Below are 144,179 nucleotides of genomic sequence, written 5' to 3'. Positions count from 1 at the left end.
ACACCACAGTTGTAGCGAATTGTAAAGTACCAGTGAGAGACTTATTTCTTTTAAAGCTACCTTCTTGCGTGTTTTAAAAGATGTGAATAATTCTCTACACCCAACTAATTTATCCTGGTCCAAAAGTTTTATCAGGGGCTAATGGGATACCAATGTATGAACATATATCTTGAAAAGAGTTAAGCAAGGCTTTGCATTCTGATTCTGTTTGGGCAATAAAAAGAAAATCATCTAAAACATGAACAACTCTAGGTGCCTTGAGTTTAGAAAAAAAAACATTATAAGGCTTCACTTAGCTCTTCAAAACTTTTGTAATTCTCAGATAAACTCATTGGTAAACATTAATATTTTGTCAAAATAAAACTTCCTTCCCATTGCAGTTCTAACATCTTGTGGTCAGCTGGATGAATGGGTACTATTCTAAATACTGATTCGATATCAGTCTTAGCTAAATGAAAACTACCTTGGCCTAGCTGTTTTACTTTGACAATAGCATCCGCTATTGAGACATATTGCACAGTTGATGACTCTGGACTGATTCCATCATTTGATTGAAAGGCCTTTCAGGTGACTAAGGTGGTGAATCATACGGAATTTACCCGGTTCTTTTATTGGAACCACACCTATAGGACTAGTGTGAAATTTTTTGTATGGTGGTGTGATAAATTGACCTGCAATATGCCCAGTCTGTCATTCTTTCCGAATTTTTTCTTTGAAAATGTTAGGAAGGTCTCTAGCTGATCTTAGGTTTTTACATGTTAGCTTAAATTCAACTCCATTATAATGAATGCGAAAACCCTATTTGAAACCTTAAGGTAGACCGACCCTTCTGTGACGTCACAGACATGAGTCCGGCGATCCGGCAATCCGGCGTCCGGCTATCCGGGTGCATGATTATATTCACGAATAGTTACACCTGGTTTAATTTTCAAGTCAGCTGGGAGATAAATGTTTAGGCCTACAGCACGATGCAGTCAAGAGGTGAAGGGATCAGGTTTGTAAAACTAAAAGACTAGATAAGGCTTATGCTTTCAATGAAGTGAGAACATAAATTAAAGATGGTCCATTGAAAACAAGGACAGCGCCGATGTATCACATAATGTGCCAATGTGTGACGACCATATAACGTTAGTTACAGTCTCGGCGGAGACAATTTATATCAAGTCAGGAAGAGGTTAGCACATCTCCAATTTATGGCAATGTAGAACAAGATGACACTTCATGGCGCACGGGCCGACGCATATTGGAGTTGGGGACTTTGGCCGATGCTCTAAAAGCATGCGCACTTTGCGGCAACCAACAATTACTTCATTATGTACTCCATCTGTCAGATTGTATATTGTTAGGGGAACGTAAGTTCGGCCTTGCGCACTTTACATGTGATATATTGTTATTCAGAATGCGAGGTAGTCAACCATATTCCAACCGCGGGTAGACACAGATCAGAAAAAGGTGGAAACGCATGGGACGTAAACACAAAACTTGCAACATGCATTGATGGTATAAAAGATCTATATAAACTCTCACGAAATTTACGTTGACACTCGACAATTTTTCAAAAACCTAAAACCCGTGAAATTGATGTAGATGTTAAGAGCCTTTTTACTCATATTCTGGATATATTATAAATATTGTATTTAATCAACTGTGGGCCTATAAAACACGTTTCTTGTGATCGGTCTAGGCTGGAGATTTCACTCCATGGGGAGCTCTCTACCAGGTTCGAGCAGTTTTATAAATACAGATCATAACAAAAACGGATGACGGATTGACAAGCACAAATTCGGACCCTTTAAAGAGGCATGTCCGTGAATGAATTGTAACGAGTTGCATAAATGCAAAAAATACATAAACAAAAACCATTAAAAGGCCAACTCTAGTAATTTCTACATCACTACCATGTCAGCAAATTGCGGCGCCCGGGTGTTAAACTCAAGAGCGTCTTGTTGCCACAGGTGTAAAATACGGATCCAATAAGACTTGACAATGTCAAAATATATAATTCCGATAAACTGTGAAATTTACAGTCATTTCAATCGCGGATTTTGCTGTATATGTTGCATAATTCGTGGATTGCGGCATAATTTGGTCATACCCGCCTACAATGTGGGCGAATTAGAAAATTTTTTTCTGTCAGTTATCCTTGCAAGTTATAGCTAATTTATCATTTTGTTCCGTGGTCGGGTTATTTTCCTTGAAGGACATCATTATCACATCAAAAAAGAGAAAAAAATATCCCAACCGTTCTTCCGATCTCGTCTTCGGCGTTCATTTTCTATAGAAATTATCGTTGCCCGGATGTAAAATTCATCGATGCCCAGGTGTAAGCACCGGCGTCCGGTCAGTACGATTGAACCGGCCGGTGAGTAAAGCCTTGGGTCGCGGTTCGATGACGGTGGAGGCACACTACTTGCTTTTCTGTTACATCGGTTGACCATTCCAAGTGCAAGCTATATGAAAATGAGAGGATTCGTTGGGGATAAAACCTGGGTTAATGTGTGTCCGGAGCGAACTCGTTTGAAAAGTGAGGAAAAGTGAAGCAGGTTTTAATTGTAAATAGGGTACATAGTGATTTCAGGTGGGGGAATTTCCATTAAGTCAGTCGGTAGAGCGACGGAGCAGTAAGCAGAGGGTCGCGGGTTTAACCCCTTGTGGAGGCACTAAATTCGCTTTCCTGTTATATATATCATAAAAATATTGTTGTATCGTCTGCCCTTTTACGTTGTTAGTAGCAAAGAAATATGGCAGTAGAATACTGATGCCTGCATTATTAAGTGCACGATCATTTGGAATCCAACAATGCAAAGTAAAGACAATGAAATTCACATCAGGACAACGATGGCCTGAGGCTATAGAAAACCTGGTCGGTCTATGTAAAATTTCTTAGTGTTGGCCCCAATGGCTATGAAAAGTTTGAGTCCTGACATACAATACAATTCATGTAAACAACATTCCAATATTTTCTGACAAATGATGATATGAAATCAGAGCTTAAAATAGAGGTTTTTTTAACCCACAATAGCGTGTTATTACTGGATGATGCAAGCGTTTGCGTGACAGTAATGCTACTTTTCAACAATATGTTTACAAAATGGGTCTATGGAAAAATGACTTGGGCTATGGGATTTCAATTTTCTGTAGACATACTGTCTTAGGAATTTTCATATATACTTTCATGTATAGATGTTTAGATGTAATACATAGTTTTATGTAACAATGTGTTTACATGTTTAGATTTAGATTTTTTAAAAAGGGGGTATAATCACCTATTATATGTCGGCCCATTTTTTGTGTGTCATTCTTTTAAATTAACCCCCCCCCCCCCCCCCCCCCCCCCCCAAAAAAAGTATAAAATCTGAAAATGTGGTTTTGGTAGTATATACATGTTACGGTGAGTGATTACTGTCATAGCTGCGCTCTTCTAAGGCTTTGTCTTCATTCAAATTATATCATCGCATAGGTTGGAACGCTCGACACTCGACACTCGAGCAACATTGTTTAGCGCTGCAAATGAAGCATGTTCTGGCATTCTGTATCGCCGATACGCTTCGTTTGACATGGCGTATTAGAAGCAAGCGTCTGAAGGACCATTAGTGTAATGTTCTAATTTTCATCCGGAAAAGAGGAAAATATCCGGAAAATGTTAATTGCGTTTTGGAAATCAAACAAATAAAATTCTTTTAAGAAAAAAAGAAAGTACCAGTAACATAGATTACAATATAATTTATGGAAGAAAATGGTAAAGATTTAACATAAAAAATCATCAATCTCAGATTCCAAAATAACTGCTCTAATTTGGTAATTTGAGCCATACTTGAAGCACAAGTTTTGGGGTACCAGCAAAGTAAACGGCCATGATGTGAAAAGTAATATGGTGAGGTGTTATTTTTTTTTTTTTTCTTAAAGCATACATATGAAATTTTTAATTAAGCAAAAAAAGGGGGGTCATTTTTCTGTTCCTATTTTCAGGAAAAAAATAAACGTGTATTTTTTTAAACAATTTTTCACTAAAAATAACCGGTTTTTCGTATAAAAATAGCCATATTTTGTTAACCACCCAAAGAATCTGCTCTTTTTTTTGATAATTATGAATGATATTGCTCATACTGATGATATAAATAGGATATAAACTTCTTTTTATGCTTCAGGTGAATATTATCGGGGAAAGATAAAATCTACCAAAACCCTTAAAAATATGGGTTCAGTTATTAATTAATACGTATCATTATGTGGCCCTGGTAGTAAAACGAACGTGGTGACATATGTTTTTTATGTGCTTTTTGTGATAAGAGCATAATAAACATTGAAATACAAATAAAATTAAGGAGATCTATCAGAGGAAACCCGAAGGGTCGGTCTACCTTAAACAAGATATTGTGTTTTTTTCCGGATTATAACCTTTAATTACGTCTGCTAGCCTATCGGCGAAAATGTTAACAAACGCCTTCTGGACTTGGACAGATTTTCCCTCCAGGAGCTTGAAACAGAAATTCTTGGGGTGTGGAATAGGTAAGTGTTGGATTGATTGGGAATTTCGACCCACTTTGCGGATAAGGACCTCATGCTAAAGTTCCCATTCAAGACGGTCCCAGCCCTGCTCCCCATTTATTGCCTGTAAACGTCTAAAAGACGTATCATAATAATGCCAGTCAACTCCCTTACTGGCCAATTTACAAATAACCGACATATATTTCAAACGTGCTGAAAATTTGTCTGGTTTTATGTCACAATATATGCTGGCATAAATATGGAAGTTATTTGTTCCAAGGACAGTGTCTTTGTTTATGTTTTGGCACCTACTGTACCACAGGAGCCCCAGCATGATACTTTATGACTTGTTTAAGGCTCTCCTCTTCAGCCTCTGCAGCCCATATGTTTTCCTTCATGGGATGGGGTACCATAGCTTGGAGAGGAATAGCTGTAGATATGAATGGGTCGAAATCGGTGTCATCAGCTGGGGAAACATGTGACACAGTTGCTGCCACATCTACATCTACGGCATTCCATAGCACAGTGTCCTCGCTGACGGCTTCTTCATTATGGGATAACACTGGAGAGATATTTGGTCGAGATAAAGCTTGATCAGCCGATCCAGCAGCCGTAGTTGAGTAGAATAGACTGGTGGAGTAGCAGTTGTCATGTTAATGTGGGCGAAAATTGTCTGCAAGGTGTTTCCACACACTGCCCTCTGTATAATAGTCTGCCTTGAGAAGTGTCCACAGAAGCTGGCTCCGGATGATTGTGAGGGGCTGACGTGGTAGTTTTGTTGACTGCCATCTCTTCAGTATTGACAGGCACATTAGGCCGAGGTGGGATTGTAGCGTGGTTTCTGCCAGCTTTTCTCTTTGGTGGCATACTTTCTTTTATCTATGAAGCGACAGTACCAGGTACAAGTGTAAAGAAGACAAATATTATAGCATTAGAGTTTTTATGTAGTAGCAAACAGACTGATTGACACATTTAACTTCTTATACATTTGTAGTGTCAGAAAAAAGATATTATGTACACTTTGTGTTCATTTAAGGCAGAAAACATGATACAATCATGACACAACTGCATAAAAACAATGCTATGACACAAGTACATGTCAAATAATTAAACAATCAGCATAACAGACAGGAAGAACACATAATTTAAACCGACTACCTACAAGTAGGAAGCATTGGCATTAGTGAATACATTAAACACAGATGTGAGCCACGCTGCTGTACAATGTATGATAATGTTTACAAACACAACATAACGCAGCTAGGGCCCGTAAAGAATTGAGGCATCAGAGATAATGAGACCAATAGATATCTGAACAGCAACCAAAAATTATTGATAGATATCTTTATGTATATAATTGTAACCAACCATTGATAACACAAACCACAAACGAGGGACAATGTTATGTTTGATTGATTGAAAAAAACTTATTTGACACATCAATGGAATATAAGAATATAAATAAAATCAGTAAATATATTTAAGCAATTACAATATATTGCTGCATGTAATCAGAGACCTATATACTAGGGATTCGCAACAACCGCAGAGTCACGACCTCACCTATTGTTCTCATAACCGGAGGTATATTTAGCACGAGATCTAGCGTGACCAAGCGCTGCGGCTGCGCAATAGGTGGATATCGGAGTTGTTTATATTAGTGACATGTGCCGTGCCAAGAGATGGCGACGACTGTCTGTGCACATGTGTCACCGCGTTTGGCCGAGATAACTTCACACTGGCGATAGTTATACCTATGCACTGTAATGTATATCGGCAGATGTGAACAACGATATTTAAGTAGTGTCTAACCGAAAAAAGCACCATTTTTCCGTTAAAGATTCATATAGAAACATATGGAAAATGTCGTCCGATTTTCTGCCATATTAGACGATGATCTAAATTTAGATGTATAGAGAAATATACTGACGACGATTCTTATATTTTCGATAGTGATACTGACTTCAGTCAGTGCTTCCCTAATTATACCGGACTCTTACAAGGGGAAATATAATCACCTGTGTTATTTTCTTTGTATCTAAATACACTTTATTAATGACAACTGTCCAAGTATTGAATTACAGATGCTTGATCTTTTCTTGCTAATGTATACCGACGACATGGCTTTATTTGTTAACTGCCCAGAAGATTTACAAATTATGTTGGATTCTTTATATGCATATTCCATAAAATGGAATCTGGAGGTCAATGTTGATATAACTAAAATCATGGTGTTTAGAAATTGTGGACAAATAAGAAATAATGAGCCATGGAAATATAATAATGAATAATAATGACAATATAGAAATTGTTGACAGTTTTAAATACTTGGGTATGCTGTTCAACTACAATGGGAAATTTTACAAAACACAAAAACATTTTGCAGAACAAGGCAGAAAAGCTTTATTTTCTCTGACAACTTCTCTTAGAAATCATTGCTTGAATGTAGAAACTTATTGTTCTATTTTTGATTCGTATGTAAATAGTATTTTACGTTGTGCATCGGAAATATGGGGATTTCATAAAGCACCGGATGTCGAAAGCGTACATTAGAAATTCTGTAAAACAATACTTAACTTAATAAGGTGCCTTAATCAACTTGCAATAACTTCGTTTACTGTGAATTGGGTGGATTACCATTAACTATTATGAGAAAATTAAGAGTGTTCAAATATTGGTGAAACAGTCGGATAATCTGGTAAATGAGAATGACATGTGGATATGTGACATTAAGAATGAATTAGCCGCTTTAGGTATTGAGTACATGTTTTATTCTAATTCACCAGTAGACTATGCTTTTAAAAGCATTGAGCAGAGATTGACCGATGTTACAAAACAAAACATGTTAACAGATATCTAGTTCGTCGAAAGGTAGATTATATATCGATATATGATATATAGCCACTGTGTACAGTTTTAAACCTATAGAAACTAAATATAAATGTATGTGGAACATCCTCACACAAATTAAATATAGAAATTGGTAGACATAATAATATTACCCGAAGAAATAGAACCTGTAACAATTGTGATTTGTGTGACATCGAGGATGAGTTTCATTTTATTTTGATATGTCCATTATATACAGGTCTGAGGGTAAAATGTATAAAACAATATTACTACAAAAGACATTGTTTTTAAATTAATCCAACTATTATCTGTTAATAATGTTAGAGAGTTGTCAAATTTAGGTTAATATCTATACTTGGCTTGCAAAAGACAAAATTTATTAGTGTAGATAATTTTATATTGAACAGTTTTCATGTAACACTCTCCTGTACACATCTGTAGTTGTTTAATGTTATATATCTTATATACCTATAGGCCTTAGAGCTCATCTGCACCCACCACTAGACCAGTGATTCGTTGATTTATTTCACCAGCAGTTTTACAGTATAAAAACCACCATCAAAACTATGCCTTTTATCTTTTTTTGGAGATATTTCTTGTTTATTAGACAAATGCTATAGCAAAAGTCTTAAGTAAAATGAAAAAAAAAAACCACTGTCATGTTTGATGATTGATAATATTTTATTATTTAGTATTGAAAACTTTGATAGTGCTTAGGTCATGTACCAATGGTAGATCTTTTCTTCTTTGGCTTTCTGAAAAAAAAATCAAGTTTAATAAGTATTGATACATTATGGTATAGAATAGGCAGAGAAGCTTCTATAAGATTTAAATTTGAAACATTCAAATTTCAAATACCCTGCAGTAAATTCATATACCCCAAATGTTGATTAAACAGATTCGTAAATTCAAAATTAACCTAAAAACATATATATCTAAACATGAATGGACCCATTTAAGTTTAATTAGGGAATGAGGACACACCTGAGGGATTTTTGTCTTCCAGAGTACAGGTAAATATTTAGATTGTATACTGCACAGCATGCCTTTAGTGAACTCTAGTATTTTGGGGAGATGGACATGGCCAGCTTCAGGACAGGTGTTGACAATGAGACACACCTGTTGATTCATGTATATCTCAAAGGTAATAAAGGTGTGGTCAATGTCCCTATGGTTTGGATGGAGCGGGGGAGCCCAGGTGATCACCATGACAATATTTTTTTCTGTAGACCCAGAAGTACAGGTACATACAGGTATATACTCTACATATATTCTGAATGGACCCCCTTTGAGTTTATTAGGAGATGTCCCATGACTAGGTGTAAATGTTTTTATCAAAGGTGAGGTGTGATCAATGCCCCAAAGGTTGGGGGGGGGGTATATATCGGGTCATAATGGGGAAAAAAATAACCTTTTGATTTTATTAATTTCCCACACAATACAATAAAATATATACCGCAGTATTTAATGTTTTGCTATGTGCAAAAGATATCATAGCTATTATATTCCAAAACACTCATTCCTCGATCAATCCCTGCAATTCTGTATCAAATATCTGTTTTGAAACACTAAATAATTTACAAAAAGTATAATATTTAATTTAAATTTACATTAGACTGATTTATGTTTTTTTCAATTAGTTTCAATTAATGCATTTCTTTCAATAATGGCTTTATTATTCATGAGATCAATGTTAACAGAAGTCGTGATTATACTATATAAAATTCTACAGATTATAGCTATCAAATCACTAATCTAATTATAAATATGATATTAAAGACAATGAATTACACAACAAATTTGACTAAACGCGATACAGTAACTATCGAGCAACAATTATTTGAAAACCATTTTGAAATTGGTCTATAAATAAAAAAGGAGTTAATTATATAAACTGAAACCATGTAGCACTGTCATTAACACCAGCCATTCACAGTATAACCATAATTTGTTTTGTTTACTTATTTTCACTGGGCAATAACTAAATATTCACAATGAATTACACAACAAATTTGACTAAACGCGATACAGTAACTATCAAGCAACAATTATTTGAAAACCATTTTGAAATTGGTCAATAAATAAAAAAGGAGTTAATTATATAAACCGAAACCATGTAGCACTGTCCTTAACACCAGCCATTCACAGTATAACCATAATTTGTTTTGTTTACTTATTTTCACTGGGCAATAACTAAATATTCACAATGAATTACGCAACAAATTTGACTAAACGCGATACAGTAACTACCGAGCAACAATTATTTGAAAACCATTTTGAAATTGGTCAATAAATAAAAAAAGGAGTTAATTATATAAACTGAAACCATGTAGCACTGTCCTTAACACCAGCCATTCACAGTTTAACCATAATTTGTTTTGTTTACTTATTTTCACTGGGCAATAACTAAATATTCACAATGAATTACACAACAAATTTGACTAAACGCGATACAATAACTATCGAGCAACAATTATTTGAAAATCATTTTGAAATTGGTCAATAAATAAAAAAGGAGTTTAACAAGTAAACTAAAACCATGTAGCATCGTCTTTAACACCAGACATAAGCTAACCAGCGTGGTAATCGCCGTGAAAAGAACGGTCACATGTGCAGTCTTCCGAACATAAAGTACGACGGAATACGTTTGAAACACCAGTTTACATAAAAATAATTGCACTTACGTTTGATTCCCGTGATTTGTTATCGGACAATAGTCTTCTATGAGCTGTCATAAAGCTAACCGTGTTTCAGGCGTACCTTCAATATGGCGTCTAAACAGTAGGAGCAGCAATGCACTATGGGATAAATTACCCGAACTTCCGCTCGGCGGTGACGTTTGGTAAGCCAAAGAGCTTGTTGCGAATCCCTAGTATATAGGTCTCTGATGTAATTGAGATATGATAAAGTGTTCAAACACAACATAACTCACGGACTATCACGCGCACTCAGTCATTGTTGTAGGGGAGGTAACTCCAAGAAAGAAAAAAAAAACGACTACTTGTACGATTTAAAATTGGGGAGCGCTGTCGCTGCCTTTGATGCCGAATACAATACCACCCCGTACAGATTTAAAGTATGGGTGCTGAAGTCGAAAATGAACACCATCTCTGTCGTACAACCAACTTCAATCCCTCATGCGATCATGTCGCCAACATTTGCAAAATATGCTCCCGGACAGGGAAGGAGGGAGTCCGTTACACGATGTTATAAACAGTCATGTCAACATTAACTTTGTGGGTACGAGTCTTCTGGCCAGGAAAAGGCCAAACACAATAACATAACGCACAAAGGGGACCGCAAACAACTGCTCCAATAACAGAGTCATGTTGTACATAACTATACGTTTGGGGTCTGCTCCAGACGACCCATGTCATTCCAAGCTATCTTTACACAAATTACATCTGGCCGATGAAATTGAATGTCATCCAAATGTCGCCGTAGCATGCCAATATTACTGCCTTGGTAACAAACTAAATGAATATTGTGGGAGTCTGGACGAAATCCTAAATTATTGCGGTCTGGTTGTTCGCCGCAATATTGTCCTAACCGACAAACGAGGATATGTCCCCACACTAAAACTGTCTTATGTGACATGGTAAGAAAAAACTTTACATGCATGCACAACTGAATAAATGGATTAAACAATTACTCTCCTTGTATGGGAAATGTCCTTAGACCATCTTCGCCAACATCGCAGATTGGTAGGCCGCCATGTCAGTTATTACTTTTCTGCTTCGCTTGATCCACGCATAGGCAGCTTCAAATCCACAAAACCACACAAAAAAAAACGTTCTATAATTGTTTAAAGATGGGCACGGAATTGTTCCAAATCAAAATATACCGAAAAACAAACCGATCGGTAAACACTAGATGTATCAGATTCAGAGATAATATTATGATCTTGGAAATCAAATGGCGACCTTCTGAAAAATGTTTCTCGATGCTGGGATGCCCAGTTAATATTGACCAATGAGCGAAGACCTTTACTCTATGACCCCGGATGTGACGCTTACCATATATAGGTCGTAGGGAGTGGCTTAATCCTATTGATATAGGAATTAGGAAAATTAGACAGTTTGTGCAAAAATGTGTTTGTTTGTTATAAATTGTAATATTGCATCACTGCGCATGGGAGCTGCTGTTAGCTTAATATCAGCATATCCATATTGATATTCTGTGTATGAAAGCCGTGCAAACAGTTCATGTTGTCAGAATATTTTTATTCGGTACAAATATAGAGTTACCGAGGGTCTTAGTTTGAATGATTCGTTAGTGAAGACAAGGAAGAAAATAAAGGTCTACAACTGGAAACCCACACAATCAGACAGAACTTCCATTTAGACGTTAGTTATAGATATCCTAGTTCAGGTTGCTAGCCAAATTCCTAGGGTGACATAAATGTGAACATTACTTTTTATATTTCTAATAGACGCCGTACAAGGAAACGGGTTCCATTCTGACATATGAGACAGGGAAAACTTATTATAAAAAAAACTTGTTATTATGCAAATGAGTTTTAAATGCCTCAATATTAAATACGTAGAAAATATATTACATGGTAAAATATATATCACATGCCTAATCAGTCCGGGGACCAAATAACAGACCGAGTGTTTTAGCTCTTCTTGTGGAGAGCAGCAAATTGCCTTCTTCTGCGTCTGTCTTAGCAACGGGCACTTTCAACACAGGCAGAAAAAAAAAGAAAAAAAAAAAAACAAAGCAAAACAAAAACCAAACAAACAAAAAAAACAAGAAACTTGTAAACTTTGTCAACATATTGAGTCTAAAGATACGTTTAAATATGAAAGAAACAGCGAAAATTTTTCACATTTTACAAACATTAACGTGCATTATTTACCAATGTTGAATATCTTTCATGCAAATAGAGGTAAGATACATATACTACAGAATATACAAATTGTACACGTCAATAGCGCAATAACGTGTATTTTTTTATCTATCAATTTATTTATAATTGTTTGAAGATATTGTATTTACAATTTATATTAATGATTTTGCAAACACTGGTTATATTCTTAGAAAACGATCATATTTAATTGGTTGTTTGGTTGATGAAACATAGATAAAATTATATTTATCTTAATTGTGTAAAGATTTTGATCCGCGACCAACTCCCCGGGACTGGGATATGAGACAAAAAGTTGTCAATAAGCTAGAGTTTCAACAATCTATCTGCATATACGGATATGTCAAAATAAAATTCTCTGCAGATAATTATAGAAGGGTCTTTATGTACGTTCTCGAACTAACATATATAATTTTATAATGTTACGGTGCTCCTTTGTGCTACATCCTCCAATGTGATGGTGCTACAAGTTTTGAAAAACATACTTGTTGTACCATTAAATGTCCGACCGCCAGCTGTCCGATCCTCGACTGTCCGACCGCCAGCTGTCCGATCCTTGACTGTCCGACCGCCGGCTGTCCGATCCTCGACTGTCCGACCGCCGGCTGTCCGATCCTCGACTGTCCGACCGTCGGCTGTCCAATCCTCGACTGTCCGACCGTCGGCTGTCCGATACTCGACTGTCCGACCGTCGGCTGTCCGATACTCGACTGTCCGACCGTCGGCTGTCCAATCCTCGACTGTCCGACCGTCGGCTGTCCGATCCTCGACTATCCGACCGTTGTTTATTGTAAGGTTGATCATGAGCAGATCTTCTTTTCGGAAAATAGCAAAAAATATTGCTTCAGTGTTGTAACCACAAAACTTGGTTTGCCATTAAAATTTTGCTTTGTTTTAATGTTTTCCAATTGAATTCCTTAAACTTCGATACATTTCGTTAAATTCGCGAGACTACGTTTTAACAGACAGGTATAATTCTTCGGCAGCTTCCGGTCATTAACTGAAACGTGGTGTAACGTCATTAACTTACGTGTATATCATATATTGGTTTTGGGATACGATTTCACTGGTCTCAATTCTTATATCTGTCAGAAGCTATTTTTGTATCAATATCAATTCCAAAATTTCCAACACACGTGAAGCGAAGTTATCTGTGATATCGGCTGATTGGTTGTCGTAAGGATCATTGAAAGATATTTTGTTTTATTTTGGTTTGCAGTTCAACAAGTACTACCTACTACAAAAACCAGAGGGAGGCAATTCATTATATTATCAGGTTGGTCTTTTTTCTTATACCCTGTTCTCTTACCCTGTTAATACGTCATCAGATGGATGAAGTCTAAACTGACCAAAGTGTTTCTATTGATTGGTGAATTTCACCACCTGTTATTATACTTGTGTGTCTTTTCCGCATTGTCCACGCCGTACGTGGTTAAGGTTAGCTGATAGACCCGATTTCATATCTCCTTCCAACCATCTAAATCATGAAATTCACTAGAACATGTCCTTTTTTTGTCTTCTAATAGACCTCATTCCATTAAAATTGCTGCATGAGAAGGACAATATCATAGTTCTTATTCGTGCGCAAGGGCTGGTGTATACACTCTAAGGCTCTCTAAGGTTTGAGCAACTATACTTTACAGATTGAAATGTCTTTAATTTTCTTTTGTCATTATATTGCTGTAATCAGTAGCGGATGTTTTTCTTTTCTTTTCGCTGGATGTTGATAAACTCGATAAGTGATCGCAAAGGTGTGAACATCTACAGCAACATGGACGAAACGCCAACACGTCCGTGGACTCAATTACAGCATGAAAAGAGGCTTGATACATACTCATTGGTTCAACGATGGTTATTGAGGTTGTTTTTCTTCCTTTTTTGCAGAATGAAACTTGGCATAATGAAATGGACCCTATTCATTCTTGGGATTTGTGTTTTTATCACGATGCTGATTACAGGATATCGATATACATCTATAGACGAATTCCAAGGTATATAAGGATTGTTTGATATAAACTTTACAATCCAAATTTACAATCCAAATCAATAGGTTAATCAATTATTGATTGGAAGAGCTTTCCATGCCAGAAAGTCAAAAGTCAAAGTTTAAAAAAAAGAAGATCGGGTTATACATAATATACCAAGTTCTGTAGGCTCAATTGTACTCGGACTCCAGTGCTTCATCAATGAAAGTGTTTCCTTTGAGTAACTTTTCAGGATCGAGGGTTAAAGGTCAAGGTCAGAGTTATTATGAATAAAAAGTCAGATTATGTAGAATGTGATATCGTTCTGTATCGCCAATTTTAATGACACTCAGGTTAACATAGGTTTAGAGACACACATTGTAGTGATAGTTCTAACATCTCTTGTTAAAGTTAATGAGAGTAAGAACAGAGTCCCGTTTAAAATGTACTATCGATTCAGCAGTGTATTTTTTCTATTTAAATTATATAAAGTTCTTTCATGCCTTATCAGTCAACAGTCAAAACTCTTTCTCAAGGTGTTCGGCCAACCCGATGAACTGTTTCCCGAGGCTGCAGGCATACAAATATTTTACCTGATATCTGCTTGAAAAAATTGAAAATGTGTGAATAATGAAAATAATTGTGTAAAGAATGAAAAAAAATTGCAAAGAAAAAACAGTAATAATGTGTAAAACGTGAAAAAAAATGTGCGTTGAAAATTTGTAAAAAATAATTGCAAAATTTTTGATAATGAAGGAAAAACCAGTGAGAATATTAGGTGAAATATGCAGAAATATCTTCAGAAAAAATGTATCAAAATTGGTTAAAAATGTAAAACTACTACTTCTGCTACTACTACTACTACTACTACTACTACTACTACTACAATGACTACTACTACTACTACTACCACTACCACTATGACTACTACTACTTCTACTACTACTACAACAATGACTACTACTACTACTACAACTAATACTACTACTACTACTACTACTACAATCACTACTACTACTACAACTATTACTACTACTACGACTACTACTACTACAATGACTACTACTACTACTACTACCACTACTACTACTACTACTACTACTACAATGACTACTACTACTACTACTACTACAACTAATACTACTACAACTAATACTACTACTACTACTACTACTACTACTACAACAATGACTACTACTACTACAACTACTACTACTACTACTACTACTACTACTACTACAACTACTACTAATACTACTACTACTACTACTACAACTACTACTACTACTACTACTACTACTACTACTACCACCACCACCACCACCACCACCACCACTACTACTACTACTACTACTACTACTACTACTACCTACTACTACAACCCGATACTCCAAATAACACTACTACACTACTACTACTCTACTACTACCTCACATACTTACTACTTACTACTACACTACTACTCTCTATCACACTACCCTACTACTACACCACTACTACTACAGGACAGAAAACACGACTACTATACTACTATACTAACTACTCCATTACTACTACTACTAATTCCTGACTACACCTACCTACTCTTACTCCTGACACGCCTACTACTACTGCCTACGACTACTGACTAATACAATGATACTCCGCGACTCAAAACTTCCCCCCCCCGACCCCCCAAGGACTACCCCGACCCTACGGACTACCTACCTACAAAACGCCCACGACGACAGACTGACAGCTGCCCCGGAAGACCGGACCACTACGAGGACAAACTCCCACAACGACACCACTAACCACGACTAGAACCCACGCACAAACCCCACTACTAACTACACCAACTACACCACGATACGAAATACGACACGACTACTACAAACTACTACTACTACTACCACTATCACTACTACTACTACTCACTACACCACTATCTACGACTGACTACCTACCTACTACTACTACTCACCTAACTATACGTACTAATACTACTACTACTACTACTACCACTACTACTACTACTACTACTACCACTATCACTACTACTACTACTACTACTACTACTACCACTACTACTACTACTACTACAACAACTACTACTACTACTACCACTACTACTACAACAACAACTACTACTACTACTACTACTACTACTACAACAATGACTACTACTACTACTACTACTACTACTACTACTACAATGACTACTTCTACTACTACTACTACACAGATTTGACAAGAATATGTCACATCTAAAACATTTTTTGCCAATTTTTACTGAATATAATTTCCTCACATTTTCAACATATTAGGGTATATATTTACTCAATGAAAACTAACCCGCATTTTACCATTGTCACAATGCTAAGAGTCAATTACAAATATACGCCTATAACACCTAGTGCCTCTGGCTATAACAACCAATGGTTGTAGGATACAGACAGATTAAAATGTAAACAAACAATATGCCGCCAATAATGAGGTATCGCTTAATGGAAATGTACACAAACACTATTTAGTATCTGATTAAAATTATCAGGAAAATGTGTTTATTGATTCTTAGCTGAAATTTATTATTCTGCACGTGTATTGTCATGCCGTATCAATAAGTAATTCGTCAACATTTACCAAAAATGTCCTTCTGTCGTGCTTGTCCATTTCCACAGCAAAACATATGACGTCACGCGACTTCGCAGTTCTCAGGGAACTATTTTTTACTACAGTTTATCAATTTCAAAATGTAATTTGTATATGTTTAACGATAAATATACGAAATCAAACGTTGAAAGAAACAAAAAGTGTTTTCTGACGGCATTTTGATTATAAAATTCTTCCCATATTTTGTTCCTTATTAATCAGTTTTTATAGCGAGGGGATTCGTATTGTGTTGGGATGTTTTGTTTAAGATATCTTAAATTGTCTTGTTCTTAATAAATATATTTCACTAATAAAGTGGTATTGTATTTGCTTTGTTTTAAGGAAAACGTGTGTCTGTTCAGACTAAAAACCTTTCACAACTGACGATGAAAAAAAAGGTGAGTTAATATTATTACGATAGCTCATCAGACAAGAATACATGTACATGTACATACGAAATGCCTGTTACATGTGTAAATATAACATCTTTACCTCATAACGAAATAAACTACATATGATTTACTATGACCTGTTAATATCATGCATGTATCGACATATATAATACATGATTCTTCAAAAATAGGTGGGTGTTATTCAACTTCTAAGGTATGAAATAATCAGTACAGCTGTTGAATAACATTCAGTTTATATTTCCTGTGGAATAAACTCTAAATGCGTTTTGATCGGTTAACACTGTGACTTTTGACCGGTACTATATTTTTATCGCGCGCTTCAATGTGTTTTCATTTCCCTACGCTTGAATGGCGCTTCACGAGGTCCCGGAAATGATAACGCTCAAGAGGTAGTTCGCAGTTGTTTTTGTCATATTTCTGAATATATAGGTATATATTTTCTATCGATTTATTGCTTTGATAATAATGAACTTGCTGATTATTTGTTATGGCTGGTAATAAGTTGTGATGTTTCCACATATTTCCGAAATTGTCAGTTTTCCCTATTGAGTCATATCCTTACACCCAAACTGATACCGTGAAAAGAAATTCATCCTCAAAACAACTTTTCTATTGTGGTAGAAACAGGTCGAACAAACTCGTGGTTGTTGTATATGGTATTTCTTTCACTTTCGCTAGTTTGTTTTTCAAAAGTTTCTAAAATCACTCGCTAAAGCCAGTGTTTTTTGTTACTTTTGAAAAATAACTAACTCGAGTGAACAAAATATCATATACATATACACAATGTAGTTTGTGTAACCTCCATATATATTATAAAGAAGAATAATATACTTCATAATGTTGTTTACTTTTTTATGTCTAAACAGGGATCTCTGGAAAAATTCAAAGAAAGACAAACACATCTACTTGAAAACTGCCATCCTAGCACCAGTTTGGAGAAGAGCCTAAAATTTGAATATGTTAAAAAAAGATTTCTTCTATATGATTCAAAAACAAACTTTGTCTTCTGTATGGTACAAAAGATAGGCTGTACTTTCTGGCGAAGACTATTTCATTCATTAAAATACAAGGACATTTCAGATGTGTATACCATCAATCCTGAAAAAGTTCACACGGAAAATCTTCCTACCTTAGGGCACCTAAATATCACCGAGGCTTCGCGAGTTTTAAGATCAGCGAATACAGCAATGTTTGTTCGAGATCCCTACGAACGTATCTTTTCTGCATACTTAGATAAGTTGTACAATATAAATCTTTATTATATGGAACACCTCGGGCGACATATAGTAAAATCAAGAAAAAAAAACACAACTTTAAGCTTAAGATGTGGTCATGATGTGTCCTTCTCAGAACTGATACGATATTTAGTGGAACAGAAGAGAAAGAGTCATGAAGTCGATGAGCACTTCTCACCTATACACACCCATTGTTTACCATGTCAGATAAAATATAACTTCACAGGAAAAATGGAGTCTTTCGATGAAGATGTATCGGAAATAATGACAAAAACCGGCATTTTTCAAAACGTATCGGGTCTAATGTCGAGAAAGTCGTCTATATCCAAAGAAATAAATTCCAGCATATACAACAGCATATTAGATGCATACAACACTCGAAAGAGTATGTTACAATGCATGACTATGAACGAGATGTACGGTCGTGTGTGGACGACACTTCAACTTCGTGGCTTTTTGAACCCAGATGTACCAATGCCTGACTCCCCACATCTTACCGTGGATATGGTTTACCGCGAGGCGATCAAGAACAGTGACCCATCACGCGTGTCCGAGTACAAACACAGAGGATTAGTTAAGATGTACAAAACTGTGGACCGACAACTATTGCTACAGTTTAGGGAGTACGTCCTACTGGATTGTAAACTGTTCGGATATAATGACAGACCTCCATATATATTTTCCCACGACTGATGGTTATATATATATATATAGTAATAATAATAAAAAACACAAACCAGAAATTCACACTAGCGCTTTCAACATGCTTTGAGAGCAAGCTCTTCAGGTTACTACACCTGAAGAGCTTGCTCGCAAAGCATGTTGAAAGCGCTAGTGTGAATTTCTGGTTTGTGTTTTTTATTATTATTACTATGTATACCCATCACAAGGACATTATATATTTCTAATTATATATTTACTTGTGACACGGACAAACCAGAAGAAAGGATATGGGACTACACCTGAAGAGCTTGCTCTCAAAGCATGTTGAAAGCGCTAGTGTGAATTTCTGGTTTGTGTTTTTTATTATTATTACTATGTATACCCATCACAAGGACATTATATATTTTTAATTACCTATTTACTTGTGACACGGACAAACCAGAAGAAAGGATATGGGACTACACCTGAAGAGCTTGCTCTCAAAGCATGTTGAAAGCGCTAGTGTGAATTTCTGGTTTGTGTTTTTTATTATTATTACTATGTATACCCATCACAAGGACATTATATATTTTTAATTACTTATTTACTTGTGACACGGACAAACCAGAAGAAAGGATATGGGACTACACCTGAAGAGCTTGCTCTCAAAGCATGTTGAAAGCGCTAATGTGAATTTCTGGTTTGTGTTTTTTATTATTATTACTATGTATACCCATCACAAGGACATTATATATTTTTAATTATATATTTACTTGTGACACGGACAAACCAGAAGAAAGGATATGGGACTACACCTGAAGAGCTTGCTCTCAAAGCATGTTGAAAGCGCTAGTGTGAATTTCTGGTTTGTGTTTTTTATTATTATTACTATGTATACCCATCACAAGGACATTATATATTTTTAATTATATATTTACTTGTGACACGGACAAACCAGAAGAAAGGATATGGGACTACACCTGAAGAGCTTGCTCTCAAAGCATGTTGAAAGCGCTAGTGTGAATTTCTGGTTTGTGTTTTTTATTATTATTACTATGTATACCCATCACAAGGACATTATATATTTTTAATTATATATATATATATATATATACTGGTTATATATATATATATTTACATTTGTATGGCATTGTCACTATAAAGCCTTTTTGAGAGTTGTGTCGTTGATGTTTGTTTAAGTGCCGTGCATCACGCGACAGTATCAGCGTAGTAATACAACACAGACCTGCGCAATATTTTGTTCCGGGCCAATATACTGAAAGCATTGTTATAGATAAATTTGGGCAAAAATACATATTTTTTTCAAATAATTTATTATGAGAAAACATGCCATATACTTTGTTTGTAATAAATGTTGAATATAATAAATTGTTGGGGTTTTTTTCAAGCACTATTTTGTTGCCGATTTTGTTTGCCAATCTGCACGAGACATGAAGGCTGTTCCAGTTAACGACTAAAATTTGTGTTGCCTGTCGGTAACGCGGGAATTATGATTTTTTTAAATATGATCTGTCAAAGGAAAAAAATCAAATCGTTGGAAAATGTAAATATAAGCGTTGAACTGTTTTTGTATGGTATTTATGATCTATTTGAGCGCGCATTATGTTGTTTGCTTGCAAAGCTCTGTCGTTCAAATAGATCATAAGTACCATACAAAAACAGTTCAATGCTTAAATATATATATATAAGTAAAATAAAAAAAACCTCTCCGTTAGCGCTTTCGTCGCGTCATGGCGACTCTTCAGAATGATTTTATTTTCAAAATAGATGATTATGACGTCATAGACGTAGACATAGAGACAGTAATACACAACACAGAATGTTTTTTTAATATTAAATTCTAGAGATGTTGTATAAAAACGGAAACAACAAGAAAAATGTGTACATATTGTTCACAATACCGAGACATTTCAAACGTGTCCCGTCTCCGGGAGTATATACGGAAACAATAGAAAACACATGTAAAATATTTGGATTACAGAAAACATTGTACATAGTTCATCGTACCGAAATATTATGGCCATAATCATCTATTTTGAAAATAAAATCATTCTGAAGAGTCGCCATGACGCGACGAAAGCGCTAACGGAGAGTTTTTTTGTTTTTTTTTACTTTTATAATTCGTCCGTAAGGATAAAAAAACAATTTATTATCTATCTATATATATATACAGTACGAGGAGGGTGATTTGGTACTCAAACGCTCACAGCGCGTTTGCGCCCGTCGAGCGATGGGGATTAAAACCCCGCTGCAATCCCGCCGTAATCCCGCGCAAGCGATGTCGCTGCGATCCCGCTCACGCAGCGATTCCGCTCTGACAAGGCAGCAACCCCGCTCAGCCAGCGATTCAGATTCGGAAGGCCTACAAACCCGCTCAGCCAGCGATCCCGCTCCGGCTGGCCAGCAAACCCGCTCAGCCAGCGATCCCGCTCCGGCGGGCCAGCAAACCCGCTCAGCCAGCGATCCCGCTCCGGCGGGCCAGCAAACCCGCTCAGCCAGCGATCCCGCTCCCGTAACATGGACACAAGAAATCCTGCAATCTTTTTTTTTAAATATAACGATGAATAAGAAGGAACTCATATTTATTTCATCAGAAACGTTCGCAGAATGTAATGTAACGGTTACAAAATATGTTTCGTATTCACTTGCTTGAGTTGTTCTCTGCTTGTGTATCAAATCAAGAGTAATTTGGTAGCGTAAGTAATGAAGTTTAGTTTAACAAAAATACATTTTATGGATCTTAAAGTATAATCATAGAAAAAGGTTAAACACAAAGTTATTTTTTATACAACATCTTGAAAATGTTCATACGGAGAGTAGCGTAGTGCAAAATGCAAATGTACATATGATTTTAATTAGATTAAGTATTCTGATATATTTCTAAGTTGTTTTGTCTTTTTGGTGTACATACAGTACATGTACATGTTAGCTGGATCGTATGAAAGAGGAACATGACGCAATTTGGCCTGTTTCGACCTAAAGGTGACCATTTTCAAATAAAAAGTAGTTCTCAGATTTGATATTCGCTGGTGTCAATAACATGGGGGAAGACGTAGTTGATGAAATATTTAAGTTTGGATGTCAATTATACTAACTACATGAATAATAGAAAACAAAACCATCAGTTTATGCAGCATACGGAAGATTAAGAGATCAAACCACCAACATTTATCTATTCTGCATACATATGTACATATCTACAAGTTGCGAAGCTCACAGCGATGACAACTGAGCAAAATATGAGTGCAATATATATGTTTATATCTATTTTGGTATACGGTGATGTAGATTCGCAATAAGTCACGTGATATTTCACATGTACTCTAGTTAAGCTCTCGCTAGCGCTGTGCGCGAACAATCATTTATCTTATATAAATTTTTGCGTGGTATATCCACTTAAAGTATCGTAGTTATGTATGATATATCAAAATAAAGAAGGCAATTCGTTCTGTCAGTGAAACATTTTCTTTGATATAGGCAGGATTTGAAATGTGGTCGAATTGTACGATCGCCAGCCGTTATGTAGCCATGCCCGTCTGAGTTACCTACAAATGTATTCAATGCTCGGTAAACGTCGTAGTATGCACAATGCACGCGCAATGTACAGGGTACCGAGACAGTTTTTCGACGGCTGGCGATGGGCAGTATACACTGATACATGTAGGCTTAGTTTGTTGTTCAATCCTTTCATATATATATAATATTTATGTAATTCTCTGAATGAAATATTTGAAATGAACTGTGGTCATCCTTATCATTTACATAAGCTGAGACGGTAAAATGTACTGTATTGTAAACTTATTAATCTGTATATCACCCGTTTGATAGGTAACCAGTCTTGACATTTTTCATAAAATGAAAACACATTTGTTTTGAACAACCGGACCCATAACGTATGTCTCATATATACATTATACATGTACATGTACATTTGTATGTGCTTGTTGAAACAAATACATGTACATGATTTATTACGGATAATGTTGTTATTATGATTAGTATTATGTGTATATATATGTAAATTGTATATGCATGTTTGGGTAAAATATCCAAGTTCGTCCTTATTAAAGTAATATGAAGATCAATAAATAAGTGTATCACGATATCGATCTATATAGGCTATGTTTGATGTCCAATCCTATTGACTTAACATCTCGTCAATAAGATGTGTTGAAATTAAAAATATGGATACTGAGTGTTCTATTTTCTTACGAAACCTGACATAAATAGTTACCCTGATTTTTTATTTAAACATATTTTTATTGTAACTTATATGTATATAAGAGATTGGGCAAAAACCACCTTTCCCGACACAAGTATACATGAAAAAAATACAGCAAGATGGCATAATATAATATTTTAATATAATATTATTTTTTAACATGTTTACAAATTGGTTTAGCGGGAGAGAGAGAGAGGACGGGGGGGGGGGAGTGTAGGACAAAAGCCCCCCCCCCCCCCCCCGGACATTAGCCCCCCCGGACATTAGCCCCTAGGACAAAAGCCCCTCCGGACGAAAGCCCCCCCGGACATTAGCCCCCCCCCCCCCCCCCCCCCCCCCCCCGGACAAAAGCCCCTTCTTTATAAATTTAGCTGGTATACTTTATATTCAATTCAATTCAATTCATTTATTGACTTTAGGTCTATGACCCATCAGTACATAAATTAATATACATGTATTTATATATGTATATATATATATATGAATACAACATGTATTATAATAAAATTACAAAACGTAATTGACCTATTATAATTAAATACGGAAACCGATTAACCGACATATGTACTATATTATGAGGAATATTAATCAACCATATTGTCTACTGGCAACATCAGCAAAAAAAATACATTGTAACCACTTAATCTTACAAGGGCTGCGCCCAATCACAGAATTGATACTAATTATAATACACTGTTACAGAATAAGGATTCTAGGAGAACTTTTATAACAGTCAGTCAGAGAGACATGGAAAACAAAGTATCAGATAATACCATTTGGTAGACACGACAGACGGACACCGGGAGGTTCAACAATGTATAAGCACACTATTATGCAATAACGTGTTACATCAAAACTCAACACCTACACAAACCGAGTATATTTACACAATTCTGCAACTAAAAGCTTCTTTGATAAATCTTCCTAGCAAATTCAATTCTTTAAGACTATTTGTGTTCAGTTTATATAAATGTGTACTTTTGAAAAACAGAAACTATATATATATATATTGTTGTTTTTATCTCTGAAATTTGGAGAGTAATTGTGTGGAAAATGAAGGTCCTTGGTTCAATGTCAGTGTAGCATTATATGTCTGTGGTTAAACATCATAATTTATTTTTTCAAACTTTATATTATTAAGTAAGCTAAAAATTTCAGGAGAGTTCTCCATGATGAACAAATTGTAACTGATTACACATAATTTTTGACTTCCTAATATACTGCAAATATTGATAATCAAAGAAATGTCTACAAAAGCAATAAACATTTGATCCCTATTTGCAGTGTCTCAAATTATAATATAATAAGTACATAATGTACCTAACCAAACATGTTGCTCTGTGTTGTAATACGTTTAATTTTAGGAATACAATGTAATTAAAATCAAAGAAACAATGAAGCCATTAATGGTATATTTCTTTCCAGGAAAATACAATATCAATGAAAAACCTACCAAACACCGGTGTAACAGCTTATTGTTTATGTAACAGTTCAAGTAGTTGTTTTTCGAACTGGTTGTTTACATTGCAGAAGCAACTGGTGACTGAAGTCACTTACATATATATGTAGCACTTAATATAACCACTGCTAAAACATATATTGTAATTTAAAAAAAAAATGAATAAATAAAAACATAAAAAAAAAAAATATATACATGTATATATAATTTTTTTTTTATGAAGGGGCTTTTGTCCACTTTTTGATTAGTGTGAAGGGGCTAATGTCCGGGGGGGCTTTTGTCCTAGGGGCTAATGTCCGGGGGGGCTTTTGTCCGTACCTCGGGGGGGGGGGGGGGGGGTATATATAAAGATATAGTGAAAGTAATTGCTCTTATTTCAATGCACGTGTATATCTTGATATGTTGCAACCATTAAACCAATACGTACAATGTACATATCATAAATGTATAACTTTCAACAATACAAATTACGTACCTAATTTAAATCTAAAATATATAAATGATTTAAGAATGATTAATACAATTATCATCGCATACGGATTTAACGGGTTTTACTTCCGCTATTACGGCCTCAAAAGGAAAGACCTAAATGTAAGAGGTGAGATACAGGTAGACTAGTAAACATGGAGCATAGGCTAAATCCTTATGTAACAACATTCCGCCCGCAGGTAAAAAAAAAGCTGTAGGGGTCCGATGGGGTCACTGCGATACAGGTATACTCGCTATTGTAATCAAAATCTGTGATTGGCAGATGTTAACAGCAGGTGAAAACATTTCCATAACGGTAACTACACTGTACACGACCGGTATTTGTCCTGTGTATAGAGGATTTATCTATATCACATTGATTAACTCCAATCATGATTTGTAAATGACGCGATTTTAACCACGTGGTCTCCATACACACAGTTTTATTTGGATACTATAACACATGGAAATGTGTTACATGAGGAACATTAACATTGTATCACACGTACATATATATGAATAAACAATCCAGTTACAAAAACATAATATTCATAGGATTATATTACATACACGTAATCAAAGAAGAATTTTTTTTAGAAAAAAAAGACAAACCATTTAGAACTTCCGTTTATAATTATGACCTTAAACAGACCTTTGGTTTAGTTTTATTTGGATTTGAGCGGTAATAATTTAGAATATGTAATTTCTTGCCAATTTTCAATGATTGCGTTTTTACAGGAAAACAGATAATAGTACTCATCTCCTACATTCTCTGAAGACAAGGTTCATATCTTCTCCTGAAACTCTTTGTTACCTACCAGTTTCAATGGAAAATTTCAATTACATGTACGTACACTGTGTATCTAATACAATTAGAGTTAATCTAATCTCATGCTTCATCGGACATAAAATGGACTGGTCAATAGCTCGGTGAAGGACGAAATACTTCACATTGTTTGGGTGTTAGGTCTTGATAATAATGGTGACTTTCGCATAGTCAGTACGTATTTTTTTTTTTTTATACTTCCGAAATAAAAAGGACAGGAAATATTTCCATGTTGTCGTTATAATTGATTAAAATTTGTTTAAAATGTGTTTTTGTTGACGTTTTTATCACGAATATTGGACTACACACACAATCATTCTGTGTTCTATATAGTTTAAACTGTATTTTATTTGACAATTTCCATTTAATAGCATATATACAACATAAGATATACATACATACGTATATACTATTATGCTCGGTCTTGTAATCAAAGACCGTACTACATGTATGTCTTTGCTGGCAAAAAGAGATCGGGAAGGCAATCGATTATCCTTTACAAAAGTGTTCGATATCTCACAAAATAATTTTGTACCAGGCTGCTAAAATGGTAACAATTTTTTTCAATTCTTTATTAGTCTTGCGAGTATACATCTCATCAACATCATACGATTACAAAAAATATAATTCAAGTCAGCTCGAGTAGAGCAATGCACTTGTGACGATTTTTTTTTTCTGATAAGAAAGTAATTAAATGATTAGCTACTATAGTTGGGAAACTATTAGCACTGATTTCGATATCTACCGGTAATATACATGTAAGTGTATGTCCGTGATATTAGCCATGCAAGAGATGACCCCGATGGACACATAAATAATGATAGTAATAAAAACACAATATCTTTAGGCCGTGGATTTAAAACTACGAAATGTTCAAATAATTGTGAAGTTTATGAAACTTCCTACAGAAATTCAAAGATAATTTTCTCAAACGGACATGTTGCTAGCTAAATACTTCAAATGTCTACGTAAAAATAAGTCGAGATCAAAATAACGAGCCCCTTATGTGGCCTCTCCGAGGTCATGCACAAAACGACATCTATACAAAGGTCAGCTAAATCAGAATTGTAATAATGCTGCCGTGGACACGTGGCTCATTGTCCACTATTAAAATGGTTACCGGATTGAGCACATTTCCGTGTTCCCCATATCCCACTCGAGGTGCACAAAAATTCTGACCAAGATCCGACCGTCCTAAGTACTCTAGAAATGATGACAAAACCGCCTTTTGACCCGTCCCCATTCCGTAAGAATGAAATAATGCTACTGCGGACACTTGGTTCATTGTCCACCATTAACCGGAATAATTACCTTTTGTTTTCCCAAAGAAGACGGTCACCAGTTAGCAGTCACAGGATACATTTACAATGTATTGACTCAGCTCCTAACACTAAATGACGACTATATCCAATATTACTGGATTTGTGACTCGTGAGTGATCTTGCACATGCATGAAAATAGTCTATTTGAACTTTAATAACTACAATATTTCCCTACAAATAGTTTTTATCAAAATGGTCGACATCAAGTACACTGTCATATTGTACAACATTGCAGATATTATTCAACTTATAACATAGATTTCATGAGCAATACATTACACGTATGAATTTGTATCTCATAGTTGAGGTACATCATCCAATAAATACTTACGATGGACGATACAACTGAAAACATATACATGGTCATTAAAGTATAATTAATCGACACCAGGCTGTTGAAAGTCTACCGTCATTACTGATTGAGCGGGTCCTATTCAATTCCGCTCGAGCGGGTCCGCTACAAGTCCGCTCGAGCGGGCCCGCTACAAGCCCGCCCGACGAGCGGGTCCGATACAAGTCCGCTCGAGCGGGCCCGCTACAAGCCCGCCCGGCGAGCGGGTCCGATACAAGTCCGCTCAAGCCCGCTACAAAACCGCTCAAGCCCGCTGCGAACCCGCTCAAGCCCGCTCGAAGCCCGCTCAAATCCCGCGGCAATCCCGCTACAAACCCGCGCAAATTCTGAGCGGAGGGCTGCGCGGGTCAACGCTCTGTGAGCGTTTGAGTACCAAATCACCCTCCTCGTACTGTACGTCCAGACGTCTTCTGGATATACTCTCCATCTGACCATTATATCTGACTATTCATGTAGTTAATTATTCAATTTGTTAAATTTTTCATACTTGCTGTACTTTTTGGGGCATCTATTCATTGTTGCTCTTTGAGACTCTTAGTCGCCTCCCGCCATCATGCAACAGCATTTTGGTCCGAGTTGGTCCGAATCGTCTGTTTCCCGTAGCGTCCTGTAGGGACACTTCGGCATTCGTAATTCTTATATTTTCAGCCTTGATAAATATTTGTAGCAGTTTTTTCACACCACTCTCTATAATTCTTATGATCTAACACATATTTTTCTAAAGTTTTTCAGACTTTGTACACGATATTTAATCAATCACTGTAGAGACGATAATGCAACATTTTTTATATAAATGCAATGTCGTCCACTAGCAGTGTTTAGGGACGAATCGTCTTTGAACTCTTCGGAATACTTTCACGTGCGGGGGAATTCAAAATATCTCTGCCGTTGGTCGCATAGCGTTCTAGTGTTTGAACATGATGCAGTCACGCTAGTATCCGCCTTCAGCCCACGTTTGCCGAAGGGTTCATTGTGGTTTCTCCAGTTACTAAAACATTATTCTTATTGTATTTAATTGTATTTCCAGTACTTCTTATATATATTATGTGATTGTATTTGTGATTTTTTGTGTTTTGATAAAGGGGCGGATTGCCTCGAAAATTTAACAAACCTTATTGTTTACACTGTTTGAATTAGTTCTTTGCCCCATATATATATATATCACCTCCATACATTTATGTGAGGATCCAGTGTTATCTGGATTATACTGTTTATATTACTTCTATAGTTTTTATTTCTCTCGGTACAGCTACGACAGGAAATTCAAATCTATATCTTCGGATCACCAACACATAGTGTATATGATACATTGCGCTAATAAATAGATATATAACTTAGCAACACAAATGACGAAGGAAGACAACTTTTTGACTCGTGCCCTGACCGGGCCTCGATCTCACGATCTACGGCACCCAATCGCCTAGCCAGAAACACCGATGTGGCGCAGCGGTATAGGCTGCGGGTATTTCTAGCTAGGCGAGTCGGTGCCGTAGATCGTGAGTTCGAGGCCCGGTCAGGGCACGAGTTAAAAAGTTGTCTTCCTTCGTCATTTGTGTTGCTAAGTTATATATATATATATAGTTTTTATTCATACTTAAGACATATCGATGAAGAAAGTCATTTCAAAAAGACAGATCATATGATGCAGCTCAGCAATATTCCCGACAAACATACAATAATTGATATATATATATATATATATTTAAGCATTGAACTGCTTTCAGTTGGAAGTTATGGGCTGATGAATGCCAACTGGACAAAGGCAAATTTAATGAAGCGCGCTAGCGCTTCATGTTGAATTTGCCTTTGTCCAGTTGGCATTCATCAGCCCATAACTTCCAACTAAAAGCAGTTCAATGCTTATATTTACATTTGACAACGATTTTTAAAGAATATATCCATGGAATTTTGCTCCGACAATGAATGAACAAATTATTATCGTCAAAGACGGAACAGCGTTTTCAATAGCCATCTTTCGTTATCGCCGACGTGACAATTATGACGTCACTATATTAATGACGTCATAATAAAGATTTGGAAGTTATGGACTCATAGCTTCCAAGTGAGCTTGGTAAAGTTATATAGTGGGGCTGCAGTGTAAATGTAAATATATATTGATATAATTGATATATCAGAAAATGGCGAAAGGTATCACCTATGACCTGTAGCTGAGAGCAAACGTCAAATAGTATACATTCCCAGCTAACGTAGGAAGTGAGGTCTGATTCTTCTCAAAGGGAATGCTGTTTGTATTGAAGGGAGAATGATTTAATTTATTTGACCATTTTGATATTCTAATTATTGTTAATATATCATTTCCAAGTCTATACATTGTTTACTTCGTTTTTAAATTTTATTTCATTTCTTTGACTTCTGAAAATACCTCTTTGGAAAATGTGATGTTGTTGAAAGATACCATTTATTACTTCATTTTATGTGGTACTATACAATCAAATGCTGTTTTATCAACGTTCGCCTTGCAGAAGTAGGTATTTTCACTGCTATGACTTAATAAATTTCCTTTTTTGGTCACTCAAGTGGAATATTTTATATAATGTGAAATCGATCATTCATACATCATGTTGACTTCATCATACATCTTTTGTCCAATTTTGTAACATTTTACTGAATCTTGAAGCTTCTTAAAATCCATTTGAATCCAAGTTGCAGAAAATTCCAATAAGCATATTCCACAATATTTCGAAATATTTACATTTTATGAAATAATTATTTTCTATAACAAAGCAAATTTTGCACAAATTGCGTTCTTCCATTCTCCATTTGTTGAGCTGATATTTACTAGGAACAATACCATGGAGCAATTGACACTAAAAATGTATGCTCATTTCCCTTAAAATTAATATCAATTTGAGAAAATCTTCAAAAAATTGCGATTCTTTTTGGTATAGATTTCCCATTTAAATTCACACACCCTTTCATATTAGTTCCAAAGAACATTACTACGGACTTTGTTTCTCTTTTGAATTCAGTTCCTTCCCTTGTTACATCCTAACTACATACCTTCAGTGGTATTATTATTCAATTTCAGTCCAGAAAGTCCTCCAAATTTTCCAACTATTTCCATTGCCTGTTTAATGTATTTTCGTTTCAGAAACATTGTCGTATCATCTGCTAAATGTGTTATCTTTGTACTTTTCGTAATCATCTTAAAACATCGGCCTGATTATCATTTCTCAATCTTGTTGCTAATATTTTCAAAAATCAAACACAAAAAATGACAACCCTGCCTAATTCCACGAGTGATTAAATATCCCCCCTTATCAAATTATTGTATGTTTTTACAAAACCTTTGATATCCATATAAAACGTTTTGACCCAAGTAATGAAAGAAATTCCTAATCCAAACATTTACACTTGCATACATCAATTTCCTTTCAACTGAATTTCTTTACTCTTTCTGTTTTAATGTGGAATCTGATTTCTGTTTAGATTATAAAATTTTATGCAAAAGCAAGTATTTATAAACCTGCATTTTGTACACATGATGACTGTTAGATATACAGCACAACGAACCCCAGAACAGCTGACTAGGACATTGAAAACATTCATGAATAACCATAGAAATAAACAGCTGTTATGTTCTTTACTATCCAATTTTAATCAATTTAATATTGACCTTGCAACATTTTGTTGTGTTTGAAAATTTAATATTTGAATCGGGAGCATTGACAATCATTCTGAGAAACAATACTTATACATTGAAGCTAATATTGCACATAACATCCAAATTAAAGGAACAACATTGGACGTTAAAGTAGAACCAACGTATGCTACACTTAACGTTACAGCTGACTATTTGGAGACCTCTCTTTCATGGTTTCGTTTCTGTAGTTTTCCCAATAATCCAATAACCATATTGGTTAATATCTCCATTGATATTATGACTTTTTCTCTTCTTTATCACATGATAACTATGTCTTGAGACGTTATTTACAGTAATGCGAAATTGTCATGGAAATCAGCACCAAACATTCATTTGGAAAATGTGCAAATAGAAAGTTTAAATTTCCAAAACAAGAATTTCAGAATAGGTATGTCCACACAACTTGGGAGATACATAGGCAGCTGTTTCCCCACCACTGCCAGGACTAATCAACAGATCACTCCGAGATGTATTTGCGATAGAATGGTGATCTGGAATGCTGACAGTCGGCTGCGCTACCATTATGCCACTCACCTATAGATCACGTGGACGGATGGGAAAATATCCTTATGTTATCGCTGGTACGAGAAAACATATAGATGCATGAAATTTACATATCATTTCGACACTCGCGGTTTTGTTTCATCAATACTACCACTTTCTTATGATAACTTCCTTAGTAGAAATGTATAGGCCTGTAAAATATCACTATTTTAACTGGAGTTGCTTTTAAGATGCCCCTAGCTTCTTGACTCCTCTGTGTGTACAGGTGTTCTTTATTGACCCATATTGATTCTACCTGATCATGGCATATATTTTCCTAGTGAAATCACAGAAATACAAGTGTAGAGATAATCTCGATTGAGATATCTTGCCAGAAGATGTTAAAAAAAGCGCTCCGGGTAGTCAAGAATTTCCTATGAAATTTCCGAAACATCATGCTGAATTTGAAATATGAATTTATTATTTTTTCGGTGTTTTAAATCAGCAGGTATTCCAGGAAGATGATTATAAGACACCTGCGCTCACAATTATACAGATGAATTACACTCGGTTTCCCAGTATACTAAGTGTATTGTGTTAAACAGCTGCCTGCCTTAATGAGTTGAATATAACTACGATGTATATAATATGTGACGAAAAGAAAAGTTCCATTACATTATATATTTTACAGATTTAACAAAGACTTCTGCCATTGTGTATGTAGCCGTATTCAGTGGTATACAAAAGTATCACCATGATGCGATTTTTTGTTCCATCTTTTATTGAATGGAAACAACAGGACAACACCCTGTAATAGCATAAATACAACAGGAGAAAACCCTGCAATAACATAAATAAAACAAGAGAAAACCGTGTAATAACATAAATACAACAAGAGAAGACTCTGTAATAACATAAATATAACAGGAGACTCTGTAATAACATAAATACAACAGGAGAAGACCGTGTAATAACATAAATACAACAGGAGAAGACCGTGTAATAACATAAATATAACAGGAGAAGACCGTGTAATAACATAAATACACCAGGAGAAGACCGTGCAATAACATAAATACAACAGGAGAAGACCGTGCAATAACATAAATACAACAGGAGAAGACCGTGTAATAACATAAATACACCAGGAGAAGACCGTGCAATAACATAAATACAACAGGAGAAGACCGTGCAATAACATAAATACAACAGGAGAAGACCGTGTAATAACATATATACAACAGGAGAAAACCGTGTAATAACATAAAACAACAGGAGAAGACCGTGCAATAACATAAATACAACAGGAGAAGACCGTGCAATAACATAAATACAACAGGAGAAGACCGTGTAATAACATAAATACAACAGAAGAAGACCGTGTTATAACATAAATACAACAGGAGAAGACCGTGTACTAACATAAATACAACAGGAGAAAACCGAGTTATAACATTAATAAAAAATATGGGACTGGCTGTTGTCATGTAATTTGATATATAATTTCATACGAAAAATGCATGTTTCATGGGAACATAATTAGCTCATTTGTATCGCATATATTGCACAAACTAGCCATGTTGTTTTGCTCATAGGTGTCTTAAGCACAAAATAGGAACATTGTTTGACCAGATTTGACTTCATTATATGTAAAAACACTGTTTTTATTTTGACCGTGAAATGCAAATGGCGATCGTGAATGATATCACACAAAAATGGCATATAAGGAGGTATTTTAAACATCAAAAATGCTCTTATTAGACACTATAAACAACTCTGAAAATGGTATGCTTTTAGAAAAAGTTTTTCAACCGTTGAGTTTGGAGTAAAATATGCCTATATCTGAAAACTCACCAATTTGACTTAAACAGATCCTTGTTACTATGATTAAAAGTCTTAAAAGTATGATAAAGGAGCATTTTTATTGATACAAAAAACCTCCCTTTATGACATATTTGTGTAATGTTATTCACAGCCACCATTTTGCATTTCAAGTTCAAAACAAAATAAGCGCTTATACGTACATAAAGTAAGATCCGGGTCAAATGAAAGTTCCTACCCTGTGTTATAGACAATAGTGAGCATAACAACTTGGCTATTTTCCAGGTTTGGTCATTTGCGCGACTTAGAATTATTCCATACTACATCTTACCAAAAAGTAACTCTATAGAAGAAATTGATAGCATCCACAGCAAATTATTGGTGTTTGTAAGAAACTGCATATCCAAACAAACAATTCGGTATATTTGTGCAAATATTTAGATATTTATTCGAATTTGAAATTCAATGTTATTCTGCTTTATAGATGACCCTTAATGGACATTATAATTGATATCTTTACAAACGTATGAACATTGTGTAGTCTTAAATTGCCACTATTGTAATTCTAATGACAAATTTGACTTCCGGCGTACGGACCGTCGACACGGTGTCCAGGGCTCCGAATGAAAATGTTCTGAAAATCATACTTTCAAGAAACAGATGTATATTTGTATGTAAGTATACGTCTACTATATACATGTAGCGTCTGTAACACTGACATTGAATTGTACGATATCTAGTATAACAAAACATGAGAAATTATGAACATTTTGAAATGTATATCATACCATTTATTTGTCATATAATACAGGGAATTCACCGCAGGGGTTAGTCAGGCTTGTCACTATATCGGAGTTCCAAGGTCACACCATTAATGTTTATAAATTATCTCTTTGATCTTGTAAACAATGGAGATGGCTGACAAAGCGTCGTCACAGGAAAGTGAAATAGAAGAACGTGTTAACGATATAGCCTCAGACACACCGAACAAACGTTAGATGATATCGATCACATTGCAATAATCATGGGCATCATTTTTGAGACAAAATCAGGAAAGTGCCAAAATTAACCGAACATAGAAGGAAGAATATAAAAAAAAGTTACTCAAGAAAATAATAGAAAAGGATCAAGAATGTGAAGTGGGATTTTATTATCATAAATTGAACCCATAGGTTCGAAACCTATCAACTCCAAAACATAGAAGGTAAATCCCAATTTGGAAGGAGGGTATTTAATTTTTTGTTTTCTTTTAATGTTTTCTACCTTATATTCCTTTAACTTCAGTATGTCTTGTAAAATTTGCAAGGCGACGTTTTTAACAGATAGGTTTAATTCTTCGGTACCCGATACCTTCCGGGTCATTAACTGGAACGTGACATGACGTCATTACCTTACTTGTATATCGTATATTGGAATTCGAATGCGACTTTACTGCTTGTGCATAATTTTTGCTATTGCTGTCTTTGCTTTTACGTTTACATTCACTGCATCGATTTAGACTCAATTCTGATGTCAATCAGTCCGTAACTTTTTTCGTGTCAATTTTTCATTTCAAAATTTCCAACACACGTGAATCGTAGTTATCTTTGATATCGGCTTCATGGTTTTCTAGGGGATCATCAAAGACATTATTTTCATGTTTGTTTACTGTTCATGAGGTACTATCTCCGTACATAAACCAGCGCTCTCTAACCCCGTTAATACGTCATCAGATTGATAAAGTCTAACATTAACGGATTGTGAGTTCCACTATTGATTGTTGAACTTTGGCACCTGTTATTATATTTTTGGGTGCTATTGTCTTTTCGCATTGTCCACGCTGTACGTAGTTTAGGTCAGCTGATAGACCCAAGTTCATGTCTCCGCCTCATCGTCGAAATCGTCAGTTCCCTGTTTATAGAACATTTCTTTTTTAGTCTTCTAAATTGTTATACGTGTTCTGATGCCATCAGAATTATCTGTTATGTTTACACTGAAAGATGTTTGATGAGGACAAAATAATAGTTGTTACGTAAATGCTGGCAGATTGTGATGCTAGCTAAGGTTTAAGACACAATACTTGATTGAAATGTCTTTATTTTTTAGGTCATTACATTGCTGTAACCAGCAGCGAATGATTTTCTTTCTCCGCTTGGTATTGGTATCCGCTAAACTCGATAAGTGCTCGCAAAATATTAACGTTCACAACAACATCAACCGAATACATTCGAAAGACTTAAATACTATTCAATTAACACCACAATTAATTGTTTTAACACCAAAGTGCCTTTTGTTAAGCATACAGTTGGCAGCATACAGTTGGCAGCATACAGTACAAATGATGGTTGTTGAAGGTTTTGCTCCTTTTTCAGAATGACGCTTAAGGGAACTAAAATGATCCTACTCATGTTGGGAGTAGCCTGTGTCGCGGTGCTGATTTTAAGTTATAAATATATATCTACCGAAGACTTACAAGGTACGTAAGCAGCTTTTAATGTTACCTCATCAAACCAACGAGGTGCTCAAAATTCATCTGTAAATAGTGTAGATTATTAATTGGAACAGCTATCAAAGCCAATAATTCAAAGATCAAACCGACAGTTGAACATATAGAAAATCAGTATATGCACAGTAGTTTTAGGTCTATTACATTGACTAAAGTCAGATTCTATCGAGTGCTTTTCCGAAGAAAGACTTACCTATGATAGCTTTTCGGGCTTGGTGGCAAAGGTAAAATGCTTTTATACTACAGAAAATCAGTCTATGCACCGCATCCTGAGTCATATTGGGCAAAATGTACTCGGACGTTATCCAGTGTTTCATCAACGAAAGTTCTTACTTGGAATAACTTTTCAGGATCGAGAGTTTAAGGTCAAGGTCACTGTTACTATGATGTCAGTTTATTCAGAATGTAATATCGTTCTGTGGTGTCAATTATAATGCCACTCAGATAAAAATAGGTTTCGAGAAACACACATTGTAGTGTTAGTTCTAACATATCAGTACTCAACTTACATTAGAGTACGAACATTTCCCATTTGTATTGAACCTAATACTAGTGATCCAGCAGGGCTCATTGCTATTTGAATAATATTAATGATGAAATACTGTGAGTTATCTTGTTACATAGTAACCATGTTTCATTTCAACAAATTTTATTGTTTTAAAGAAAAACAATTGGATTGAACATCAGGCTTAAGCCTATTTTAAGTTCTCTCCGTATCATAATAATATTAACAAAATAAAAACATCCGGTATTAATAGCATACAATGTAGAGTAATATATAGTATTACACACACACACACACACACACACACACTCGCACATGTTATACATGTATATGTACAGGGGAAAGAAATTCAAATACTCTACGTATATAAACAGTGGGTTTTCCATTACTATTATGATTAGAATTTATAGATTTGTTTGATATTGCAATGTTATCTGCCTGGATGGGAGGCAGGTGCCTAGTCAAACCAAGAGTTTCCGACAAAAATGTCCATGAGGTGCTTACACCCAGTAGTCATCCACTCATGGCTGAATACACACCTGCCCCCCAACCCAGGCAGACACTATGTACATATATGTGTTTTTAACTTTTTCTTTCCAGCTTAGAATAATTACGGTAATTATAAACTCAGAGTATTAAATGGTTTAGTATTACTCATCCAAAACAGGGTCACCTACACAGATTCTTGCGCAAAACTGCACAGACATGGACAAAATTTTTAAGATGTTCATAATATCTCATCAACTATATACAAGGATAAATGACAAATAAATTTTTACTAAGATCTTAATTTGATAAAAAATATACATGTTCTAATGAACCACTAATTCCTAAGTTACACTGGTTTAGGCTGACCTTTACCCTTAGGACCAACTAATAGACATATAATAGACTTCCAGTACTAAAGACTTGAATCAGACCCCGACTTTTGACTTAATGACTAATGTAATAGTCTATTTGTGTTTTTAATATATCTAATTACATTATCAAAGATATGAGTGTTTATATCATCACTGTAACTGTCAGAGCCATTTAGGAGTATGTCAATATGAAAATATTCCTGCTTATGTAGAGAATTTATTAGAATATCTCTATGCACAATATAGTTAGGGCATAAAAAGAAAAAATGATATGAAGTTTCAAGTCCAAATTCACAACTACAAACAGGCGATTCTATCAAGTGGTCTTTATAAAGATCATAATTTAATTGGCTTGCTACATTTCTCAATTGACACAAAAGTATGTTTTCATTTCTATTTCCTTTATATTTAAAGATTGAGGAAGTAGTATTTCTTATATCATTACCCGTCGATATCAAGTTTCGAAATTTTGTAATGGTTGGTGCATTTAATGTATCAAAATCAAGGTAATTAAACTCTCGTACCATGGAGGGAAAAAACCTATGAAAATAATTTTCAGAGTGACATAGTGGTGGGTTGAAAGCCCTGATGGTTCTTAAAGGGTAGTTCTGTTCATCAATATTATTTTTAAAAACGTTTACAATCTCAGTAAGATAGGAAGGTGTATCATTGTGTATTATTTTGTACATCAGCAGATATTTATGTTTCTTCCGTCTGGACTCCAATGTTTCCCATCCTAGCTCATTATACAATTTTTCATGTGAGGTTCCCCTACGTAGGCCAGTTATAATACGAGCAGCTTCAATTTGAATAGATTCTAATAAATTTTTACATTGCTGAGAGCAATTATCCCAGATCACATCGGCATAATCAAGTATAGGCCTAATAAAAGCAGTAAAAATAGTAGTAAGTGAACTTCTATCAATTTTATATTTAAGATATTTCAAAATATTAAGACGTTTACAGGCTTTTTGGTAGATATTGTGAATATGATTATTCCATGTACCATCAGCTGAAAATAAAACACCAAGGTGACTATGTGAGTCATTATTTTCTATTGCTGTGTCAGCAAACAATAGTGGTAAGTGTACAGTATTTATTTTTCTGGTAAATAAAACTGATTTAGTTTTTGAGGGGTTAAATATAACATCCCATGGTTTTGCCCAAATATTGATAGTTTGTAGATCTTCATTTAGTAAGTCAGTAGCAATAATTTTATTATGATTATCAATAATGGCAAATAATGATGTATCATCTGCAAACAGTTTTATAGAATTATTAACATCATTAGTTATGTCATTTATATAAATAAGAAATAACAGAGGACCCAGTACTGAACCCTGAGGAACCCCTGCATTGACAGTACGGAAAGAAGAGTAATGTCCTTCAGTAATGACTCTTTGTTTTCTATCCTTTAAATAATTCCGAAACCATTCCAATAATTTCCCTGTAATTCCACATTTTTTTAGTTTATACAATAGCCCCTCATGCCAAACTCTATCAAATGCTTTGCTTATATCACAAAATATAAATTGTAACTCATTTCCTATATCTAAATTACTAGTGATAGTATGATAAATAGACAACAGTTGATTTACAGTAGAATCTTTTGGTGTAAAGCCAGATTGATGATTTGAAATGATATTATGTTGTTTGACAAAATTGTACAAATATTTAAATATTATCTTTTCACATAGTTTACTAAAGCAATTGGTAATTGATATTGGTCTATAATTAGTTGGTTCATTTCGGGTGCCATTACCCTTATTAATTGCATTAACATAGTAACCATGTTGTGTTTTATCAACACTTTTCAATGCTATATACAATTAACACCAAAATGCCTTTTGGTAACACTGTTAGAAGTGAAGGTGCAATAGTCCTATTATTCAAAAGATTTCATTATTTACAATGTTGGATTTGTAAAGAAGGTCAACTGCATATGTATATGTGGGAATGTGTCACTGTATAACTTAATTATAATGTGATATACAGGTAACGGTTATTGCAAAATACCCAGAAGATATTGTCACTTTTCAGTACAAATTGAAAGTAAGATGGAGTAGAGCCAAAAGGAATTAAACCGCATCATACGGCTGTTTCCTAGGACTCCTCAGTGATGATCAGCGCCTAAGCTTTAGATTCATAACCACATATGCTGAAATTTCATATACATGCTCAAAACCATCACTTTTTGTACTAGTTTTGTATTACCGGCCACATTGGATCAACAATGTGGTTACTGTTCGACCTCATCGCTCTACCGAATTTATTAACAATCTAATTTTCTTGACAATACATACACTTACTCCCAAACACCATTTCCTGTACGAGTCTGCATTTCAACCACCAGGTGTGAAAATGGAAGTCACGGTTATTATAAATAGATTTTCGGTATTCTTCTCTCTACCGACTTCATTAATTTTCTCATCGTCCAGAAACTCTATTCACTTACAAACGTTATCTTTTGGACAAATTATCGTCGCTGTTAATATCAACAGATTTTTTACTCTAGCGATATATTACAAATACGACAGGGAATTCAAATCTTTATCTTCGGATCACCAACACATAGTGCATATGAGACATTGTCTTTGATACGTAACATAGTTACACAACTGACGAAGGCGCAGTGATGGTCGGCCCGATATCCTGACATGATCATATTGGAAGTAACTGCCATTGAACCGTTCTTTTTAAGAACGCCGATGTGGCTCAGCGGTATAAGCTGCGGGTATTTCTAGCTAGGCAATTGGGTGTCGTAGATCGTGAGTTCGAGGCCTAGTCAGGGCACGAATCATAAAGTTGTCTTCCTTCGTCAGATGGGTTAATATGTTATATATATTATATACATGTATATTTCAAATTAGATCTGATTGTCTTGAAACTAATACATTTACTCACAAATTTGATCTTTTCAATTAGTTTGCATTTTAATCTCTTAGGACATAAATTGTAGTCACATTTATTATAGATGTTCGTCGTCCTAGCTCGCTCTACCGCTTTGATAATCAAAAGACATTTTTGTTAGTTCAAACTCTTATTGTGAATAAATGTGATTCAGTAATCGAGAAATGGCATTGTATTCATTTTTTCCAGGAAACAGTCTTTCTGTTCAAACTAAAAATCTTCCCCAACTGATGATGGATAGACAGGTGAGTTAACATGATTGCGATAGTTCATCAGACAAGAATATGTGATTGAAATGTACATACGAAATACCTGTTATTGTAATGTACATACGAAATACCTGTTATTATAATGTACATGCGAAATGCCTGTTATTGTAATGTACATACAAAATGCCTGTTATTGCAATGTATATACGAAATGCCGGCTATTGTAATGTACATGCTTAATACCTGTTATCACAATGTATTTAGGAAATGCCTGTTATTGTAATGTACATACGAAATGCCTGTTATTGTAATGTTCATACGAAATACCTGTTATTGTAATTTACATACGAAATGCCTGTTATTGTAATGTACCTACGAAATGCCTGTTATTGTAATGTACATACGAAATGTCTGTTATTATAATGTACATACGAAATGTCTGTTATTATAATGTACATACGAAATGCCTGTTATTATAATGTACATACAAAACGGTTTTGCGTATCACTTAGCGGCGTTTTACTATATATCCGTACACTCCAACTAATATTATGAAAAGAAATGTTAATTAACTGGCATGAAATAGGTTAATTTATCCTCGAAAAAGCTTTTCTAGTGAGGTAGAAACAGGTCGAACAAACTCGTGGTTGTTGTATATGGTATTTCTTTCACTTTCGCTAGTTGTTTTTCAAAAGTTTCTAAAATCACTCGCTAAAGCCAGTGTTTTTTGTAACTTTTGAAAAATAACTAACTCGAGTGAACGAACTATCATTTAAATGTACAACAACCACGAGTTTGTGTAACCTCCATATATATTATAAAAAAAGAATAATATACTTCATGATGTTGTTTACTGTTTTGTGTCTAAACAGGGATCTCTGGAAAAGTTCAAAGAAAGACAAACACATCTACTTGAAAACTGCCATCCTAGCACCAATTTGGAGAAGAATCCAAAATTTGAATATGTTAAAAAAAGATTTCTTCTATATGATTCTAAATCAAACTTTGTCTTCTGTATGGTACAAAAGATAGGCTGCACTTTCTGGCGAAGACTATTTCATTCATTAAAATACAAGGCCATTTCAGATGTGTATACCATCAATCCTAAAAAAGTTCACACGGAAAATCTTCCTACCTTAGGGCACCTAAATATCACCGAGGCTTCGCGAGTTTTAAGATCAGCGAATACAGCAATGTTTGTCCGAGATCCCTACGAACGTATCTTTTCTGCATACTTAGATAAGTTGTACGTTATAAATCTTTATTATATGGAACACCTCGGGCGACATATAGTAAAATCAAGAAAAAAACCCACAGCTGTAAGCTTAAGGTGTGGTCATGATGTGTCCTTCTCAGAACTGATACGATATTTAGTGGAACAGAAAAGAAAGAGACAATATGTCGACGAACACTTCTCACCTATACACACCCATTGTTTACCATGTCAGATAAAATATAACTTCACAGGGAAAATGGAGTCTTTCGATGAAGATGTATCGGAAATCATGACAAAAACCGGCATTTTTCAAAATGTATCAGGTCTAATGTCGAGAAAGTCGTCTATTGCCAAAGAAATAAACTCCAGCATATACACCAACATATTAGATGCATTCAACAATCGAAATAATATGTTACCATGTATGACTATGAACGAGATGTACGGTCGTGTGTGGACGACACTTCAACTTCGTGGCTTTTTGAACCCAGATTTACCAATGCCTGACTCCCCACATCTTACCGTGGATATGGTTTACCGCGAGGCGATCAAGAACAGTGACCCATCACGCGTGTCCGAGTACAAACACAGAGGATTAGTCAAGATGTATAAAACTGTGGATCGACAACTATTGCTACAGTTTAGGGAGTACGTCCTACTAGATTGTCAGCTGTTCGGATATAATGACAGACCTCCATATGTATTTTCCGACGACTAATGGTTATATATATATATATATTTATATATATATATAGTTTTTATTTCTCTCGGTACAGCTACGACAGGAAATTCAAATCTATATCTTCGGATCACCAAAACATATTGTATATGATACATTGTGCAAATTAATAGATATATACATGTAACTTAGCAACACAAATGACGAAGGAAGACAACTTTTTGACTCGTGCCCTGACCGGGCCTCGAACTCACGATCTACGGCACCCAATCGCCTAGCCAGAAACGCCGATGTGACGCAGCGGTATAGGCTGCGGGTATTTCTAGCTAGACGAGTCGGTGCCGTAGATCGTGAGTTCGAGGCCCGGTCAGGGCACGAGTCAAAAAGTTGTAAACCTTCGTCATTTGTGTTGCTAAGTTATATATATATATAGTTTTTTATTGATACTTAAGACATATCGATGAAGAAAGTCATTTCAAAAAGACAGATCATATGATGCAGCGCAGCAATATTCCCGAAAAACATGCAATAATTGATATATCAGAAAATGGCGAAAGGTATCACCTATGACCTGTAGCTGAGACCAAACGTCAAATAGTATACATTCCCAGCTAACGTAGGAAGTGAGGTTTGTTTCTTCTCAAAGGGCATGTTGTTTGTATTGAAGGGAGAATGATTTAATCTATTTGAACATTTTGACATTCTAATGTTAATATATCATTTCCTAGTCTATACCTTGTTTACTTTACATTTCTTTGACTTCTTTAAATACCTCTTTGGAAAATGTATACATGTGATGTTGTTGAAAGATACCATTTATTGCTTCATTTTATGTGGTACTATACAATCAAATGCTGTTTTATCAACGTTCGCCTTGCAGAAGTAGGTATTTCCACTGCTATGACTTAATAAATTTCCTTTTTTGATCACTCAAGTGGAATATTTTATATAATGTGAAATCGATCATTCATACATCATGTTGACTTCATCATACATCTTTTGTCCAATTTTGTAACATTTTACTGAATCTTGAAGCTGCTTAAAACCCATTTGAATCCAAGTTGCAGAAAATTCCAATAAGCATATTCCACAATATTTCAAAATATTTACATTTTATGAAATAATTATTGTAATTTTCTATAACAAAGCAAATTTTGCGCAAATTGCGTTCTTCCATTCTCCATTTATTAAGCTGATATTTAATAGGAACAATACAATGGAGCAAGCGACACTAAAAATGTATGCTCATTTCCCTTAAAATCAATATCAATTTGAGAAAATCTTCAAAAAATTGCGATTCTTTTTGGTATAGATTTCCAATTTAAATTCACACACCCTTTCATATGAGTTCAAAAGAACATTACTAAGGACTTTACTTCTCTTTTGAATTCAGTTCCTTCCCTTGTTACATCCTAACTACATACCTTCAGTGTTATTATTATTCAATTTCAGCCCAGAAAGTCCTCCACATTTTCTAACTATTTCCATTGCCTGTTTAATGTATTTTCGTTTCAGAAACAGTGTCGTATCATCTGTTAATTGTGCTATCTTTGTACTTTTCGTAATCATCTTAAAACATCAGCCTGATTATCATTTCTCAATCTTGTTGCTAATATTTTCAAAAATCAAACACAATAAATGACAACACTGTCTAGTTCCACGAGTGATTAGATATCCCCCCTTATCAAATTATTGTATGTTTTTACAAAACATTTGATATCCATATAAAAAGTTTTGACCCAAGTAATGAAAGAAATTCCTAATCCAAACATTTACACTTGCATACATCAATTTCCTTTCAACTGAATTTCTTTACTCTTTCTGTTTTAATGTGGAATCTTATTTCTGTTTAGATTATAAAATTTTATGCAAAAGCAATTAATTATAAACCTGCATTTTGTACACATGATGACTGTTAGATATACAGCACAACGAACCCCAGAACAGCTGACTAGGACATTGAAAACATTCATGAATAACCATAGAAATAAACAGCTGTTATGTTCTTTACTATCCAATTTTAATCAATTTAATATTGACCTTGCAACATTTTGTTGTGTTTGAAAATTTAATATTTGAATCGGGAGCATTGACAATCATTCTGAGAAACAATACTTATACATTGAAGCTAATATTGCACATAACATCCAAATTAAAGGAACAACATTGGACGTTAAAGTAGAACCAACGTATGCTACACTTAACGTTACAGCTGACTATTTGGAGACCTCTCTTTCATGGTTTCGTTTCTGTAGTTTTCCCAATAATCCAATAACCATATTGGTTAATATCTCCATTGATATTATGACTTTTTCTCTTCTTTATCACATGATAACTATGTCTTGAGACGTTATTTACAGTAATGCGAAATTGTCATGGAAATCAGCACCAAACATTCATTTGGAAAATGTGCAAATAGAAAGTTTAAATTTCCAAAACAAGAATTTCAGAATAGGTATGTCCACACAACTTGGGAGATACATAGGCAGCTGTTTCCCCACCACTGCCAGGACTAATCAACAGATCACTCCGAGATGTATTTGCGATAGAATGGTGATCTGGAATGCTGACAGTCGGCTGCGCTACCATTATGCCACTCACCTATAGATCACGTGGACGGATAGGAAAATATCCTTATGTTATCGCTGGTACGAGAAAACATATAGACGCATGAAATTTACATGTCATTTCGACACTCGCGGTTTTGTTTCATCAATACTACCACTTTCTTATGATAACTTCCTTAGTAGAAATGTATAGGCCTGTAAAATATCACTATTTTAACTGGAGTTGCTTTTAAGATGCCCCTAGCTTCTTGACTCCTCTGTGTGTACAGGTGTTCTTTATTGACCCATATTGATTCTACCTGATCATGGCATATATTTTCCTAGTGAAATCACAGAAATACAAGTGTAGAGATAATCTCGATTGTGATATCTTGCCAGAAGATGTAAAAAAAAAAGCGCTCCGGGTAGTCAAGAGTTTCCTATGAAATTTCCGAAACATCATGCTGAATTTGAAATATGAATTTATTATTTTTTCGGTGTTTTAAATCAGCAGGTATTCCAGGAAGATGATTATAAGACACCTGCGCTCACAATTATACAGATGAATTACACTCGGTTCCCCAGTATACTAAGTGTATTGTGTTAAACAGCTGCCTGCCTTAATGAGTTGAATATAACTACGATGTATATAATATGTGACGAAAAGAAAAGTTCCATTACATTATATATTTTACAGATTTAACAAAGACTTCTGCCATTGTGTATGTAGCCGTATTCAGTGGTATACAAAAGTATCACCATGATGCGATTTTTTTGTTCCATCTTTTATTGAATGGAAACAACAGGACAACACCCTGTAATAGCATAAATACAACAGGAGAAAACCCTGCAATAACATAAATAAAACAAGAGAAAACCGTGTAATAACATAAATACAACAAGAGAAGACTCTGTAATAACATAAATATAACAGGAGACTCTGTAATAACATAAATACAACAGGAGAAGACCGTGTAATAACATAAATACAACAGGAGAAGACCGTGTAATAACATATATACAACAGGAGAAAACCGTGTAATAACATAAAACAACAGGAGAAGACCGTGTTATAACATAAATACAACAGGAGAAGACCGTGTAATAACATAAATACAACAGGAGAAGACCGTGTAATAACATAAATACACCAGGAGAAGACCGTGTAATAACATAAATACAACAGGAGAAGACCGTGTAATAACATAAATACAACAGGAGAAGACCGTGTAATAACAAAAATACAACAGGAGACTCTGTAATAACATAAAACAGCAAGAGAAGACCGTGTAATAACATAAATATAACAGGAGAAGACCGTGTAATAACATAAATACAACAGGAGAAGACCCTGAAATAATATAAATACAACAGGAGAAAACCGTGTTATAACATAAATACAACAGGAGAAGACCGTGTACTAACATAAATACAACAGGAGAAAACCGAGTTATAACATTAATAAAAAATATGGGACTGGCTGTTGTCATGTAATTTGATATATAATTTCATACGAAAAATGCATGTTTCATGGGAACATAATTAGCTCATTTGTATCGCATATATTGCACAAACTAGCCATGTTGTTTTGCTCATAGGTGTCTTAAGCACAAACTAGGAACATTGTTTGACCAGATTTGACTCCATTATATGTAAAAACACTGTTTTTATTTTGACCGTGAAATGCAAATGGCGATCGTGAATGATATCACACAAAAATGGCATATAAGGCGGTATTTTAAACATCAAAAATGCTCTTATTAGACACTATAAACAACTCTGAAAATGGTATGCTTTTAGAAAAAGATTTTCAACCGTTGAGTTTGGAGTAAAATATGCCTATATCTGAAAACTCACCAATTTGACTTAAACAGATCCTTGTTACTATGATTAAAAGTCTTAAAAGTATGATAAAGGAGCATTTTTATTGATACAAAAAACCTCCCTTTATGACATATTTGTGTAATGTTATTCACAGCCACCATTTTGCATTTCAAGTTCAAAACAAAATAAGCGCTTATACGTACATAAAGTAAGATCCGGGTCAAATGAAAGTTCCTACCCTGTGTTATAGACAATAGTGAGCATAACAACTTGGCTATTTTCCAGGTTTGGTCATTTGCGCGACTTAGAATTATTCCATACTACATCTTACCAAAAAGTAACTCTATAGAAGAAATTGATAGCATCCACAGCAAATTATTGGTGTTTGTAAGAAACTGCATATCCAAACAAACATTTCGGTATATTTGTGCAAATATTTAGATATTTATTCGAATTTGAAATTCAATGTTATTCTGCTTTATAGATGACCCTTAATGGATATTATAATTGATATCTTTACAAACGTATGAACATTGTGTATACTTAAATTGCCACTATTGTAATTCTAATGACAAATTTGACTTCCGGCGTACGGACCGTCGACACGGTGTCCAGGGCTCCGAATGAAAATGTTCTGAAAATCATACTTTCAAGAAACAGATGTATATTTGTATGTAAGTATACGTTTACTATATACATGTAGCGTCTGTAACACTGACATTGAATTGTACGATATCTAGTATAACAAAACATGAGAAATTATGAACATTTTGAAATGTATATCATACCATTTATTTGTCATATAATACAGGGAATTCACCGCAGGGGTTAGTCAGGCTTGTCACTATATCGGAGTTCCAAGGTCACACCATTAATGTTTATAAATTATCTCTTTGATCTTGTAAACAATGGAGATGGCTGACAAAGCGTCGTCACAGGAAAGTGAAATAGAAGAACGTGTTAACGATATAGCCTCAGACACACATCATGGGCATCATTTTTGAGACAAAATCAGGAAAGTGCCAAAATTAACCGAACATAGAAGGAAGAATATAAAAAAAAGTTACTCAAGAAAATAATAGAAAAGGATCAAGAATGTGAAGTGGGATTTTATTATCATAAATTGAACCCATAGGTTCGAAACCTATCAACTCCAAAACATAGAAGGTAAATCCCAATTTGGAAGGAGGGTATTTAATTTTTTGTTTTCTTTTAATGTTTTCTACCTTATATTCCTTTAACTTCAGTATGTCTTGTAAAATTTGCAAGGCGACGTTTTTAACAGATAGGTTTAATTCTTCGGTACCCGATACCTTCCGGGTCATTAACTGGAACGTGACATGACGTCATTACCTTACTTGTATATCGTATATTGGAATTCGAATGCGACTTTACTGCTTGTGCATAATTTTTGCTATTGCTGTCTTTGCTTTTACGTTTACATTCACTGCATCGATTTAGACTCAATTCTGATGTCAATCAGTCCGTAACTTTTTTCGTGTCAATTTTTCATTTCAAAATTTCCAACACACGTGAATCGTAGTTATCTTTGATATCGGCTTCATGGTTTTCTAGGGGATCATCAAAGACATTATTTTCATGTTTGTTTACTGTTCATGAGGTACTATCTCCGTACATAAACCAGCGCTCTCTAACCCCGTTAATACGTCATCAGATTGATAAAGTCTAAAATGAACGGAGTGTGAGTTCCACTATTGATTGTTGAACTTTGGCACCTGTTATTATATTTTTGTGTGCTATTGTCTTTTTGCATTGTCCACGCTGTACGTAGTTTAGGTCAGCTGATAGACCCAAGTTCATGTCTCCGCCTCATCGTCGAAATCGTCAGTTCCCTGTTTATAGAACATTTCTTTTTTAGTCTTCTAAATTGTTATACGTGTTCTGATGCCATCAGAATTATCTGTTATGTTTACACTGAAAGATGTTTGATGAGGACAAAATAATAGTTGTTACGTAAATGCTGGCAGATTGTGATGCTAGCTAAGGTTTAAGACACAATACTTGATTGAAATGTCTTTATTTTTTAGGTCATTACATTGCTGTAACCAGCAGCGAATAATTTTCTTTCTCCGCTTGGTATTGGTATCCGCTAAACTCGATAAGTGCTCGCAAAATATTAACGTTCACAACAACATCGACCGAATACATTCGAAAGACTTAAATACTATTCAATTAACACCACAATTAATTGTTTTAACACCAAAGTGCCTTTTGTTAAGCATACAGTTGGCAGCATACAGTTGGCAGCATACAGTACAAATGATGGTTGTTGAAGGTTTTGCTCCTTTTTCAGAATGACGCTTAAGGGAATTAAAAGGATCCTATTCATGTTTGGAGTAGCCTGTGTCGCTGTGCTGATTTTAAGTTATAAATATATATCTACCGAAGACTTACAAGGTACGTAAGCAGCTTTTATGTTACCTTATCAAACCAACGAGGTGCTCAAAATTATTCTGTAAATATATTATTAATTGGAACAGCTATCCAGGTCAGTAAGTCAAAGGTCAACCCGACATTTGAAAATATACAAAATCAGTATATGCACAGTAATTTTAGGTCTGTTACATTGACTACAGTAAGATTTTATCGAGTGCTTTTCCGAAGAAAGAGTTACTTATGATAGCTTTTCGGGCTTGGTGGCAAAGGTAAAATGCTTTTATACTACAGAAAATCAGTCTATGCACCGCATCCTTAGTCATATTGGGCAAAATGTACTCGGACGTTATCCAGTGTTTCATGAAAGAAAGTGATAAATCAACGAAAGTTCTTACATGGAATAACTTTTCAGGATCGAGAGTTTAAGGTCAAGGTCACTGTTACTATGAGGTCAGTTTATGCTGAATGTAATATCGTTCTGTGGTGTCAATGGTAATGCGACTTAGATAAACATAAGTTTAGAGTAAGTTTAGAGAAACACACGATGTAGTGTTAGTTCTAACATGTCAGTACTCAACTTACATCAGAGTACGAACATTTCCCATTTGTATTGAACCCAATACTAGTGATACATCAGTATACTTTGCTATTTGAATAATATTAATCGCATTCTTTCAAATCGATTCGATAACAGTTTGGATATAAGGAAATACTGTGAGTTATCTTGTTACATAGAAACCATGATGTGATGATAAGCGCTTAAGCTTTAGATACATATCCAGATATGCTGAAACTTCATATACATGCTCAAAACCATCCATTGTACTAGTTTTATATTACCGGCCACATTGGATCAACATTGTGGTTACTGTTCGACCTCATCGCTCTACCGACTTTATCAACAATCTAATTTTCTTGACAATACATAAACTTACTCACAAACACCATTTCCTGTACGAGTCTGCATTTCAACCACCAGTTGTGAAAATGGAAGTCACGGTTATTATAAATAGATTTTCGGTATTCTTCTCTCTACCGACTTCATTAATTTTCTCATCGTCCTGAAACTCGATTCACTTACAAACTTTATGTTTTTGACACATTATCGTCGCTGTTACTATCGATAGCTTTTTTTGCCATCCTTATTTTAGCGATATATTACAAATACGACAGGAAATTCAAATCTTTATCTTCGGATCACCAACACATAGTGCATATGAGATAGTATGCAAATTATTTGATACGTAACATAGTTATACAACTGACGAAGGCGCAGTGATGTTCGGCCCGATATCCTGACATGATTATATTGGAAAACACTGCCATTGAAACGTTAAGAACACCGATGCGGTGCAGCGGTATCAGCTGCGGGTATTTCTGGCCGCCGTAGATCGTGAGTTTGAGGCCCGGTCAGGGCACGAATCATAAAGTTGTCTTCCTTCGTCAGTTGTGTTGCTATGTTATATATATTATATATATAGTTATATTTCAAATTATATCTGATTGTCCTGAAACTAAATACACTTACTCACAAATATGATCTTTTCATTTAGTTTGCATTTTAATCTCTTAGGACATAAATTGTAGTCACTTTTATTATAGATGTTCGTCGTCCTAGTTCGCTCTACCACTTTGATAACCATAAGATATTTATGTTAGTTCAAACTCTTTTACTTATAACTATCATCTCCTGCTTTGATAGTTAACAGTTTTTCCTGATCATTTTGATTAGACAATTCTTACTATTTTTTGTTCCGTATTGGCAATTTTTTGTTATCGAGGGGATTCGTATTGCTTAACATGCTTTGTTTATTATGTTTACTCTAGTTGTTTATAAATGTGATTCAGTAATCGAGAAATGGTATTGTATTAATTTTTTTCCAGGAACCAGTCTTTTTGTTCAGACTAAAAATCTTCCCCAACTGATGATGGACGGACAGGTGAGCTAACGTAATTACGGTAGTTCATCAGACAATACAAATACATACGAAATACCTGTTATTGTAATGTGCATACAAAATGCCTGTTATTGTAATGTTTCCACACATTTCCGCTCAGTTTTTGCGTTTTACTTGAGGTCATATCCGTACACTCCAACTAATATTATAAAAAGAAAACATGTTAATTAACTGGCATGAAATAGGTTAATTTATCCTCGAAAAAGCTTTTCTAGTGAGGTAGAAAAGGTCGAACAAACTTGTGGTTGTTGTATATGGTATTTCTTTCACTTTCGCTAGTTGTTTTTTCAAAAGTTTCTAAAATCTAAAGCCAGTGTTTTTTGTAACTTTTGAAAAATAACTAACTCGAGTGAACGAAATACCATTTGAATGTACAACAACCACGAGTTTGTGTAACCTCCATATATATTATAAATAAAAAAGAATAATATGCTTCATGATGTTGTTTACTTTTTTATGTCTAAACAGGGATCTCTGGAAAAGTTCAAAGAAAGACAAGCACATCTACTTGAAAACTGCCATCCTAACACCAATTTTGAGAAGAATCCAAAATTTGAATATGTTAAAAAAAGATTTCTTCTATATGATTCTAAATCAAACTTTGTCTTCTGTATGGTACAAAAGATAGGCTGCACTTTCTGGCGAAGACTATTTCATTCATTAAAATACAAGGACATTTCAGATGTGTATACCATCAATCCTGAAAAAGTTCACACGGAAAATCTTCCTACCTTAGGGCACCTAAATATCACCGAGGCTTCGCGAGTTTTAAGATCAGCGAATACAGCAATGTTTGTCCGAGATCCCTACGAACGTATCTTTTCTGCATACTTAGATAAGTTGTACAATATAAATCGTCATTATATGGAACACCTCGGGCGAGATATAGTAAAATCAAGAAAAAAACCCACAACTTTAAGCTTAAGATGTGGTCATGATGTGTCCTTCTCAGAACTGATACGATATTTAGTGGAACAGAAGAGAAAGAGTCAAGAAGTCGATGAGCACTTCTCACCTATACACACCCATTGTTTACCATGTCAGATAAAATATAACTTCACAGGAAAAATGGAGTCTTTCGATGAAGATGTATCGGAAATAATGACGAAAACCGGCATTTTTCAAAACGTATCAGGTCTAATGTCGAGAAAGTCGTCTATATCCAAAGAAATAAACTCCAGTATATACAACAGCATATTAGATGCATACAACACTCGAAAGAGTATGTCACAATGCATGACTATGAACGAGATGTACGGTCGTGTGTGGACGATACTTCAACTTCGTGGCTTTTTGAACCCAGATTTACCAATGCCTGACTCCCCACATCTTACCGTGGATATGGTTTACCGCGAGGCGATCAAGAACAGTGACCCATCACGCGTGTCCGAGTACAAACACAGAGGATTAGTCAAGATGTATAAAACTGTGGACCGACAATTATTGCTACAGTTTAGGGAGTACGTCCTACTAGATTGTCAGCTGTTTGGATATAATGACAGACCTCCATATATATTTTCTGACGGCTGATGGCTACATTTTGCATTGATTCCTTCCTGAAATTACATTGATGAAAAAGTCATAGCAAATTATATCATGCGTACTATCCGCAATAAACATGCAATAATTGAGTTTATATCAGAAAATTACGAAAAGTATCAGCTATAATGTTGAAGTAAATTTTAAGTAAAAACTGTAACGATATACATTTAATAATATATTCACGTTATTTTACTACTATCAATCGTTTACAATGTGGACATAACATTATTGACTTACGTATTAATGAATCTAGCATAACCAGAGTATCAATAGAACATTAAATAAAAAATAAGACGGGCAAAAACCGAAACATTCGTGCTGCATAAGAAACATGGATCCGATGGATTCTATGTGGTCCTAGGAACATTTTTTTTTTATATCACTCTTTCCCTGGATACTCTGGATACTAGGTGTTCCTAAGAACGCTTTATTGATATCATTGTCTCACAGAAACATCCAAAAATATCTCTGAAATGAGGGCAAATATAAATGTGTCAAATATTCCTGTATGAATATTCAATGCTTAGTGGTATTAAAAGTTTAATCATAGGCCTTGATTGAACGTATATTGTCAGGTATTGATCTTTTAATTCGGGCAATTGTCTCCGTATGTGTGCTGTATTGTGTCAATAAACATTGTATCAGTATGAATATTGTCTGTTATATAATTAGAATCTGAAAAGACCCGCATAATTCCCTCGGGGGACGATACTTTTCAGTTGCCATACGTGATTGACTTTAGTAATGTTTACACTTTCTATCATCTTGTTTCATACTTAACAAACATGTTGCAAGTGTTCTTCCGTTATTCCAAAATACTGTTATGATATATATAGGTGGTCGTTTTGGGTTTTTTTTTCTAACCAACTACTGTCTTCTTTTTAAAAATTCAAGTGTATAAAAGTCGATTGTTTATCCTTAGACAATTTCATCTTAGTACACGGGTTTTTTCTTCTTTTGTTTGTTTGTCTTTTCAAAAAATCACGCATGAAACAAATCCATGTCGTATAATGTATTTGAAAATACGTTGAAATGGCACTTTACATTTAACTTTTTGGTAATGTTTATTTAATAAGATTTGTTGAATATGTTAATGGTATTAAGGTTGATTTTCTGGTTAAAAAGGGCTTGATCAGCGAAATAGTATCTTTAACATAAAGGTTAATATTTGGGACTAGTAGTTTTCATAGAGTTTAACCCTGACATAGATCTACTGTCGGGAATATGTGGCCGTGAACAAACAATAAAATTGGGAGATTTCAATACAAGAACAGAACCGTTATCAAGATTTGGGTAATTTTGACACAAGATCAGGACAAACTAAAAACTGGGAAACATATTTTGATGGGTAAGGTTAGGACCATACTAAAATAGCAACTATATTTGTCAAGCAAGTTCATTGAAAGTGTTAACAGGTTATATAGTTAATAACGTTAAATAATGCATGCATGTAGATGGGCTTTTTTCAATATTATCAGATATTAAGAAAATTTTGGATTAAATTGGTAATATAGTATAAATTTCCAGCTATATTGTATATACATATTGTTTTTACTATTACTACATTAAAGAAGATATATTTAACAATGTCTGTGATGAGTATTTAACTTTTCCAACTTAATAGCCAGTATTTAAATGTCAGGATACAACGATATTGGTATTGTCTTTTTGTTGCGTTTGTGAAAGCCTTTTACTGCCGGATTATCGTTCGATATACACTATTGGGCGATTATGTCAAATGATGGCGATGCTTAATGACAAAACACATCTTGACGGCTGGACGTTTATCTCCAGTCATTGTTTCCAATTCTGATCGCAGGCCTTGGATCTCCCATTTTCTTTGCCAGAACTAAAAGTCTGCTTTTGAAATCGTCTCCACTGAGATATCCTCCCTGAAATAATAAATTTATTGTGTTTTGTAATGTAACGTATTTGTTGTCTTTACAAATATTTTATTCTTCGTACATGTAGGAAACTGATGAAATATTAAGATAGAAGTTCAATTCTACTATTTGTCCATTGTTAAATTATTTGTGTACATTACAATTCATAGCATTTTATCAAATTACTCACCTTTATTGTATTACTTGGCAATTTCCCCAAAAGCTACCCCCTTAAATCATAATAGAATACATTTTTTCCCCAAAAAGGCTCCTCCCCTATGACTATTATAGATACAGTGTATGCATAAAAAATAATTTGCGAGATGACAATACTATCGTTCAAGGAGATGACCACAGAGCTCCCCAACCCTGGTAACGCCTATCAATTACAGATGTGTGTATACCATTTTTGCTTTCCCGTAATTGTACGCACAGATTTATATTTTTTACCTGCCGAGGGGAATGAAAAATGAACCGTGAAAATAAAAGCCGATTTAGATAAATCACTTTTGTATTTGATGCAAATGTTAGAAAATGTTAGATAAGTGTCTGGTGTTTCCATTGGTAACTCATAATGTCATTTATAATTAGTCAAATAAGAATGAGTTAAAACGTAATAGTGTAAACTAAGGAGATGATTAAATCTATTGGTGTGCTATGAAAAAAACCCATATGTGTGTGTGAACTTTTGATTTACTTTAGACACTGCAAGTAATTTAAAGTTTTGACACCATTCTTACTATTCAGAGTTATGAATGCCACCATTATGAACTATATTCATTGATGGCAACGAGCGACTTCAACTATGACATCATTCCATGCCGTGGTTATTAGGTGGCAGCACTTGGTAAGTTGATTTAGACACACTCATACTATCTTAATGTGTTTTATATTTCAAAGACGCGTGTTAAGGTACCGTGTACCTCTGCCATTACGATATAAGCGATATTGATATTTTATGACAGATTCAAGAGGTAGGCGTAAACATCACCTGATAAAGAGCATGCGTATGTAACTCGCTAAGATAAAAAAAAAATACCTCCAATAGTGACAGATAAAAACAGGAGGATATTGACGTGTAACCTGTAAAAAGAATCTCAAATTCTATAAAACTAATTCAGACAATTCTAGAATAAGATCATGTGTTTCTATAGGTTGAGTGTGATTATGAACCACGAAGCAGATAAATGAGTGCCGGTGGCCTCAAACTCTATATCACACTAGAAAAATATATAATATCATGTTCTGATAAACTTTTCCAGAGGTTATCATGACAATAACACTGGTTAAGCAATAGTGATAATATTGATATGATAATATACTAGAATCATCGTTAGGATATAAACATTAACTTACCTGGAAGTGACGTTTCCCCGAACCACCTTCCTCGTATGCGGACCGTGCGTGCAACATTCTTCTATTGTTGAACGCTATGACCTCCCCTGGCTTCAGCTTGGTCTCAATCTGATAGAATGTATTGGTCAAATTAGATATATATTCATTCCAGTACAACTACGATAGGAAATTCAAATCTTTACCATTGGATAAACAACACGTACAAGCACATACGATACATTGTGCTAAAAATTAGATAAAAATTGTAACAAAAATGACGAGGGAAGAAACTTCATGACACATGCCCCGGCCGGGCTTTGAACTCAACGATCTGTGGCACCCAATCGCCTTGCCAGAAATACCAGCCGCTTATACCGCTGCGCCACATCATCGTTCTTCAAAAGAACGTTTCATTGGCGCAGTACTGATCGGACCAATACCCTGATATGATCAAAGTGGCAAATCGTCTTTAAGATGATATTAATATCTGGATCCCAAAGTTTATACATATGTATATTTATGTTTGGGATGCTATATTATAACAGAAAATTTACAATATCAATGTACAGGTATTTTGAGACATTGTATAGTCTATCAACTTACTACATCCTCAGAAAACTCGACTGCTCGTCCGAGAAGTTGGTAAGCATTATAAAACTCTTCGACGTCCTCCTGTAACACAGTATGCGATATATTTTTTGAATCCCAAAACATTTAAATAAGAGAATAACTAAATACTAGCGTACCAGTTTTTATAATTGGTATACAAAAGGTTAGTGATAAGCGCTATATAGCGGTCTTGATAAAGTTAGTGATTGTTGCTATATAGCGGTATCTATATGTTAGTGATTGGTGTTATATAGCGGTATCTATATGTTAGTGATTGATGCTATATAGCGATCTCTATATGTTAGTGATTGATGCTATATAGCGGTCTCTATATGTTAGTGATTGATGCTATATAGCGGTCTCTATATGTTAGTAATTGATGCTATATAGCGGTCTCTATATGTTAGTGATTGATGCTATATAGCAGTCTCTATATGTTAGTGATTGTTGCTATATAGCGGTATCTATATGTTAGTGATTGATGCGATATAACTGTCTCTAAATGTTAGTGATTGATGTTTTAATGTGATCTTCATAAGGTGAGTGATTGGTGCTACACAGAGGTCTACATAAGGTATGAGTTTGTTGTTACATAGTGGTTTCGATACGGTCATTGATTGGTGATATATAATAGTTTCCATAAGGTCAGTGATTGGTGACATATAGCGGTTTCCATTAAGTCAGTGATTGATGCTGTATAGTCGTAGTCATAAAGTTACAGATTAGTGCTATATAATGGTCGTCATAAAGTTACAGATTGGTGCTATATAATGGTCGTCATAAAGTTACAGATTGGTGCTATATAATGGCCGTCATAAGGTTACAGATTGGTGCTAAATAGTAGTTGACAAGGTTACAGATTGGTGCTATATAGTAGTTGACAAGGTTACAGATCGGTGCTATATAATGGTCGTCATAAGGTTACAGATTGGCGCTATATAGTAGTTGACAAGGTTACAGATTGGTGCTATATAGTAGTTGACAAGGTTACAGATTGGTGCTATATAGTAGTTGACATAAGGTTACAGATTGGTGCTATATAGTAGTTGACATAAGGTTACAGATTGGTGCTATATAGTAGTTGACACAAGGTTACAGATTGGTGCTATATAATGGTCGTCATAAGGTTACAGATTGGTGCTATATAATGGTCGTCATAAGGTTACAGATTGGTGCTATATAGAAGTTGACATAAGGTTACAGATTGGTGCTATATAATGGTCGTCATAAGGTTACAGATTGGTGCTATATAATGGTCGTCATAAGGTTACAGATTGGTGCTATATAGTAGTTGACATAAGGTTACAGATTGGTGCTATATAGTAGTTGACATAAGGTTACAGATTGGTGCTACATAGTAGTCTCCACAAGGTAAGTAACTGGTGTTATTTTATATTGGTCGACATAACATCAGTGATTGGTGTTAAACAGTGGTCTAAGATTGGTGACTGGTGTTATATAGTGGTCATCGTAAGGTCAGTTATTGGTGTTATAAAGTCGTTCGCTTACGATTAGTGACTGGTGTTATATTGTGGTCACCGTAAGATTTGGTTTGTTTTGGTTTGTTTTTGTTTAACGTCCTATTAACAGCCAGGGTCATTTAAGGACGTGCAAGGTTTTGGAGGTGGAGGAAAGCCGGAGTACCCAGAGAAAAACCACCGGCCTACGGTCAGTACCAGGCAACTGCCCCACGTAGGTTTCGAACTCGCAACCCAGAGGTGGAGGGCTAGTGTTAACGTGTCGGGACACATTAACAACTCGGCCACCGCGGCCCCCTCACCGTAAGATCAGTGATTGGTGTTACATTTATGTATATAGTGGTCACCTAATAATGTTAGTATTTAGTGTGTGGTATATTGATTTCCTTTTAGTCATATAAACCATTAAGATTAAAGTACAATGTATCATATGCACATGAAGCGATGCACAGACTTTTAAAAAGTAAATAACAATGTGGACAAGCAATAATCCTTACCTCCGGAACTTCCAATGGCGCGTGCATGTACGTATGCCATACGACCGATATCACCTACACAACAAACACATACTGTAACGGCAGCAGTTTTATCATTACCATTGTGAGAGTCAATTTAACGGTTAAAACACACAAAGCAAAACAGACAACAATTCTCTTTAAGTAAGATATATGACTTTGAAAGTTGTGCCTTACTTAACAACATTAATTATTCACTACATATTCAGTTCAAACAACAACAAATACGAGTATTATTTCTTTGAACATGCCAATATCATCATAATTTTGTATAGCAGACACACATTGATATTGAATCCCTTCACTAACCTTTCACCCCGACTGGTAATGTACTGTTACGACTTCCACTGTGGCGTCCTACTTGAATTGATTTTATCTTTGTATAAGGAATAATATATAAGAGACTAAATGTCACTAACCTCTCCATGGTCATCAAGGTATATTATAGGTCGTCTTTTGGACATCAGAACAGGGTAGTCACTGTAAATATTGGATTGGTATGAGTTCATATCCAAACTAGATAACTACATTTCACGAAACGCCTATCTTGTCTATATAAGCTACTCAGGTAGTGCTGGAGGAAACGTACCTGTTGTCGTATTCCATTTGTATGGAGATAGGAACTCTGCACAGTGTCTTAAACTCATTTGGATACTGAACTCGGAACTTTGCGAGTACCTGATACATATCAAGGAACCTTGTCACTCCGCCTTTCACAGTCTCGTCAAATCTAAAGTAAGATATTTCTATCAATTATATTGGACAAAAAAGTGTCGGTGTGTGCATATATATATATATATATACTAACAAATGAACCACCTACATAAATAGTAGTGAACATGATGTGGAATCATCGAATTGTGATTTGCTTTGAAGTTGTGATTTTATAATCAGACACATATCATTCATCTCGTGATACAGAAATAAGCACACTATTCCCATATAGAGATAATGGATACATTATCTAAAAAGAACTCGGAGAATACAGTATGACATTAGGCTGTATATAACCTGAGGCAGTGTAGGAACTGGATACCCGGCTGTCCTTCATATACCGGCAGGTCTTGATGGAAATGCAGCGCCACGCTGGTGAAGGATGCGTTGACTGGGTCATCAACAGTGGCTACCTCAAAAAGCTGTTGGGGAAAAATGATGGCTAGTGTCGAAATGACATGTAAATGTAATAGGGTCATTTTCATTGTCATTTTATACCGCATTGTTATACCGCGTTGCGCGGAATTGGCCGTCGCGTCGGTTACAGTGAGCCACTCATTATCGCCCGTATACGTATATACATGTATGTATTGTCCACTAATACCTATGTGACGTCATCATTATATGTGTCCATGTGTTGTCCTTTGTGGTCACTTTTGTTTGTACTTGGCGGGAATTAAAAAGGTAGCCATTGTCTACGGACGGATCAAATATGTAGTTGCCGTCAAGACAGATTTGAGGTATGTTACAATGATAAACTATGTACAGTTAAGATTAAGAATAATTGTAACCCTGGTAAATACTAGCCGCAATATACCTCTCGGCTAGAGAGATCTTCTCTTTAGCTCGATCGGTTGAGCGTAAGATTAGTAAGCCAGGGGTCCCGGGTTCGATCCCTAGCGGAGGCAGTGATTTAAATTTAATTAATCATGCGCTCTGTTACATTGGCGCCCATGTAGGGACCCGGGAAAAATACTCAGGAATGCTCCACAAGCATCGCTGTTACTCCTGGAAACTCGAGGACGAGTTCTTTCCTAGAGGGGGAGTATGTAACCCTGGTAAATACTAGCCGCAATATACCTCTCGGCTAGAGAGATCTTCTCTTTAGCTCGATCGGTTGAGCGTAAGATTAGTAAGCCAGGGGTCCCGGGTTCGATCCCTAGCGGAGGCAGTGATTTAAATTTAATTAATCATGCGCTCTGTTTCATAAACATGTGTCTATATGTCTTCTCTAAACAGCTATATCATTAGTAGCCAATATTCCTATCAGTCCACGTGATCTGTTTGCGGGTGGCGCAGTGGTAGGCGCGGCCGACTTTCACCAATGCGACAAGGGTTGGATTGTTTGTCCGATGGAACGTCAACAGATATAGGGATTGCGACGTGTATTTTCTTTAGTTTCGTTTGCAGTACGACCTCTCGCGCGCTTCTATACGAGCCAACACGGATGTTTTATACCATTGTTACATTTTGTCTGTTTATATAACCTGGGAATTATTGTTAAATCAATTTTAAAGTTTGATTACCTTTCACACGAGTTAGAATCACTCCATTTCTCTGTTTCATTACAGGTACATGGTAAATACTTACATAGCCGTATGGGGTATGGATGATTGGGCCTATTTTTCTGATCACCTGTTAACACACCAATGATATTAAGTTATCGTACCTTGGTAATGTAAACCTTTACAGTTTGTATTTCAGTAATAAAATGATAGATAATGACAACTTTCCTGTAATTATAAATGTTCATCTCGAACCTTGATGTCATCTCTCCAAGCGTCTTTTCCTCATTAACGGCCTTTTTTCTATCCGTTTCAAATCTATTTCTCTAATGCTGTCTTTACAAAGTTCACATTACTGTTTTGAAAAACAATATAAAGTGACACTTACTTTCTCTAGGTAGTCCCGTTCCTTGGGAACTCCTGATACTTTTGCTAGTCCATCTTCATTCAGCTTCCGCAACCATCTGTAATAAATTGAATACCAAATAAATGTGACCGCAAGGTTAGATAATATCACTATTTAATCACATACGTTACTCTATGTTAATGTTTATACTCGTATTCACCAATTAGCGGAGGCTTACATTTTCGGAAATTAAATACGCTGTCTCGTCCTAACTTGGTCAACTGTATTGAAAAGACTAATACCAAAAAAGTAGAATAAATAAAAATAAAACTTTCTTTTTGAAAACAATTCTTTGATATTTCGTCATTATATGCCTTAATGGGGCCTTTTATCCCGTTGGGGGCCCCAGAGCATACAACACTTGCTGGTCGGTGATTGGTTGGTTACTTTTCTTCACTTGAATTTTTTTCCATCATCGCCATTTTGTTTTTACGCATATAGCACTAAATCTAAAATTAAACTATTTCGTCATCTTGTATAAGATGGCCTTTTCAATTCAATCATTGGTTTTAGTTTTATGTGGAGCATACATAAAGTGATATACGAATTCTGCCTTCCGATAGACAAACGATCAAATGTCCTTACACCTATGACTTTTCGTCCATCCCCCTTTTCTAAAATGTTGTCCTCATTATACAGAATATAAGAGTGACCATTTATTCAAATAATGTAATGCTTTTTGGAAAATTACATGATCTACCTGTAAAGATTACAAAATTACATGATCTACCTGTAAAGATTACAAAATTACATGATCTACCTGTAAAGATTACAAAATTACATGATCTACCTATAAAGATTACAAAATTACATGATCTACCTGTAAAGATTACAAAATTACATGATCTATCTGTAAAGATTACTGTATATACATAGATATGTGTTCTACGTGTAAAACTGTATACACCAATACGTGTCCTTCCTGCAAAAACTGTATACAAAAGTATCTGTTCTGCCTCTAAAGATTATATGTCCTATCTGCAAAGACTGTATAAAATTATACCTTTCCTATATGTAAAGGCTGTATATTATTATACCTGTCCCTACCTGTAAAGACTGTATACAATTATACCTGTCCTACCTGTATAAACTGTAAAAATTATACCTGTCCCTACCTGTAAAGACTGTATGAAATTATACCTTTCCTACCTTTAAAGGCTGTATACTATTATACCTGTCCTACTTGTTAAGACTGTATAAAATTATACCTTTCCTACCTGTAAAGGCTGTATACAATTATACCTGTCCTACCTGTAAAGACTGTATACAATTATACCTTTCCTACCTGTAAAGACTGTATGAAATTATACCTTTCCTACCTTTAAAGGCTGTATACTATTATACCTGTCCTACTTGTTAAGACTGTATAAAATTATACCTTTCCTACCTGTAAAGGCTGTATACAATTATACCTGTCCTACCTGTAAAGACTATATACGATTATGTCTGTCCTACCTGTAAAGACTGTATACATTTATACCTGTCCTACCTGTAAAAACTGTAAAAATTATACCTTTCCTACCTGTAACGACTGTATACAATTATACCTGTCCTACCTGTAAAGACTGACACAATTATACCTGTCCTACCTGTAACGAATGTATACAATTATACCTGTCCTACCTGTAAAGACTGTATACGATTATGTCTGTCCTACCTGTAAAGACTGTATACATTTATACCTGTCCTCCCTGTAAAAACGTATACAGATATGCATTTCCTACTTGTAACGATTGCATACAATTATACCTGTCCTACCTGTAAAGACTGACACAATTATACCTGTCCTACCTGTAAAGACTGTATACAATTATACCTGTCCTACCTGTAAAGACTGTATACGATTATGTCTGTCCTACCTGTAAATACTGTATACATTTATACCTGTCATACCTGTAAAAACTTATACAATTATACCTTTCCTACCTGTAACGACTGTATACAATAATACCTGTCCTACCTGTAAAGACTTATACAATTATACCTGTCCTACACATCAAGTTTCTTTACAATTATACCTGTCCTACACATAAAGTTTCTATACAATTATACCTGTCCTACACATAAAGTTTCTTTACAATTATACCTGTCCTACACGTAAAGTTTCTATACAATTATACCTGTCCTACCTGTAAAGACTTATACAATTATACATGTCCTACACATAAAGTTTCTATACAATTATACCTGTCCTACACATCAAGTTTCTAAACAATTATACCTATCCTACACATAAAGTTTCTATACAATTATACCTATCCTACACGTAAGGTTTCTATACATTTATACCTATCCTACACATAAAGTTTCTATACAATTATACCTATCCTACACGTAAAGTTTCTATACATTTATACCTATCCTACACGTAAAGTTTCTATACAATTATACTTGTCCTACCTGTAAAGACTTATACAATTAAACATGTCCTACACATAAAGTTTCTATACAATTATACCTGTCCTACCTGTAAAGACGTATACAATTATACCTATCCTACACGTAAAGTTTCTATACATTTATACCTGTCCTACCTGTAAAGGCCCTTTTCTGAGTTGTTTACATCTTCCCATGGCATTATGTCGATATTTTTCTGAAATTAACAAAACTTTTTTTTTTAAACTATCATGTCGGCTAAGCTCTCTATACACAGGTGAGGTACGAATAAATGTAACCGAGTTCACTCGTTTCGGTGTTATAATTTCGTATCAATTAGATAGATTCTCTCTATCTTGGTGATTTTGTTTCTTTATCATTTCTCTTTATCGAATCTGTTTTGGGAATGTGTTAATTGTATGATATTGTTGTTTTGACATCATTTGACATAAAGCTCCTGAATATACAATGTAGTTTCAAAGTTTCGATCCTTATTGTGAACATTTTATTTTTCTAGCTATGCTTAAACGAATGCGTTTCATCTAAGACCAGCCTCGTCATAGCATCCCCTGCTTCACAAAATTACACAACCTCTTTAGATTATTGTCCTTGATGGTAGTGTGTACGTTTACAGTGCTGGAGCCTAATATCTACCGTGGCTGTATGTCAAGAAATGATACATTCGAGCTTACCAATATGGAAATAGAATAGAGGCAAATGGTTTGGAAAATCGCGATTAAGTATAGAGTTAGTACATATGAGACCTACGGACTACCCTGATCTCCATATCATGTGATCTTACCATTGTTTTAAAAACACTCTTTATGATCTACACTCATAGCCGAAGAAACTTCGGACAATAGATTTGAATTTTTTTTAACATACTCATGACTAAATACAGATAATGATAAAATTTGACATAATGTTATTGCCTTCCATAAACAATAGAAGCAAATATTACAATTATCAACAACAATATCATCCAGTCTAAGTGGGGTTGCCAAAAATCGCCAAAAATCAAAAACAAAAAAGATAACAATGAAAAACCATACACAAAATAGCTAAAATAAGCTATTATGGGTAGGTAATCGTTTTCAAAACATTATTTATGAAGCTATTGGCAGGTAGTACATATATTGACAGTTATCCAAACATGCTTCCAAAGCGATATATAGCACCCGATATTACCACTGATTAGCTGTCTAACCTAACGTATATCATGTATTTTAACGCCAATCCACTTTCTTAGCAAAGTTTTAGTGTAAATGTTATCTTTTAAAATTTTAACTGCTGATGCTATCATTAAATCAAACGTACTAAAGAACCAATCTGGAACTAATAAATTGTACAAAAAAACCGAACTGAATATTGTACACCATCTCACTTGACAACCAATACTGCTGAGAGAAGGAAGATGCATGCTTAGTTTTCTAGTACTTGTATACTATCATTGCCTCCCATTTGTCTATTGACTTTCGACAACATTACAAACCAACCTTGGTATTTTTGATTGAACTAAAGCTAAATGATAGTCCCCTTAAACAGGAAATACAAAACGTGTGACCAGCCATCTCACCGTTGTGTTAAACACCGGTCTGGACACCTGCTTCTTCGCCTGCAAATGATCCTTGGAATATATGTGTTGATGAAGGAAGTCCTGCGAGAAATATCCATGGTGCTGTTCCTCTTTCCATTGGACCTGTACGTCTCCCGTTTCTTATAACAAGAACATGTTTTTTGTGAGATAAATAATTAAAACACACGTTTTTATTTTGGTTGTTATCATATCGAAGTATATATCTCTTCACTGATACATGGTGGGGTAGATACATGGTGGGGTAGATACATGGTGGGGTAGATACATGTTGGGGTAGATACATGGTGGGGTAGATACATGGTGGGGTAGATACATGTTGGGGTAGATACATGTTGGGGTAGATACATGGTGGGGTAGATACATGGTGGGGTAGATACATGTTGGGGTAGATACATGGTGGGGTAGATACATGGTGGGGTAGATACATGTTGGGGTAGATACATGGTGGGGTAGATACATGGTGGGGTAGATACAAATAGAGTAAAGTTATCTCTAATTTACTTTTACAAAGTCAAGCCTTTACACATTGCTACATGCACTAAATAATCTTTAAAGTCACTTTAACTTTAGAAGTCTTGCTCATTAAAGGCATAGTAATAGGGAACTTCGTTTAAGATGTAGCGATATATGAATATATGCCGTCAACCTTTTTAAGCATATATGTTGACGGGTTTAGTTCGTAAAACATATTGTACGAAAAAGGCGACTTGAGTATAATTTTGTAATTAAGGAGAAAGGATTAGTTTGATTATTCATGTTTGAATCATTTACAACCGATATGTAATAAAGCTTATGTTTCCTGTGATATACCGCTGTTAATAAGGTTTAGTGACACTAGAAAACATAAAAGGTATTTTGAACAGCAATTGCATGTACTTAAGATTAAAACATCGTCTCGATTTACTATAGTTTGGTGATGTTAATTCGTTAATAGCCATCATCACTCAAATAATAATACCGACAACAAAGCTGGTTTTGTAAGACAAAGTTAACCTGTTTTTACGGCCTCTTTAATCTTTAAGCCTAGCGGTATGTCGGCTGGGCGGGTTCTGAATAAACCACTGGATTCCTCACGACAGCTCGTGCAGGGGCACTGGAATCGTAACCAAATACTGTGGAAGCTGGAAAACAAGTCATTACAACTATCATTTGTACAGAAAAGAACCGGGCAATTATAAAATGCATCCCCTAAGTAATTGTACACAAACGTTATACATATATATATAAAGGGAAAATGTAGACTCTGCTGGGAAAGCAGAAAATTCAACCAATATTTTAAGATATTTTACAGAAATATTTGTTGGAGATGATTATAGATTATGATTTGATGCAATAAGATGTTTTTTCTTAAATTCCTTCATTCAGAATTGAATGGATATTTGGAAATGTCAAAATGTCGTAAAAATATGATTTGTCTTCTTCGGGTTCAAATTTTCTTTGGTGTCGTGTATCTATAAAGGACGATCTAATCACTTCAAAGGAGGTGGTGCATAGGAGGGCTAAATCGGCCCACGGCGATTTTTTTCCTGGAAACACATTTTTGTCAAAAGCATAATATCCCCGATTATGTGGGAGGAATTAATTTCCATTCCTCAATGTATATATTCTTTTTTTGGTGATTTCATTATTTCCCCATCAAACTGCATAAGAAGCTAATGTTTTGACCACTAATTATTATAGAACACATTTTTATTTCCTATTTGTGAAACAAATTCACCCCATTTGTTTAAGGTTTAATTTTGTATATGAATCATCACGCTCCGTGACACTAAAATTAAATTTCAGCCTAATTTGTTGTCTTCTTTGTGAAAATCATTGTTTTTAACTTTTCATTGAAAGTCTAATACCACAAAGTTATTAATGGAGTACTATCAAAATTTCCGGTTAGAAATAATCTATGGATATTCATAAACATTTAATGAAACAAATTTATTTTGTGAATTACTGGATATGCCAAGATTTTATTATGTTAAATGCATACACCCCAAATTTTGGACAACATATCAAAGTACCGAAAGTACTGAAAAATAGAGGCAAATGCTACAAAAGGTACATCAAAACGTTCGATTAAACATTATTTTATGACAAACGTTTTACTGATCATGTTGTGGGCTTATCTAATTATGATTGTAACCACACCATGTAGCTTCGTGTAGTCTATTATGAGATTTACATCATCAGTGACATACAATTCCGTTGTTGTAATGGCTTTTTGTTCTGATTGCTAGTTCCTAAATAAAAAAGCACTCTTGCCTTTACTTTACTTTACACTTTACACTTTACTGCTTGTGTCAGACAGGGTGCTCCTTTTTAACCCTTGGTTTTTTAATACAATTTACTTCATGACCTTTCTTTGTATGCAAAAATCTTTTGTTATCCAGTAATTTTTGATGATTTTTTTTTTGGTTGTGTATTAAGATTAATATGCAAAATGTTTTTTAAAAGCAAAATTTGATAGTACTCCAACGATTATTACATTTTATCTACTTAACAAATAAAAGAAAATTTCAAGAAGGTAAATTTTTTACTGATAATTTTGTTAAAAAAGCTGTAATTACACTTTCTATTATACAAATTCATACTAAACACACATGTTTTTATAAAATATAACATCACATGAGACTATCAATGCGATATGAAATTTATCAAGTACTTTTGTACGAGAAATATATTGAATTTAAAAGGGAGGGTACACATTTTTTACAGAAATCATGTTAGGTGGCGCTGCGTATACAGCATTTGCTAATTTTCGTTTTAGTGTCTAAAATGACATGTATTTGGTAAAAGTCTATCATAATATCATGCATAAAATAAGATTCGGCCGTGGGCCGCCATGCACAACTTCCTTTAAGCAGCCTAAACTTTGTCTTTGTTGACCGGTCTGCAAGCAGGGCAAACGAATTTTGTACTTGCTTCTCCCATTTTCATCGTAGATGGATACCAGATTTCTGAATCCGGCCACTTATTTCGGTCTGATATCGGTTTACCAGTTTATATGGAATTATTAGCGTGAAAAAACTCAAAGTAGTTAAGCGTTGCTTACTGTTATAGAAACTTATTTATAGTTTATTTTTTTCATTAAATAATTAAGGGTCAAATGGATAAAAGGGTATACGTATAATTCGATGCTACATGGAAAATATTTCTTAAGGAATCATTGCCTCTTGATGCACCTTCTATGAATTAGTTGAGTTAATAAGAAAGATTCAGAAGAACGAAAGAAAACAATTTGGAAAAGATGTCTGCTTTGCTTTTGAAGCGGTTACATTTTACAAGAATATCTAGGCAAAATTGCAATAAATGTGTTCCCTATAATGAATAATGCTGTTCAATGGAAACATATTTTGTTAAAATTGTTGAGGATATTTACAAGAATACTGTTTTCAAAGTCTACAATAACTTTTTCTGATGTTTTTTTTTTAATATTTTATTAGCATTTGCCAAAGGTCAATCGGCAAGAAATAAAATGGGGACTAGAACTTGGGTTGGGGAGCCCTGGGATCAACCCCCTGAACAATATTGAGTCCTCACGCAGGAGGGCTTGCTCACTGCACACAAATTAATTATAATATTATGTAGAAGGGACGGTAACTTAGCAGAAGTAGAAAATTGCCACAATGTAAACAGAATGACAATATCAAGTTAGCAAGCCCTTCAAGTGCCAGGAAAATTGGTTACTGGAATAAGTTAAGGTGAAGGAGGCAAAGCTAAGGCTTGGCGTGATTTATGTGGATTTTGTAAAAGAAAACCAGAAACAGTGGAACACATGTTTACAGAGTATTACAAGGTTTATCATTTCAAAATGATCAGATTTCATAAGGAAATTAAAGTTTCGGTGATTGGTTTAAACCATTTTATTTTAATATCTATACAGCATATTTACTGTTGTGCTATTAGAAATATAGAGGTTACAGAAACTCGTCAATAACTAGCGAGAGTGAAAGAAGTACGACATATAACAACCACGGGTTTTTGTGATCTGTTTTTAATAGAACAAACAAGCTATCCTGAGGATGAATTGATCTGTTTTGTGTTAACGTGTGTTCTTTTCACAATATCAGGTAGGACCGTCATCTCAACAGAGGGTTATCAACAAGTAAATATAACCGTCATCTCAACAGAGGGTTATCAACAAGTAAATATAACCGTCATCTCAACAGAGGGTTATCAACTTGTAAATATAATCGTCATCTCAATAAAGGGTTATTAACATGTAAATATAATCGTCATCTCAATAGAGGGTTATTAACATGTAAATATAATCGTCATCTCAACAGAGGGTTATTAACATGTAAATATAACCGTCATCTCAACAGAGGGTTATCAACTTGTAAATATAATCGTCATCTCAACAGAGGGTTATCAACAAGTAAATATAACCGTCATCTCAACAGAGGGTTATCAACAAGTAAATATAACCGTCATCTCAACAGAGGGTTATCAACTTGTAAATATAATCGTCATCTCAATAAAGGGTTATTAACATGTAAATGTAATCGTCATCTCAATAGAGGGTTATTAACATGTAAATATAATCGTCATCTCAACAGAGGGTTATCAACATGTTAATATTACCGTGATCTCAACAGAGGGTTATCAACATGTAAATATAACCGTCATCTCAAAAGAGGGTTATCAACAATTAAATATAACCGTCATCTCTACAGAGGGTTATCAACAAGTAAATATAACCGTCATCTCAACAGAGGGTTATCAACTTGTAAATATAATCGTCATCTCAATAAAGGGTTATTAACATGTAAATGTAATCGTCATCTCAATAGAGGGTTATTAACATGTAAATATAATCGTCATCTCAACAGAGGGGTATTAACATGTTAATATTACCGTGATCTCAACAGAGGGTTATCAACATGTAAATATAACCGTCATCTCAAAAGAGGGTTATCAACAATTAAATATAATCGTCATCTCAACAGAGGGTTATCAACATGTAAATATAACCGTCATCTCAACAGAGGGGTATTAACATGTTAATATAACCGTCATCTCAACAGAGGGGTATTAACATGTAAATATAACCGTCATCTCAACAGATCGATATCAACATGTAAATATAACCGTGATCTCAACAGAGGGGTATTAACATGTAAATATAACCGTCATCTCAATAGAGGGTTATCAACATGTTAATATTACCGTGATCTCAACAGAGGGTTATCAACATGTAAATATAACCGTCATCTCAAAAGAGGGTTATCAACAATTAAATATAACCGTCATCTCAACAGAGGGGTTTTAACATGTAAATATAACCGTCATCTCAACAGATCGATATCAACATGTAAATATAACCGTCATCTCAACAGAGGGGTATTAACATGTAAATATAACCGTCATCTCAACAGATCGATATCAACATGTAAATATAACCGTCATCTCAACAGAGGGGTATTAACATGTAAATATAACCGTCATCTCAACAGATCGATATCAACATGTAAATATAACCGTCATCTCAACAGAGGGGTATCAACATGTAAATATAACCGTCATCTCAATAGAGGGTTATCAACTTGTAAACACAACCGTCATCTCAACAGAGGGATATCAACAATTAAATATAACCGTCATCTCAACAGATCGATATCAACATGTAAATATAACCGTCATCTCAACATAGGGTTATCAACTTGTAAACATAATCGTCATCTCAACATAGGGTTATCGACATGTAAATATAACCGTCATCTCAAAAGAGGGTTATCAACTTGTAAACACAACCATCATCTCAACAGATCGATATCAACATGTAAATATAACCGTCATCTCAACAGAGGGATATAAACAATTAAATATAACCGTCATCTCAACAGAGGGATATAAACATGTAAATATTACCGTCATCTCAACAGAGGGTTATCAACTTGTAAACACAACCGTCATCTCAACAGAGGGTTATCAACTTGTAAATATAATCGTCATCTCAACAGAGGGGTATTAACATGTAAATATAACCGTCATCTCAACAGAGGGTTATCTACACGTAAATAAAGCCGTCATCTCAATAAAGGGATTTCTACACGTAAATATCAACTTGTAAACACAACCGTCATCTCAACAGATCGATATCAACATGTAAATATAACCGTCATCTCAACAGAGGGGTATTAACATGTAAATATAACCGTCATCTCAACATAGGGTTATCAACTTGTAAACATAATCGTCATCTCAACAGAGGGTTATCAACAATTAAATATAACCGTCATCTCAACAGATCGATATCAACATGTAAATATAACCGTCATCTCAACATAGGGTTATCAACTTGTAAATACAACCGTCATCTCAACAGAGGGTTATCAACTTGTAAATATAACCATCATCTCAACAAAGGGGTATCAACTTGTAAATATAGCCTTTATTTCTACAGAGGGATATCAACATGTAAATATAGCCTTTATTTCTACAGAGGGGTATCAACATGTAAATATAAGCCGTCATCTCAATAAAGGGATTTCTACACGTAAATATCAACATGCAAATATAGCCGTCATCTAAATAGAGGGATATTAAATATGTAAATATAACCGTCAAAACTATATGCATGCAGGTACACATTTTAGCCCCTGTTAACATGTACATGGTAGCAGTAGAGATGTCCAACATTCTATAAGTTGACTCATCTCCAAATGCTTGTAATTATATCTAGTAAGACGTAGAATTACATTCATATACATCAATGTTGTTCACGGGGAAAAAACATGCTTCAGTGCACTTTAACGAAATAACAATTTGATATTCGTAAGATATGTAAACACATTATATATTAGAGGATTTTCACTTGCGTGATATTTACAGGATACGGGGAAAGCTATGATGAGAAATCCCCAATTTGACGTTCGGTACTAATTCTCATAGCTTTCGGGATACTAAATCTCAGTCCTTTATTATAGTATTACTGAAATTCGTATTGTTGTGCAATCGTGCATTCGTTATGTTTGGTCGGTTATAAGTGAAGCTCGATATATAAATACATAGTACATAATACATCGCGTGGCTTACTCGAAGGATTTGCCGTCTTCCCAAGTGACATTGAGCTTTTTCCCGCCATCTACTACTTGGACCTGCTGCACCGACGACAACAGTTTACTGTTCTGTGAATAAAACACATTTTTTTCAAATGTACCATGTACATATCAATTTGCAAATGTTGCAAATCATTCCACAGGCGTTTGCTTCTAGTCAGTATCTATAGAAAAACTATTAGCCGCTACTGAAACTATACCAACAAGGTGTAACACTCGAAGGTCAGACGATGCATCAACTGTGGAACGGAAGTAGGCTGTTGATTGGTGGACAGTTAGTATTGTTTGCAGAGTTGTCGACCAATCGGATTGCCCCATGCATTGTCGGCAATCAAGTCCGCTTTTGATCCATGGTCTCATTTTTAAATTATTGTTACACGACAAAAAATATCATGCATTGGTATTTACGGATTTATAGCCAAGGTACGTTACTGAAGTTTGTGTACATTTGCTATTTTTATCGGATTGCACTTAAATCCAAAGTGAATCGATGCTCATCCCCACATTTGACTCTTCGAGTAGTACACATTGTCGATATAGTAACATACGTTTAATTTCATACAAAATAAATTGATTGATAACCGTTATAAAGTGTTTAAATGGAAGTTGTTTCATTATATGATACCGCTCAAAGTTATTCTACAAAGATGGAGAATTCAAGAAAGTAACTTTTGTAATATTTGTAATGTTACCGAAGATTATACACATTACTTCATAGAATGAAAATACTTCAATGATATATGGAATCTAGCATAGAGATATTCCAAGAATTTGGTTATTGCATCAATATGAGAAAACTGCAGTATATTATATTTGAGTATAAGATTTATGAAAGAAATGAACGATATAAATAGTATATATCATTTATATATATATATAAGTATATCATTTTAGTGAACAGCAACGTAAAGTACTTAGTGTTATGTCGGTATTTCAATTTGAATCAAAAATTGCAAAGCTAAATGTACAAGAACAAGATAAGAATGCTTAATCCATTTTTTAACAGTTGAATTTTTAGTATGGAGTCTGGTTAATTGTGTCGATAGCTATGTGAAGGTGGTAAGAGTTATGACCAACACTGAAACATGGCTCTCGGTGCGATTGGTCAGACTTCCGGTAATGTAACATTTAACTTATACACTGGGTACGAATACAGTATGAATGAACAATAAAATAAAACTGTTTAAGCACTAAGATAACAAAAAAGAAAAAAAGACAGAACATATTGACATCAACAATTACAAAACATAGTATCGTACACGTATATATGGGTTTAAGTGTGAGACAGGATATGTCTATATGTCTATGAGTATGCCTGTTCTATGTGTATGTTTGACAGAGTTTGCACTGTATATCTTGTCTGTAATTGTGTGGATCTTAAGTGTAACTTTCTTTCTATAAGTATCTGTATGTCTGTGTGCTTATGTTGCTGACTCTAAATTAAGATACATACAAGTCTTTGTGTATGTTTGACAGAATTGAAATTCCATAATAATTCTTGTTTGTAATTGAGTGGATCTTAGGTATAAACGTTTTTATATATGTATCTGACTGATGGGTGTGTTTTTATTAGGCTATCAGTGAATTATGTGCTTGTCTTTATATCAGTGACAGGGTTAAAGTCGGCCAGAGTCTGCCATGGTGTTTGATTTTCGTATGTCAATGTGTCTCTTTTTTGCTTCTGTATAGGCGTCGGACGGTTGGTTTGATTGAATGAGTATTTGTGTACGGTTTTTGAAGGTATGAGCATATAAGCGAGTGCGAAAAGAAATAGTAACGAAAGTAAGCAATGAAGTATGAAACATGCTGTGTATTCTATAAATTGTAAAGAGTCGAGATCACTATAGACTTTGGCTAGTTTTGTTTGGCTGATATTCATAACATCTTGGATCTGAGTGAAAAAAGAGCAAGAGCTAATAACTTTTCTATAAACACTAACCCGAAGCAGACATATGTGATCATTCCTATTCAAGTCATAATGGTTCTCTCTCGATTCGTCATTTTGACACGTGATCAACACGTTTAAAATCTTAAGTGTTCCCTGCGAATCATACAGAATCACACAGATAACTCCATTTATCTTAGAGTTAAAATATTAAATTTGGTTTATAAGGCGGTATGAATTATAAATTTTATTATTTCCTTTTTATTAATAGTAAATCAGATATCTGGGTTGTAAATGTACATCTTCGATGAAAATGTTGAGGATTTTAGTGTCACTTAAACAAAATCATACAAATTTAAAGATGGATGAATGCTAAATGTGACGAGTTTCTATCTATTTAACAAATTAACACATACCAATGTTAACCACCTGACAGGAGCACTAGTTGTCCCCGGCCCAGTCAGCTGCAACCCTACAAGATATCACAAAACAGTGAACATGGAAGTAATACACTCTTTAAATCATAGTACATGTATGTAAAATGCACATATGTAAGGAAACACTGATTTCCTGTAAGAGTAAAAATTTATAGAGCGTGGTTTAGTTTGTTTGTGACGCATACAAGGTTGTTTACAATATTTACCGTGTATCACATGACTTATCAATACTCGGGTACCTGTTTGTGACAAGCACGCCATGTTATCCATAACTACAGAGAGAACGTATCTTTATAAGGACTCAGAACGATTACTGTGTTAATAAGCTAGCAGATGTTAAACAATAAACTTCCTATTGAAAGTTAAAACCGTGTCACCTCTTGGTTATATAACTACTATACACAAACACACAGATCTGGTACTCGGAGTACGTGTAGTGTGTAACCATGTAACATACCGTGCTGACAGCGTCCGACAGTCTGTCTACAAACGGTTCTCAGGACCGAGTTCAACATGGCCATGTTCTAACCGACTTCCTCTGTGTCACCCACGGAAAAGTCTACCTGATGCTCTACCTCAGACTCACTGTTTGGGAGACTGGTTGGTCCTTTATCTCCCTGTACAGATAGCGAGTACAGCTGTACACGTATCTTACCCTACATCCACTGATACTGGGTCAGCGATTTACCTTTGCTCTTTTGTGACGATATTGTGATAACGAGACATTGTTTTCATTGCGTGATTATATAAGATATGCTGTAGAATGGGTCTCATTTGTTATCAGTGCAGCTAGTTTTATGAAATTTGATGAAACTGTTTATTCTGTACATTGAGTTATGTTTCTTACTTCATGCACATCCTGACAACGAAACCCTACACTAGAGTTCCCTATGACATGTATTGTAGATGTATTTTATATAGTGAAACACCAGTGACTCATCACAATCTGATATTCTACAATATCATAGGGAATTGTATAGTTTGTTTATGAAGGGTAAGAATGCTGACCAAATTTTATACAAATATTATATTATTATATGTATACGTATATATTTGATTATCTCTATATGTTAAATAGGGGTTATCTCTCCTACAACATGATAGATGGACTGTTACTAAAACAAAAATTCAGAAATTGGCTAAAATTAAAATTGATTTTATTTCACGAATATTCGATACCGACTTTACAGTACTACTTCGCTGGTCACGTGGTCATATTATACTGACAACGTGATGAGAACGTAAATGAGATGCTCCGTTAAGATAGGGTACGTAGCCATGGTTAATAATGTACATGATTCAGCTATGCAGTGTTGATAGGCACCAAGCAATCTGGTACTGAAGGTTAAACATGACGTCAATGCATAGATAATGCAATTCTACAATGTTTCTATTATGTTAACCATAAGTATATATGTCTTAGAAGCATGCATGTAAAATATATGTTAACAGAGAACCATATGAAGTTGTTGGACAGTATAATCCCATGAATCTCTGTCAGGTCTGTACTGTAGAGCTACATCGATCTGTATATTCATATATTGACTTTGTTTGCCCATAATTATTTTTAAATATGAATGACTATAGCTTAGGCATATTTCATTATGCCCCATGGCATTCAACAGTCTACACCATACCCTGATGATCAAATATAGATACTTGGACGACTATTATAAACACGACTGAGAGATATCTCTAGTGTATGTACTGTGTTTGGGAGTATCATAAAGAAGAGGCTCTCGATTTCAATCTTTTTGAATTAAACAATTATCAAAAACGATAGTGTGTTTGTCAGCTGACAATATGGTATGTGACAAAATTGAACCTGTTCTCCAAGTCGGTGCTGATCAGTTTGTAGTCCCCGTGGAATCTGTTCTCAAAACTTTCGGGTCAAAGATTGAAATGTTCCTTGACACAACATCCCGGACAGATACATACACGAAATACGTCATTATGAGGCCCAAAGACTCTACCATGGCTCTGATAGAATACTGCTATACCGGGCAGCTTCACATTCCTAAGAGTGTCTGCAAGGGCGAGTTTTTAACGGAGCTGCGGTTCTGGGGATTGAAAAGCAGACTGTTAGAAGCATGCTGCTATCACAAGCTCTGTGCTTTCCTGAAGGATCAGAAAATGCTCAAAGGGTTCGAAAACATGTATATGGAATCAGAGAACTGTGGCGCTGGGCATTCTGGGAATGGCAATGCAAAAGAACGAATATGGGGAATCGTCAACTGTGATCGAAAGTCAACGTGTTCAAAGGTATGTTTTCTAACAGCAGGACAAATTATAAAACGGCTTTGACTCTGGGTTATTATCCATTGTTAGATTGTGTGGTTTGCAATCATCAAGATTACACGAGAAAAGATTTTGATCGTTCCAATTATTTCGAGGAAGGCCTTTTACATCAATATTCTTTAAACATTTGTAGTTCCTTTAAAACATAGTTTTCCGTTAGGGTATAACCTACTTCAAACTTGAGTTGAGGTGTAAAATTAAATTGCGAAAACGAACATTGGTTTTCACATCACGTTCGTGGCCAGTTCAACGTCCCTTACGGGCAATAATCACATTATCATTCTTTAGGCCTTTTCTTTCTGATAATCCAAAATTTGAATGCTCGAGCCATCAATTTCGTAATGGCAGGTACTAGTATATGTACGAGTATGGGTGAACCAATGTATGTTCCCTGTGTGGGGCCTTGTGTACGAGTATGGGTGAACCAATGTATGTTCACTGTGTGGTGCTTGATGTACGAGTATGGAAGAATAAATGTATGTTCGGTGTATGGCTCCAAGCTTGAAAGTTCTTTCGGAATAAGTTGTAAAATGATAGTCCTGCTGTGTATTTTCGTCACAAACACTCTATCGACCGGGAGTATGGGCTTTGCATCCTATGACATTTGTACCTGCAAAATTGCTATACAATACGTCAGTTTATTTGAAATTATTACAATGACCAAAGTAGTTCAGTTCGATTTCTTTTTTGTTGATATCTATTTTCACAAACGACATTCTTTTTGTTTCGTGAACACCTGACATAATGTTCAAAGATTAAAAATGACATATAGATTAACTTAATAATCTCGACAGCAGTATACACGGTTTTATAGACTTAATGCCTGACAAATGTATTTCCAGGTGTATTTCTATGTGTCGACAACCTTTGTACTGCTGATGATTACTGTCCTTGCCCTTACCAGCATGAGCGATGTAAAAGATAACGAGCAGCATCCCGACGGGAATTCGTCTGGTACTTCGGATCTGTTACCTTCTACAAATCAATTGAATATTACAGGTTTTTCAAATATGTCCGCGAATTGCGGTACCGTGACACCGATGCCACTGAGATATACTCCTACTATTATCAGAGTAAATTGTGTTGCCTGCAGCCTCCTAACCGGTGGGAGCCGTGGGATGTCACCAAGTAATAAAAGTAAAAAGCTAGAAGTAGAAAATACATACATACACTTACACCTGCCAAAATGTTGTAAGACTAATATTGTACAATCAACTGTAATACCATTCAGCGAAATACTGGACCACACTACTGAGTACAAGGACGTATATGATCTGGATATAACTCCAATCCCTGATTACACTCAGGACTTGTATGATTTGGACAAACCTCCAAAGCCTAATTTTAATGATTACGGGAACGATAGTTCCATGAACCAAACGACGAAATTAAATGGCACGCGGTATTTTGCTACAAACGTTACGCCACACTCAGCTTCCAGCGAGATATACAGTGATGCAACAAGCCCTGGTGCAAACATCAGCAAGATGGCATTAAAAAACATAACGAATAATGAAAATATATTTAAATCATCTGTCAAGGATTGGACGACTACATTCCTTACGAACTCATTTTCAAATTCTAAGAAAAAACTTTCTTCGTTCACCTCAGCGCGGGAACTAGCAAGTAATGCAGATTTTGAAAACGTTTTATGTCACTATATGGAACACGTCATAACAGCATTCTTTACTGTTGAATTCGTCCTCAGACTGATTACATGTCCGAACAAAAAGGAATTTCTCAGTGGCGTATTGAACTTGTTAGATCTGATCCTGCTCCTTGACAGTTTCGGGAGAATTTTGTTGGATTTACGGAGTGATTTGATGGAGACTATGACCGTGGTGTACGACCTGCTCCTTTATTTACAAATGTTCCGTGTATTTCGTCTCTTCAGGACAATAGAACATATCAAAGCATTTAAGGTCCTTCGTTATTCCCTTGTTACTGGTATGAAAGACATTTGCGTTCTAGTCATGTACGTCATGGTAACAATGTGCATATTCTCCAACTTCATCTACTTTGTTGAAAATAAATCGGATTTTCCCAGCATTCCCGCGGCATGGTGGTGGAGTATCGTAACCATGACAACGGTAGGCTATGGGGATGTGGTGCCGAAGACTGTGTTTGGAAAGTTGATTGGCTGTATCTGTGCTCTATCAGGCGTTGTGTTATTTTCCCTCATCATACCAGTATTTGTCAGCACGTTCCTCACAGCCTACGAATACGCAAAAGGCTGTCAGGATGGTGAGGAAGGCTGTCGGGACGGTGAGGACGGTAAAGACTCAAGGCGAATTGGGACGCTGAACTCAAATGAGAACAAACAGATCACAAGGGTCCTTAATGTTGACATAATGTGTAAGGAACAGTTGCATAACCCAAACGAACATCCAATACTACTACGGAAAACAGAAACTATGGAAACTACTCAATTTTGACACTATCTTAAGAGAAGGTCACTAAGAAGTTACCTTTATACTGACTCATTATCAAAGTTGCTTCGGAAGTTTCCTATTATCCATCCAATCGGTATCAGATGTTATCTTATTATACACCCCATTTGTATCCGAGGTTATCTTATTAACCATTCCATTCGTATCCGAGGCTATTTCATTAACCATCCCATTCGTATCGGAGAGTTATCCTATTACCCATCCCATTTGTATTTGAAGTTATCTCATAATTCATTCCATTAGTATCTGAGGCTATCTCATTATTCATTCCATCAGTATCTGAGGCTACATTTGTATCTCAACATTCATCCCAATGGTATCGGAGGTTTTCTTATCATCCACACCATTCGTTAACTATGTAGTACATGTAGATAATTAACTGATCATACCGAGGACAATCATGACCACATTACAGAAATAAGGTATGAAGTCTCATCCCCATTTTAAAATGTGGTTTATATTTTTGTCAATATATAAGCATGGGTAGATACTATTTTATGATCATCCATACTCATTGTTTCCTTAACTAGTTTAATTTACACTAGTCTATAGTAAAATGGTGTGAACGGTATAAAAACGCATCTATGGCAATAGTTATACGAATAAAATTTACTTACTTTACCGAATAGTTTTCCAGAAGTGTCGAAGAACATACATTGCTAACCAGTGTGGGGGGAAATATATCTTTACATATAGGTCACATATCACACATAATTATATACGAATACTGTGGTCTATACAAATAATTAGTTACACATGAAAAAACAGCGAGAAGACAAATGTAGTTAGGTCTGGTGGCACTTTTTACACCAGAAATGCCATGTCATTATGACAGTGATATATCCAACACTTTTTATAGCTGAAATATATGTTAATGTTCGTGTGTATGCTTTTGTATTTTGTTGTCTTTCGAATAAGCAGACTATATATATATGCTCTTTATTAAACAATAAAACATAAATACAAGTATTCAATACAAATGGATTTTCACGTACAATACGATCAATTTTGGTGGACGAGAATAAATACTATTGTGATAAACACAAAATACAACTCCAACCGCCGATGGTTTCAGTATAGAATTGTACACAGGATAATAGCCACAAATTTCTTTATACAATAAAGATTAGAAATTCTCCATTCTGTTCTTTCTGAAATAGTAATGTTGATTCAATTATTAGCTTACCTTCGGAATGTCCCTCATTATTAAACTTCTGAGAAGCGTTAGCTCTGTGGGTAGTAACCCAAATGAAAATGAAAATGAAATGAAATGAAATGAAAATACCCTCAAGATGCTAAAGTCAACACCACTGGATATGGTAAGAATTCATTCCGTTTTGAGGCCGCCCGGGTCTGAAACAGTCTGCCAAACGACTTGAGAAAGGCTGAAAACTACCAGAGTTTCCGCAGACTGTTGCGCACCTGGGATGGTAAACTGTTTATGTGTGCCATATGCGCGCATGCATAGTCCTTCTGACATACCTAGCCCTGTGTGTTTGCTTTTGGTGTCCTGATACTATGGCCAACCTGTACATGTGTTTTATTTTCGCTTCTTTGTTTTTACATTATTAACTTAGCAGCAGTATATTTTCCTAACCAAACTTTAAACAGTATGATTATAACCATAGTAATTCTATTTCAACCAACTTCATTATCTCTTGTTTTTATTCACACTATATTAGTGTATATTATATCAATGTTTACCCTTTGCTACATTAGCATTGTATGTACATTAGACTATCATAGTGCTGTAACCTGATCCGTTAGTAATACTTGTGTGATATGCAAGTGTTCAATATTATTTCTATATTATGAAACTTATGAAATTTATATTAGAATATTTTAAACACTATACTTATTCTGTGATAATTTACTATTTAATATGCTGCTTTGTTTGTTGTATCTTGTATGTTTGCTTGTAACTCGTTTGTTCCTTTTCATGTATATGCCTTCTTTGATTTGTGTATAACTATATTCTTAATTTAGCTGTTTGTAATTCGGTATCGTTTCTTCTGTGATTCCTGTACGCGACATGTATATCTTAACTATATGATATTGCATTTCTTAGTACTATGTTTGTCGCAAGAATAGCGCTACAGCGCTAATGTTTACTGTTTTTAATATGCGACGTTAAATGAAAATTCTTGTATATTGTATCTTGTAACCATACAGGTATTTCTATTCCCTTTAACTTTAGGTTTTCTTGACCATAAATTAAAACAAAATAACATGCTAATGATATCACCAAAGATACATATATACAAACAGAAACTCAAACACACACTGCCTTCTATCTCCGGATTTAAGAAGGAAATTGAATACTACTTTAGAACAGAAGAATACATTATTAATAAAATGACTTTACAAAATTTCACAATAAATGGGTGCATTTACGTTATCTTATTGGTCTATAGATTTGGTCCAAGTCTCCTATTGTGAATGTCATAATTCAAACAATCAAGGAATAGGAATATCATCAACCGTATGAAAGTGCAAATGAAAGGGATTGTCTTTAATTTTTTTTAAATGTAAAATTTCCTCTGAGAGCCGAGTCATAGTTTTACTTAGTACGAATATTCAACATAAGGGTCTGAACTACCCGTATACTGATACTTCTTAAAATGAATTGTTCAAAGAAATATGTCCACTCTACTATATATCATAATTATTATACGGATGCCTAGATTAATTACATATAAACGACAACATGGATTACAGTGGACTCTATCTGTGAACCAGCTTATACTGAAAATCTGTATTTATAGAAGTAGAACGGTAGGCAGTTTTATATACATTCAAATTGCCACTGAACCTTACTCTAGAAAATGTATTTCTATAATTCAGTTCTATGTATACCCATATTATGACTTTCTTCAAAAGTATAAAGTTTCCTCGGCAAATTCCCAAAATATCTTGAAGTATATAGGAATATTTGATTATTTCTATATTGTTGTCACTAAGCTCTGTATTAAAGGGAAAATATATACATTTTGTAATAATAATGGTAATAATAAAACTCATTTCAATACACTGTAGTGAAATCATTACATATCGATATTGTTATATGTTTTACCTTGTGAGCCCAGTGTATCGCCTTCCTGTATTTTCAAGAGAAATCAAAGTAATATTATAATATATGACAAACATAAGGTGTTTTGGTCGATTGTACAGTAAAATACTATTTTGATATACTATTTTTGCCTATTTGAATACATTTTTTTACGGAAGCCAGTTAGGGTCACAACGAAAAAATATTTTATGTCGTAATAACGACTTAGTATCTCGTAATAACGACTTAGCTATGTCTTAACTTGGAGCAAGTCATCTGTGTGGTATTATTGCGTGCACAAATATACAACAGATCAACAACGACGGGGTTTCGTTCGCTTAATTATTTCGAAGTGTGTTTTTTTTACTTTGTTCACTTTGGTTAATCCATTATGTATTCGTAATTTGGATTAATTAACCGATTTTTATCTATGATGTCTTTATATAATACGTCACTCACTTTTTGTAGCACGAATTCAAACATAATTATCGGTTACGTAGTTTATATATAAGCGTACACACATGTATAAGGATACAATAATTGTGAAGTATATATTCACACAGTTCTTGTAGAGTAGAGTACTGAAGTAAAGAAGATAGCCACGAATGCTATGGTAATTAAACATAAGACGAGTTTAAACACAAAAACGTAGCTTACTCGGGCGACTGTGTTGAATAAGTAACATACTTAACCGAAATTCATGCACGTTACAATATCAAATATGAATAGCTAGTGTCAGTGCAATTTAGATGAATTTTATATCCGCTTGACATAATCCCCTAAAGTCATTATCCCGGGTCATATACTTCCTTACACGAATGGGAAATTGTACCGTAAACGTATCCGGTTTAGCATGATTTCATCACGAAATCATCTCTGCATGTCTTGTGTACGTTGCAAACGGTACAACTCTAACTTTGTCTTGTTATAAAAGGAACCCTCTCAAGATAAAGATCCGAAATCCGTTACAAAGGGTTGTTACCGATGCGATCTGACAGATAAAATACAATGAAAAAACAGTCATTACATTAAAATCAAATGTGTTGATCTGATGTCAAACAACGTATATAATATTTAGATACTAATGACTTACTAAGTCATATTTTACACTGCGCTCCACTATTCCAAGATGAACTTTTAGTATATGCATATAATGTACCAAACTTGAAGAGTCCAGTTGAACATTACCAGTTTTTGTGTACTCTCAAAATCTGAGATGGCCACTTGGTGGCCATATTGTGATTCTGGTCAGTTCCAAACAGTAAAATGCACAAGGACTAGATTCTACTACATTGGAATGTACAACTAAATTAAAATGAGATTTTATAAAAGTATGTGCAATCTTTTCTGATAATAAGCAGTCAAAAACTGAAACTGATCAATCCAATGAAGTCACATGTCCCAACAGATAACTTGCTCTAAGTTAAGACACAGCTAAGTCTTTATTACGAGACACTAAGTCGTTATTACGAGATACTAAGTCGTTATTACGACATAACTAAGTCGTTATTACGAGATATTAAGTCGTTATTACGAGATATTAAATCGTTATTACGCCAAACTAAGTCGTTATTACGACATAGCTAAGTCGTTAATACGAGACATTAAGTCGTTATTACGACATATCTAAGTCGTTATTACGAGATACTAAGTCGTTATTATACAATTATTGCCCTCGTTCCGGGTTGACATGAATATTTGACCACCCGAGAGGTGTCATGTCACCCGAGGGCGTAGCCAGAGGGTGACATGACACCTCTCGGGTGGTCAAATATTCATGTCAACCCGGAACAAGGGCAGTAATTGTTTTATTATACCGAAAAAAACATAAGTGAATTAATTTTGATATCAATAAGTTTATTTATTACTATCAACAGTTTTTAAGAAAAAAATTTAAGAGGTACCCCATCGTCTTTCTGGACCCGGCATAACATTCTCCCAGTCGAACTTTCAATGTATGGGCGTCGAAGTTTTCACAATCCTTTGGTCTAGGCCTACCTGTTGCAGATAGGAAATGTGTAAAGGAATCCACGACCCCATTGATGACCCTTTTGGTGTTTTTAGAATCCTTTTCTTGCAATAATTTCGCCAATTCCTCCTCTGTTGGCAGACGATAGCGTCCGCCGACAGCCATTGTTGTTGTCAAGCAGAATACTCGGAACTCCTCTGATTCGACTACTTTTAAAGACGTTACGGAAGAGAGTTCCGAGTTGGGGCCCACGAGAGGGTGACATGACGATTTCGGAGGGCTCACGAGAGGGTGACATTATGATATTCAGAGGGTGACATGATGTTTCGAAAGCGACAGCAAGTAAATAATGAATTATTTGGAAAGTTGTGGTTGACATAACGAATGTTTTTAATCACGTGACATGGTTTTCACTAATCAGAAGCTGTGATACAAGTCTGAGGTATAATAATACGACATAGCTAAGTCGGTATAAAGACATAATATATTTATTCGCTGTGACCCTTACAGGCTTCCGTATTTTTTGTCTAACTTACAAGTAAGGTGCAGAATAATCCTGTTACCAATTGGTAACTTTGCATTTCAGGAGAGTAATATTAGCTCACATCAGTAGTGTCACGATTTCCTGTTTAGATGTCGATAATGGACAGGAAAACTCAAACAAGGTTTCGACATGTGTAAGGTCTTTTTTATTACGGGAAGTTTTATAGTCTACATGTTGTTATATTCCCTTGTGCGATATGACGTCAGGAAGAAGGGTGTTTGATGATATGCTTTGTGGTTCCGCTGTCACCACCATACATATCGTTGTTGAGAGATTAGGGCCCAGACTACAAGGCGGGTTTTGTCGATGTCTCAGAAGTCATTTACCCTTCCGGAACACCTGGTCTCATTCTCCCTGTCCTTTACAGAGGTCTCCATTCAATTCCATCTCCTTTACAGAGGTCTCCAATCAATACCACCTCCTTTACGTAGGTCTCCATTCAATTCCATCTCCTTTACAGAGTTCTCCATTCAAATCCATGGCATTTACAGATGTTTCCATTCAAATCCATGTCCTTTACAGAGGTCTCCATTCAAATCCATGTCTTTTACAGAGGTCTCCATTCAAATCCATGTCCTTTACAGAGGTCTCCATTCAAATCCATCTCCTTTACAGAATGTATTGGATTTAACCATTTTAAATATTTACAATGTATGACTACACTTTGAGCATTACAGAAGACTCCATTCAAATCAATGTCCTTTTCAGAGGTCACCATTCAAATCGATATCCTTTACAGAGTTCTCCATTCAAATCCATGGCATTTACAGAGGTTTATATTCAAATCCATGTCCTTTACAGAGTCCTCCATTTAAATCCATTTCCTTTACAGAGTTCTCCATTTAAATCCATGTCCTTTACAGAGTCCTCCATTTAAATCCATGTCCTTTACAGAGGTCACCATTCAAATCCATCTCCTTTACATAGTTCTCCATTCAAATCCATGTCTTTTATAGAGGTTTCCATTCAAATTCATGGCATTTACAGAGGTTTACATTCAAATTCATGTCCTTTACAGAGTTCTCCATTCAAATCCATGGCATTTACAGAGGTTTACATTCCAATCCATGTCCTTTACAAAGGTCTCTATTCAAATACATGTCCTTTACAGAGATCTCCATTCAAATCCATGGCATTTACAGAGGTTTACATTCAAATTCATGGCATTTACAGAGGTTTACATTCAAATTCATGTCCTTTACAGAGTTCTCCATTCAAATTCATGGCATTTACAGAGGTGTCAATTCAAATCCATGGCGTTAACAGAGGTTTCCATTTAAATTCGTGGCATTTACAGAGTTCTCCATTCGAATCCATGTCCTTTACATACGTCTATATTCCAATCCATGTCCTTTACAGAGTTCTCCATTCAAATCCATGGCATTTACAGATGTTTCCATTCAAATCCATGGCATTTACAGAGTTCTCCATTCAAATCCATGTCCTTTACGGAGGTCTTCCATGTCCTTTACAGAGGTTTACATTCAAATCCATTGCATTTACAGATGTTTCCATTCAAATCCATGGCATTTACAGAGGTTTCCATTCAAATTCATGGCATTTACAGAGTTCTCCATTCAAATCCATGTCCTTTACAGAGTTCTCCATTCAAATCCATGGCATTCACAGAGGTTTCCATTCAAATTTATGGCATTTACAGAGTTCTCCATTCAAATCCATGTCCTTTACGTAGGTCTTCCATGTCCTTTACAGAAGTTTACATTCAAATCCATGTCCTTTACAGAGTACTCCATTCAAATCCATGGCATTTACAGAGGTTTCCATTCAAATTCCATGTCCTTTACATAGTTCTCCATTCAAATCCATGTCCTTTACAGAGGTTTCCATTCAAATTCGTGGCATTTACAGAGGCCTGTATTCAGATCCATGTCCTTTACAGAGGTCTTCCATGTCCTTTACAGAGGTGTCAATTCAGATCCATCTCCTTTACAGAGTCATCCATTCAAATCCATGTCCTTTACAGAGGTCTTCCGTGTCATTTACATAGGTGTCAATTCAAATCCATGTACTTTAAAGCGGTCCCCATTCAAATCCATGTGTTGTTCGTTTTCCCTTTCATTTGATCGATATTGAGTTAGAACAAAGGTTTCGTTTGCAAATCTGTGCGAGCGATAGCGAGGTTTGCAATGTATGACATTCTTCATGTCTGTTGTTGCGCGGCCTAAATGCCTATAATAACACTACATCAATATGCATTATAGCAAGTGCAATGTATTGGATTTAACCATTTTAAATATTTATGACTACACTTTGAGCATTACAGAAGTCTTCATCAGATCATTAACTAGTAAAGAGCCCCTGAAATCAATCACTAGGACAATATGTGTATACACGTCTGAGAAGTGGCTCATTATATACAGCGGAAATCAAAAAGGGTGAAGACAATAACATATTCCGTGTTTATCTAATTTGAGCGTCTGTAGGACGACAGTATGGTGTGTAAAGAGTGCATTCTCCAGATCGGTGCTGATCAGTTTGTGATCCCCATCGAATCTGTTCTCAAAACGTTTGGTTCCAAAATTGAAATGTTTATAGACACAACATCCCGGACAGATACGTACACGAAATACGTCATTAGGAGGCCCAAAGACTCTACCATGGCTCTGATAGAATACTGCTATACCGGACAGCTTCACATTCCTAAGAGTATCTGCAAGGGCGTGTTTCTAACAGAGCTGAAGTTCTGGGGAGTGAATCACAGCCTGCTGGAAACATGCTGCTATCACAAGCTCTGTGCTTTCGTGAACGATCAGAAAATGCTCAAAGGATTCGAAAATATGCACAAGAAACCAGAAAATAGCAGTGCTGGGCGAAACGTGAACGCAAAAGAAAAAATATGGGGTATTGTCAACTGTGATCGAAATTCAACGTGTTCAAAAGTATGTCATGTGGTGATGAATTCCGAGCTAGGATGCTAATTAGAAACGATAGAGGTATACTTATATAAATACTTGATTTCTAGAACAAGTGTTTATGAATATTGTTTGTAAAACTTCATTTCAACATGTTGATTAATGTTAACCTACAATCATTGTCATCACTAGTAAACGTTTTTATTTGCAATAATATGCTTGATCAAAGAGCAAGTATGTTTATATTAGACCTTACCTTACACAAGTTCGAATATTGGTGTTATCTAAACGTTAACTCAAATTTTACTAAAATTAAAATCTATAGATTTTATCTGAAAGTAATCCTATTGTGACATACAATATTTTCTAGACATACGTTAAGTATATCATGAAGAATGTTACAATTTATTTTTTTATTTTTCTTCTTTTGGAATTGATTCTAACATTTATTTCTCTGTCACTACTGATCCGACAATATGACGCTGGTATAGTGGTATATACTGTTGTATGGACTTGTTGATATGACAAATGTATTTCCAGGTGTATTTCTGTGTTTCAACAACCTTTGTACTGATGACGATTGCTATCCTCGCCCTTACAAGCATGAATGACGTACAAGATACAGGACAGTATCCCGACATGACAGACGTGCAAGAGACCGCACATCAGAATATGTCTGCATCAGCAGTTAACTTGAATGTGTCGACAACCCTTAATCCGTTATCGAATATCAGTCAACCTACCGCTACCGAAGATCCCACTACGCCGCCTGGTGTCGGTAATGTTGAACCAACCGAACTGATATACCCTCCAGTTTCTATTTACGTGAATTGTGATCCCTGCTGTCACCTAAACGGCACGAGCCCGGGGCAAATACCAAATAGAAGAACCAATTTGAGAGTAGAAAATACAGACATTCACCTGAAAATCCTAGAATGTTGTTTGTTCTATATATTACAGCCAAGCGCAATACAAGCGAATGAGATGGTCGAACCCCCTACTGACTACAAGGACTCTGAGGACGTTTATGATGTAGACAAATCTACAATACCAATACCTGATTTTACCTATCATAATTATGATAGTGCTATCAATCAAACAAGCCGATTAAATGAAATGAAGGCATTTTCAGGGTTTGTTAACGTCACGCCACACTCTTCCTTCCAAGACATGGCTAGTGCTATCCCAAATACTACTGCTGATCACAGGCTTAGTCCTTCAAATATCAGTTTTGAAAAAATCAAAACTGTTAAAATAAATATCACAGCAGATCATCTAAGTGTCAAGGTGAAACTGAGTGACTTCGTTTTGAATACAGTCTTAAATTCCAAGGAAAAGTTGTACTCATTCGCCTCATCACTAAAGCTAAACAGCATAACATATTTAGAAAATGTTATATGTTATTACATGGAGTACGTCCTAATGGCATTCTTTAGTGTTGAGTTTGTCCTCAGACTCATCACATGTCCGATCAAAAAGGAGTTTCTCAGCGGCGTGCTGAACTGGTTAGACCTAATCCTTCTCCTTGGCAGTTTCGGGAGAATTTTGTTGGATTTACGGAGTGATTTGATGGAGACTATGACCGTGGTGTACGACCTGCTCCTTTATTTACAAATGTTCCGTGTATTTCGTCTCTTCAGGACAATAGAACATATCAAAGCATTTAAGGTCCTTCGTTATTCCCTTGTTACTGGTATGAAAGACATTTGCGTTCTAGGCATGTACGTCATGGTAACAATGTGCCTATTCTCCAACTTCATCTACTTTGTTGAAAATAAATCGGATTTTCCCAGCATTCCCGCGGCATGGTGGTGGAGTATCGTAACCATGACAACGGTAGGATATGGAGATATGGTACCGAAGACGGTGTTGGGAAAGTTGATTGGCTGTATCTGTGCTCTGTCAGGAGTTGTGTTATTTTCCCTCATCATACCAGTATTTGTAACCACGTTCCTGAACGCCTATGAATACGCGAATGGGTCGCTTGATGACGATCAGTGGAATGACGACTCTAAGAAAAGGATTTCAATAAGTCTATGTAATGTTGAACATGAGTCTCCCGAATGCCAGGAAAGAGAAATATGTGGTTTGTGCGATATTGAAGTTAACTGCATCGGGCATAAAGAACACACTAGAAACACAATCGAACTCGGAATCTCCAACGGAAATCTCCAACAGAAATCTGTAAAGGAAAACCAAGAGACTATTTGTATTTGAAGTTACACGCTGCTCAATAACAACTTCAAATGGAATCGATGGAAATTAGATTGAGCTTGCCGATGCCCATTCATATCCATGGACAGATTTCCCAATAGGAAAATTTGGGTTATTACAACAACTGGTCGTATCGCGCATATATCGAGTGACGAGGAACTGGACCGTCTATGGGGCTCGTTCACCCAGGAGCATGCCAGCGATTAACTTTATTCTTTGACGCGCATGATTCATGATATGTATATATATGTGTGTAAACTCTATTTCATATTAGTAATATATATTATACAGTTATAACAGCATGCTACCTGGCGTTTTTATTACTCGTTGTGTGTTAGTGCTGACTTTTTCAGAAAAAAAAATCCTCTCCAGCACTTCTTCATCCAGATTACCGAAACTTGTAGATAAAGCCATTTTCCGAAATGTTCCTGTAGCATTCCCTGGAACCATTTCAGTAAACAAACTGTGTCTGCTTCGTCTCGAAAACGCGTATGCATTGTCAATCAGAATGAATGAAGAAAAAAGGCGAAAATATTAATGCGCTCATTCCGGGTAAATAACACCTTTGACTACCAATATGGTTTAGAGCATTTTGGGACGATGTGGTTCAAATAGCATTTCTATTTTCTTCTTTTTATATAGTGTAAAATAAGGAAAGGGTATAATGACATCATATGTAGATTACATAAAGTCTATAGAACAGCTAAAAAATGCAACATACACTTTACAATGTATGTCAGTATGAGTTTTACGTGTTTGTTTATACCAGTTATCAACCAGTGCAAAAAGTCTGTACAATTGTAGAATCACGGGCATAAACCTTACATGCCTATATAATTCAAGTTTGCGTAGTCAAGGAAGCTATAATAAGTTGATTCTAACCATTAGAACCACATTCTCAACATTCCGACTGATTAAAATCAATCAGCTTCCTTGCATTTTCATAATTTAATATCATTTATTAATATATATTGTAAAAGAACCAATGCATGTGATGTTGTTATTGTATTACTTGTGTAAGTTTCCTTTTCCTACTGATGATTGTATTTTACAAATGAAAAGTTATATTTTTGTTCTCTTTAAACAAGGTATTGGAGTAATTTGATCGATAAAATCAATAAGACTAAGTCTAAAATCATGGTCTATCCAATGCTTGAATACTAGGTACTTACTTGACAAGGTTCCAGGTAACCAAGGTTGATCATTTTCAACCTTCAATTAGAATCGAGGTCAGAAAAAAACACATGTACTGATGTACATGTAGTTTTGTTCTTTTTCAGTAGATTGTGGATTTCACCAGTCACTCGTCCATGTTTAACACGACATCGGTATATTGATCTACAATTAGATACTTTCTTTTTGTATTGTTATGTAACTTTATAAAGAGGGCTACTGGTAGCTTAGATACTAGATAATATACAGCGATTCTTCGTCTTCGTCCCAGCTGGTATTATCAGATTAAATACATGTTAAAGAAAATACATGATTAAGCAGTAAGTTGTTATTTATGTATGTTTACATCTACATTGATCGTATCAATGTACGTATGTAGGTAAAAACTAATGACAACATCCAGGAAAATACAATCGCAGTTATCAGAATTTCGTTACATTGTATCTTTTTACTTTTGTAACTATTTCTTTCATGTGTTGAATTACTACAGTCTTACGGATATTACAGTCAATGGTCTCAAAGTATATATTCTTTATGTATTAATGTTAAGTATGATCATGTGCCTTTCAGTCTTTGTGATTGTGCTCTGTATAAGTCTTATGCAAACATTTTTGTTTATATGTCGTGTTGTTCCTGTCGTGCGTGATCAATCGGCAAACCTAATGACGATAGATCTCTATATTATTCCTGTTGAAACCCATTATTATTTTATGGTTTTTGAAGACAGGTTGTATGATCTGCATGCAGGCAAAGTAATTATTGTATTTCTACATTATGTCGAAAATATTAAGATAGTATCTGGAACTAGTAGAGTATAAGGCTAAAAGGAGAAAAAAACTAATGTTTTTGATTTCTTTCAAACTCATTATAAAGATTATAATATTGTAAGTATCCAAGACATCTATTTAAAAAAAAAAAGACCTAGAAAAAGAAATTTTGGAGCAATGGGGATATAAATGTTATTTCAACTCGTATAAAAAAACTACTCAAGGGGAGTCAAGGTAATATTTTAGCACTTGATATTTGAATTGAAAAAAAAATAGGTTCACACTAATTAACATCTACAGCATCTATCACGTCGAAATTGTGATGATGTAGATTTTTCCAAAACAAATTATGAACCGATAAATATTTACAATAATCCTAACTGTATCATATATAGATATTTCAATTTAGTTTTAGACCTGACATGGATACTGAAATTACATACATGTAAACAACCCCAGTGCACGTATACAACTTGATAATTTGACAATTTGATTTATCATTTTAGACTTTTTTATCCAAACTGCAAACGATATAGGGAAAGGAGAAGGGAAGATCATATCAAACAAACTAGATCAGATTTCTTCCTTACCACAGATAACCTAAAAAACATAATCGATAAGACCAACATTTATGTTGGATACAGATCAGATCATTCCATAATAACTCTTTTGTTAAAGAAAAAGGCTTATGGAAATTTAATAACAACCTTTTATGTCACCAGAATATGTGCAAAAATTTAAGGATGCAATAAAAAAAACATTGAAATATTGAAATACAGTATGCTTCTCCCGTTTATAATAATGACATCATAAATATACCAGATTCTGAACTTTACTAAGTGTTGATGATCAACATTTTTGGAAATATTGCTAATGGAGATCAGGGGAATAACTATTTTACATTCATCATTTAGAAAAAAGGAAAGAGATAGCAGAGAAAAAAAATAATGCTTGAGTATCTAAAAAGGAAATATATGAAGAATAAAATAATAAACTAGAAAACCTTAGAAAAACTCAGATGAAGGGATATATGATCCGATCTAAAGTAACTTCGCTAGATGAGGGGGAAAACCATCAAAATATATGCAGATCATTCTGATCGAAAATGTAGATCTGGATCATCTTTTAAGTGGTTTTGATTTTGTTAAACTAAGTGACAATGAGAAAGTACAATTAGAGGGGGGATTAACAGAAGCAGTATTATTTCTAAAACACAAACTGGATTGGAAGACATATTGGTGAAAACACTAGACTTATATATAATGATATTATTAATGACTCTGAACTAAATAATAGACCAGGTCTTCTGTTATTTATTGATTTCGAAAGGGCATTTGATTCAGTCTCATGGAATTTTCTACATAAAGTCATTTATTTTTTTAATTTTGGAGAAAGCATTAAAAGATGGATATAAACCCTATATAATAAAACTTTTCTGCTGTTGTATGTTGTCAAAATTCTTTAACATACAAAGGGACTGTCGACAAGGGGATCCTGTCTCCCCATATCTCTTTTTGCTTGTTGCTGAAATACTTGCTAATCTCATAAAAAAATAATAACAACATCAAGGGTATCAAAGTACATCGAAAAGATGATAAACTCACACAGTTTGCAGATGACACCTCAATAATTTTAGATGGATCTAGAAACTCATTCAACGAAACTCAAATTGGAACTCAAATGGGGAGAAGCAACATTTTATTCTGCTTGGAGTTGATTTTTCGGTGAATCTAGATGAGATAGTTATGTTAAATTACTCAATAAAACTAAATAATATAAAAAAAAAATAGTTTAAACCATTGGTAAAGAAGAATTCTGACACCTATTCGAAGGATATTAGTTGTGAACTCAATCATAATACCAAAATTTAACCATTTGTTTATATCCATTCAAACTCCTGACAACACCTAAACCTACAACTAAAAACTTTGTTTTTCAACTTCATTTGACAATCTTCAGTTGACAAAATAAAAACAAATACTATAATTCAAAGCTATGTCAATGGAGGTCTCAAAATGATTAATATTTCACAATTTCTTAGTCTAAAGTCTACATGGATGAGAACGCTACTTCAAAATGATAAGAAGGGCTTGATAGATATTTTTGAACCGAACACTTCCCAATAAATCATTTATCAGACATAAGAACTGATTTCATTAAAGATCTTAGAACTAATAATACCTTTTAGAAACATGTTTTGAAGGCATGGGTTAAAATTTCAGAAGCAACAAAGGTGCAGACTCCAAGTGAATTTCTATATCTTCCTATTTGGTACAACTCGATTTGGGTAGGGAAACTGTCTACTTTATGAAAGTATATGTCGTACAATCAAACAAAGTTGTCAAAATTTAAATTCAAACATAGGGGGAGATAATACTATAGAAAGACATTTTATACTCAGTCATATTCACATTTTATTAAAACGTGAAAAGTGTTGCAAAGATATATATTTATGTTTGATTAAAAGAAGTAAATATATGATAACATCAGAGCAAAAATGGCTACAACACTGCATTCTTCCAATGCATAGCAATGTGGTTATATGTCTAACACATATGTACAATATGATAAATGTTTTTAATGCAAATTCCAAATTTATCAGAGTCAGTGTTACAGACGAACCATGCTAATTTCCATCAGTATCTAAATGTTATTTTTGTCTAATGATTTTAACTTTCGACTAAGCAAACCCTGTAATCTAGCTATTGCTAACTTCAAAGCAGTATGTTTATCTGAAATGGAAACCTATTTTACATTTATATATAATGCTTTGGCATGTATTAAGCAGATTTTTATTATTTTACGAGGTCTGATTGATATGTTGTGAGCCTCGTATTGAAGGATTTGCCGGACATATTGTACTATTCTTCAACATAATCTCCTACAGCATCTATTCACTTTTGCCAGCCGTGAGTCTCATTGTCAATTTTATAGAGCTGAAAGTGGGTGCCTGAAAAAGCTTTTTACTTTTTCTCCCTATCAATCTCAAATGTAATTGTAACCGTCTTTTTGTCTATATGCAGCGTAGCAATTTGAAATGTTAGCTGTGGTAAAAGTAATGATCTTACTATTAGTATTCTCACTAATATAATTAGTTTCCACATTTTCCCATTCTCTGTTATTATTTATTATTTATTATTATCACTATTTTCCTGAGAGATGTCGACAACTGACGATGACATTAACAACACAAGTTTCGAGAGTTGAGGTTGGTGAAGACCATGGGAAATGTTATAGTCGACATCATGTCTTTTGGAAAGAAATATGTTTGGATAATAGTTTCCTTATTATGTCGGTCTTTTTTGTTGCCAATGTACATTGAACTTAAACGATCATTGTGATAACCAAGAGCATAAGAACTTATGTCCTAGCAACATTCCTTACAGCGAAAACAGAATATGTGAAAAGGAATCAGTATATATCTGGATCCATTTGTTAATATCAGGACCTATTATGGGATGTTGAATTTCCACCGGGAGCACCAACAGGACATTTCATCCCTCGATGTTCACTATTAGTATATCTAACTACGCTTAAGTCATTAAGCAAATTTAAATATGCATGACTATAATCAATGCATTATCTAAGTCTTGAAAGTGTCCTATACGAATGAACTATTAAACAGTCTTGGTATGGTACCCGGTTGTCTAAGGCCAGCCTCCGGACAATTATCTATGTACATGTTGTATCGATGCCTATATAGATAGCTAATAGACGACAATGTACTAGATTTCAATACTCAGAAACAGTCAAACGTGCGTTTGGTAGTATCCTCTAAAGAAATACTTTTATGTTTTGATTTCCATTAACATTGACAGTATGGATTATAAAGAGTGCATTCTCCAGATCGGTGCTCATCAGTTTGTAGTTCGCATGGAATCTGTTCTCAAAACTTTCGGGTCAAAGATCGAAATGTTCCTTGATACAACATCCCAGACAGATGCATACACGAAATACGTTATTAGGCGGCCCAAAGACTCTACCATGGCTCTGGTAGAATACTGCTATACCGGACAGCTGCATATTCCTCAGAGTGTCTGCAAGGGCGAGTTTTTAACAGAGCTGCAGTTCTGGGGACTAAATCATAGCCTGCTGGAAAAATGCTGCTATCACAAGCTCTGTGCTTTCGTGAACGATCAGAAAATGCTCGAAGGGTTCGAAAATATGCACAAGAAACCAGAAAACAGTAGTGCTGGACGAAACGTGAACGCAAAGGAACGAATATGGGGTATTGTCAACTGTGATCGAAAGTCAACGTGTTCAAAGGTATGTTATCTCTGTTGTTACTTTGTAAAGTAATTTTGTTACTACCATATACATATTAATTAATACATGATAGAAGACGGAAGTGTATTTAATTATCAAGAAGTATGATACACATAAACTTAGTATTTGTATTCATTTTTAAATTCGATATGAAAATTTGATGATATTTCTATCAGTAATTCAAAATATATTTGGTGCAGATATTTGTAAACTTAAGTGTTGAGAACATAGCAGAGGTTTCGGGTATGTGTATTGCAGTATATATGTACAATGTATGTTAATCTGGTGCTCTGCTTCCCACACCTTCGGTCTAATTTGCATGTCCAATCGCTGATATGTCGTGATTTGAGGTTGGCCCGTTATTTACGATGTATAACTCATGATTTCAATTTACCATATAGCCGGGGGTTTTTTGCAGGGATTATATATTCGTTATTTCTCGGGGCTTTGATGTAGTTGCGAAAATCTGATTTGTGAAATAATCAGACATTCGGTAATTAGTATCCGCGAAATAAACAGCGGTGTAAGACTATCGTTATAGCACGCAGTCCTTAGCCGACTTAGCCGCCTTTAATTATCAAAGGTTATTTCGGCAATTATAATTGTTCTTTCCTGTTGTAATATAATGTATTAGTATCTTCCTATAACCAGATCTTTTTATTCAATTAGATTTAAAATTTAAATCTTTTTAAATAAAATCGCAAAAATTTTGATCGGCAAAAATAACCGGCTATACGCTACACTGTTGACTACGTTAAAGTATTTTGCATTATCGAAATCCAAATCTACGTGAAATCAAAACTTACTCGAAGTCTCATGTTTACGATGAAGTGTTTCACGGAGGAAATCACTTATATCTTTTTGAGACGCGTTTGTCATTCCGTATCGACAATAACACAAACATAAAAATTCGAGATTGGCAATTGCAACTTGCAACATTTCAATTGCAAAAAGTGGTTTGATTTAAACATACATATACAAATGGAATCGGACAAGTGTGTGGTGTCATGAAAGTTATATCAGATGTTATGCATATGAAAACCAAAGTAATATTTATAAATAAACTCCAGGGATTGATGTCTGACAAATATATTTCCAGGTGTATTTCTATGTGTCGACAACCTTTGTACTGCTGATGATTGCCAATCTTGCTCTGACTAGCATGAACGATGAACAGGACACCGTCCAGAAGGACATGTCTGCATTGGCAATGGACATGACTCAGACACCAGTCTCTGATCTGAGAGTCAATCCAACAACGGATACAGATCCTTCAAGTAAAACAATGAATTGCGTAACGACGACACCAAAACCGTTGATGTTTTCTCCTATGATTATCAAGGTGGATTGCGCTATTTGTAGTTTACTTTCACGTGGAAGCCCGGGGCTATCGCCGACTGCAAAAAGAACCGAGTACAAAGTAGGAAATACAGACGTTTACTTACACATACCAAAATGTTGTCGTCCGTTCGTGACGCAATCATTGCCAATTTACGTGGCTAAGATGGTTGACCCTCCTGCTGATTACATGGACTATGGTGATAATAAGCCTGCTGATTATACTGATTATGGTAGTGACGACCCCATGGATCAGAAAAACCAAACACTTCTACATTCGGGATCTGTTCAGATAATGCCAATTCCAGCATCGAATGAAATGTCTAGTGGTAACATTAATCCAGGGGCAAATCATAGTAAAACAAACAGCAGTTCGCTATTATCACAAAACTTTACAATAATACGTGATGACTCTATCAATGCGAGGATTTTTACTGCTTTAAAGGAAACGATTTTGACTTCAAAAGAAAAATTATCTTCATTCACATCATCTTTAAAACGTAACAACGTAAAACACATTGAATATATCGTTTATCATTATATGGAACACGTCATAACAGCATTCTTTACTGTTGAATTCGTCCTCAGACTCATTACATGTCCGTATAAAAAAGAGTTTCTCAGCGGCGTGCTGAACTGGTTAGACCTAATCCTTCTCCTTGGCAGTTTCGGGAGAATTTTGTTGGATTTACGGAGTGATTTTATGGAGACTATGGCCGTGGTGTACGACCTGCTCCTTTATTTACAAATGTTCCGTGTATTTCGTCTCTTCAGGACAATAGAACATATCAAAGCATTTAAGGTCCTTCGTTATTCCCTTGTTACTGGTATGAAAGACATTTGCGTTCTAGTCATGTACGTCATGGTAACAATGTGCATTTTCTCAAACTTCATCTACTTTGTTGAAAAGAAATCGGATTTTCCCAGTATTCCCGCGGCTTGGTGGTGGAGTATCGTAACCATGACAACGGTAGGATATGGAGATATGGTACCGAAGACGGTGTTGGGAAAGTTGATTGGCTGTATCTGTGCTCTATCAGGCGTTGTGTTATTTTCCCTCATCATACCAGTATTTGTCAGCACGTTCCTCACAGCCTATGAATACGCGAACGGGTCACTGGACGAGGATGTCAAGAGAAAACCTGGGCGAAAGGTGTCGCCAAATATAAACACAGACAAACAGGTAGAAAATCTCTGTTGCGTTGAAGATGTGTTCCCCAAACATCAGAAAAGAGAAACTGCTTGTAATGTAAACATGCAATGTCCCCCATACCAGGAACACTCCAACGGAGATCTCCAACGGAAATATCCAACGGCAAATCGGGAGACTACTAAGTTCTGATAATATGATAATAAGAACATGTTTATGTAATTTGTATAAGAACTATGATATAATTACTGAACATGACCACATTTTGGAGTGAGATAACGAATCGTCATTATCTGAATGAAGCAGTGATGAAAAGGATTATAGTAAAATATTGATCAATTATTGGAAAGAAAGACCTGTTTAGTTTCACAAATGGTAACAATATACATAATGCTCATGTGTAACTACCAGTGTTGCATGAAAGGGCAAAGAAGAAATGTGTCGAGGATTTTTAATGGTGAATCGTAAATATAACGTTTTTCACAACTACTTTTTCTAAAAATGTATTGTGTATTTGTCGTTATACATAACAAGTTTATTCCTTCGTCAGGTTAGTATTTCTGATTGATATTATGAAGATATAACAGAACTATTAATGCATTTCCCCATTAACAAGATACTTTTCACTTGGGGATGACCTGTTAAACGACAGGAGTAACACGTGAATACAGATCCGCTGCAATATCTTACGGCATATCAATGATCTCTGTTGTTATAAATGTATACTCATCAGAGGTCATTCATATTTTATTAACCATATCACTTATAATAGGTATCGGATAGACGGTCAACATAAAGTGAAATCCAACGGTGATTACGTGGATGGAACATTAATTCGCTCATTGCTCAGTCTATCTGAAGTGGATTAATAATAGATTGGTCCGCAGAGTCAGTAATTGTTATTGTAACAACTTAGCGTTGTCATATAAACATGTAACAAAATCACCTGAATCTCTAAGAATACTCATCGTTCTATATATTGTAATATTTTGTTGCCTTGTGTTAATCTGAGTATTGTGATCACTACTATGTAGAATAATGTGGTTGTTACAGTTTTGTAAGTTTTGTTTGATATATTGTATTTGAATTATATGGAAATAAAGATAATACTGAGTAAATGTCCTGGCTGGCAGTGATTTGTTCGTTCTTCATGACTGAATGTGTGAAATCTGCATTATCCTTCTTATATAGTGAAAACAAAAACTAGAACCCATAAGAGTAAATATCAAAATGATAAACAAATTCTCAACCTACCTACTAACAACAGACTTTGAAAGGGAATAAATAGTCAAATACTCGTATTATTCTGTTTCCTGCATTGATACTGCATTCTACACAGGACGGAAATCAATGACACAAAATGTTTTTATGACAGACATTTTGATGTTTCTTGGAATAATAGGATGCTTTGGCGAATGTCAGATGTAGCATTTCTATGAAAGTAATATAGGCTGTTTTTCAACGTCATATACAGTTGATAAATTCCGTAAAGTGTAAGGAGGTTTTCGAATAGAAAATGCGGCGTTAGCAAGAGGTGTAATTTGATACATATACAGGCAAGTGACTTGGTGTAATTAAACGACTCTAACACACTTAATAGTTTAACACAATTTATTCTAAAAATAACATTGCACAATAGTACTATAAACTGTCCACACAGGTCAAGGCTAATTTTAGGACCTTCTACTGTACTAACTCTTTACGTCCGTTATTATCATCGCCGATACCGACACTCCCTTATAAATCATTCAATACAAGCCTCTTCCACACACCTGGGCACACTAACTATTGATAAAAGGCCAGTCAACAGGTTATTCTACTCTAGGCTAATGTTTAAACCGAATGACTCGGGATGATTACAGTGAACCATTTAAGGTCAAGATTCACCGCCGGCTCTATTTTTTTTTTTTTTTTTTTTTAATTCAACTATTAAACAACACATTTAGCGGTATACCATTCATTTACCCGGAATTTGAGTAATTTAATATAATTACAAAAGTTGAAAAAGAAATTACCTAGGTCTATCCTCCCTGATTATACAAATACTTTTATGCCAGGCGAAGGGAAGTAACTCTAACGAATATGAATAACTTAATAGTTCTGTAATAACTCGTCTCTCTGCGATTACAACAGGGGTACCGATATCAGTTTAAACGACATCCTGTTTGTAAATATACCCAGTGGAAACAGTCATCAAACGGAAGATAGCGAAGGCAAGATTTCCAAATATGATTGGGTTTTTTTTCAACGTCAAGGCGAAATGAGTTAAAAATGACTGAATATGATGTTGATAATTTACAACTCGTGTGCATTTTTCTTCAAAATAATTGTATATAAATCAATTTTTCATATATTATTCAATCGAAATTTGATCATCATATCGAAATTCTGTTTTCAGTTTGGACACGACTGTTGGTTTTGTGGTTTCTATACTTGAAACAGAGCTTTTACAATCCAAGAATATGAGCATTGTTTCTATATATTACACACAACGAAAGTATTTAACGAACGTATTTTTTTTACAGTTCACTAAGCATTTATCTAACAATGATTAAAAGCATAACGAAATCACACTACGTCACGCACTGAGATCACATTGTCATATACATGTTTTTACGTAGACAAGTGAGCGAAACTTATGCTATATACACGCAAAAACTGGAATACATCCTACCAGAAACAGTCTCAGTTAAATCAGGAAAACTCTGTCAACTTCATCGTAGTTAGAATTTTCCTTTGATGCTGGTACCAACCAATAAGGGACAATATTGAGACGGATAAGTTTTCTACAAACAGAACCATAAGATATGCAGTACAGTACCATCTATCAACAGATAAAAAAACAACTGTTTCACACAAATTGATCTTGACGATTCAATGTACTACAGCTTTCTTATCGACAATCAATGAAAGACATATATAGATAGTCCGTCAAATAAGGGAGATAATACAGTACCACACATGTGTCAACAAAAAACAAACGAGGGGCGGGGTATTGTATTAGACCATTAACGATAACGTTGGGTAGAGCACGTGCATGACACCATCATTGATTAAAAAGGGAGATAATGATTATGCTTCACACCATTATCGGTAGCGTTGTATCACACCATTATCGACAACGAGGCGCAGACCACGTGTGTAGCACCATCATCGATAATAAGCTATGTAGCAAACCGATATAAACGAGGAACAGGGCACCTGTATTAACCCATTATCGGTAAATAATGGAGATTAAAAGCTATGTATCGCCCCATGATCGACCCTGATTAATAACATTACACTATTGGTGACATACATGTACTAACAAGGTAATACATACAACGATATCGTTATCCAGGAAGAGTGTCCACATGTCAGCGGAGACGCACTATATCATCGTCGTGAAAGTATTCACAATTGGCAAGCAAAGAGTGTATATGACGTTATGACAGTAGGACAGCGTACAACAAGATACCTTAAGTATAAATACTTATGGAAAACAAAAGTAAAAACAAGATGACAAATGTGTTGAATCCCAGTTATGTTTCACACAAATTGATCTTGACGATTCAATGTACTACAGCTTTCTTATCGACAATCAATGAAAGACATATATAGATAGTCCGTCAAATAAGGGAGATAATACAGTACCACACATGTGTCAACAAAAAACAAACGAGGGGCGGGGTATTGTATTAGACCATTAACGATAACGTTGGGTAGAGCACGTGCATGACACCATCATTGATTAAAAAGGGAGATAATGATTATGCTTCACACCATTATCGGTAGCGTTGTATCACACCATTATCGACAACGAGGCGCAGACCACGTGTGTAGCACCATCATCGATAATAAGCTATGTAGCAAACCGATATAAACGAGGAACAGGGCACCTGTATTAACCCATTATCGGTAAATAATGGAGATTAAAAGCTATGTATCGCCCCATTATCGACCCTGATTAATAACATTACACTATTGGTGACATACATGTACTAACAAGGTAATACATACAACGATATCGTTATCCAGGAAGAGTGTCCACATGTCAGCGGAGACGCACTATATCATCGTCGTGAAAGTATTCACAATTGGCAAGCAAAGAGTGTATATGACGTTATGACAGTAGGACAGCGTACAACAAGATACCTTAAGTATAAATACTTATGGAAAACAAAACTAAAAACAAGATGACAAATGTGTTGAATCCCAGTTATTGTTCAGCCATTGTGTAGCACGAGAACCACAGTATACTTGATCAACAGGAAATAAAATATCAACAAAAATATTAAACTGATAAATAGCATCATTACCGACATACAAAGGGTATCGATAAACAACATCATCATCGACATACAATGGTTAATCGATCAATAACATAATTATCGACATACAATGGTTAATCGATAAATAACATAATTATCGACATACAATGGTTAATCGATAAACAACATCATCATCGACATACAATGGATAATCGATAAACAACATCACAATCGACAAACAATGGGTAATCGATAAACAACACCATTATCGGCATACAAGGGGTAACTAATGAACAGCTTCATCCTAATATATAACACAAGTCAACAAACATTTAAGTATTTAACAATATGACGTCATTCATATCCTTGGTGATAACTGATCCATTCACACCACAAAGTGAGATGAAGTGTTAATATAACATAGTATTTGTGATATGACGACGACAGAACAGATAACTTCCGTTTTTTTATCAGCTAGGCCGGCGTTTATGTCGCCTTTGGTATGTCTTTTTGATGATATCTGCTGCTTTTTCTGCTACCATGACAACGGGTGCGTACGTTGCGCCGGATAGAGGTGTCGGTAAAACAGAGGCATCGACGACCCGCAGTTGGTTAATACCTTTAACCCTGGAAACATACATCGTTAAATCAATTTGATGGATGTATAACTGGAAAAATGCTGCTATCACAAGCTCTGTGCTTTCGTGAACGATCAGAAAATGCTCGAAGGGTTCGAAAATATGCACAAGAAACCAGAAAACAGTAGTGCTGGACGAAACGTGAAGGCAAAGGAACGAATATGGGGTATTGTCAACTGTGATCGAAAGTCAACGTGTTCAAAGGTATGTTATCTCTGTTGTTACTTTGTAAAGTAATTTTGTTACTACTATATACATATTAATTAATACATGATAGAAGACGGAAGTGTATTTAATTATCAAGAAGTATGATACACATAAACTTAGTATTTGTATTCATTTTTAAATTCGATATGAAAATTTGATGATATTTCTATCAGTAATTCAAAATATATTTGGTGTAGATATTTGTAAACTTAAGTGTTGAGAACATAGCAGAGGTTTCGGGTATGTGTATTGCAGTATATATGTACAATGTACGTTAATCTGGTGCTCTGCTTCCCACACCTTCGGTCTAATTTGCATGTCCAATCGCTGATATGTCGTGATTTGAGGTTGGCCCGTCATTTACGATGTATAACTCATGATTTCAATTTACCATATAGCCGGGGGTTTTTTTGCAGGGATTATATATTCGTTATTTCTCGGGGCTTTGATGTAGTTGCGAAAATCTGATTTGTGAAATAATCAGACATTCGGCAATTAGTATCCGCGAAATAAACAGCGGTGTAAGACTATCGTTATAGCACGCAGTCCTTAGCCGACTTAGCCGCCTTTAATTATCAAAGGTTATTTCGGCAATTATAATTGTTCTTTCCTGTTGTAATATAATGTATTAGTATCTTCCTATAACCAGATCTTTTTATTCAATTAGATTTAAAATTTAAATCTTTTTAAATAAAATCGCAAAAATTTTGACCGGCAAAAATAGCCGGCTATACGCTACACTGTTGACTACGTTAAAGTATTTTGCATTATCGAAATCCAAATCTACGTGAAATCAAAACTTACTCGAAGTCTCATGTTTACGATGAAGTGTTTCACGGAGGAAATCACTTATATCTTTTTGAGACGCGTTTGTCATTCCGTATCGACAATAACACAAACATAAAAATTCGAGATTGGCAATTGCAACTTGCAACATTTCAATTGCAAAAAGTGGTTTGATTTAAACATACATATACAAATGGAATCGGACAAGTGTGTGGTGTCATGAAAGTTATATCAGATCTTATGCATATGAAAACCAAAGTAATATTTATAAATAAACTCCAGGGATTGATGTCTGACAAATATATTTCCAGGTGTATTTCTATGTGTCGACAACCTTTGTACTGCTGATGATTGCCAATCTTGCTCTGACTAGCATGAACGATGAACAGGACACCGTCCAGAAGGACATGTCTGCATTGGCAATGAACATGACTCAGACACCAGTCTCTGATCTGAGAGTCAATCCAACAACGGATACAGATCCTTCAAGTAAAACAATGAATTGCGTAACGACGACACCAAAACCGTTGATGTTTTCTCCTATGATTATCAAGGTGGATTGCGCTATTTGTAGTTTACTTTCACGTGGAAGCCCGGGGCTATCGCCGACTGCAAAAAGAACCGAGTACAAAGTAGGAAATACAGACGTTTACTTACACATACCAAAATGTTGTCGTCCGTTCGTGACGCAATCATTGCCAATTTACGTGGCTAAGATGGTTGACCCTCCTGCTGATTACATGGACTATGGTGATAATAAGCCTGCTGATTATACTGATTATGGTAGTGACGACCCCATGGATCAGAAAAACCAAACACTTCTACATTCGGGATCTGTTCAGATTATGCCAATTCCAGCATCGAATGAAATGTCTAGTGGTAACATTAATCCAGGGGCAAATCATAGTAAAACAAACAGCAGTTCGCTATTATCACAAAACTTTACAATAATACGTGATGACTCTATCAATGCGAGGATTTTTACTGCTTTAAAGGAAACGATTTTGACTTCAAAAGAAAAATTATCTTCATTCACATCATCTTTAAAACGTAACAACGTAAAACACATTGAATATATCGTTTATCATTATATGGAACACGTCATAACAGCATTCTTTACTGTTGAATTCGTCCTCAGACTCATTACATGTCCGTATAAAAAAGAGTTTCTCAGCGGCGTGCTGAACTGGTTAGACCTAATCCTTCTCCTTGGCAGTTTCGGGAGAATTTTGTTGGATTTACGGAGTGATTTGATGGAGACTATGACCGTGGTGTACGACCTGCTCCTTTATTTACAAATGTTCCGTGTATTTCGTCTCTTCCGGACAATAGAACATATCAAAGCATTTAAGGTCCTTCGTTATTCCCTTGTTACTGGTATGAAAGACATTTGCGTTCTAGTCATGTACGTCATGGTAACAATGTGCATTTTCTCCAACTTCATCTACTTTGTTGAAAAGAAATCGGATTTTCCCAGCATTCCCGCGGCTTGGTGGTGGAGTATCGTAACCATGACAACGGTAGGGTATGGGGATATGGTACCGAAGACGGTGTTGGGAAAGTTGATTGGCTGTATCTGTGCTCTATCAGGCGTTGTGTTATTTTCCCTCATCATACCAGTATTTGTCAGCACGTTCCTCACAGCCTATGAATACGCGAACGGGTCACTGGACGAGGATGTCAAGAGAAAACCTGGGCGAAAGGTGTCGCCAAATATAAACACAGACAAACAGGTAGAAAATCTCTGTTGCGTTGAAGATGTATTCCCAAAACATCAGAAAAGAGAAACTGCTTGTAATGTAAACATGCAATGTCTGCCATACCAGGAACACTCCAACGGAGATCTCCAACGGAAATATCCAACGGCAAATCTGGAGACTACTAAGTTCTGATAATATAATAATAAGAACATGCTTATGTAATTTGTATAAGAACAATGATATAATTACTCAACATGACCACATTTTGGAGTGAGATAACGAATCGTCATTATCTGAATGAAGCAGTGATGAAAAGGATTATAGTAAAATATTGATCAATTATTGGAAAGAAAGACCTGTTTAGTTTCACAAATGGTAACAATATACATAATGCTCATGTGTAACTACCAGTGTTGCATGAAAGGGCAAAGAAGAAATTAGTCGAGGATTTTTAATGGTGAATTGTAAATATAACGTTTTTCACAACTACTTTTTTCTAAAAATGTATTGTGTATTTGTCGTTATACATAACAAGTTTATTCCTTCGTCAGGTTAGTATTTCTGATTGATATTATGAAGATATAACAGAACTATTAATGCATTTCCCCATTAACAAGATACTTTTCACTTGGGGATGACCTGTTAAACGACAGGAGTAACACGTGAATACAGATCCGCTGCAATATCTTTCGGCATATCAATGATCTCTGTTGTTATAAATGTATACTCATCAGAGGTCATTCATATTTTATTAACCATATCACTTATAATAGGTATCGGATAGACGGTCAACATCAAGTGAAATCCCACGGTGATTACGTGGATGGAACATTAATTCGCCTATTGCTCAGTCTATCTGAAGTGGATTAATAATAGATTGGTCCGCAGAGTCAGTTTCGCAGTACAAGTAATTGTTATTGTAACAACTTAGCGTTGTCATATAAACATGTAACAAAATCACCCGAATCTCTAAGAATACTCGTCGTTCTATATATTGTAATATTGTGTTGTCTTGTGTTAATCTGAGTATTGTGATCACTACTATGTAGAATAATGTGGTTGTTACAGTTTTGTAAGTTTTGTTTGATATATTGTATTTAAATTATATGGAAATAAAAATAATACTGAGTAAATGTCCTGGCTGGCAGTGATTTGTTCGTTCTTCATGCCTGAATGTGTGAAATCTGCATTATCCTTCTTTTATAGTTAAAACAAAAACTAGAACCCATAAGAGTAAATATCAAAATGATAAACAAATTATCAACCTACCTACTAACAACAGATCGGTCTCCAGACTTTGAAAGGGAATAAATAGTCAAATACTCGTATTATTCTGTGTCCTGCATTGATACTGCATTCTACACAGGACGGAAATCAATGACACAAAATGTTTTTATGACAGACATTTTGATGTTTCTTGGAATAATAGGATGCTTTGGCGAATGTCAGATGTAGCATTTCTATGAAAGTAATATAGGCTGTTTTTCAACACGTCATATACAGTTGTTAAATTCCGTAAAGTGTAAGGGGGTTTTCGAATAGAAAATGCGGCGTTAGCAAGAGGTGTAATATGATACATATACAGGCAAGTGACTTGGTGTAATTAAACGACTCTAACACACTTAATAGTTTAACACAATTTATTCTAAAAATAACATTGCACAATAGTACTATAAACTGTCCACACAGGTCAAGGCTAATTTTAGGACCTTCTACTGTACTAACTCTCTACGTCCGTTATTATCATCGCCGATACCGACACTCCCTTATAAATCATTCAATACAAGCCTCTTCCACACACCTGGGCACACTAACTATTGATAAAAGGCCAGTCAACAGGTTATTCTACTCTAGGCTAATGTTAAAACCGAATGACTCGGGATGATTACAGTGAACCATTTAAGGTCAAGATTCACCGCCGGCTCTATTTTTTTTTTTTTTTTTTTTAATTCAACTATTAAACAACACATTTAGCGGTATACCATACATTTACCCGGAATTTGAGTAATTTAATATAATTACAAAAGTTGAAAAAGAAATTACCTAGGTCTATCTTCCCTGATTATACAAATACTTTTATGCCAGGCGAAGGGAAGTAACTCTAACGAATATGAAAATAACTTAATAGTTCTGTAATAACTCGTCTCTCTGCGATTACAACAGGGGTACCGATATCAGTTTAAACGACATCCTGTTTGTGAATATACCCAGTGGAAACAGTCATCAAACGGAAGATAGCGAAGGCAAGATTTCCAAATATGATTGGGTTTTTTTCAACGTCAAGGCGAAATGAGTTAAAAATGACTGAATATGATGTTGATAATTTACAACTCGTGTGCATTTTTCTTCAAAATAATTGTATATAAATCAATTTTTCATATATTATTCAATCGAAATTTGATCATCATATCGAAATTCTGTTTTCAGTTTGGACACGACTGTTGGTTTTGTGGTTTCTATACTTGAAACAGAGCTTTTACAATCCAAGAATATGAGCATTGTTTCTATATATTACACACAACGAAAGTATTTAACGAACGTATTTTTTTTACAGTTCACTAAGCATTTATCTAACAATGATTAAAAGCATAACGAAATCACACTACGTCACGCACTGAGATCACATTGTCATATTCATGTTTTTACGTAGACAAGTGAGCGAAACTTATGCTATATACACGCAAAAACTGGAATACATCCTACCAGAAACAGTCTCAGTTAAATCAGGAAAACTCTGTCAACTTCATCGTAGTTAGAATTTTCCTTTGATGCTGCTACCAACCAATAAGGGACAATATTGAGACGGATAAGTTTTCTACAAACAGAAGCATAAGATATGCAGTACAGTACCATCTATCAACAGATAAAAAAAACAACTGTTTCACACAAATTGATCTTGACGATTCAATGTACTACAGCTTTCTTATCGACAATCAATGAAAGACATATATAGGTAGACCGTCAAATAAGGGAGATAATACAGTACCACACATGTGTCAACAAAAAACAAACGAGGGGCGGGGTATTGTATAAGACCATTAGCGATAACGTTGGGTAGAGCACGTGCATGACACCATCATTGATTAAAAAGGGAGATAATGATTATGCTTCACACCATTATCGGTAGCGTTGTATCACACCATTATCGACAACGAGGCGCAGACCACGTGTGTAGCACCATCATCGATAATAAGCTATGTAGCAAACCGATATAAACGAGGAACAAGGCACCTGTATTAACCCATTATCGGTAAATAATGGAGATTAAAAGCTATGTATCGCCCCATGATCGACCCTGATTAATAACATTACACTATTGGTGACATACATGTACTAACAAGGTAACACATACAACGATATCGTTATCCAGGAAGAGTGTCCACATGTCAGCGGAGACGCACTATATCATCGTCGTGAAAGTATTCACAATTGGCAAGCAAAGAGTGTATATGACGTTATGACAGTAGGACAGCGTACAACAAGATAACTTAAGTATAAATACTTATGGAAAACAAAACTAAAAACAAGATGACAAATGTGTTGAATCCCAGTTATTGTTCAGCCATTGTGTAGCACGAGAACCACAGTATACTTGATCAACAGGAAATAAAATATCAACAAAAATATTAAACTGATAAATAGCATCATTACCGACATACAAGGGGTATCGATAAACAACATCATCATCGACATACAATGGTTAACCGATCAATAACATAATTATCGACATACAATGGTTAATCGATAAATAACATAATTATCGACATACAATGGTTAATCGATAAATAACATAATTATCGACATACAATGGTTAATAGATAAAACAACATCATTATCGACATACAATGGTTAATCGATAAACAACATCATTATCGACATACAATGGTTAATCGATAAACAACATCATCATCGACATACAATGGATAATCGATAAACAACATCATTATCGGCAAACAATGGGTAATCGATAAACAACATCACAATTGACAAACATTGGGTAATCGATAAACAACACCATTATCGGCATACAAGGGGTAACTAATGAACAGCATCATCCTAATATATAACACAAGTCAACAAACATTTAAGTATTTAACAATATGACGTCATTCATATCCTTGGTGATAACTGATCCATTCACACCACAAAGTGAGATGAAGTGTTAATATAACATAGTATTTGTGATATGACGACGACAGAACAGCTAACTTCCGTTTTTTTATCAGCTAGGCCGGCGTTTATGTCGCCTTTGGTATGTCTTTTTGATGATATCTGCTGCTTTTTCTGCTACCATGACAACGGGTGCGTACGTGGCGCCGGATAGAGGTGTCGGTAAAACAGAGGCATCGACGACCCGCAGTTGGTTAATACCTTTAACCCTGGAAACATACATCGTTAAATCAATTTGCTGGATGTATAACTTCGAATAAACTGGTGAGGAAAGAATTCACATCCGTGTTTAGGTATGAGGGAAATCTGTATAACGCATCACCTTTAAGAAACATATGTCTATAGCACAATAGACTGCATTACTAAGAATTTCGGAAATTTAGCTGCTGTGATAAATGGATGAAGAGAAAGTATGCTTATTTTGTCTTTTGTCGAATCCTTTAGAAGAAACGTATGCACACTACTGTTCTTAAGTGTGGACGATGACTATTGAACGATGTAGATCTATTCTTATACAGGATAGCATCGTATGATGAACTCATTAAACTCTTAAAGAGGCTTGCCCGCAGAGAGATCAGAAAAATTGGCTAATAGAAAAAGATTTTTTACACATGACAGATTGTTGGAATTGTTGAGTTTTTCATTTTATTTTCCTTATAAAACGCTAAAAAGTGATATTAAAACCTCATTTTTTAAATATTATTTATTTAATCGCAACCCGCAGTAAGTCCCCGCTATAAAGTTGAGTCTAATTTGATTGACACATCAAAGAAACAAGCACGTGCACAGTGTCGCACAGTGATAACTTCAAAGGCAGCGGCGATTTACAAAGACGATTTGCCGTTATATTCCATACATTTCCCTCTCAGGTTGAGTTTTAAAACGTCTTTTAAATACATATTCTGTAATTGTTTTCAAGACATACAGTCGGAAAGCCTCTAATTTTGTCCCATAGAAACGTGTACTGAAGTTTATTTAGTGATCGGAGATGTGCCGTTTACCGGTCCGTCTGCGGGTAAGCCTCTTTAACATAATAAAGATTTCAATGGAAAAAAGATTGTTAAGGGGCTCCATGAAATGTCCAGTGTGGACCCTTCACAACACTATTACCAGCCCGTCTAGTGTATGGGATCAGACATTTTTGAGCTTCCCTTTAGTCTGTGGTGAGTTACCTACCTCAGCTGGGGATCCACCACTGTAGAGTTGTCAGCGACATCGCCCATTTTACACGTGCCGCCGACAGTTTCCGAGGACACCGCCAAGTAACGAATCAGACACTCGTAGTACTGGTCAGTGTTCACCTTATGCTTGGAACACTTGGAAATAACTCTCCTTGGAAGCTTGGGATCCAACCTCTTAAAGGCTTTAGTTCGTGTTAATTTGAAGGCGAGCTTCATTCCTGTAAAGGAGAATTAGGAACTGAAAAATCAAATACTTCAATACAAATATACCAGATGAAAAAAAGGAGATAAAATAACACCAAAATGACAGTTGATTACAATTTATTCCATACAGCTACCTTCTCGCAAATAATTTACATCTGCGATTAAAATGCGTTGTTCCCTAGGTGACTGATGACGTACCTTTAACTAATGCCTTGATATCTTCAGGGTCCTCGAGATAATGTGGGTCGATGGTGGGATGTTCGAAGGGGTTAGTACTTTTGAGTGTGATCCTGCCGACACTAGCCGGAGTCAGTAGCTGTACCATCAAAGTCATGCCCTCCGCGTGGTTATCATTGTTTTCCGACAGCTCTTGTAGAATCTAGTTAGGAAAAATCAGCGTAACGATATTGTCCATATATCATATACAAACCGTAATCTTTCCTATCATATTGAAGAACTGAATTAAATAAAATATACTTGATAGTTTCATCGAAAGTTTCGTCAAAACTTCACCCGGTAAGAGAGTTTAAGATATTTCAACGGCGACAGTTTTATTAAGAGAAGATACCCAAAATTTTAAAATGACATAAAATTAACGAGTTTAGTCCGACACGACCGAGAACATCTCGACTAACAAAGGGATACGTCTATCTTATGAATAAATACCATCTGCTATTTTACGTACCGAACAGACATTTCGTTTGTCTTGTTTCGACCGTGCCTGACCAAAGGTCATTCGTCAATTTATAAAGTGATGATACTGTTTGTGATTATTTCGATAATGTGTGTTGGTGCCCTTTTTAAGTTGAGGTCTCTAGTTGAAGTGTCTAGGTGAGGTGTGTAGTTGAGGTGTGTAGTTGAGGTGTCTAGTTGAGGTGTTTAGTTGATGTGTGTAGGTGAGGTGTCTAGTTGAGGTGTCTAGTTGAGGTGTTTAGTTGATGTGTGTAGCTGAGGTGTGTAGTTGAGGTGTGTAGTTGAGGTGTAGTTGATGTGTCTGGTTGAGGTGTCTACTTGAGGTGTCAAGTCGAGGTCAGTAGTTGAGGAGTCTAGTTGAGGTGTCTAGCTGGAGTGTCTAGTTGAGATGTCTAATTGAGGTCTTGGTTGAGGTCTGTAGTTGAGATCTTTAGTTGAAGTGTCTAGTTAGAGGTGTCTAATGGAGATCTCTAGCTGAGGTCTCTGCTCTTTAGAAAATCTCAGATCTCAGTCCAACCAGTTGAATTGCATTGTTCGAAAACCGGTTATTTCTTCAAACATGGGATGTTCAAAATATTCACAAATTTAAGATACTTACATTCTGTTTAAGGTTCCAGTCGAAACCTTCCCATACTTCCGGAAGTGTTGCCATTCCAGAGATGGCAAAATCAGGTGTTTCACTTCCTTCTTCCGATAATGCAAAAATATGTCCAAATATCCCAGCGGGCATGGGTAAATAGCCTATAAAGCAATAGGGTAAAACCATAATGGGAAAAACTGATAAACCTCAGTACAGTGTCGGAAAAACACAAATGGAAAACAATGAAGTCACTTAAAGCAATATCTTTCAAGATTTCCCCAATATTGGAATAGAAAACTAGCAGTATAATACTCGATAAACTCAGAAATTATTTGGAAATCATTTACGTAGCACACAGGTTAACGTCAAGTAGTAGTACAGATAGTACATTAGCGGAGGGTCACCATTTCATGTGAAAACCGAAGAAAACTAATTAATAGCAGGTAAGGGTGGCTCTTCTGAAACAATCAAGTCCAATAGTTGGCTCCATAAAATAAGAGTTCGTTTATTAGCCTTCCATTCAAATACAGAATGGTGTATACCTACCGGCACCGGATACCTTGTACTTCATACGGCTGATAACGCTTGTGGATCGAGCCGGCGTGATTGTAAAGCTTTCGTTAATGAATACCCGCATGGGGACCATCAACCCATCGTAAAGGTTATCTCCCACTGGAACCAACGACTGGGGCGTGACCTGTACAAATATATCCATGTACACAGTATTTCTTTAGGTTCATTCATATCCTATATACCCCTAGGCTAGGGTTATCTTCACTTTCGCTCTCTGTACCCCTGGAATATGTCAAGACAAAACTAAGGACGTATAGTCGTCATCACTTTGTAAACATAACAAAAAGACTAGTTTGAACCTTTGATGAACGTCAAACGATTCTCGACGTCACCATACTGTGAAAATGATACTTGTCACTCCTCTGCGAACAGCTTAGCGATTGGTCAGGTTGTTTTTCCTCTGACCTACTTTGGGTCTTCGAATTTGCCATGACATATTCAATCATCGATTCCCTTACATTTCGATCTAGAGGAATATCAATTCATTATGATTTTAAATTTCACCACTAATCTCTAAATGATCGTAATATACCTTAAGATCAGAAAGCAGATCCTGAGGTCCAACCCCAGAAAGAATAAGGATCTGGGGCGTGGCCACGGGTCCGGCAGATAGGATCACTTCATGAGTCGCTCCTGCTATTTCTCTTCGGCCATTCCTTAGGAACTCTACGCCGACCGCTTTCCCGTTGGATATCAGCACCTATAGGATACAAAAGATGAAACATCAGATCTATCAGATGTCATTGTGTGGTATTGCGGTATTCAATTGTATATTTAATGACATTGTGGTGGTATTGCTATAACCAATGGTATATTTAATGTCATTGTGTGGTATTACGATATTCAATGGTATATTCAATGCCATTGTGCGATATTTTAATATTCCTTGGTAATTTTTTTATGTCAATGTGTGGTATTACGTTATTCAATGGTATATTTAATGTCACTGTGTGGTATACCGAAAGACAAAGAGTAATCAATATTATAACTGCTGCTATAGGCACAAACAATGTTTATAGATTTCGCTCCATGAGCTTGTGCGGTACGTATGTTAGTAATGAACATCTTTGTCACCGCCTGTTACTCGCCATTGTCCAGACACAATAGGCTAATGTGTTACAGTCTGATGTTTGTCCATTGAAGTAGTGCAATAATAGAAATATGACATAGAAAGCAATTTTTTTAAATTAATTATTAGAGGAAAGTTATTTACTGTAAGTGTCCTCGAGCATCAGTGCCGAATTCTTACCATATATATATCAATTGAATGTAACCCTGAATGCACAATCTGCAATTAGTTATGTCACTGTTGTAGCTGTGCAATGCTTTCACACGATAACAAATACACAATTAGAATTCAATAATACAATAAAGTGTTCTAGTTTGAATACACACGCTTACGGACATGTCATACAGAATAGTATTATCATACTAAACTGTTAAAGGCCATTATCAATTTATAACTTACTAGTCGAACAGTATTAAATATTTCCCTTGTCCATATTTGATTAATCATGAGCCCGTATAGCTCAGTGGTTAGAGCACTGGTCTCGTAAACCAGGGGTCGTGAGTTCGACTCTCACTGTGGGCAATTGCTTTTTTCAAGTACATACCTTGAATGAGCAAACATTGCAATGAGTGAAATACCTAAGCGTTTGAATTATATTTTTAGATGCGTTTGCTTCCAACTAACCTTGGTAACGTGAGCAAAAGGAGCGACGTGAAGGTTCGGTCGCGACATGGCGGGTCTGAGGAAAGCATTAGATGTGCTCATCCGGACACCTTTCTTTGTTGTTGCCTGTACTCCACAGTAACCTATTTTTTTTTTTTTTTTAATAAAACAGAGAATACCAAAATTAAGACATTCGAAATAGACAATGTGGGCAAAATATTAACAAAAATATATATTTGAATAACAGGAAGAATAAGATTATGTGTTCCAAAAGAACAGTCTTCTGTTTCATCGACGGCAATCAATTCCTTCCGAACATCTATAAAACAACAAATGATTTCGTCACTACATCAACAACCTCTTCAATACTGTATTTTGAAGACATACTATATATGCAAATTTAAGTAACGTGTAAAATGTACCTATAGATTCTTTGCCGTTGCAGTCTATGTCTTTGTATCCGAGTTGCTGTGCGGCTTGTCGAAATGTTTCATCCAGTGGCTGATGGGGACTGGATACAGGTGTCACCATCAGGGGACCTCTGGCAGCATGATAGGCTGTTACAATAATCACCAGTGTTAGACAGAAGACAACAGAGCAATGCTTTACATTTTGGCCACGCTTCTGCCGAATCTGCTATATGTGACGAGATAAATGGTGCAGCGACAAACGTCTAACAGTGTGATAGTCTATCTGATTAGATGTCATATTACGGACAACCTTGTTGTATTTCGCATTGAAGAATATCAGTGTAACGAGGGCTGATTGATATGTTGTGAGCCTCATATTGAAGGATTTTAATTTTGCCGGACACATTGTATTATTTTTAACATAATCCCCTACAGTATCTATACACTTTTGTCGGCGGTGATTAAGGGCCTAAATGCCACTTTTATAGAATTACAAAGTGAATTGCAGCCATGGCAATCACAGACTTGTGATCAGGAGCATTGTCCTGATGGAATAACACACCTTTAGTGAGCTTTCCACGGCGCTTAAGTTTAATATCTTATCGTAACTACCTCAGAAGTAAAGCATAGTATGTATCATTGTTTTTTTGTCCCTTCTGGATACATTCTATCAGCAGAATACCATCTACATCCCATAAAACCGAGGCAATAACCTTCCCAGCTGAGGGAATAGTTTTTCTTTGGCTGGGGAGAGCCAGGGTGCTTCTACTGTTTCGATTGTTGTTTGGCATCTGGGGTAAAATAATAGACCCATGTTTCATCCATAGTGACAAATCTCTGAAGAAAGTTAGCAGGATCTTCCTCGCGATAATGTGCGCCTGGTGTACTTCTGATCAACTATCAGAAATCTTGGTACCCATCGGGCCGAAAGCTTTCTCATTGGATGATCCTCGGTCAGAATGGAATGTACTCTATCCTGTGAAATGCCAACTCTATTGGCTATATATCTTTCTGTGTCTCGTCTGTCAGTCAGAACAATATAATGAACTTTATTGATCATTTCTGGGGTTCCAACATTGACAGGCCTTCCAGGACGGGAGTCATCCTCAAGGCTCTGTCGGCCGCGCTTAAATTTCGCCAGCCACCTTTTAACTGTAGCATATGAAGGGGCATCCTTCCCTAGTGTTGCTACCATATCATTATGGATATGCTTAGGTGTTAAACCTTTTTATACAAATATTGGATCATTGCTCTTTCACCGATTTTGTCCATTTTTGAAAAAGCCGCTAGTCCTGTTTTCTTAAATGTGCTACCTAGTCGATATAAACTAACCAAATAAGACCAGTCCCTGGGTACATGGCCCTATATAGCCAGAGAATAGTAGGACTTAAAAAGAAAATCCCTGAGTACCTCCTTCAATACGAGGCTTACAACATATCAATCTTCCCTCGTAACATTACCGTTACCATCTATGACGATTGCAATACACTTTACACTTTATACTAACCTGAAGGCTTGAACTGGTCTCCTTCATTGTCTTCCGATTTGAGAAAGTATGGAATAACGTCACGGAAGCCCCACCCCTTACACCCGGCCTTCTCCCATTCGTCATATCCTCGCTTACTTCCTCTGAGGTAGAGCATATTATTGAGGATACTGGTCCCGCCTAAGGCCCGTCCCCTTTGAATCCGAAGAGTCTGTCACAAAAATTAGTGTTACACATAAACACATATCTCCCTGAGTAATAATGTCTTATACATTGAATCACCATCAATCATTGTCCAAACAAACTGTATAATGGGAACTCAATATCGATACGTCAGAGCTATGGAGACGTTAAAACGAAATGAGTTTAGGATGTGTCAAAAACAACAGTTTTTACCGAAAAATGAAGCTATACTTCTAATACAAAGTCTGATCAGCAGAAGAGATGGTCAGAAAGACAAAGGCTCAGCTCAGGAGATGACCAGAAAGACAAAAAGATCAGCTGAGGAGATGTCAAGAAAGACAAAGGATCATATGAGGAAATGGCCAGAAAGACAAAGGATCAGCTGATGAGATGTCCAGATAGAAAAGGATCAGCCGAGGAGATGGCCAGAAAGACAAAGGATCAGCCGAGGAGATGGCCAGAAAGACAAAGGATCAGCTGAGGAGATGTCCAGAAAGACAAAGGATCAGCTGAGGAAATGACCAGAAAGACAAAGGATCAGCCGAGGAGATGGCCAGAAAGACAAAGGATCAGCTGAGGAAATGACCAGAAAGACAAAGGATCAGCTGAGTAGACGTCATGACAGATGGAGCCGATGACACACCAAAACTACTGGATCAACAGGAGCTAAAGGGACGTCAAAATAACAAAAAAGACATCACGAGAACGAGATGCATCAAACAAATGACAACAAAGGGATGTTTAGGTAGATCATAATTAAATATTGTAAGGTATTATAAGTTGTAATACAAGGTTGTAATTCAGGGATGAATTACGTGGTTGTGCTTGCATAGTTGTACTACAAGATTGTACTACAAGGTTGTAATGCAAGATTGTAAAACAAGATTGTACAACAAGATTGTAATACAAAGTTGTACTACAAAGTTGCAATGCAAAATTGTACTACAAGTTTGTAATGCAAGATTTTCTACAAAGTTGCAATACAGGGTTCTACTACAAGATTGTAGTAGTACTACAAAGTTATACTACAAAGTTGTACTAACAGGTTCTAATGCTGAGCTGCGTGACATTGTTTAATGTTTTCAGAGAAAAGAAAGAAAGTCAAATATTTTACATCTAGAATAAACTATAAGAATCGATATAAATCATTCCATGAAATAGTTTGAATTACAAAAATGAGAGCGTCCTGAATGATTAAGTTAATATCGACTATAAGCTAGTAAAGGTTGTGTACTTAAGATCGATAACATGGGACGCGCGTGTATCTGTGGTTTATTATCAATAGTGTCCAGCTGTTCACACTACACACATATTCAGATGATTATTATGTGATAATTTATCACGTTTTCTCAAGCCCGTATAGCTCAGTGGTTAGAGCACTGGTCTCGTAAACCAGGGGTCGTGAGTTCGACTCTCACTGTGGGCAAATTATATTTTTATGCATTCATCGAAAGATATATATACAAAATATCCCTACGAAATAAATAATCTATCTCTATACCTGTAATTGTATTCAGCTCTTCATACTGTACCTAGTGTTAATGTTATTCTTTTGTCTATGAAATAAATCTGCCATTTAAAGGAAAGGGATATTAAAAAAATGCATGCGATATTTAAAAGACACACACCTGTACTAATGCCAGAATACAACTAATCAACATCACATACCTGAACTACTGTTAGAATACAACTAATCAACATCAGACACATGTACTACTGTCAGACTACAACTAATAAATGTCACACACCTGTACTACTGTCAGAATACAACTAATCAACGTCACACACATGTACTACTGTCAAAATACAACTAATTAACGTCACACATCTGTACTACTGTCAGAATACAGCTAACCAACGTCACACACCTGTACCACTGTCAGAATACAACTAATCAACGTCACACACATGTACTACTGTCAAAATACAACTAATCAACATCACACGCCTGTACTACTGTCAGAATACAACTAATCAACATCACACACCTGTACCACTGTCAGAATAAAACTAATCATCGTCACACACCTGTACTACTGTCAGAATACAACTAATCAACGTCACACACCTGTACTACTGTCAGAATACAACTAATCAACATCACACACCTGTACCACTGTCAGAATACAACTAATCAACATCACACACCTGTTATACTGTCAGAATACAACTAATCAACGTCACACATCTGTACTACTGTCAGAATACAGCTAACCAACGTCACACACCTGTACCACTGTCAGAATACAACTAATCAACATCACACACCTGTTATACTGTCAGAATAAAACTAATCAACGTCACACACCTGTACTACTGTCAGAATACAACTAATCAATACCACACACCTGTAATACTGTCAGATGCAACTAATCAACGTCACACATCTGTACTACTGTCAGAATACAGCTAACCACTGTCACACACCTGTACCTGTGTCAGAATACAACTAATCAACGTCACACACCTGTACTACTGTCAGAATACAACTAATCAACGTCACACACCTGTAATACTGTCAGAATACAACTAATCAACGTCACACATCTGTACTACTGTCAGAATACAACTTATCAACGTCACACACCTGTACCACTGCCAGAATACAACTAATTAACGTCACACACCTGTACTACTGTCAGAATACAACTAATCAATATCACACACCTGTTATACTGTCAGATGCAACTAATCAACGTCACACACCTGTACTACTGTCAGAATGCAACTAATCAACGTCACACACCTGTACTGCTGTCAGAATAAAACTAATCATCGTCACACACCTGTACTGCTGTCAGAATACAACTAATCAACGTCACACACCTGTACCACTGCCAGAATACAACTAATCAACGTCACACACCTGTGATACTGTCAGATTACAACTAATCAACATCACACACCTGTACTAGTGCCAGATTATGATATATACCTCCTTATTTTCCAAAAGCAATCATCACACAACCGTACTAAAGCCCGAACATAGTAATTTCCTACATGTCATCCGATACGCAATCGACATCACACACCAGTATTACTATCAGAATACAATACTGTACCTACTTATCATCCAATCAACATCACACACCTGTTCTACTGCGGGAATACACGTTTATACATAGCTGTCATCCAGTAACAGTTACATACCTGTACAAATGATAGCTAGCACGTGCACGGTTAAAACATGTGCTTATTAATGAACGACCTTGATAAGAAAACTGCGGCCTACATTGATTTCAAGTAAAACAAGTAAAAACTACGTTATCGACAACGAATTTAAGAGGAGCAGAGGAACAACATTGCATTGAGGTATCCCCAGAATTAAGTATTAGTTAAACAGTGAGACAACATTGAGTTTAGGTATCACCAGAACTAAACATTAATAAAACAGTGAGACAACATTGAGTTTAGGTATCACCAGAACTAAACATTAATAAAACAGTGAGACAACATTGAGTTTAGGTATCACCAGAACTAAACATTAATAAAACAGTGAGACAACATTGAGTTTAGGTATCACCAGAACTAAACATTAATAAAACAGTGAGACAACATTGAGTTTAGGTATCACCAGAACTAAACATTAATAAAACAGAGGGACAGCATTTCATTTAGGCATCTCCAGAACAAAACGTTATTAAAACAGTGGGACAACATTACATTTAGGTATCCCCAGAGCTAAATATTAATAAAACGGAAGAACAACATTGCATTTAGGTATCGACAGAACTTAGAGATTATTGAAACACAGGGACAGGAACACAATTTCCTTTTTACTCCAGGGGTTGTCTTCACTTAACTTGTTACACTCCTAGAATATGTCACGGTTATATTGAAGGCTCAGTCATCACCATCTTGTGGATAAAACAAAAACAGACTGGTTTGATATTTTCGTGTTCATCAAACGAATACCAGGGTTGCCTAACAGCGAAGTCGACTGGCTTTGAACTGGTTTGTTTATCCTATGTAATATTCGGGGTAGTGGTTGGTTTTATGCCTAATTCCAAACAAATAATTGGTTACATGCATTCGATTTCGACATGACATATTCTAGGTGTGAAGAGCGAGAACGTGACGCTAGAGTAGCGAAGTTTAGAAAACAACGGTTCCACGTCATGAAAATAATAAAAGGATTTTTCACATTGCACATAAGATTTGGGCACCTTTCAAAACAGGTTGAGGGTTAGAAACAGTGAGTGTTAGATACAGTGAGGGTTAGATACAGTGAGGATTAGATACAGTGAGTGTTAGATACAGTGAGCGTTAGAAATAGTTAGTCAAAAAAAAAATGAAGTAAACAGTATTATACAGCTGATGTTAAGGGCCTTATGTGTTGATGATAAAAAGGCGACCTAAAACTAAAAAAAAAAGTCGAAATAAATGTCAAATTCTTGAAAAGGGGGTGTGCAACAGACTCAAAATAAGATTAATTTCATAATCGTCAATATTGGATTTCGAAAGAGCATTAAGTACACTGTATGTATATATTCAGTGTCACTATTCAAACCAGAAGAGAAGGTTATGATTTACCTTGGGACCATCTTTGTTAACGGTTTGTAGACAAGACTAACACGATTAGCGGTAAATATTAAATAATGAGCAAATGTAAACAATAAGGCTACTTATCTCAACTGATTCAGTTATATTGTGTTATTCTCTAGGTAGTTTCTACACTTTACTGGGAAAAAAATTATTACTTTTCAAGGGAGATGTATCCACGCAGGGATGGATGTGGACAATTAGTTACCCCACACAATGGTATACCTATCTGGTCTATATAGTAGCCAGTCAGGGATAGATGTAGTAATTAGCTACCCCACACAATGGTATACCTATCTGTTCTGGTCTATATAGTAGTCAGTCAGGGATGGATGTGGACAATAAGCTACCCCACACAATGGTATATCTATCTGGTCTATATAGTAGCCAGTCAGGGATGAACGTGGACAATTAGCTACCCCACACAATGGTGTACCTATCTCTGGTCTTTATAGTAGTCAGTCAGGGATGGATGTGGACAATAAGCTACCACACACAATGGTATACCTATCTGTTCTATATAGTAGTCAGTCAGGGATGAACGTGGACAATTAGCTACCCCACACAATGGTGTACCTATCTGGTCTATATAGTAGTCAGTCAGGGATAAACGTGGACAATTAGCTACCCCACACAATGGTATACCTATCTGGTCTATATAGTAGTCAGTCAGGGATGGATGTGGACAATTAGCTACCCCACACAATGGTATACCTATCTGGTCTATAGAGTAGTCATTCAGGGATGAACGTGGACAATTAGCTACCCCACACCATGGTGTACCTATCTCTGGTCTATATAGTAGTCAGTCAGGGATGAACGTGGACAATTAACTACCCCACACAATGGTATACATATCTGTTCTGGTCTATATAGTAGCCATTCAGAATAAATTAGATAATTTAAGTGCGTTGAGAACACGTCTACGTTACTGTGAGAAAGTCTTACCATCACCAGCCCATTCCTATCTAAGTCTTATCTGTGAGTATCGTGTTTTAAAACATAGACACTAGAAAAACTATATCAATTATCTCAAGGAAATGGAATTCCGATCCCCTCCAAATGACGCCATAAGCTGTATTTATCGGCCTATAAACAGGGAATGCTTTCGAATGAGATTTCTTATCACAAGAAGAGGCATATTATTGCTTTTCTCTAAAACTGAAATTCTCCAACGCGTGTATACACAAATGTTTTGCATGAGTAAACTGCGCACTTCTCTCTATATATACGCCAAAGGTCTTTAAATACATCAGATGGCTTATCTCCACGAGGACGTAAACCAGTAAACCTACATTTACATAGCAAACATATTTTCAAGAAACCAAATTGTTACAAAGATGAACACGGTAATACTCATCAAAGTTCTGTTGCTGTGAGTGACAAAGAAAAGACATTCGTACAAGTGTTGCTATCGATGATAAGCCAGTATATCGGATATCGCCCAATAAGCAGAAAACCACGTGACCGGACTCCCTCATTGTTGTAGGATGCAGCTGGTCTGGCTACGAGTCCATTTCATATCGAACATTACAAAATGTATTAAAGAATGTTCTATTGTACTTCCCTATCCAGATTTGGACATTTCTTTCGGTTTGTTTTGGTTTACGCCTCCTCCGTATCATCACTAACAGTTGCTAACATCTATATCTGGTATGTCTTAGTACAATCTACTACAATGCTATCAGGGCATTATGCTATAATCATATTAAGGGGTAAAACTGTTCTACTGTACAGTGGTATATATATGCGTTAAAATTACAATACACTATAGTGCCTTTCTTGTATTAGTAGTAAAATCGTTATACATTAAGGATTTCATTCATTTCATTAATAGTAATCACCCTGTCGTTCATCCCCATAGCAACATATTTCTGTGGCACTGTGTAATACATCCACTCAAAATCCGGGTTCTTCTGTAAAGAAGACAGTAGCGGCACGTGCAGATTTGGGTCACGTGTTTCCTCGCCTCCAGCCTCCAAAAGTAAAACCTTAACATCACTGTCCTCGGTTAGACGACTGGCTAAGACTGACCCTGCTGTTCCGGCACCCACTAAAACAGACCATACAAAATAGGTAGTCCTTAAACAAGTGAGGTCGATTCCATAACATCAAATTGTGTTCTAAAATACCATTGACCTGTTTATTAATTACGTAAGTGTTGCTTTATGATAAAAAAGAAATAATTAATTTTTGTTTTTACCTTTTTGTTTAATACGAAATATTGAATTTCCGTAAAATAGCTTGTTTTGGGATAGTATGGTTGAGTTGGTTGTTTTGTGATTATCGTTGTATTACTGTTATCTTGTTTTGGGATATCATGGTAGATGTGATTAATTTGTGATTATCACTGTATTACTGTTTTCATGTTTTGAGGAAAATGTTTCATATTGCAAACAATGTTAAGCAGTTTACAGTGTTTTATAGATTGAACACAAAGGTCATGTCACATATATTACTTATAAGATGTAATAAAATCATACACAGGTGATGTTATATCTAAAAACTTCGTTGGTGATTAGGTCAGCAAGGGCAGTATCGACAGTTTAAGAAAACAGGTTGCCAAGCAACTTTCGTATCGAATTTAGCCGCCGACTGCCCCTTGATTATTTCAACTATCCAGTGGTTATTTTCGTGAGATAGTGGGGCCTTGTGTCTAAGAAAATGGCCAGGTGGCCCAGAGAGATTCACACTACAATTGAACCATGACGTGAATGGACATCCTTGTTTGAGTTGGATCATGTTTTCCAGCCGTGGCTAACCAACAAACTGGAGGAGGTATTCAGGAACATCACAAATGCTGTCTAAATTTACCATATGTTGATAAGCATTTTATGATGTTTATCGCTAGACACTTGCGATCGTAATGTATATATATATAGTTGAGAAAACATGTTTCGATAACACATGTATCAAACAGACACACGCCAAAAGGGAGACAAGCCATCATGATAATGCACCAATCGCATATTTAAAACATGTCGGCGTGCATTTTTTTTTTTTTTTTTTTTCTTATTATTATTATTTTTATTGAGAGTGGACATTTGCGAACATGTACTTTACAACAAGCGTGTCCTAATACTTATCGTGTAGTGAACTTTCGTTTAAATGTGCTCACATATGATAGTGCTTGATTAATAATTATATGATTGTGATTGTCCCTGTTTCGTTTACTAATTGGATATGTTAAAATCAAATCTGATGCAAATGACCATTATAATGTCAGACAATACTTTATTTTAATTATGCTAGAAATTTTACCAGAAGTGAAATCATAGGCCTGTATATAAAGATACGTAATACCTACCGATTACGAAATCATAGCTGGAGTTGGTACGGTCGATGATTGCATGGAAGGACGAGACACTCGTGACGTAGACAACGGCAACGACACCAGCGAGGATACCGAGGACTAGCCACCACACTAGGGTCCTCCTACGACAGAGAGATAGTGGAGATTTGTGTGTGAGTCCGTCAGAGACGTATGTACAATTCAGTAACAAAGTCAAACTGACGCTTACAATACACGTGTAACGTAGAAATAAACATTCCGCTTTCTTCACAGAATCATATGACTGAGCATAAAAACATCATAACCTATGTTAGTCTCCACGAGTTGTTCTCTCTACCGTTAACCGGGGAGATGCTCCATATAATATGACATTATTGAATTGGTATTCGTTAATAAAATTTACAACAGTTAATACATTTATATGCCAAATGCATTATTCTAGATTCCTAAATAAACATTCTGATATAGTTATCCAACATACACACAATGAAAATGGAGAGCATCCGACGATACCTGTATCAATATATGGCATACTGAAGTACACTTTCATGCAATCATTTTTGAAATGATAAAAATTGTAAACAAACTTGACTAAATTGTCCCTTAAACTAAACGACGAAAAGGACAATCAGCCTATTCAATACCGTCGACAAAACATATATACATTAAGTCATCGACTTAAATTCATATTCACATTCAATTGTATATTTGATTACAAAAATGATGATATAAAGTTTAGTTAGTTTACTCATATACTCATACTTTTTTTAAAGATTCCTTGAACAAGTGTGACGTAATAGATAAACATGTGTCGTCCGCTTCATATTTCAGGTGTTGGACTAAAAACGATAGATATGCAGGACATGCAAGTTAGAGTGAAACGTTCAGTTTGTGACTGAAATCTTTCAATAACTGTATTACAAAGAACTATTTATTATCTTATTCTACTAGGAAGTCGTGTATCAGAAGCACGTATAGCATGACATTAGATTGCACGTGTTAAACCGGTACCCAGGAACCACTTACATGCTAGGTTGGCATGAAACAATATTGAGAAGCAGCATTTAAACAGCTGATTTAGATACTGTGTGAAACAAAAGCCCAAATATCACAGGCATGCAGGAACTCCCTTGAGGAAATAAAAAGGGAAAAGTGCTGCATACTACGTCTGTTCATGGCTCGATAGACTAGAGGATGGACTGTTGTCTATGTAGCCTGCTCATGGCAGTGTATGTTGCTGGCTGTATTCTGTGGTACTACATCATTCGGTGGATACAAACATGGCATTCTAGATGGGCCGCTGTGTAAACCCTGAGTCTGTTTTTAAGATTCCAGGTGTATTTGTGTACACTAACGAAATGAATCTAAACACTAGATATTGTTCAAAGTAGCAAATTAATATCGGTATTCAAACACTACATGTTATACAAAGTAGCAATTAATATCGGTATTCAAACACTACATGTTATACAAAGTAGCAATTAATATCGGTATTCAAACATTAAATGTTGAACAAAGTAGCAATTAATATCGGTATTCATTAAATGTTGTACAAAGTAGTATTTAATATCGGTATTCAAACACTAGATGTTGTACAAAGTAGCAATTAATATCGGTATTCAAACACCAGATGTTGTACAAAGTAGCCATTAGAATCGGTATTCAAACACTACATGTTGTACAAAGTACAATATAATGTAGTATTTAATATCGGTATTCAAACACTAGATGTTGTACAAAGTAGTCTTTAATATCGGTATTCAAAAATCTAAATATTGTACAAAATAGTAATTAATATCGGTATTCAAATACTAGATACTGTACAAAATTGTCATTAATAACGGTATCCAAACACTACGAGAACTGATTGATATGTTGTGAGCCTCATATTGAAGGATTTGAATTGTGCAGGACATATTGTATTATTTTTCAACATAATCCCCTTCAGTATCTATACACATTTAACAGCGGTGTTTAAGGGCCTCAATGCCACTTTTATAGAACTTCTTCTCTTGGCTGTTCAGAGAGTCATCAACTGCATGTTAGGATTAGGGTAAGAGTGCCCGCAATAGCTGCTTTCAGTTCTAGAAATAGATGGAATGTGATGGAGCGAGATCAGGTGAATAAGGCGGATGCTCAATCAATGTAAAGCCACCATCCTGAATGGCAGCCATGGCAATGACAGACTCTTTCACCCTAACCGATTTTGTCCATTTTGCAAAAGCCGCTTGTCTTGTTTACTTTAGAGTGCTACCTCGTAGATATAAACTAACCAAATGAGACCAGTCCTTGGATACACGGTCCTATATATTCAGAGAATAGTAGGACTTAAAAGAACTCCGTCAATACAATGCTCAAAACTTATCAATCAGCCCTCGTAGCTATTGTACAAAATAGATTTTTCATAGCACCTACCAGTTGTAAACAGTGAAGTTGAGAAAAATACATGCTGTAACATATCATAATTTTATAGAAGAACCGCGTACGTCTGCTTCTGGATAGTATTCATAGAAAACAATAGATCAGCCCCTACTCCTACTTTATCAACAAGGTGCAACAGCTGAAGATCGGACGATACATCGACTATGAGACGGAACGGAAGTAGGCTATATATCCAAGAGCTGTTTTAAAACGGACAGCTTGATTAGTCGACAATTATACATCATGTAGTTAGTATTGTTTATGCTCTACACCCATAACAAGAAAACTCAGACGACAGGTATGATTGAAAATGGTCAACCAAATTGTGACGATAGAAATTCATTCATGTACATTAGAGTTATAACCATAATTCACAAAACAATAAAATAAAGATAATGAAAAAAATTAACATAGTGTAATTGACTTCTACAAACAACAGAAGGAACTACTTCACAAATAAAATGTACAATATCCTCTTCCCAACGCGTGGTCACCAAAAATCGCCCAAACCATGAAAGGTTACCTCCATGAAAACAAAATATAACAATGATAACAACAACTCACTAGCTAAAATAGGCTTTAAATGTAGGTAGAGGGTGAGATATAAAAAAAAAACTAACAATAACTTTTCGCTTTTTGGTACATCGAAGATGGCTGTTCAATGAGGAAGGGGACGTGGCCCTAATTGTTGTTGACCAATCAGTGACCAGCTCTTACATAACCCCGATGAGCTCATCAGCAGCCAATAAAAAGAAAGCAGTGTGGGCTGTCCGGAGACGACGAAACAGCGTACACATCTTTTACGTAAACATTTTAACTAATGATTAATAGCAAATTCAATCAAAGTAAGGCTGCTGAAGAACTAAGAAGAAAACATTAACTAAATAACGTGTTGTGTTGTTACCAGCATAAATTTTTGAGCTACCTTTAACAGAGCTGTCGACCAATCAAACCCCTACAAATCCGCCCTAGTTCAAAGCCTACTTCCGTTCCACAGTCGAGGCACCGTCCAAAGTATTGCACCTTGCTGAATAGTAAGAGTAGGGGGCTGATATTTTCCCTATAAATACTAACCAGAAGCAGACGCCTGTGCTAGAACGATGTCTGAACGAGAGATGACCCTCCGAGTACAATTTTAGGTGATTTTTCATTAGTCGTATCTTTGGTGTTTAGAAATATATCACGATTTTATATCTTTGGGTGTTACAGATATAGATTACACACATAAGTAGATTTCAACATGAAACAATAAATATCCCTAAAATCCGAAGTATATTCCTAATTCCTGTTATATTTGCATAGATAAGGAACAAATAATAATGTAATAATCTATGTTACCTGGAACGACTTTCAATTCAATGATAATTTTGAGACATTCTTCGGAAATACTAATCCTGACTCAATCATCATTGTCACCCATTGATGAAATCCATGTCAGTTCATCCACAGCGAAAACATACGTTATTTAAAGGGCTTTGGAAATTGATAGTATTGGCAATGGCAAAATATGGTAAAAGATAGAAATAGGGACTAAAGTGGTTTAATACAAGAGGTTTCGGAGGAATTAAAGATCAACTGTTCGAGTTCAAACAACAATGCAAAAACTTGGACAAGGGTACCCAAATAACTTGTGTTTAATAGTCCTCTTACCTCGATTGAGATGATGTATACGCTGAACTGTCATATTTTGTCGAATTATGCCCCGAGACCGTCATACCTCCTTACTCGATAACACTACCTGTGTAGTGGTAAAAGCCCGACACATCGCCAACATACCCTGGTAATAACAACGTGTGTTGGCTATACAGCAGCATGGTCTAACCTATTACCTTGTGACGAAAGACGGTCATAGTCAGAAAATGAGGAGGAGGCGAATGTCGACAAGAAAGTGTTGCCAGTGTACAAATACAAAGAAAACACTAACAGCTGGAAACAAAATCATACGCAAACAATGAGTGTTGTTCTATCACTTGACTGCTGAAAACTTATTTGCATTTATAGAATAAGCTCCGCGATTGTGTAAAGTTGTTACAATAACCATATTACTCTAGGTTCTCTGTTGAGATATTAACTGGAGAACAGCATCAGAAACAGGGATGAAATGGCGTGCAGTATACACGGGAGAGAAACATCAGGTGGGTAGCTACAGGTACACGTAACAGCCTTTAAACTTTACATGTGGTCACTGTGTATAAAACGTCCCCAGTAAGAAGGTACAGGAAACGAACTGATATTGGGATTTACCGAGGGCAAAGTAGTTATAGTTATTTGTAGTTCTTTTGAAATGCTTCTACGAAACATCATAAAGCAAACATTTGAAAAGCAGGCTAAAATACTTTCCTATGGGACTAGATCTAGAACTGCAGACAGAAAATCCTTATACCACAACAAAAGAAAAAGAATTACAAAAGGTAAATATACATTTCCATTTCTAATTTAGGGAGGTGTGGGCAAAGCATTGGATGTTTCTTCCTTGCTAAGCTGGGTGGGAATGTAGCAACAAAGTATCCTCAATGGCTAAAAGGAAACAAAGGCACTTTATAGCCGAATACACTAGGGAAAGTTGGATGCTAATGAGCAACGATTTTAACAAAAAGCAAAACCAGATTGAAATGTCACGAATTCTGATAAATAAGCAACAGGCAACAGGTCTGAAGAGAGAAATAAGACATCGTTTCTGTACTTACTAAGTTATTAGAGATCTTGTCTGATACCAGGACGTAGCACTGCAATATTAATCATCAACCGATCAGCATATCAATAAACGTAAATAAAATACAAAAATAAAGTCTACAGCGAGATGAAGTTGGCAGTGAGATATAAGACCTATCTATTGTGTCAGAGATATAATTACTTCCTTATGATCAAAATATCTACGTTATTATTATGATACAGTCATGTTTCCTAGTCTTAAAACTGTACTTATCGCCAATAAGCATAAGGCAACATTAACTGAAGAAGTGAAACATGTCACAAAATAAGTTTCAAATCACTACTGAACACCAACATAATTCGTCATTGTGATATCTACCCGATAATAGTTCGAGCAGACAACTTGTTATTCTTAATCGTAGTTTGTATTCTATTTCATTATGCAGGTCCTCGTGCCCTCATTCTCTACACTGAACCAGTTTCACATTACAAACTCTTTCTTCAAAGTCTAAGTACTTTAAAAGCTTCATTTCATTCTTGGTGATTATAAAGTTGTTTTGTGATAACAAGATGAAATTAATTTTATTTACTTGGGTCTGAAAGTAACAGAGATGCATATAAGATTTTGAACCATGTGGGTCTGAGAGTAAGAGACATGCGTGTCAGATTTTATACCACTTGGGTCTGAGAGTAAGAGACATGCGTGTCCGATTTTATACCACTTGGGTCTGAGAGTAAGAGACATACGTGTCCGATTTTATACCACTTGGGTCTGAGAGTAAGAGACATACCAGCTAAGTAGAGCAAGTTATATACTACATTCAGGTAACACCCCTGTAGCAGGCAAGAATGGATGGTATGACCAAGCACTTGCCAAAACTTCATTAGTAAGAGTAGAATAGAAATGACCTACTACGAGAAACTGGGTATCGTACACGTATAAGACGCATGGAATGCAAGCACGTGTGCATGTAGATATCAGAGTGAATTACATTTTACATCCATATCCGTGGAGCACTTACAATTTCGATCATTTCCTTTTTCTTTTGTTGCCATGTAAATATACAGAAAACTACCAGGAGAAATACCGGAGAATATAAAAGTCTGTAGAGATGTGGGGTTCAGTACATCTCCGCCAGGAGATGTGATACTGTCCTCAGTGTCCAAACGTCATCGCATGTTGTCACTCCTCGGACTCTACATTCAACAGGAATGCTCGTCATGTAGAATATATTGTAAAGTAAACGACATCAAAAGGAGGAAGGTAATGAAGAACGGCATTGATCAGCGCACATCTAATAATGACACGAAATCAGCACATGCTGAATCTGATATAAATGTTGTCAGACAACAGCAATACAACAGGAAGTAATCAGTGTATTACAGATCCCCCGACATATACTATCATTCTGTATTGAGGCATCTGAACTTCATTAACGACATCAAAGTATATTTGACATTAAGCCTCATCATAGTGGGACGGATACATGCAGTAACATGATAGAGAGAATTATAAATAGAATGTTACTGTGTTTTTTCTAGAAAGCGTTTCTGAAACATATGATACTATCGACTATATAGATAACAACAGTTATGTCTAGATCTAAATAATGTTGTGTTCTTCTCATACCATGGGGTAGAGACAACAACATTACGAGGTGAACGTCCACCGAACGCGTCAAACTTCATATCGCTATGACAACCAAACAAATGCTAATCAACATATGCATCACTTGAATATCTGTGTTGTATATATAACTGTCAGTTGTCGACATACGTTCAGATAACTTGGGAACTAGCCCTTTAGTGTCACACTCACTGCAACTACATGTAGAAATACTCTGGATGAGAAAACAGGGATGCACTATCCAGAAATGGAAAATTCACAATAAGGAAATATTAATGATTAAGGTAAACGATTGACGTATACAAAGCTATTGTGCTCTGAATATAAAGTGAGTAGAGAATTTATTATCGGCGTGGCATGCCTCCTGAAAGTACTATTTAAGGACTTGGCAATGTCTTTGCTACAAAACCAAACCAATCGGCGGGAATGAGGTGACAATAGTTTGTCCATGTAGCTATGCCAGTATTTAACAATTATAATATTTTATCAACCAAGAATCTAATCACTCCTACGAAAGCGTTCTCAGAATGATATTTTATATTTCCCGAATCGTAAAAATACGCTCTATAATAGTTCCTGACAAGATACATAATGTATTTCATTTTGAATCACCGGCTTCCCTTGGAATCAAAGAGATAAGGAAGGTACTTATATGGTGGAATGAGACATGTTAATGTTCTGAGAGGAAAAGTTAAACGTTCTTACGACAGATCTACGTTAACAATAATAACATACCGTCGTCTCCAAAATGCATGAAGAATGTAGTAATAAGATATGGGGGGGGGGGGGGTAAAAGGGGGGAAGGAACATTATATGAACAGAGCCAAAAATGATACAGGAAATAAGAGAAAGTTGAAATTATTTTATAGGGATTTCAATAACGATCAGGGGCTGTAGATGGCTTAAGACAGGTTTGAACTTTAAGCAACATTGTATTGGAAGTCAAGACGTGTGTCAATAAAGTGGATAAAACAATAGCCAACATTAAAACGGTACCATAATTCTAACGCAAAATCGATCAAATGAGGTCCAATATGAACAAAAATTATAGATTTACAGTAAGGTCATTGAAAAACGTAGAATGAGACCAGGGTATCGTTTCACAAAGCTTCGTAACTTACGAACTTTGCGTAAGTCACATTTACGAATTACTAAGCGTTTCACAAAAACTTCATAACTTACGAACGTTCGTAAGTTACGCAAAAACCTTGCGTAACTTTACGCCATATCAACCCTGTCGTAACTTACGAAAACAATTTAAAATCGTGCGCATGCATGCCCTTTTGAACAGAAAATGACGTCGTACTCATTTACAAATTAGCATAAGAGAACGACTATGCCTTGTGAGCGATTGTTTTGAGGTTAAAACCGGGTTTTGAAAGTCGAGGAGGGTGCCGGCAAAATACACATTGTCATGAAACTAATTGTACGCATATTCGCAGACTGTGCCAACATATGGTCTATTTTAAGAACATTATGTATGTCTTTGGGCATTGAACAAAATCTGTGAAAATTGCGTTGTTACTGTTTTTTTTAACGCATGATAATTAATAAGAATTGGAATTTTATAGAAAAAATTATCTTATATCAATAATACGGTTGTTTTGATAGAACAAAATAAAGTTCATAGTTTGTGTACGTGACCCGGGAATAGGACCGGCGTACAATTTTCACCCAAGAAGTGTCATCCTTTTTTACCTCCAAGTTAGAGAGTGGTATATTTTTACCGGGAGAACGTATGATTTTGACGTAAGATACGAAAAAAGTTACGAACACCTTTGTGAAACACACTTACGAAATTCGTAAGTTTTGCGTAACTTTTTCGTAAATATTTACGAACGTTCGTAGGTTACGAAGCTTTGTGAAACGATACCCAGGTGTTCCTAAGGTAAGCGTCTTTAGTTTGGGTGACGTCATCAACCATGCAAATCTAGGTCAAATCCGATTATTAGATATCGAATAGACCGAGATTTGTAAACGCTGTAGCCTAGGGAAGAAGGGATGTTACCGTCCAGAAATGGATAAGCAACAATAGGTAAATTGCTTATCATAACTGTCTGTATGATAAACTTAAATTGTAAAGAACGTTGTATATCGGTATAATCAGGAGTTTCGTCACAAAATTAAGATTTTTTTTTCTTTATTATGGTGTGTAAAATTGTCTTAAAATCAATAATCTTACAATTTCAATTACATTAAGCAGGTGACCATAACCCTGCTAAACTTCGGTGGGGAAACCAGGAACCCGAGTTAAAGGTAAGTGTATGATAAATCATCAAGTGTATCTTCATTACATAAATTATTTTGAATTTCACGGAAGTTCAATGGGAAAACAAAATATTGCATGTATTGTATGTATTACCTACACCGTACATAACATGGGAATTCATTATTTATACAAACTATGACATACGATACGGTAGTATTAGCTAGATTTAACATATTAATTATGTAACAGAAGAGTTAATCGACAAGACAAACGTTTCATATCGAATACGAGAAATCCATTAGATATTACTATACCTTAGCTGTTTATCTCTAGACATTTATCTCGCTATACCAATTATCATCTCTCTACACCAATCATTATCTCGCTATACCAATTATTATCTCTCTACACCAATCAATATCTCGCTATACCAATCATTATCTCGCTATACCAATCATGATCTCGCTATACCAATCATTACCTCGCTATACCAATCATTATCTTGCTATACCAATTAATATCTCGCTATACCAATCATTATCTCGCTATACCAATCATTATCTCGCTATACCAATCATTATCTCGCTATACCAATCAATATCTCGCTATACCAATCATTATCTCGCTATACCAATCATTATCTCGCTATACCAATCATTATTTCGCTATACCAATCATTATCTCGCTATACCAATTATTATCTCTCTACACCAATCAATATCACGCTATACCAATCATTATATCGCTATACCAATCATTATCTCGCTATACCAATCATTATCTTCGCTAATACCATTTTATCTTATCCTCTACCATCCATATCTCGCTATACCAATCATTATCTCTCTAAACCAATCAATATCTCGCTATACCAATCATTATCTCTCTACACCAATCAATATCTCGCTATACCAATCATTATCTCGCTACACCAATCATTATCTCGTTATACCAATCATTATCTCGCTATACCAATCATTATCTCGTTATACCAATCATTATCTCGCTTTACCAATCATTATCTCGCTATACCAATCATTATCTCGCTATACCAATCATTATCTCGCTATACCAATCATTATCACGCTATACCAATCATTATCTCGCTATACCAATCATTATATCGCTATACCAATCATTATCTCGCTATACCAATCATTATCTCGCTATACCAATTATTATCTCTCTAAACCAATCAATATCTCGCTATACCAATCATTATCTCGCTATACCAATCATTATCTCGCTATACCAATCATTATCTCGCTATACCAATCATTATCTCTCTACACCAATCAATATCTCGCTATACCAATCATTATCTCGCTATACCAATCATTATCTCGTTATACCAATCATTATCTCGCTATACCAATCATTATCTCGCTATACCAATCATTATCTCGCTATACCAATCACTATCTCGCTATACCAATCATTATCTCGCTATACCAATTATTATCTCGCTACACCAATCAATATCTCGCTATACCCATCATTATCTCGCTATACCAATCATTATCTCGCTATACCAATCATTATCTCGCTATACCAATCATTATCTCGCTATACCAATCATTATCTCGTTATACCAATCATTATCTCGCTATACCAATCATTATCTCGCTATACCAATCATTATCTCGCTATACCAATCATTAGCTCGCTATACCAATCATTATCTCGCTATACCAATTATTATCTCGCTATACCAATCATTATCTTGCTGTGCCTTTATCATTGTACCTAGTACACAGATTTACTACATGTATATGCTCGTCACTTCATACCTGGGTGTATCTTCGTAAAACTTTAATGTATGTCGTCCTTAACCCCCAATCAGAACATATATACCTGACCAATTATGTAAACAGTCTAGAATGTGTAGCAACGCCATTCATCTAGGTTATTGGAGAAAAAATATTTTGTTTATTTTTTGGTTTCCATGGATACAAAATTATTTTTAAATACACTGCTCCAACTCTGACACCTGGATAGGGCTGATTAACCTCTATAACAGTTGTCCATGGCTATCTTTCTCTCCTCATAACCAGCTGCTAACTCACTTATAGAACGTAGTGTCAGAAACTTAAACTGTTAGTGTGGCAATAGTCCTCATCATTGGTCATGTATATACCGAGGTATGTCTATCGACCAACAGGTGATAACAGACTTAAGGCATTCATTATATTTCTGCTGAGATATCAACTGTTTGGCAACTCTGACTAAACGAACAAAAAAGTTTAGTGTACGATATAAATGAGAGTTTATGATGAATCAGTTATACAAAAACATCGCAGTGTTAGACCAGACATACACTGTGACGGGATATGATGTATAGTATAATATACCAGACTTACACTATGACGGGATATGATGTATAGTATAATATAACAAACATACACGATGACGGGATATGATGTATAGTATTATATAACAAACATACACGATGTCGGGATATGATGTATAGTATTATATAACAAACATACACGATGACGGGATATGATGTATAGTATAATATACCAGACTTACACTATGACGGGATATGATGTATAGTATAATATAACAAACATACACTATGACGGGATATGATGTATAGTATTATATAACAAACATACACGATGTCGGGATATGATGTATAGTATTATATAACAAACATACACGATGACGGGATATGATGTATAGTATAATATACCAGACTTACACTATGACGGGATATGATGTATAGTATAATATAACAAACATACACTATGACGGGATATGATGTATAGTATTATATAACAAACATACACGATGTCGGGATATGATGTATAGTATTATATAACAAACATACACTATGACGGGATATGATGTATAGTATAATATAACAAACATACACGATGACGGGATATGATGTATAGTATTATATAATAAACATACACGATGACGGGATATGATGTATAATATAATATACCAAACATACACTATGACGGAATATGATGTATAGTATAATATAACAAACATACACGATGACGGGATATGATGTATAGTATTATATAATAAACATACACGATGATGGGATATGATGTATAATATAATATAACAAACATACACTATGACGGGATATGATGTATAGTATTATATAACAAACATACACTATGACGGGATATGTACACGATGACGGGATATGATGTATAGTATAATATAACAAACATACACTATGACGGGATATGATGTATAGTATTATATAACAAACATACACGATGTCGGGATATGATGTATAGTATTATATAACAAACATACACTATGACGGGATATGACGTATAGTATAATATAACAAACATACACGATGACGGGATATGATGTATAGTATTATATAACAAACATACACGATGTCGGGATATGATGTATAGTATTATATAATAAGCATACACTATGACGGGATATGTACACGATGACGGGATATGATGTATAGTATAATATAACAAACATACACTATGACGGGATATGATGTATAGTATTATATAACAAACATACACTATGACGGGATATGATGTATAGTATTATATAACAAACATACACTATGACGGGATATGATGTATAGTATACAAGAGGCCCAATGGGCCTGTGTTGCTCACCTGGCTCTACAGCAAATTTGCAGTTGATTGAGGTCATTTCTACAGATACTATGCTGATACCACTTTATTCAAATATCAAAGAAAGCTAGGTTTATCCATGTCAATATATTTTCTAGTCCTTCATTTCAGCATACCATTGGCCTAAGATCGGGGGTCTTGGTGACTCTTGGCCCTTAGCATGCTACAGACAGGCCCAACATCAAGTACTTGGGCCTCTTGGTGTTTGAGAAGACGTTGTTTAAAGATTATAACCTATTTGACCCACGTGACCTTGAATGAAGGTCAAGGTCATTTATATGAACAAACATGGTAGCTCTTTACCCCATCATGCTACAGGCCCAATATCAAGTCCATATGCCTCTTGGTTATTGAGTAGAAGTCGTTTGAAGATTATAACCTATTTGACCCATGTGACCTTGAATGAAGGTCAAGGTAATTTATTTGAACGAACTTGGTAGCCCCTCACCACAGCATGCTACTGGTCCAATATCAAGTCCCTGGGCCTCTTGGTTATTGAGAAGAAGTCGTTTGAAGATTATAGCCTATTTGACCCATGTGACCTTGAATGATGGTCAATGTCATTCATTTGAACAACTTGGTAGCCCCTCACCCCAGCATGCTACAGGCCCAATATCAAGTCCCTGTGCCTCTTGGCTATTGAGAAGAAGTTGTTTCAATGAAAAGGTTGACGCCGGACGGACGGAAGGACGACGGCCGCCGCACCACGGCATAAGCTCACTTGCCCTTCGGGCAGGTGAGCTAAATATACCAGACATACACTATGACGGGATATGATGTATAGTATTATATAGCAGAGAGACAAGTGATATCTCGAGGATAAAGAATAGATAAATTGACTTACCAGAACAGGTGTTTCCCCACTAAGAACCGGAGCTCCAGGTAGATTAACTCTTACTGCTAAGCCTTACTTTTAGAACTGTTGTAAGATTTCATTTTAGTGTTAGTCAAATGGGCACATGTTAGTGTTAGCCGAATGAGCACATTTTAGTGTTAGCCGAATGAGCATATTTTAGTGTTAGCCAAAATGAGCATATTTCTAACACTTGTTAGCTTAATTTATTTTACATCAACCGCGAAACAAGTTATATCAACTTATACCAATCATGCGTGTTGGCCCAGATGAAAGAAGCGCGGGAGGGTTTTTGTTGTGTGAGGAAACGGGAGGTACCTAGGAAAACCACGTGGTCGGTCAGGTGATCTCACACTTTTCACGTCCGGGGAGAGTTTTTATGAGAGTCCTACTTATTTTTCCAGCATGATATTCCCCTGTAGTTTTAGCAATTTTGAGAATAAACTCATAATAGATGTGCATTACATTTCACCCTTTAACTAGAAAAAAAAACACAAATAACTGCATGTAACTACTAGTCAGAATTATTACTGCAAGCTGATATAACGTGTTTCGTTATTGTGGTAAAATAGAAAAAGATTGTTTTTTTCTAAACACTGTCTTGGAAAATACGTTAATCCAAAAGATTGTATTAAATTTAAGAAGGAAGTCATATTCAACTAATCTTACACCAATGATATATAAATATAAATCAGTGGCATTGGAACAAGATAACAAAACAGACATACACTTGTACCTATCTATATCTAATAGGTTAGTTCACTTTGATGTTTAGTGACAAACATAAAGAAGATGAAATTATCGTATATTATAGTCAGACAAGTCAAACAGGATTTAAACGTTTTAATAACCAGTATTTATACTCAACAAAGATTAAGTATTCACACTAGTCATAATCAATACAACAAATGTAAACATTCGTCACTTCTCATATTCGACAAAGAGTTAAAATAATAGTCACTAACCATATTCAACACAGATAAAAACTGATTACTGAACATATCCAACAAAATATTAAAGCTGATAAAGGATTTATCAATAGCCAAGCTAGTCCCTACCTCTCGTCCATAGGAATGCAGTCTGTCAGATCCCAGTACGTGTGTAGGTGTGTACCTTCCTTCTGATACTTTCCCAGCCCTACCTTTACACACTGTTGTATATTAATACGTTAATGGAACTGATGGGAGACATCATTTCATCCTCACATCAGTAGAACCAGGATTACATGATTCGTTGCCAAGTTCTAAATGTACTAGGTTGTACATTGAATTGCATTATTGTACTGTGAAGCAGCAGCGGTACCTAGGCCTACGTCTATAGAGTATATGCACCAATGGGTTCTCTTTTAAAACGTCTGAATCCATCCTCGTGTGTATGTTCTGATGATGAACATTGTCGGTGTATATTACTAACATATGATTTTTATTACAAAGTAAATATTTGATCTATCGGGTTGCCCGTTATGTAGTAACGGCTGTGTGTAGGTAAAGGAAAGTATATTCCTAGAAAAGATTTTCATGGGAATTAACGCAAAAAAGAAAAGAATGATTTCATGCGAGGCTTAAAAAGTTATACCTTATCTGCGGAGTTTAACCACAGCGGAATTGCTATCCTGGAGTTTTGTTTTAAGTATACATTTCTGAAAGGTTGCGACCTTGAAACATTTTTACTTTCCACCAGGTTTGTGCAGTCTGATAAGCTGTTCTATAACGTAACATACCACGGTCATCTTTCTGCTATTAGACGGTTGTTAATTGTCTTTATACTCGGACGTCTACTATTAGACGGTTGTTAATTGTCTTTATACTCGGACGTCTGCTATCAGACGGTTGTTAATTGTCTTTATACTCGGACGTCTACTATTAGACGGTTGTTAATTGTCTTTATACTCGGACGTCTGCTATTAGACGGTTGTTAATTGTCTTTATACTCGGACGTCTGCTATTAGACGGTTGTTAATTGTTTTTATACTCGGACGTCTGCTATTAGTAAGCTCTGGCTCCGTTGAAATTATCGTAAAGCAGTTAAAAAAGGCAGAGCGGATTAATAAGCGCGGGAATCAGTAACATAATTATGACGTCGTCTCTTTGTGACGTTACTGGAACGTCAACCAGACGGCGCCATTTTCAAAGGACTGATCCACGAAATTTTAGCGTTTCCTCCTGTTAACCGATGCAGTCTGTACAAAAAGCTAATGCGAAGTGAGTGTTTTGTCAAAACCTTCTCCACGAAGTAAGCTAACAACAAATGGCTGAAGCGTACAGTTCCTATAGAACAATCGACCCAGTGACTACTATATCTATGTCAATGCCCGTTGTGCTTGAAAACCATAGTTAATGCAAGACGGAAATTGTTGATTGTGAATATATTAATTAATTGAATACCTAAGATATATTAAACAAAATTGTTGAATTGTTTCTTTTAATTTTGTAGACACTACTGGTGAAGCCACAGCATGTTATGCAATAATGTTATGTATTAAATTGAATAATATTAACTGTATTCATATAATTAGCTAACGTCAGTATGCCTACCAGCTATATATAGCATCAACTCTCGGAGAGGATGACTGCCAGATCGTATGATAAGCACAAGGAAATGAAAATATGGGCTTATCTTTTGAAGTATGTTGAAGAGGTAGTCCCTAGAAAGGAATGGTAAGATGAAAAAGGTGGATAAACTTTTGCTAGCTTATTTATACACTGTATGTAGCTCATTGCAGCGGACGAGAAAGGAGAACCATCAGAAGTAGTTAGATCGAATATACCTAGGAAGGCTTGATTGTTATCAATACTCATAGAGATACACAGCTAAGAGAGGATAAGGAAAGCTATGTATCCGGATTCTCACAAATTAAATAACGGAAATTGTTTCACAATCATTAATATATCTAGCAGTGGTATCTAACTCTCGAGCACCAGTGAGTGCGATATTGTTGGCATACCATCGTGTGTGTTTGAGTTAGTTGTAATTGGGTGTAGTGAATATATAATTAGACACCGCTCTAGCTATCTTACACAATTGCATCAGTTATACATTCACAAGGTCGAAACTATTATCGAAACATTTCAATTTCAGCTTGTAAATGATGAATAACGCCGTCGTATCTAAAACACCACTAGCAATACTATATGGTTATTACTTCAATACTATGTAATTGTTAATAAATGGTTGTTAATTTACATAGTAAGTCTTTTAAAAGTTGTGAAATATAACTTGATGGGGTGTCAGGGAAAATCATGACGGATACCACATGTGGTGACAGGGGATATCATGACGGTACCGCATAAGGTGACTGGGAAAATCATGACGGATACCACATGTAATGACAAGGAAAATCATGACGAATGTCACATGTGGTGACAGGGAAAATAATGACGGAAGTCACATGTGGTGACAGGGAAAATCATGACGGATGCCACATCTGTGACTGGAAAAATCATGACGAATGTCACATGTGGTGACAGGGGAAATCATGACGGATGTCACATGTGGTGACAGGGAAAATCATGACGGATGCCACATCTGTGACTGGAAAAATCATGACGAATGTCACATGTGGTGACAGGGGAAATCATGACGGATGTCACATGTGGTGATTGAGAAAATCATAACGGATGTTACATGTGATGACAGGTTCTAGACAATTGTGCAGACCGGTTTCATTAAGGTTTTTGATTTGTTGGTATTTTTGATCTGAATTTGACAATTTGATATACACTGTAGCTTATCTAACTGTGTCTACATTGTGGTATATCTTGTTTGGTAAAAATGTATCACAGAAATATATATCATACCTTTAACACACAAGTGTAAATCCTATCAGAACCGTTTAAATACAGGGATACATGGCCATCGCTACTGCATTGTCTAACAAATACATGTCAGCCACCAAAGTCTGCGCAAATTGCATCAATGTCCTTTGACTATCATCGATATTACTTTTGAGTCTAGTATGTAGTTATCGAACAGCAATAACAGTGGTATATAACAGCATAAACTAGTGGTTACGTGGGACATAATATAATGGGGTCGTTAAGTTTTTCTTTTACTTACGTCAATGTGTAAGGCATAGTCTGCGATGTCACATTGAGATTTAAAATGTCTTAAATAGTCACGTGATCAAATGGTGTTATAGTATACATGCCTGGTATTCAATTGGAGGATGGTTAGCGTTAAGACCAGGTGATATGTGCTAACCACTACTGTTGCAGAGTTAAGATCACTGCCGACCACAACATTGACCAGGTGATATGTACTAACCACTGATGTTGTAGATATTTACCTGAAATCATCAGCCGTCATTCTGGTTTTACATCCTCTTTAAAGAATCATCAGAATGGTTGGCGCCCGAGGGCCGAGCCGGCGTCCACACAGGTGAGCGTTCCTAAAGTCCGAGATACGACATAACCGGTACCTCCACAAGTACTGTTCACGGCACGTACTTCCTAACTACCACACGTACATTACACGGCCGTAGAAACACAGAGGTTGTATGCCGTACTTCACAGTGTTATATTTAGTGGCAAGGTCTACTGATAGTGTGTAGTGTTAAATCTACCATTTTCTCCCCCCTCGCGTGCAAAACAAATGTGTACATACTTAACTATACAACAGAGCCGAACAGCTACTCAGAGAACTGACAGAACTTTGGCGATTCCTTTTTAATATCCAACTATAAAGATTACGCCAGAAGGCTCTGATGGTAAAAGAGATGTTTGCAAATTATTTTGCTATTTTTGTCTGCAATTGTAGTGTGTACGATATAATGTGTGGTGGAAGGCTTTTCTATGCAGCTATAGAGCCGAAAAGCATTCATGGAGATAACATCTTTAGTATACCGACATATTATATTCTACCAACAGGTGCTGCGTCAGTCTCATCACAAAGAGCACCTGACATTCTCCATTGTACAGGTGTACTATGGTTTACTATCTAATGCCATGAAGTTTCCACCTACAGTTTTCACACGAAACACCATAATATTGCCTTCACAGCAGTTTAACACTGGCTGAAATCAACTCACTTAATTACTACAGCTGTTACAAGGTTTATTTAGTCAGAACATTTGGTCAGGCTACTATAATACATCTCTCGATTTTTATATAAAACGATAGATATTAAGTTTACACTCCAATGCAATTTTAAAAGACAACGACTGACGCAATGCGAAGGCAGAGCCAGGACCATTCTCATTGGTCAAAAAGTCACGTGTTTATAGCTTAGTTGATTAGATACATATATATGTATATACAGATGAAGATGTATATCTCTGATAAAAAGTAATAAATGTCTTCGTTAACGTGGATTTCTTAATTACTAAATTTCTCAAACTATACCTTTTGTAACCAATTTTATTAAATAAAAGTCGAAAACGGCATAACTTTGCTGAGAAGTTCAACGACAATGGCTTACATACTTAACCATACATCAGCCCCGCACAACTACTCAGAAAACTATCAGAACTCAG

General features: G+C 35.6%; 8 protein-coding genes, 1 long non-coding RNA gene and 2 other non-coding genes across 17 annotated transcripts; 8 read left to right on the top strand and 3 right to left on the bottom strand.

The window, feature by feature from the left end:
• Positions 1-34,294: 34,294 nt before the first annotated feature.
• Positions 34,295-42,696, top strand: LOC117328114 (carbohydrate sulfotransferase 9-like). 2 transcript variants are annotated; one of them, XM_033885488.1, is made up of 4 exons: positions 34,295-34,405; positions 36,083-36,186; positions 40,681-40,736; positions 41,573-42,696. In XM_033885488.1, exons 1-4 carry the CDS (start codon positions 34,392-34,394, stop codon positions 42,632-42,634), a joined length of 1,236 nt encoding a protein of 411 aa, XP_033741379.1. In that variant the 5' UTR covers positions 34,295-34,391; the 3' UTR covers positions 42,635-42,696. The 2 variants fall into 2 exon arrangements, with proteins under 2 accessions (XP_033741379.1, XP_033741380.1); XM_033885489.1 differs by lacking the exon at positions 34,295-34,405 and adding an exon at positions 34,430-34,935.
• Positions 42,697-45,543: 2,847 nt separating this feature from the next.
• LOC117328113 (carbohydrate sulfotransferase 9-like) lies at positions 45,544-54,103 on the top strand. Its single transcript, XM_033885487.1, has 4 exons — positions 45,544-47,639; positions 49,280-49,383; positions 51,247-51,302; positions 51,789-54,103. The coding sequence occupies exons 1-4, from the start codon at positions 47,626-47,628 to the stop codon at positions 52,848-52,850; spliced, it is 1,236 nt and encodes a 411-aa protein (XP_033741378.1). The 5' UTR covers positions 45,544-47,625; the 3' UTR covers positions 52,851-54,103.
• LOC117328112 (gamma-butyrobetaine dioxygenase-like) lies at positions 53,860-75,315 on the bottom strand. The gene is made up of 15 exons (XM_033885486.1): positions 75,112-75,315; positions 74,634-74,689; positions 72,310-72,401; positions 66,274-66,401; positions 65,260-65,399; positions 63,842-63,900; positions 61,290-61,365; positions 60,987-61,031; positions 59,694-59,818; positions 59,272-59,412; positions 59,102-59,162; positions 58,665-58,718; positions 56,684-56,752; positions 56,102-56,209; positions 53,860-54,754 (listed from the first exon to the last, which is right to left on the bottom strand). The coding sequence occupies exons 1-15, from the start codon at positions 75,173-75,175 to the stop codon at positions 54,647-54,649; spliced, it is 1,326 nt and encodes a 441-aa protein (XP_033741377.1). The 5' UTR covers positions 75,176-75,315; the 3' UTR covers positions 53,860-54,646.
• Positions 75,316-76,457: 1,142 nt separating this feature from the next.
• On the top strand, positions 76,458-82,446 carry LOC117328473 (potassium voltage-gated channel protein Shaw-like). Its single transcript, XM_033886006.1, has 2 exons — positions 76,458-76,916; positions 77,795-82,446. Exons 1-2 carry the CDS (start codon positions 76,458-76,460, stop codon positions 79,385-79,387), a joined length of 2,052 nt encoding a protein of 683 aa, XP_033741897.1. The 3' UTR covers positions 79,388-82,446.
• A 4,971-nt stretch (positions 82,447-87,417) lies between these two features.
• On the top strand, positions 87,418-98,056 carry LOC117328472 (potassium voltage-gated channel subfamily B member 2-like). The gene is made up of 3 exons (XM_033886005.1): positions 87,418-87,864; positions 88,378-96,257; positions 97,357-98,056. Exons 1-2 carry the CDS (start codon positions 87,418-87,420, stop codon positions 90,052-90,054), a joined length of 2,124 nt encoding a protein of 707 aa, XP_033741896.1. The 3' UTR covers positions 90,055-96,257; positions 97,357-98,056.
• Positions 95,811-97,681, top strand: LOC117328471 (potassium voltage-gated channel subfamily V member 1-like). Its single transcript, XM_033886003.1, has 3 exons — positions 95,811-96,257; positions 97,357-97,534; positions 97,620-97,681. Exons 1-3 carry the CDS (start codon positions 95,811-95,813, stop codon positions 97,679-97,681), a joined length of 687 nt encoding a protein of 228 aa, XP_033741894.1.
• On the top strand, positions 97,762-99,867 carry LOC117328470 (potassium voltage-gated channel protein Shaw-like). The gene has a single exon (XM_033886002.1). The coding sequence runs from the start codon at positions 97,762-97,764 to the stop codon at positions 98,935-98,937; it is 1,176 nt and encodes a 391-aa protein (XP_033741893.1). The 3' UTR covers positions 98,938-99,867.
• Positions 99,868-100,341: 474 nt separating this feature from the next.
• LOC117328111 lies at positions 100,342-102,202 on the bottom strand. The gene is made up of 2 exons (XR_004532859.1): positions 101,510-102,202; positions 100,342-101,448 (listed from the first exon to the last, which is right to left on the bottom strand). It is a non-coding gene; the product is annotated as an uncharacterized LOC117328111 (long non-coding RNA).
• Positions 102,203-107,951: 5,749 nt separating this feature from the next.
• LOC117328110 (glucose dehydrogenase [FAD, quinone]-like) lies at positions 107,952-143,220 on the bottom strand. 6 transcript variants are annotated; one of them, XM_033885480.1, is made up of 14 exons: positions 142,995-143,220; positions 130,421-130,459; positions 129,384-129,510; positions 125,328-125,455; positions 123,865-124,073; positions 117,317-117,506; positions 115,822-115,956; positions 115,421-115,542; positions 114,260-114,427; positions 113,701-113,851; positions 113,173-113,315; positions 112,080-112,260; positions 111,673-111,895; positions 107,952-110,705 (listed from the first exon to the last, which is right to left on the bottom strand). In XM_033885480.1, exons 3-14 carry the CDS (start codon positions 129,446-129,448, stop codon positions 110,549-110,551), a joined length of 1,872 nt encoding a protein of 623 aa, XP_033741371.1. In that variant the 5' UTR covers positions 129,449-129,510; positions 130,421-130,459; positions 142,995-143,220; the 3' UTR covers positions 107,952-110,548. The 6 variants fall into 6 exon arrangements, with proteins under 6 accessions (XP_033741371.1, XP_033741374.1, XP_033741375.1 ...); XM_033885483.1 differs by lacking the exon at positions 129,384-129,510 and having other exon boundaries at positions 142,995-143,216; XM_033885484.1 differs by lacking the exons at positions 129,384-129,510; positions 142,995-143,220 and adding an exon at positions 139,768-139,887.
• On the top strand, positions 115,246-115,318 carry Trnat-cgu. The gene has a single exon. It is a non-coding gene; the product is annotated as a tRNA-Thr (tRNA).
• Trnat-cgu lies at positions 118,832-118,904 on the top strand. Its single transcript has one exon. It is a non-coding gene; the product is annotated as a tRNA-Thr (tRNA).
• Positions 143,221-144,179: the final 959 nt, after the last annotated feature.

The sequence above is a fragment of the Pecten maximus genome, chromosome 5 (genome assembly GCF_902652985.1).
Source record: "Pecten maximus chromosome 5, xPecMax1.1, whole genome shotgun sequence".
Lineage (NCBI taxonomy): Eukaryota > Metazoa > Mollusca > Bivalvia > Pectinida > Pectinidae > Pecten > Pecten maximus.
The sequence above is the reverse complement of the archived record's forward strand: the minus strand, read 5'-3'. Positions and strand labels throughout refer to the sequence as shown.

Bases quoted from the DNA above. Each gene is read 5' to 3' on its own strand.
- LOC117328114 (XM_033885488.1), top strand. The intron at 36,187-40,680 runs GTACGTAAGCAG...CATTTTTTCCAG, and splicing joins ATCTACCGAAGACTTACAAG to GAAACAGTCTTTCTGTTCAA. The intron at 40,737-41,572 runs GTGAGTTAACAT...GTGTCTAAACAG, and splicing joins AACTGATGATGGATAGACAG to GGATCTCTGGAAAAGTTCAA.
- LOC117328113 (XM_033885487.1), top strand. The intron at 49,384-51,246 runs GTACGTAAGCAG...ATTTTTTTCCAG, and splicing joins ATCTACCGAAGACTTACAAG to GAACCAGTCTTTTTGTTCAG. The intron at 51,303-51,788 runs GTGAGCTAACGT...ATGTCTAAACAG, and splicing joins AACTGATGATGGACGGACAG to GGATCTCTGGAAAAGTTCAA.
- LOC117328112 (XM_033885486.1), bottom strand. From the start codon at position 75,175: ATGGCCATGTTGAACTCGGTCCTGAGAACCGTTTGTAGACAGACTGTC. The intron at 66,402-72,309 runs GTAAGCCACGCG...CTTGTTTTCCAG, and splicing joins GAAGACGGCAAATCCTTCGA to CTTCCACAGTATTTGGTTAC. The intron at 54,755-56,101 runs GTAAGTTAATGT...TTATTATTTCAG, and splicing joins CGGGGAAACGTCACTTCCAG to GGAGGATATCTCAGTGGAGA.
- LOC117328473 (XM_033886006.1), top strand. From the start codon at position 76,458: ATGGTATGTGACAAAATTGAACCTGTTCTCCAAGTCGGTGCTGATCAG. The intron at 76,917-77,794 runs GTATGTTTTCTA...ATGTATTTCCAG, and splicing joins GAAAGTCAACGTGTTCAAAG to GTGTATTTCTATGTGTCGAC.
- LOC117328472 (XM_033886005.1), top strand. From the start codon at position 87,418: ATGGTGTGTAAAGAGTGCATTCTCCAGATCGGTGCTGATCAGTTTGTG. The intron at 87,865-88,377 runs GTATGTCATGTG...ATGTATTTCCAG, and splicing joins GAAATTCAACGTGTTCAAAA to GTGTATTTCTGTGTTTCAAC.
- LOC117328471 (XM_033886003.1), top strand. From the start codon at position 95,811: ATGGATTATAAAGAGTGCATTCTCCAGATCGGTGCTCATCAGTTTGTA. The intron at 96,258-97,356 runs GTATGTTATCTC...ATATATTTCCAG, and splicing joins GAAAGTCAACGTGTTCAAAG to GTGTATTTCTATGTGTCGAC. The intron at 97,535-97,619 runs GTAAAACAATGA...CGCTATTTGTAG, and splicing joins AACGGATACAGATCCTTCAA to TTTACTTTCACGTGGAAGCC.
- LOC117328470 (XM_033886002.1), top strand. From the start codon at position 97,762: ATGGTTGACCCTCCTGCTGATTACATGGACTATGGTGATAATAAGCCT.
- LOC117328110 (XM_033885480.1), bottom strand. From the start codon at position 129,448: ATGACGGTCTCGGGGCATAATTCGACAAAATATGACAGTTCAGCGTAT. The intron at 115,957-117,316 runs GTTAGTATAAAG...TTATTGTAACAG, and splicing joins AGACCAGTTCAAGCCTTCAG to CCTATCATGCTGCCAGAGGT. The intron at 111,896-112,079 runs GTACGTCATCAG...TCTCCTTTACAG, and splicing joins TATCAAGGCATTAGTTAAAG to GAATGAAGCTCGCCTTCAAA.